Source organism: Scyliorhinus torazame, chromosome 8, assembly GCF_047496885.1.
Source record: "Scyliorhinus torazame isolate Kashiwa2021f chromosome 8, sScyTor2.1, whole genome shotgun sequence".
In the NCBI taxonomy this organism is placed as follows: Eukaryota; Metazoa; Chordata; class Chondrichthyes; order Carcharhiniformes; family Scyliorhinidae; genus Scyliorhinus; species Scyliorhinus torazame.
This window is the reverse complement of record NC_092714.1, coordinates 69725511-69869689: the sequence shown is the minus strand read 5'-3', so window position 1 is coordinate 69869689 and position 144179 is coordinate 69725511. Positions and strand designations below refer to the sequence as shown.

Below are 144179 nucleotides of genomic sequence, written 5' to 3'. Positions count from 1 at the left end.
GGAGGGGGTTCTGCCTGCAAGGCAGGGCCTGGAAGGATGGTCATGGTGGGTAGGAAGGGTGGGGGGACTGGTGAGAGACCCCCGGTCAGAGTGGTGATGTGGAACATACGAGGGTTAGGGGTATTGGTGAAGAGCGCACATGTTTTCTCGCATTTAAAGGGCCTGAAAGGGGACATGGTGCTGTTGCAGGAGACCCATCTGAGGGTAAAGGACCAGTTGAGGCTGAGGAAGGGCTGGGTGAGCCAGGTGTTGCAGTCCATCTTCAATAGTAGGGCACGGGCGGTGGCAATGCTGGTGGGTAAACGGGTGAGGTTCCAGATGGAGAGGGTGGCAGAGGACCAGGGGGGCAGGTATGTGATGGTGACAGGTGCATTATAGGGTAGGTTAGTAGTGTTGTTCTGCATGTTTGCCCCGAGCTGTGTTGACGCTGGGTTTGTGAGGAGAATTTTGGCAGCCATACCGGACCTGGACACTCACTCGTTAATACGGGGGGTGGGGGGGAATTGGAATATGTTGGTGGACCCAAGGATGGAGAGGTCGCATTGCACTTACTCGTTCCTTCGGGGGAGAAGGGGAGGGGTATGAAGGAGATGAGTGGGATGAATCTTTAGAGGTTTTTGCACCCATGGGATAGGGAGTACTCGTTCAACTCTCCAGTACATGAAGTGTACTCGAGGATCTACTTTTTTGTGTGAGGGAAGGCGCTGCTGGCTGGGGTAAAGAAGGCAGAGTACTCACTGATCATGATATCGGATCATGTGCCGCACTGGGTGGAAGTGGTCTTGGAGAAGGGTCCAGCCCAGAGGACAGCACAGAGGCTAGATATGGGCCTGTTGGCGGACCAGAATTCTTGCATTAAGATGGGGAGGGTATCATTTCTCGGCCTTTTGGCTAAGATGAGCATGAGAGCAGGTGTACTGCCTGGATCTGGTATGTCTCTCTTGTGGGGACCATGAATTGGATTCAATTTGAATTGGGTTTTTGGAGCAGGCAAGGAGCTGGATTAGGGGTTTGTCCCTGTCTACACGCTGAGCTCTGGCTTTGTAACTCTGATAAAGTAATAAAAAAAAAAATAATAAATAAAAATATGGGGAGTGTGATTGAGGAGTACGTGAAGTTCAACCGAAATGGAAAGGTCTCATAGTCGGTGGTTTGGGAGGCATTGAAGGCATTAGTGAGGGGGGGAGGTCATCGCATTTAAGGCAAAGGTGGATAGGGAGGTGCAGGAGGGCCGGCAGTGGCTGATCGAGGAGGTTTTGGAGGTGGATGGAAGATATGTGGAGGATCCGGAGTCAGGACTATTGTTGAGGAGGAAGGAGTAGCAGGTGAAGTTGACCTCCTGTCTATGGACAGGTGGTTGCGCAGTTAAGGGGAGCGCGGGGGGCTTGTGTCTGAGTATGGTGAGAAGGCCAGTCGATTGTTGGCAGGACAGCTCCGTCGGCAGGCAGCGGCGAGGGAGAGTGTGTGGATTAGGGATGGGACAGCAGGAGTGGTGGTGGCTCCGGAGCAGGTGAATAGGGTGTTTGAGGACTTTTATAGGCGGGATTATATAATTCGGAGCCGTCAGAGGATGAGTTTGAGATAACGGAGTTTCTGGAGTGACTGGAGTGGCCGGAGGTGGGAGAGGAGGAGAGGGCCGAGTTAGAGGAGCCAATAGGATCGGAGGAAGTGAAAGCAACAATCCAGAAATGCAGTCAGGTAAAGCGCTGGGGCCGGATGGGTTCCCGGGGGAGTTTTATAAAAGGTTTAAGGCCAAGTTGGTACCGCTGATGGTGGAAATGTTTGAGGATGGGATTTCAAAAGAGGGGCTGCCGGAGACAACGAGGCAGGCATCTATCTCACTGTTACTGAAAAAGGAGAAGGACCTGGTGGATTGTGGGTCGTTAGGCCCATTTCTCTACTGAATGTGGATTTCAAGATATTGGCGAAGGTACTGGCGGTGAGGCTGGAGGGGTGTCATCCAAAGGTCATGGGGGAGGATGAGAGGGTGTTTGTTAAGGACAAGCAGCTGTTGGGACTTCCGGTTGCGGCTATGCGGAGCTAAGTCGCACATTCGGCGGCTCCCGCAAAAACGGACTTTTGGGCTCTTTTTATGGCCCCCAAAGGGACTTTTTCAACGTTTCCCGGTTTGGGAAGGAGATGACAACAGCTCCCCGATAGTATATGGCTTCTACTAGGAGCAGGGCGACTAAAAAAGGTGGTGGTGGACCCGAAGAAGGTGCGAGGGAAGAAGAACAAAATGGCAGCGGGCGGAGAGCAGGCAGCGTGGATGCAGTGGGCGGAGGAGCAGCAGGAGGGTATCCAGCGCTGCTTCAGAGAGATTAAAGCGGACCTGCAAAGGGCGATGAAAGCTTCTATTGATAAGCTGCTGGAGACACAGACACAGGCACGAGGCGCTCCACAAGAAATGGCAGGAGCGGTTCGAGGAGATGGAGATCGGTCGAGGCGGAAGAATCTGTGGATTCTGGGCCTCCCGGTGGGGTCGGACGTGGGGGCCTATGTGGTCACCATGTTGAACTCGCTGATGGGAGCGGGGTCCTTCCAGGGGCCCCTGGAGCTGGAAGGGGCCCATAGAGTGCTGGCGAGGAGGCCCAAGGCTAACGAGCCTCCGTGGGCGGTGCTGGTGAGGTTCCATCGGTTCGGCGATCGGGAGTGTGTGCTCAGGTGGGCCAAGAAGGAGAGGAGCAGCAGGTGGGAGAACGCGGAGGTTCGAATATACCAGGACTGGAGTGCGGAGGTGGCGAAGAGGAGGGCCGGGTACAATCGAGCGAAGGTGGTGCTGCGCAGGAAGGGGGTGAAGTTTGGCATGTTGCAGCCGGCGCGACTGTGGGTCACCAACAAGGACCAGCACCATTATTTTAGGACTCCGGAGGAGGCATGGGCCTTTGTTCAGGGCGAGACGTTGGACACAGATTGAGGGTCGGGATGGGCGATTGGGGACTGCAGTTGATATGTTATTTTTATTTTTATTTTTTTGAAGGGGGGGGGGCTTTGCTTTGCTCCTGGTTTCTTTTTCTCTGTGTTTTTCTCTTTCGGGTCGGTGAGGGTTGTTGGGGCGGGTTGGGCACTGTTTTGGTTGGGTTGGTCGGGGAGGCTCTTGGAGGGGGGTAGGTAAATGGAACAGGGGTGGTGGACGGCGGTGAGATGGGGCCCCGCGGGGGAGGGGGAGGGGGAGGCCCCAGTCGGGGGTAAGGGGACTGGGCCTGTAAAAGGAGCTGCGTCAGGCATGGCTGGGCCGGGTAGGTGGAAAGCGCGGGCTTTTTCCCGTGCTGGAGACTGGAGGGGGCGGGGCCGGGGCGGGGAAGCGAGGGTTGTTTCCCACGCTTAGAGTGGAAGGGGGAGGGGGAGAGCCTATGGATGGGGAGCGGGAGAGGAGGGTGTGTCACACAATGGGAGGAGTCGAAGGAGAGGCGGGAGTGGCCGGGGTCAGCAGGAGTCAGCTGACTTGCGGAAGTGCAATGGGGGGGGTAAATCAGCTAGGATGGGTCCTAGCCGGGGGGTGGGGGGGGTGGGGGGGGGGGGGGGGGGATCGAGTTGCTGCTGCTATGGTCAAGGGGAAGCTGGAGCGAGTGGGGGGGGGGGGTCAAGACGGGGGTATGCCGCTGTGGGAACGGGCCGGGTGTGGGGTGCGGGCGTGTGGCTGGCCGAAGGGGGTTATGGCTAGTCGGCGGGGGAGGGGGGCGGGTAGCCCCCTGACCCGGCTGATAACCTGGAATGTAAGGGGACTGAATGGGCCGGTTAAGCGGGCCCGCGTGTTCGCGCACCTGAAGGGGCCCAAGGTGGATGTTGTTATGCTCCAGGAGACACACCTGAAGGTGGCAGACCAGGTAAGATTAAGGAAAGGGTGGGTAGGTCAGGTGTTTCACTCGGGGCTGGATGCCAAAAATCGAGGGGTGGCAATCTTGGTGGGAAAGAAGGTGTTATTCGAGGCGTCGAGCATTGTGGCAGATAATGGCGGTAGGTACATAATGGTAAGTGGTAAGTTGCAGGGAGAGAGGATGGTACTGGTCAATGTGTATGCCCCGAATTGGGACAATGCGGGTTTTATGCGGCGTATGTTGGGTCGGATCCCAGACTTGGAAGTGGAGGGCCTGATTATGGGGGGAGACTTTAACACGGTGCTGGATCCGACACTGGATCACTCCAGGTCTAGGACGGGTAGGAAGCCGGCGGCGGCTAGAGTGCTGAGGGGGTTTATGGACCAGATGGGAGGGGTGGACCCTTGGAGATTTGCAAGGCCGGGGGCTAGGGAATTTTCACTCTTCTCACATGTCCATAAGGCTTATTCCCTAATCGACTTTTTTATTTTGAGCAGGGCGCTGATAGCGAGAGTAGAGGATACCGAGTATTCGGCGATAGCCATTTCGGACCACGCCCCGCATTGGGTGGACTTAGAGCTGGGGGAGGAGAGGGACCAGCGCCCGCTGTGGCGCTTGGAGGTGGGGCTGTTGGCAGACGAGGAGATGAGCGAGCGGGTCCGAGGATAGAGTATAGAGAGGTACTTGGAGACCAACGACAACGGGGAGGTCCGAGTGGGGATGGTATGGGAGGCGCTGAAGGCGGTGGTGAGGGGAGAACTGATCTCCACTAGGGCCCACAAGGAGCGGAGGGAGCGGGGGGAGAGGGAGAGGCTGGTGGGGGAGATGGTGAGGGTAGACAGGAGGTATGCCGAGGTGCCCGAGGAAGGAAGAGGCGCAGCCTCCAGGCCGAATTCGACCTGGTGACCACCAGGAAGACGGAGGTGCAGTGGAGGAAGGCCCAGGGGGCGATTTATGAGTATGGGGAAAAGGCAAGCCGGATGCTGGCGCATCAGCTTCGGAAGCGGGACGCAGCAAGGGAGATCGGGAGAGTTAAGGACAGGGGAGGGAGTGTGGTGCGGAGTGGGGTTGGCATCAATGGGGTCTTCAGGGACTTTTACGAGGAATTGTACCGATCAGAGCCCCCACAGGAGGAGGGAGGGATGGGCCGCTTCCTGGACCAATTGAGGTTTCCAAAGGTGGAAGAGGGACTGGTGGCGGGATTGGGGGCCCCGATTGTGCTGGAGGAGCTGACCAAAGGGATAGGAAGCATGCAGGCGGGGGAGGCACCGGGGCCGGACGGTTTCCCGGTCTAATTCTATAAAAAATATATGGACCTGTTGGGCCCGTTGCTAGTCAGGACCTTCAATGAGGCAAGGGAGGGGGGGGGCTTTGCCCCCCGACGATGTCCCGGGCACTGATCTCCTTGATCCTGAAGCGGGACAAGGATCGCCTGCAGTGTGGGTTTTACAGATCGATTTCCTTGATAAATGTAGATGCCAAGGTGCTGGCGAAGGTCTTAGCCACGAGGATTGAGGATTGTGTGCCACAGATCATCCATGAAGACCAGACGGGGTTTGTGAGGGGGAGGCAGTTGAACGCGAATATGCGGAGCCTTTTGAACGTTATCATGATACCGGCGAGGGAGGGGGAGGCGGAGATAGTGGTGGCGATGGACGCTGAGAAAGCCTTCGGTAGGGTAGAGTGGGGGTACCTGTGGGAGGTGCTGAAGAGGTTCAGGTTTGGGGAGGTGTTTGTCAGGTGGGTTAGGCTGTTGTATGAGGTCCCGATGGCGAGTGTGGCCACAAACAGGAGGAGGTCCGAATACTTTCGGTTGCACCGAAGGACGAGGCAGGGGTGTCCCCAGTCCCCCCTGCTCTTCGCACTGGCGATTGAACCCCTGGCTATGGCACTGAGGGAGTCAAGGAACTGGAGGGGGTTGGTGCGGGGTGGGAAGGAGCATAGGGTGTCGCTCTATGCGGACGACCTGCTGCTGTATGTGGCGGACCCGGTGGGGGGAATGCCGGAGGTAGTGAGGATTCTTAGGGAATTCGGGGACTTTTCGGGGTACAAGCTCAACATGGGGAAGAGCGAGCTGTTCGTGGTTCAACCAGGGGACCAGGAGAGGGGGATTGGTGAGCTCCCACTAAAAAGGGCGGAGAGGAGCTTCAGGTATTTGGGGGTCCAGGTGGCCAGGAGCTGGGGGGCCTGCATAGGTTTAATTTTACAAGGCTGGTGGAGCAAATGGAGGAGGATGTTAAGAGGTGGGACGCGTTGTCGCTGTCCCTGGCGGGTAGGGTGCAGTCAATCAAAATGACGGTGTTCCCAAGGTTTTTGTGCCTGTTCCAGTGCCTCCCCGTGTTTATCCCGAAGGCTTTTTTTAGGAGGGTTAACAGGAGTATAATGAGGTTTGTGTGGGCGCGAGGGACTCCGAGGGTGAGAAGGGTATTCCTGGAGCAGAGTAGAGATAGGGGGGGACTGGCGCTGCCCAACCTCTGTGGGTACTACTGGGCCTGCCAATGCGACGATGGTGCGCAAGTGGGTGATGGAGGGGGAGGGGGCTGCATGGAAGAGGCTGGAGAGGGCGTTTTGTGTAGGTACGAGTCTGGGGGCGCTGGCAACGGCGCTGCTGCCGCTCCCTCCAAGGAGGTACACCACGGGCCCGGTGGTGGCGGCTGCCCTCAAAATTTGGGGGCAGTGGAGGCGGCATAGGGAGGAAGTTGGGGCCTCGGCGTGGGGGGGGGGGTGGGGGGGGGGGGGTTGGGTTTACTTTATTTTTGTTTATGTTATTTACACTGAAGGGTCTGAGGGGGTGTATATACCTGTTGTGTTAAGTCGGGGTGTTAATGTTAATTTATTATTTATGTACAGGTGGGAGGGGGGTATGGAGGGTTGCTTTTTAGACTGTGTTTTGTACTTAACCCTGTTGGGTTCTTTTTTCATTTTGTTATTGATATTTTATGAAAACCTTAATAAAAATTTTTTTTTAAAAAAAAGGACAAGCAGCTGTCGCCGAACATGCGGCGGCTGCTGAATGTGGTGCTTTCTCCAGCAGAGGGGAGGGAGTTAGAGGTGGTGGTGGCTTTAGACAGAGAGGAGAAAGCATTTGACAGAGACGAGTGGATGTATCTGTTTGCGGTACTGGAGAAGTTTGGTATTGAGCCTAAGTTTGTGGCTTGGGTAAAATTGCTAGAAAGGGATTCGACAGCTATTGTGCGAACGGGTGAGATGCAGTCGGAGTACTTCCCACTACACCGAGGAACAAGACAGGGGTGCCCCATATCTCCCCCCCCCCCTTGTTCTCATTGTGCTGAGGGGTTTGGGTTTAAGGAGGGGGATAGTGAGGGAGGTGTAGCATTTGTGCGGGAGGGTGGGTGGACATGGGTACTGTTGGTGTAAAAATCTTATAATGGTGAAAATGTTGAATAAAAATATATTTTAAAAAATCATCACTAAGAGAACTTGGAGAAGTTGTAAGAATGTTTGTATATGGACAGTTGTTATGAGCATTTTATTTTCATTCATTCAAGGGATGTGGGTGTTGCAGTATTTATTGCTCATCCCTAATTGCCCTTGAGAAAGTAGTGGTGTGCTGTATGAAATGAGGAAAGAAAAGTGGGGTAGAGACCCCCATTGCATATTTTAAGTACAGATTAGGTAACTGCTGGAGTATAAAAAGGGAGTGAACAATATAATAGGATTTATTTTAGATTTCCCTAACAAAGAATCAACACAAACAGGGTAGCTCGAATAGCTTTGTTTGCTGCTGTGAATCTACAACCAATTGCACCTACAATACTTGAAGATGATGAATGTAAAAAAACCACCCACTGGACTCCTGGTTCGTTGTAGCTCCTATAACACATCAGCTCTCTGCCCAATTCCTCTTTGCTACATCCAGATACTGAGTGATCTCCAGCACAACAGAGAGAGATTCGAAGATCACTGTGTTCAGAGAACATTTACTACACTTCAGGGGTGTACCAGCTGCAAAAGGTATGTTCCATCATCGTCAGTAGATAATCCAGCAAGTGTTCACTTTTGTTCAGGATACGTTGATGATGGTGCACAGCTTTGAATATCTCCCTGACAGAAGGAAAAGCATGTGTCACTAAAATCTTTGAAGTGCCTTTATTATTATTTAAATCAAGAAACAATCAAAATCCCGCAGTATTCACTGGCCAAAGTTTGCAGCAAGCTATCTGATGTACTTTTCAGTATGGAACTCATTCAATTGTCCCCAACTGAGCGGGCAGAACTTCTACTGAAAATTGTGGTTTCCAACTCAGTGACCTTTTATTCAATCATAAACTATAAAGAAAATACTAAAACAGGTTTAAATAACAAACAATACTTGCTGGAAATGTTTATGCATGTGTTGCTATGAGGTGAGAGACTGCTTTAATGTACCCCATGATATACGCCCTATTGACCCTCATCGTCAAGGCTCCCAGGTAAGATTGGACACTAGGGTGAGGTGACAGAGTACAATCCAATAAATCCCCAACTGCTTCAGCAGAAAAGGAGAGGAAAATTGGCAAGATTTCGCCTATTACACTTGTGTACATTTTTGTTTGATAGTAAATCGTGTCTTATCACCATGATAATCACCTTTATTGATTATTTAGTGCTGAAGCAGAATAAACTAGTGCCAACAAGTTCTGATTGGGGTAAAAAATTAACTGGATATAGTTTATAGTGCACTGGTTTCATTGGCAAAATCTGCAAGGGTAAAGTTAATTGTTTCATCGGTAGGCATCTAAGAGGAAATTTTATTGTACCTAGTTTCTACCTTCAGCCTCCATGAACTCTTGTAGACAATGACCTTTCCAAGTTTTATGTGAGTTGGATCAGACTCAAAATCAAATATTAACTTGGTGTAGGGTAGGACTCCTGCAGAGCAAGAACAATCAGCTGCTCATTCACAGTAACCCTTTCCTTGACCAAGATTATCAATGAACAACTTCAGATTGGCACACATTTACAGCTAGAGTGCTTTCCATTTTTAATGCAATTGGTTTGCAAATTGCATGATATTTATTACCTCCCGTAATAAAAATAGTCAGTTTCGTTCAATTTGTTTGCCACTGTAAAGAACCTCAGTTGTCATGTCTTAACTTTGCACCAGCCTGTGAATAAGCTTTGAGAGTGTTTGTGAGCAGGTTGCCGGCATCTCTGCTGAACCTTATTTACCTCATCTAGTTTTCAGACACACACAAATCCAATTCTAAGCGAGGATCATTGGACAGCAATTTTATTGGATTGCCCCCTCCTTGGGCTAGGGGTCATCTTCTTCTTCAGTTTTCTTCCCTGAGGCAGGTCTGACCCATAGCGCCATGAGCTCCATCACTGGTACAATAAGAAGGCAGGCCACATATTCACCTTAGCTGGAACTGGGATCAAACCCCGTGCCATTGCCAACATTCTTGGGGGTTACCATTGATGAGAAGCTGAACTGGACTAGCCATATTAATACTGTGGCTACCAGAGCAGGTCAAAGGATAGGAATCCAATGGTGTTTAACTCACCTCCTGACCCCCAAAGCCTGTCCAAGTCAGGCAAGGCACAAGTCAGGAGTGTAATGGAATACTCTTCACTTGCCTGGATGAGTGCAGCTCCAACAACACTCAAGATGCTTGACACCATCAGGACAAAGCAGCCCTCTTGATTGCTCCCCCTTCCGCAAACATTCCACCACCACCGATGAACAGTGGCAGCCGCGTGTACCATCTACGAGATGCACTGCAGTAACTTACCAAGGTTCCTTAGACAGCACCTTCCAAAGCACCTTCCAAACCCATGAGCACTACCATCTGGAAGGTCAAGAGCAGCAGATACCTGGGAACCCCACCCCCTGGAGGTTCCCCTCCAAGTCACTCACCATCTTGACTTGGAAATATATCTCCGTTCCTTCACTGTCACCGGATCAACATCCTGGAGCTCCATCCCTAACAGCACAATGGGTGTACCTACACTTCAAGGACTACACTTTAAGAAGACAATTCACCGGCACCTTCTGAAGGGCAGCTACGGATGAGCAATAAATGCTGGCCTAACCAGCGACGCCACATCTTGTTAAATGAATTTTAAGACAATCTGATCCACAGCCATCCATCCAATTATAAACTCCCAAGGAGTCTGAGTTGCTGTGGCAACAAGCACTTTTACATGCATGTTGTGGTCTGGAGCTATGAATAGTGTTGGTAGAGACTCCAATTTTATTTCCATCACATGGCTGACCAGGAACCTCTCCCGCTCTTACCGCCAGCCATTCGCCTCTGTTGGAAGGATTTCTAAGTTGGCATTCAGGTGTTTGGCCACATTACGAGCACACCTTCCTTGGCCAACAAGTCCTAGCATTTGCATTTTCTCCCCGTGTGTGCGTGGGTTTCCTCCGGTTGCTCTGGTTTCCGCCCACAGTCCAAAGATGTGCAGGTTAGGTGGATTGGCCATGATAAAATTGCCCCTTGGATGTGCAGGTTAGGTGGGGTTACAGGGAGTTTAGTAGTCACACAGCTTGCACTAGAGACTTTCACTCTATTTGGCTCAGTAATGCATTTATTCGTTTGGGAGCTTGTCTCTTGAATTTGCTGATGTCACATTAACACAATAACAATCTGTGGCAGAAGTCGATCCCATCAGTTTTTCCCCAAATGCTGCTCCTGAATCCCTTTGTGCTTTTTACCCATTCACATGATTGATCTACTGATTCCTAGGTGTATTATTTAAATGAAGTTATCATGATGGCCAGTGGTTCTGAAAACACAGTCATACCCTAACAGTGATTGACCACCGAATATGACTTCAATTATCCTCATTTGGGACAACCATATTTACCTCATTGAGACTGGGGTATAAGCTTGTAATTGTCTGTTGATTTGGGGAATGTATCTCCTTAGGTGTCACAGCAAGGTAGCAAGGGGCCAGCACTTTTGTTCAATTGTTGGCTTCCCCAAGATCCAGGGTGCAATTGCTGACATGCGTGGTCCTTTACGATTAAGAGAAAATCTATTCAGCAGAAAGCGGTTTCACCCTCTGAATCTTGAGCTTCAGACTGTGGAACTGTGTTCAGTTCTGGTCACCCTATTATAGGAAGGACAGGCTGGGACATTTTTCCCTGGAACGTAAGAGGCGTAGCGGTGATCTGATAGAGGTCTATAAAATAATGAGGAGCATAGATAAGGTAGATAATCAACAACTTTTCCCAAAGGTAGAGGAGTCTAGAACTAGAGGGCATCGGTTTAAGGTGCGATGGGAGAGACCAGAGGGGAAATTTGTTCACACAGAGGGTGGTGAGCATCTGGAACAGACTGCCAGAGGCAGTGGCAGCAGAGGATGCATTTCTTTCCTTTAAAAAACAGTTAGACAGTTACATGGGCAGGGTGGGTATAGAGGGATTTGGGCCAATTGCGGGCAAGTAGGACTAGCTTAGTGATAGGAATTGGGCGGCATGGACAAGCTGGGCTGAAGGGCCTGTTTCCATGCTGTAAACATTTATGACTCTATGACTGTGCTTCCCCCGAGTGGCTCCCCATGCCCCTCTTTGACTTACTCTGGTGCTTCTCCCAGATGCCACAAGAAGGTAAGTGGAAGAGGTTGGCTGCTTATACATTACAAATGAGTCATAAAACTGAGGTGGCAGCTTTTCTGATTACAGCCTGGTCAGTCTGTCTATCTCTGCCTTTTGGCTGTTCCCATGTTACATGGGGTCACGACAAATCACCCTCTTCCATTTCCATTCATATCAACCATATATTTGGATTTGCCGGCAGGGGGAGTGGGGGGTTACTGACAGATGCCCTCCTTGCCACTAACCCTCTCATTTCTTACTTGCAACCATGCGTCCACCAGGAATCAATTGCAGGCTGCATCACCAGAGCTTCTTCCCTGGGCAGTCAACCAGGAAACTTTAGTATAATTATCAGTTCACCGTGTCTATCTGATCCAATTCCCAATATGGAAATTAAAGGCAAATGTTTATTTTAAAGACATTGGCAGCCATGTTTGTTGCATTACACCAGAAGCACAGGTGCACTGTTCCAGATCCACTCACGACATCTAAACAGACACTCATCACATCAACACGGGCTGATGTGGAGTTCATTTCCCGACATGTATTTGATTATATTCTTGTCCACCTGTGCATGTGGCTTACGCATGCTTCCTTTTTGCAGGTCTAAACCTAAAACATTTCATGTACTGTGAGGAAGAATTTAAAAGGAATGTATCAATGCATATTAAGCAATACCGGGAGGAACCTTTCAATGGCCACACACAATAATAGCGATAATTCAGTAATGCTGTTTGAGGTCAAGTCTGAATGAACAGTATCGCATTTCTCAAGAAACATCTTACGCAAAAATATTTCGAAGTCAATAATTAACAGTGATCGTAATGATTGAGAAAGAACTGTTGCTGACATTCAACGATAAAAATCCAGTCCTCAAGACCAAGCAGGGATGCAGCATCTTTAGTACCGGACATATTTTTTAAAAAAAATATTTTTATCCTCCTCCTTTCCCACATTTTCTCCCAAATTTACACCCACCAACAATAAACAATAATCAGTAACAAATATGTCAACCCCTATATCAATAACATCGATCCCATCCTCCTGTTATGGGCCAGGGTTTAGAGAACCCCAAAGTGTATCATGGAGTTCATCTAACCCACAACTTTTAATAGATTGTGGTATGGGGAGCACACGGCCCACTCTACTGGTGTGATACAGCAGAAATGGAAAAGTATTTTTAAAGCAAAACAATGTTTATTCTATGAACTCAAGTTAACCTTTTTAAAACATACAGTGAACATCTTAGCAACTATCAATTCAAATATAACCCCCAAAGAATACAACACTAAGTAATCCTTAAGCTGTCCTTTTAACATCCATAAGACTTAAAAAAAAACTTTTTAACAGAAGCACATCAGGTTAAAGTCACTACTGAGAGCAGTTATTAGTTTTAAAATCATCAAAGGATCGATTTACAGTCTTTAGATTACAGAGAGACCAATACACCTTCTGCCTGTGACTGCAGCTATCCAGCTCTGTAAACGAAACAAAAACACACCCTGCAGCAAACAGCCTAAAGCGAAAGTAAAAGCAGACAGACAGCCCAGCTCCACCCGCTCTCTGACATCACTGATAAACACCCATTTCTTAAAGGTACATTTCTTAAACACCCATTTTTTAAATGTACTCTCACATGACACTCCCACCAAACCCCAAACATTAGCCCGCATGTTCACATAAACAAATGACAAGAAGGAATCAGGAATCACCCATAGTCACCATTAACACACATAGCCCCTCTGCCGCAAACTCTCCTACCCACCCGCCCCAATTAATGTTCGATGTTATCCAGTTCTTGAAAGTGCATAATGAATAATGCCCATGAATTGTAGAACCCCTCCATACTTCTCAGTTCAAACTTAACCTTCTCAAGAGTCAAGAATTCCAACAGGCCTCCCCGCCATGCCAGGGCACAGGCTGGAGAGGTTGATCTCCACCTTAACAGGACCCGCCTTCGGGCGATCAATGAGGCGAAGGCTACAACATTTGCCTCCGCACCCATTTCCAACCCTGGCTGGTCCGACACCCCGAATATGGCCTCCCGGGGGCCCGGGGGCCCGGGTCCAGTTTCACGCGCACCACTTTAGAAATTACCCTAAAAACCTTCTTCCAGTAATCCTCTAGCTTTGGACAGGACCAAAACATATGAACGTGATTACATACGTCAATTCCCCTCCCCTACCCGCAACGTTCACATACTTCTTCTACCCCTTCAAAGAATCGGCTCATCCTCGCCCTCGTGAGGTGTGCCCTGTACACCACCTTCAGCTGTATCAGCCCAACCTCACACACGAGGTGGAGGCATTCACTCTCCGGAGCACCTCACACCAGAACCCCTCCTCCATATCCTCTCCCAACTCTTCCTCCCATTTTGCTTTGATCCCTTTCAGTGGTGCCTTCTCCTCTTCCAAAATAGCCCCGTAAACCGCCGATACTTCCCTCTTCTCCAGTCCCCCTGTCGTCAGCACCTCCTCCAGCAATGTGGAGGCCGGTTCCACTGGGAAGCTCTATATCTCCTGTCTGGCAAAATCTCAACCCTGCATGCATCTAAACATTTTCCCCTGCTCCAGCCATACTTCGCTTCCAGCTCCTTCAATCCTGCAAATCGACCCCCAAGAAACAAATCTTTTAGTGTCTTAATCCCCTTCTCCTCCCATTTCTGAAAATTTCCATCCCACTTCCCTGGCTCAAATCTGTGGTTCCCCCGAATCGGTATTTCCCTTGACCCTGCCCCCAACCCGAAGTGTTGGCAAAACTGTCTCCAAATTCTCAATGAAGCTATTTGATGCTTGATCAATAACTCCAGAAGCGAGATTGGAGACAATTGAAGGCTTTATTACACTAGATGTTTCCCCCAGCAGCGCAGGTACAGAAGGCAGCTGCTGGGGAGACACGGGCTCTTATACTCCGCCTTACTGGGTGGAACCAGCAGACAGGCTTAACCAATGAAAACAGTACCTTCTACACCAATGGTCTTATAGCATTACAGTGTACCGTAATACCTCTAAAACCGACTACCACATTTACCCCCTGTTAAAAAAAGAGTCAGGTGGGTGTGGTGGCCTCGCATTACACAGTGGTAGAGGTTAAAGTTATGGAGGTACCTGGTACACATCAGTGGTTTTTCCTCATTACATCGCAACTATTTACAAAATTTATTTACAGTTCAGAATGAAGCAATTAGTTGATCGGGGGCCCTGGTCGTCCTCTGCGATCGTCGTAGCTTCGGTGGTGATGAAGGCGCCGGCTCGGGCATCTGTGGCTCCGGGAGCGTGGCTTTGGCTTCTTCGGCAGCTTCATCACCCCTAGACGGGACCGGTGGGAGGACCGATCCACCTGGGAAGGGGGTGGCTGTGGGGTGCGCCGGTCGGAGGGAGGGTGGGATTGGTGGTGGGGGTGTGTGTGGGGATCCAGCGGATGCCAGGTCCCATAGGGAGGCCGTATCCTGTCGGCCGTCGGGGTACGCCACGTAGGCGTATTGAGGGTTAGCGTGCAGGAGGTGGACCCTCTCGACAAATGGGTCCGACTTGTGGCCCGCACGTGTTTGCGGAGCAGGATGGATCCAGGAGCTGCCAGCCAGGTTGGAAGCGAGGTCCCGGAGGAGGACTTCCTAGGGAAGACAAGGAGACGTTCGTGAGGTGTTTGGTTGGTCGTGGTACACAGCAGTGACCGGATGGAGTGGTGGTCATCCGGGAGGACCTCCTGCCAGCGGGAGACTGGGAGATTCCTGGTCTGTTGGGCCAGTAGGATGGTCTTCCAGACCGTTCCGTTCTCCCTCTCTACCTGTCCGTTTCCCCGGGGGTTGTAACTGGTCGTCCTGCTCGAGGCAATGCCTTTGCTGAGCAGGAATTGACGTAGTTCGTCGCTCATAAAGGAGGAACTCCTATCGCTGTGTATGTAGGCGGGGAAACCGAACAGCGTAAAGATACTGTGGAGGGCTTTTATGACGGTGGCTGCGGTCATGTCGGGGCAGGGGATGGCGAATGGGAACAGGGAGTACTCGTCAATCACGTTCAGGAAGTACGTGTTGCGGCCGGTGGAGGGGAGGGGTCCTTTGAAATCCATACTGAGGCACTCAAAGGGTTGGGAAGCCTTTATCAGGTGCGCTTTCTCTGGCCTGTAGAAGTGTGGCTTGCACTCCGCGCAGATTTGGCAATTCCTGGTGGCTGTCCTGACCTCCTCGATAGAGTAGGGCAGGTTGCGGGTCTTAATGAAATGGAAGAATCGAGTGACCCCCGGGTGGCAGAGATCCTCATGGAGGGCTCGGAGGCGGTCCACTTGTGCGTTGGCGCATGCGGGATAGGGCATCAGGAGGCTCGTTTAGCTTCCCGGGATGATACAAGATCTCATAGGTGTCGGTGGAGATCCTCCAATGTAAGATCTTGTCGTTCTTTATCTTGCCCCGCTGTGCATTATCAAACATGAAGGCCACCGACCGTTGGTCAGTGAGGAGAGTGAATCTCCTGCCGGCCAGGTTATACCTCCAATGCTGCACAGCTTCTACTATGGCCTGGGTCTCCTTTTCAACTGAGGAATGGCGGATTTCTGAAGCGTGGAGGGTGCGTGAGAAGAAGGCCACAGGTCTGCCCGTTTGGTTGAGGGTGGCCGCCAGAGCTACGTCAGACGCGTCGCTCTCGACTTGGAAGGGGAGGGACTCGTCGATGGCGTGCATTGTGGCCTTTGCAATGTCCGCTTTGATGCGGCTGAAGGCCTGGCGGGCCTCTGTCGACAGGGGAAAAACCGTGGATTGGATCAGCGGGCGGGCCTTGTCTGCATAGTTGGGGACCCACTGGGCATAATAAGAGAAAAATCTCAGGCAGCGTTTCAGGACCTTGGAGCAGTGAGGAAGGGGGAATTCCATGAGGGGGCGCATGTGTTCAGGGTCTGGGCCTATAACTCCATCATGCACTACGTAGCCGAGGATGGCTAGACGGTCGGTGCTGAACATGCATTTATCCTTGTTATATGTGAGATTAAGGATTTTTGCGGTATGGAGGAATTTTCAGAGGTTGGTGTCGTGGTCCTTCTGGTCGTGGCCGCAGATGATGACATTATCGAATATACGGAAACGTGGCCCACAAACCGTACCAGTCAACCATTCGGTCCATCTCTCGTTGGAAGACCGAGACTCCATTAGTGACACCGAAGGGAACCCTTAGGAAGTGGTAGAGCCGCCCATCTGCTTTGAACGCAGTGTATTTGCGGTCGCTAGGGCGGATGGGGAGCTGGTAGTAGGCAGACTTTAGATCCATCATGGAAAAGACCTTGTATTGTGCGATCCTGTTGACCAGATTAGATATGCGGGGGAGAGGGTACGCGTCAAGCTGCGTATATCTGTTGATGGTCTGGCTATAATCGATGACCATCCTATGCTTCTCCCCACAACTAGAGCTCTCCAGGGACTGTTGCTAGCCTCAATGACACCTTCCCTCATTAATCGCTGGACCTCCGACATAATAAAGGTCCGGTCCTGGGCACTGTACCGTCTGCTCCTGGTGGCGACGGGTTTGCAATCCGGGGTGAGGTTCACAAACAGGGAAGGCGGATCGACCATGAGGGTCACGAGGCTACAGACAGTGAGGGGGGGGGAATAGGGCCACCGAATTTGAAGGCTAAATTTGGAGGTTGCATTGAAAATCTAACCCTAGGAGTGTGGCAGCGCAGAGCTGGGGAAGGATGTAGAGCCGGTAAGTTTTAAACTCCTTTCCCTGGACCGTGAGGTTCGCTATAAAAAAAACCTTGATCTCCACTGAATGAGACCCGGAGGCCAAGGAGATTTTTTGGTTAACTGGGTGAACGGGGAGAGAACAGCGCCTTACCGTGCTCCCAGAGTCGATCAGACAGGATGTTTCATTGATGAGCATGGTCGTCGTTGCAGTCGAGAGTGTTCGGGCCCGAGGCTGGTCCAGGGTCACTGAGGCTAGTCGTGGCAGAAGTTGGATGTTCTCCTCGGGCAGTGTGCGGTCATCCGTGTCGGGGTCCTGAGAGTCCAGCCAAGATGGCGGCGCCCACTGGTCGCTCATGGCTGGGGGTGCACAAGATGGCGGCGCCCATCCATCACACGTGGTGTCCGAGATACAAGATGGCAGCGCCCGGAGGCCACACATGGCCCTGAAGGAGGAAGATGGCGATGCCCGCTGGCCGCATGTGGCCCGTGGAGAGGGTTGTGGTGGCGGTCCCGATTCGCCTCCGGAGACCGCAGCGAACACCCGGGCCTGGCATACCGCCACAAAGTGGCCCTTTTTGCCGCATCCTTTGCAGAGGGATGAGCACAGTCGGGGGTGCTTGGCTTGGCCGCAAAACATAGCAGCGGGGCCCCCCGGGGTTGTCTGGTAGTCTTGCCGCACAAGCTTGTGGGGGGATGGGGGATGCATCAAAGTCGGTCGCGGGGGGGGTTCCACGCTGCCCAAGGGGCTGCCGTGCGGTCGGGGATGTAAGCTCGGGCGTTTCAGTAGGCCACATCCAGGGAGCTAGCAAGGGCCCGTGCCTCCTTGAAGCCTAGTGTCTCTTTCTCCAGCAATCGCTGGTGGCTTTGGGAGGACAGCATACCTGCAACAAATACGTCCCAGATCAAAAGTTCTCTGTGGTCGCAGGCCGAAACTTGCGGGCAGTCACAGTTCCTCCCCAACACCAGGAGCGCACGGTAGAACTCCTCCAGCGATTCCCCAGGGATTTGTCGCCTTGTCGCTAGTAGATGTCGGGTGTAGACCTGGTTTACAGGGCGAATATAGTGTCCTTTCAGCAGATTCATTGCAGCCTCAAAATCGTCCGCGTCCTCGATGAGAGTGTAGATCTCTGGGCCCACCCTTGAGTGCAGAACTTGTATTTTCTGGTCCTCCATGGGTGTAATTGTTGCCGTCCTGAGATATCCATTGAAAGACGCCAGCCAGTGCTTGAAGGTTGCCGCTGGGTTTGCAGCGTGGGGGCTGATTTGCAGACAATCCGGCTTGATTCGGAGCTCCAGTCTTTAAAATCTAGTGTAATAAATTGATGCTTGATCAATAACTCCAGAAGCGAGATTGGAGACAATTGAAGGCTTTATTACACTAGATGTTTCCCCCAGCAGCGCAGGTACAGAAGAAAGCTGCTGGGGGGACACAGGCTGGGGGGACACAGGCTCTTATACTCCGCCTTACTGGGCGGAACCAGCAGGCAGGTGAGGCACGATCAATTTGGCTGGAGACGAAGTTGAATTCAAACTGAGGCTTTATTAGTATCTGAAGTGTGGCCTCCTACAGCAGCTGACGAAATGGCTGTGAGCTGAAGGCCACGCATATTTATAACCCGGTTCCTGGGCGGAGCTAGCATGCAGGAGCCCTGCAGGTGAACCTGCAGTGCAGATTCTACCGTACAACCCTTAATATAGGAACACAGTGGTTTACCACAGCAGGCTTAACCAATGAAAACAGCACCTTCTACACCAATGGTCTTGCAGCATTACAGTAATACCTCTAATACCGACTACCATACTATTATTACCGGACTCTCTGAGTATTTCCCCGGGGCCATCGGGAGCGGCACTGTTGCCAGTACTTTCAATCCCGACCCCCTGCACAAACTCTCCTCCATTCTGACCCACTGGGAATCAACCCCTCTGACCGAGCTCCGCACCTTCTCCACATTCGCCACCCAGTAGTAATACATCAGGTTCGGAAGACCCAACCCCCCTGCCTGCCTTCCCCTCTGTAGCAGCACCTTTCTAACTCTGGTCACCTTCCCTCCCCATATGAACAAAGTAATCATTCCCTCAATCTTTCTGCAAAAAGCCTTTGGCAGGAAAATCGGCAGGCATTGAAAAATAAACAGAAATCGCGGCAACACGTTCATTTTAACCACCTGTACCCGACCCGCCAGTGTCAGAGGGAGACCATCCCACCTTGCCAGATCAGCTTTCACTCTCCCTACCAAACTAGAAATGTTGTACCTGCGGAGCTCCCCCCCCGCCACCCCGTGCAACCTGCACCCCCAGGTACCTAAAGTGAGTCCATGCCCTACGGAATGGCAGTCCCTCCACCCCTGCCCCCACCCCCGGCCGACACCACAAAATACTCACTCTTGTCTAGATTTAGTTTGTACCCTGAGAAAGACCAAACACCCGAAGCAGCTCCAATACTCCCCCTATCGACACACTCGGTTCTGACACATATAACAGCTACTACTAGACTTAATATTCTGAAATTCACCTGTGACAAGAGGCAGAATCAGCAAATGCACTTGGTCTGAGGGGGGTCAGACTTGTCTGGTGAGATATGGCCCTGAGCAATTAATAAGGTCATCCATGAAGCATCCATCAAATTCAAGGGCATTCCCCGATGTGGTAATACCAGGTATTGCGGTACCTGAGAGGCCAACGCCATTGGTTGAGACCCTGGAGTCTACCATTGGCTGTGTGAAGTAGCTCCGCCCTGAACGCGGGGTATAAGAGATGGTGCCGTCCCAGCAGCCTTCACTTTCTGTAACGAAGCTGCTGGGGATCAGTTCTAGTGCATTAAAGCCTCAGTTACTGAATACCTTCATCTCGAGTATATTGATTGCGCATCAATTTAATGCACTACAACTAAGCTGGAAGGATGGATCTCCGTATCAAGCTGGAGTGCCTCCAACTCAGCCCCCACGCGGAAAGCTTGGCCGCTATATTTAAACACTGGCTGGCGTGTTTTAAAGGTTACCTGGAGACGGCCGAAGGAGAGCCCACTGAAGGCCAGAAAATGCAACTCCTGTGATCAAGGGTCAGCCCTGGGATCTATCCCCTTATCGAGGAGGCGGCGAACTACGATGCCGCCATCCTACTACTGGAAGGACATTACATCCGCCCTGTTAACCAGGTCTACACTTGCCACCTGCTCGCTACGAGACGGCAATGCCCCGAGGAATCACTGGACGACTTCTACCGGGCGCTACTGGTGCTGGGCCAAAGCTGCGGCTGCCCACCAGTTTCGGGGAGCGAGCACACTGAACCTTTAACATGAGATGCTTTCGTGGCAGGTATGAGCTCCTCTGATATCCGCAGGAGGCTCCTGGAGAAGGACACACTTGGGCTCAGAGAGGCACGGGCCCTGGCTGGGTCCATGGACATCGCATACCAAAACACGCAAGTCCACGCTCATGACCGCGCGTCCGCCCCCTGGCCCGCATGGCAGCCCCCCAGATCTTCCCCCTGACCCCGCTGGCCTGCGCTACCGGATGGCCCGCTAACGCCGCCGGAGACCGCTGCTTTTTCTGCGGGCAGGCAGGTCATCCACGCGCGTGCTGCCCGGCCAGCACCACCACCTGCAAAGGGTGCGGCAAGAAGGGCCACTACGTAGGGGTCTGTCAGGCCCGCGCCGTCGCCGCGCTCTCTGGTGGCTCTGGACCGCAGTGGCAACCCCCCCCCCCCCCCCCAGGCCCCAACCTACCAGCGCTCCTTCCCTAGGGCCATGTGCGACCCAAGGGCGTGGCCATTTTGCTCCCCGAACTCCGCGCCGCCATTTTGTCCATCCCCGCCGCCATCTTGGGGTTCCCCGGATACCATGTGCGACCCGTGGGTGACGCCTTCTTGGATGGGGCCCCAGGCCCCCAGCTCGGCTGGCTACACGCTGCCCGACCAGAGCTCGCAGCAGACTGGGGCTGTTTAGCACAGGGCTAAATCGCTGGCTTTGAAAGCAGATCAAGGCAGGCCAGCAGCACGGTTCAATTCCCGTAACAGCCTCCCCGAACAGGCGCTGGAATGTGGTGACTAGGGGCTTTTCACAGTAACTTCATTTGAAGCCGACTTGTGACAATAAGCGATTTTCATTTCATTTCACTTTCCTTTCATTCATCTGGCATCGGTGACGTTGGACCAAAGTCGCCCCCGGACACTCGCGAAGGCTACAACGACGGTCTTCGTCAACGGCCGCAAGACGCCCTGCTTGATTGACTCCGGGAGCACGGAACGTTTCGTCCACCCTGACACGGTAAGGCGCTGTTCACTCGTGACCCCCCCTGTAAGCCAAGGGATCTCCCTGGCCTCTGGGTCACATTCGGTGGAAATAAAGGGGTACTGCCTGGTGAACCTCACTGTCTAAGGACGGAAATTCGATAATTTCCGCCTCTATGTCCTGCCGCAACTCTGCGCGGCTACCCTCCTGGGGCTGGACTTCCAATGCCACCTGCAAAGCCTGACCTTTGAATTCGGCGGCCCTATACCTCCCCTTACTGCCTGCGGCCTCGCGACCCTTAAGGTCAACCCGCCTTACCTGTTTGCAAACCTCACCCCGGATTGCAAACCCGTCGTCACCAGGAGCAGACGGTACAGTGCCCAGGACCGGACCTTCATCAGGTCAGAAGTCCGAAGGCTGCTGAGGGAAGGAGTCATCGAAGCGGGCAACAGTCCCTGGAGAGCTCAAGTAGTGGTGGTAAAGACCGGGGAGAAACATAGGATGGTCATCGACTACAGTCAGGCCATCAACAGGTTTACGCAGCTGGACGCGTACCCCCTCCCCCGTATAGCCGACCTGGTAAACAGGATCGCACAATACAAGGTCTTCTCCACGGTGGATCTCATGTCCGCCTACCACCAGCTACCCCTCCGTAATAGTGACCGCAAGTACACTGCCTTCGAAGCAGATGGGCGGCTCTACCAATTCTTAAGGGTTCCCTTCGGTGTCACTAATGGGGTCTCGGTCTTCCAGCGAGAGATGGACCGAATGGTTGACCAGTATGGCTTACGCGCAACGTTTCCGTATCTGGATAACGTCACCATCTGCGGCCATGATCAGCAGGACCACGACGCCAACCTCCGCAAATTCCTCCAGACCGCACAAATCCTTAACCTCACGTACAATAAGGATAAATGCGTGTTCCGCACTGACCGCCTAGCCATCCTTGGCTACGTAGTGCGGAACGGAGTTATAGGCCCTGACCCCGAACGCATGCACCCCCTTATGGAGTTCCCCCACCCTCACTGCCCCAAGGCACTGAAGCGCTGCCTCGGGTTCTTCAGCTATTACGCTCAGTGTGTCCCGAACTACGCAGACAAAGCCCGACCCCTAATCCAGTCCACGACCTTCCCTCTGTCGACCGAGGCCCGCCATGCTTTCAGCCGCATCAAAGCAGACATTGCAAGGGCCACGATGCGCGCTGTCGACGAGTCCCTCCCCTTCCAGGTCGAGTGCGATGCGTCCGACGTAGCTCTGGCGGCCAACCTCAACCAAGCGGGCAGGCCCATGGCTTTCTTTTCCCGTACCCTCCATGCTTCCGAAGTCCGCCACTCCTCAGTCGAAAAGGAGGCCCAGGCCATAGTTGAAGCTGTGAGACATTGGAGGCATTACCTGGCCAGCAGGAGGTTCACTCTCCTCACGGACCAACAGTCGGTAGCCTTCATGTTCGATAACGCACAGCGGGGCAAGATTAAGAACAACAAGATCTTGCGGTGGAGGATAGAACTCTCCACCTACAACTATGAGATCTTGTACCGTCCAGGGAAGCTCAATGAGCCTCCTGATGCCCTGTCCCGCAGCACTTGTGCCACTGCACAAGTGGACCGTCTCTGCCACCCAGGGGTCACTCGTTTCTTCCACTTCATTAAGACCTGCAACCTGCCCCACTCCATCGAGGAGGTCAGGGCAGTCACCAGGAACTGCCAAATCTGCGCAGAGTGCAAACCGCACTTCTACCTGCCAGAGAAGGCGCACCTGATAAAGGCTTCCCGTCCCTTTGAACGCCTCAGCATGGACTTCAAAGGTCCCCTCCCCTCCATTAACCGCAACACGTATTTCCTGAACGTGATTGACGAGTACTCCCGGTTCCCCTTCGCCATCCCCTGCCCAGACATGACCACAACCACCGACATCAAGGCCCTCCAGGGTGTCTTCACACTGTTCGGTTTCTCCGCGTACATACACAGCGATAGGGGGTCCTCCTTTATGAGCGACGAACTGCGTCAATTCCTGCTCAGCAAAGGCATTGCCTCAAGCAGGACGACCAGTTACAACCCCCGGGGAAACGGGCAGGTAGAGAGGGAGAACGGAACGGTCTGGAAGACCGTCCTACTGGCCCTCCGGTCTAGGAATCTCCCAGTCTCCCGCTGGCAAGAAGTCCTCCCGGTGGCCCTTCATGCCATCCGGTCACTGCTCTGTACAGCCACAAATCAGACACCTCACGAGCGTCTTCTTGTCTTCCCCAGGAAGTCCTCCTCCGGGACCTCGCTCCCAACCTGGCTAGCAACACCCGGTCCCATCCTGCTTCGGAAGCACGTGCGAGTGCACAAGTCGGACCCGTTGGTCGAGAGGGTCCACCTGCTGCACGCTAACCCGCAGTACGCCTACGTGGCGTTCCCCGATGGCAGGCAAGACACGGTCTCCCTTCGGGACCTAGCGCCCGCCGGAACCCCACACGCCCCCGACCCATTACCCCCACCTCCACCACCCCCGCAGCAGTGGGAGGGCTCAGTACTCCCGCCACTCCGGCCCTGGCCCGGCCACTCATCGGCCCCCCCTACAGGTTTTTCCCCCCCAGGCCAACCGCTTGCTCCAACAGCGCCGCCCAGGGGTGACGAAGCTGCCGAGGAGGCCGAAACTATGCTCCCGGTGTCGCAACCACCGAGACCTACACCAGGATCACCACCAAAGCTCCGACGCTCCAGGAGGACGATCAGGCCACCAGAGCGACTTATTGCTTCATCCTGACTCTCACAATAAATGAAGATTTTGATCGAATCCTCGATTGTACGGTGCCTCAATACCTGGTCCTACCATGTGAAGGGCTATTTTTTTTTCCATTGGCCACCCCCCCTTTCTTCTCCGGACTCCTTCTTAACAGGGGGTGAATGTGGTAATACCAGGTATTGCGGTGTTCCCCCACCCCACGCCAGACTCCTTCTTAACAGGGGGTGAATGTGGTAATACCAGGTATTGCGGTACCTGAGGGGCCGACGCCAGTGGTTGAGACCCTGGAGTCTACCATTGGCTGTGTGAAGTAGCTCCGCCCTGAAGGCAGGGTATAAGAGATGGTGCCGTCCCAGCAGCCTTCACTTTCTGTTACGAAGCTGTTGGGGATCAGTTCTAGTGCATTAAAGCCTCAGTTACTGAATACCTTCTTCTCGAGTATATTGATTGCGCATCACCCGAGCCATATTGGATCCTGTGGGATCTTGACAGGGTGAATGTGGAGAGGATGCTTTGTCTTGTGGGAGAATCTAGAACTGAGGGTCACGGTTTTAAAATAAGGGGTCGCCCATTTAAAATGGAGATGAGACGAAATTATTTCTGTCAGAAGGTCGCAAGACTTTGGAACTCACTTGCTGAAAAGGTGGTGGAAGCAGATCTTTGAATTTTTAAGACAGAGGTGGATAGATACTTGAAGAGCAAAGGGGGCGATAGGTTATCGGGGATAGATGGGATGCAGATTTGAGGTTACTGTCAGATCTGCCATGATCTTATTAAATGGAGGAGCAAGCTCGAGGGGCTGAATGGCCTACTCTTGCTCCGTGTTTGTATGTGTGTATGCCAATATTATCTGCAGCAGGACGAATCATCTGTCTCATATGAACATCTGTTCTCATATGTTACATTTGTGTGGCTATGTTTTAAGTTCTATTTGCTTTCTCGTGACTCTGAACTTTCTTTACATGTGCAAAGTCTGCCACTTTGAGGATTTCATTACTGTTAACAGAAACAGTAGATATTTCTACAGCCTTTCAGGAAACATTTTCTGACCCCACCCATCCCCTGGCGATACATGATATAAACAATATTTAATATGTTCGCAGTACCATTACATATATCCAATATAGCACTGTGGGCTAAACAAAGGCTTGTAATGCAGAATAATGCCAGCAGCGCAGGTTCAATTCCCGTTCCAGCCTCCTCGAACAGGTGCCGGAATGTGGTGACCAGGGGCTTTTCTCAGGAACTTCATTGAAGCCTACTTGTGACAATAAGTTATTATTATTATATTTGTTGGATGAAGCTGCAGCAAAGGACCACTTGGGGCAATTTGAAACAATTATGAACAGCAGCTGCAAGTGCCGCACACACAGCAAAACAATAAATAGCAATTTCAACGGAGTAATGGGATGTACATTTTATCCTCCGGTTTCTCTTCCTCTACTTCTTTTTGTAGAAGTTACATGCTTGAGCAGGGGTAGAGTTCATTAGAACATGGGGTTAGGAGTAGCAGTCGGCCATTAGGTCCGTCAAATCCATTCCGCTTTTTGGTAAGATCATGACATGACTGACCGGACTGTGGTCACAAATTCACTTTCCTGTGTACCCCACCGGCGCGAGACATAAACCTCAATTTGAGTATGACGTCCAATTCCCTATCGACCGCGAATCCGGGGCTGGATTCTCCGCGCCCCGAGACCAAAATCGTGTTCAGCGACGGGATGGAGAATCTGTTTTGGCGCATGAAATCGGGAGCGGCACCGCTTCTTACTCGCGCCGAGTACCCGCCGCCTCAGGCCCTTGTCTGAGGCTCACCCCGCGATGCTCCGTCCCCGAACGGCCGAATTCCCGATGGCGTGGCCCTCATGGTCCCACCATCTGTGATCCTCACGTGGCTGCAGTGGACTCAGTCCAGGGCCGTCACAATTGAGGGAGGGGCGATCGGCAGGCAGGGGGGGTTTCATTCGGGCCTGGGGGCAATGTGTGCAGGCGGTCCGGGGCACGCGAGCGGCTGATGCGGGGCACTATTTTGCTGGTCCAGGTCCGCGGGCTGAGTCCACACCCGCGGGCATGCACGTCCTCTGACCCGGAAGTGCGGGGATCGTATCGGCAGCTAGAGTTGCGAGCTCTACGACGGCTGCCTGCAAAACGGGGAATCTGTGGCCTTTTGACGCCAATTTCCCTGGCGTAAAAGACCACAGTTTTCCCGACGGCATGGGGACTTAGTCCCAGCCCCACATTCCCGGAGTTGGAAAGGCGGAGAATCCAGCCTCGTATTGCAAGGATTTAATGATGGAGGCAAGATGCATAACAGAGGTAGCAAAATGAATACTTGGCATTGATATTTACAAAGGAAAAAGCTGTGGCAAATTAGGGGACTTTGGATCATATGGGAGTTGGTTGGTGGATTTGTGAGAAGGGGAGCAGGTAGGTTTGGGGTTCTGACGTGGGATGCATTCCTGCTCCACCTGGCCGGCAAGGAGTGCTGTAAGAAGGTCATTTTTATAAATGAGCTGGAGGAGGGTGTAGAAGGATGGGTGAGTAAATTTGCAGATGACACTAAAGTCGGTGGAGTTGTGGACAGTGCGGAAGGATGTTACAAGTTACAGAGGGACATAGATAAGCTGCAGCGCTGGGCTGAGAGGTGGCAAATGGAATTTAATGCAGAAAAGTATGAGGTGATTCATTTTGGAAGGAATAACAGGAAGACAGAGTACTGGGCTAATGGTAAGATTCTTGGCAGTGTGGATGAGCAGAGAGATCTCAGTGTCCATGTACATAGATCCCCTAAAGGTGCCACCCAGGTTGAAAGGGTTGTTAAGAAGGCGTACGGTGTGTTAGCTTTTATTGGTAGAGGGATTGAGTTTCAGAGCCATGAGGTCATGTTGCAGCTGGACAAAACTCTGGTGAGGTCGCATTTGGAGTATTGCGTGCAATTCTGGTCGCCGCATTATAGGAAGGATGTGGAAGCATTGGAAAGGGTGCAGAGGAGATTTACCAGAATGTTGCCTGGTATGGAGGAAAGATCTTATGAGGAAAGGCTGAGGGACTTGAGGCTGTTTTCGTTAGAGAGAAGAAGGTTAAGAGGTGACTTAATTGAGGCATACAAGATGATCAGAGGATTGGATAGGGTGGACAGTGAGAGCCTTTTTCCTCGGATGGTGATGTCTAGCACGAGGGGACATAGCTTTAAATTGAGGGGAGATAGATATAGGACAGATGTCAGAGGTAGGTTCTTTACTCAGAGAGTAGTATGGGCGTGGAATGCCCTAACTGCAACAGTAGTGGACTCGCCAACACTAAGGGCATTCAAATGGTCATTGGATAGACATATGGACGATAAGGGAATAGTGTAGATGGGCTTTAGAGTGGTTTCACAGGTCGGCGCAACATCGAGGGCCGAAGGGCCTGTACTGCGCTGTAATGTTCTATGAACTTCGCTGCTGAATCTGACCTTTCTTGCTCCCTTCAGCTGTTTGGTCCTCTTAAGCCCTTGACAGCTGACTCACTTTCCTTAAATCTAAAGGTCTGTTAAAATGTGAGACACACAGCTTCATTAGCAGATTTAAATAACTGATATGCCTCTCCAAAGTAGATTAACCACTTGCCCCTCCTCCCCTTCAACCACACTTGTTAAAACTTAAAGTGCATGCATATGTGGTGTCAGGTTTCAGACATTTGAAATTTAATTATCCCTTGTCCCTTCTGTGGGTCACTGTCTGTGCGGATTCCGGTCTGCACATTCTCCCCATGTCTGCGTGCGTTTCCTCCGGGCGCTCCGGTTTCCTCCCACAAGTCTTGAAAGACGTGCTTGGACATTCTGAATTCTCCCTCCGTGTACCCGAACAGGTGCTGTAGCGTGGCGACTAGGGGATTTTCACAGTAACTTCATTGCAGTGTTAATGTAAGCCTACTTGTGACTCTAATAAAGATTATTATTATTGTTCCTCCTTCATTTACACTAATTTTCTTACTTTTTCTCCTTTCTCCTGTCGAGGACTGTGTTACAGTCCATATATACCAGCAGCCTTTCAGAATTTACCCAGACAACCTTTCTCTGCAGGCTACCCTATTCAGTGAGTATTGAAGGTGCAGCACGGTGGCACAGTGGTTAGCACTGCTGCCTCACAGCGCCAGTGACCCGGGTTCAGTTCCGACCTCAGGTGACTGTGTGGAATTTGCACTTTCTCCCCGTATCTGCGTGGGTTTCCTCCAGGTGCTCCGGTTTCCTCCTATAGTCCAAAGATGTCCATGACAAAATTGCCCCTTAGTTTCCAGGATTATGCAGGTTGGGTGTGGTGATGGGGTGGGGAATGGGCCTAGATAGGGTGCTCTCAAAGAGAGCCAGTGCAGACTCGATGGGCCGAATGGCCTCCTTCTATCAGTTTATGAAACAGCATCAAATCTGACCTCGTCCCTCCTTCATCCGAAGTTCACAGTAGTGCCATTTCCGACAGGGATCCCTCGTGAACAATGGCTGCATTCTCCATTCTTTAGTCAGAGGGAATTGAACCCCATCGCAGTGCATACTTTCAACAGTTTTGCTTCATGAAACAACTGGAGGTAGGGAAATATATTTAGTTCTCAGTGGCTATATTTGTATTCACACAAATTCCTCCACATACTTGCATTCTGTTTCAGCAAAGAAGGCTACTTTTTTTTAAAAAACAACCACGAGATTAGGAATGACAGTGAATGTATTATGTTTAGTCCAAATCACAGTGTGAGTACAAACCCACCACTTTACTGTTCTATATTCATGTTTATGAAATGTTTCTTTGTGGCATATGTATCAGGAGACAGGAAGTAATATGCCACAACCTTTACAAAGAAGCAATTCAAAGAAGCAGAGCATAATGTGTGACAAGAGGAAAGAGCATGGCATGAATAATTTATAGCCTATGTCTGGGAGAAGTATTTTGACAATCATAAGAGACAAGTAAACTGCATTAGAACAATGGCTGCTGTTACAAAGGAATGCTTAGACATGTTGACAGAAAGGTTCTGTGGTTAATGTTACAACTTTGTTCCCAATTCAATTCTGGGAACTTGGTAAAAGAAGCATTATTTTCTCAGATTTCACATTCAGCATTTTTGGATTCTCAGTCAATTAGGTAGATTGGATTAGGTACCATTATAACATTAACATTAAATCCTAGATTAATGGTACTTATGGTATCAACTTGAATAGCGCCTTATTGAGTAAAAACAGCACTTTGTGTAGTTGTACACAGCAAAAGTTGGGAAGAGAACTTCCAACGCAGCAGTAAGTCAATGCTTTAGGAGGCGGCACAGGCAGTGAATGACAATGTTTTAAACCTCGCCCGCCCCCCAAACTCCTTCCATGCAGTGAAAGATTTAATGACGCCACAAGAGCAACGTACAATTACACAATACTGGTTTCATTTATATTTTGAGTTGCTTGTTGAGGAAGTTTGTAAATCTTCTTGCAATATTGTGCAAGATTCTTCAGGGGGCTATGAGCTGAACCATATCTGGTTCCCTTATCCAAGGAAAAATATACTGGCATTGCAGGCAGTCCAGAGAAGGTTCACTAGGTTTTTAATTTTTTTTTTAGAATAGCCAATTCTTTTTCTTTTCCAATTAAGGGGCAATTTAGCATGCCTAATCCATCTAATCAGATCATCTTTGGGCTGTGGGGGTGAAACCCACGCAGACATGGGGAGAGTGTGCAAACTCTACACGGACAGTGACCCAGGGCCGGGATTGAAACCCGGGTCCTCAGCGCCGCAGTCCCAGTGCTAGCCACTGCGCCACATGCCGCCCCTTAGGTTCACTAGGTTAATCCTGGGTATGGAGGGATTTTCTTATGAGGAGTGGAATAGATTGGGCCTGTACCCATTGGAGTTTAGAAGACTTTATTGACATCTAGGATTCTCAAAGGGCTTGAGAGGGCAGATGCTGAGAGGGCATTTCCCCTTGTGGGAGGGTTTAGGACCAGAGATGAGGAGGAATTTCTTCTCTTGAGATGATAGTGGAATACTTTACCACAGAGGGCTGTAGAGGCTGCGTTGATAAGTATGTTCAAGGCTGAGTTAAACAGATTTTTAATCAGTAAGGGAATCAAGAGTTATGGGGACAAGGTGGGAAAGTGTGGTTGAGGATTATCATATCAGATAAGTCATGATCTCATTGAATTATAGAGCCGGCTCGATGGGCTGAGTGGTCTACTTCTGCTCCTATGTCTTTTGATCTTTATTGTATCCTTACACATAACTCCAGGAAAATATTAAAATAAGATCTCTGGGTCTGTACACTCTGGGTAATCAGGGAGGGTCTGAGTCTTTTGTGCAGTTGCTCTATGAATCAGGCCTCCAGGATTTGCTAGTGAGCCTTCAGCAAAATCTTTGTATCCCAAAAAGAGGGGAATCCCACTAAGTATCCATATTGTAGTCTGCTAATGTATTTTCCAGCAGTAACAAAAACAAAATACATCCTTTTACATCGCAAAATCAAAAGAATAATAGCAAGCAAAATTTAGCCATGTTATCAGGAGAGATGACTGAAAACTAGGTCACAAGTAGCACCTTATAGGAGGAGAGAAAGGTAAAGAAACCAAACACAGGCATCTGGGGGAATTATGGAGTTTAGGGCCTTGGCATCTGAAGGCACGTGGTCTATGGTGGAGTAATTGAAACTGAGGATACAAAACAGTTCAGAATTAGAGGAGCACAGCAGAATTATAGGGCTGGTGATACCGAGTATGTTGTGACTGCCCTACGAGGGGAGATTAAACAGGTTGAGTTTGTACTCCCTGGAGTTCAGACGAATGAGGAGGTGATATGATTGAAACAGATAGGAATCTTAGGAGGGTTAGAGAGAGCAAATGTAGGGAGGATATTTCCACACACGGGAGAGTATAGGACCAGAATGGTCACAGAATAAAGGGGAGCTCATTTAAGACCGATTTGAGGCATAATTCCTTCTCTCAAAAAGGGATGGATCTTTAGAATTCTTCACCCAGGGAGCGATGGGGGCCGAGTCCTCGAACATTTACAAGGCCGAGATCGATAGGTTGTTTAATCAGTAGGAAAATTAAAGGTTAGGGGGATAAGGCAGGAGAGTTGACTTGGAGAGTGTTCGATCAGGCATGGTCTTATTAAATGGCGAGGCAGGCTTGAAGGGCTGAATGACCTCATCCTGTTCCTATTCCTTATGGTCTTATTACAGAGATCTGGAAAGGGTGTGACAACGAACTGTTTTCTAAATAAAAATAGGAAATGTAAAATTGAGGCATTTCTGGACCTGGGGCCAATGCTGGTCAGCTGGTACATTGGATGATGGGTAAATGGTACTTACTGCCAGTTAGATACAGGGAGCGGAATTCTGGATGAGTCCTGGTTTATGTATGCAAGGTGGAAGGTTTGACCACTGGAATGGTCACATCTAGAGGTTACAAAGGCATGGATGAGGGCTTCGGCAGCAGATGAACGGAGGCAATGTTACAGAAAATGTAGTTAAATGTCTAAACAAGGAAGACTTACATAAGAAACTAAAATAAGGAGCAAAACATTTTTTGGGGACTGAAGTCTTATCTAGAGGAAAGTTGTGAGTCCCTCGTGATAGGACAATGAAATACAACAATTTATTCCTGGGTTTCAAACATCAACTTTCCTCATCAGCTATTCTACATCATCCTTGTTTCATAGTGGCATAAACTGGATGGACAGCTCCTAAGGCAACATTGAGGATTGACAATGTCATTTGTATGGCTTCATCTTAATCTGGCTGGATGCATCCTATATCCTCATTTATCTCCAATGGAATATATTGCTGACCTTGCAGAGTGTGAAAAATGAGTAAATTATTAGACCTTCCATATTCTAACCCACCAGCCAGCAACCCCCCCCCCCCCTCCGCCCGCTCCCCCCAACCATGACAGATAGATCCATTGTGTTTAGTGGACCTTTCGAGTCTTGCTTTTCATAAATTCATTTTACATAGACACATCTCCCCCATGAATTTGTTTGATGGGAAATGGCTTTTATTCTTCCATATTTATCTCTTCTTTTAACCAAAAATGGCAAAAGACAGATTGAACTTCAAAACCAAACATAAACATCCACCTCCATCTCAATCAACAGTTTATATTGGAAATGCAATGAAATTGCCCCTGATAAGATAATGAAGAGCTGATGAAAATCCAGTCACAAGAACTTCAACAAAGTTTATCAAGGTTATTTATTCATATTGATGAATGAGTAATTTAATAGCCTTAATGAAAAGCACATTCAGTCTTTGTTTATGTCCTGGAACAAAATGGAAGGTCAGGACATGATCAAGCGGCTTTATGAATTAACAAATTTAATGCCACAAGCGTGGAATGTTTATGATCTTGGTCAATTAAACCAGAAAATAAGAGGGCCAGTTAACTAGCAAATAATCTTTAATTATTTCTTAATTTCCAATCCTTTGCCCGTTCCCCCATTTGGTTTTCTTGGCTGCATCAACTCTTTGTTCCAGCTCTCCTTTGCCATTCTGATTTTGATCTCTATTAATCCTGAAAGAGGTTACTAAAGAAGGGTTAAGTAAGACTGGGAAAGCTTAAATATTCAGGTCTTACCTCTGGGGAGCAATTGACAAGGATGGAAATAATAGGAGTGCAATATTTTGCATGGGCGTGGTTATGTCCCAAAGTATTTTCAATGAGCTTCATTTTACAGAGAGGAGAGGCTAGTTGAAGAACATTAAAACAGTCAGTACTGAACTTGATAAAGATATGGGGCGCAATTAACCCGACAAAATCTATGCCTGGTTTTGGGCACTTTTAGCAAGGTGTTTCTCAGTGGCTGCAGCACTCAGAAACACCTTCTTATTCAACGGCAGTCTGCCCTTTTCTTTGGCCTCGGCGAGTTTCTCTCCACCGAGGCTGCACTTAGAGTGATTTCCTGCTGGTGGGCCAACAAGCAAAGGTTCCTCGCAGATTGGGGAGCCGTTTTCTCTGGCTACCCTGATCTTACCTCCTTTTCAGCACCCCCCCCCCCTGTTTTTGACCCCTCCATCTACCCCTGGGAACAACCCCTCACCTCCCCCCCTCCATCTGATAAGGCTCCCTGTACCCAATCCCTGGTAGTGTAAACCTGGCACCTGGGAACCCTGGCATTGCCACCTTGGCAGTGCACTTGCAGTCAGGCACACAGGGTGGCACTGCCACAGTGCCTGGGTGGCACTACCAGATTGCCTTGCTGGCAGTGTCAAGGTTCCTAGATGTCAGAGTGAGTGCCAGGGTACCACCCTGCCCTGTCCCCGATCACCTGGGAATCTCCAATGGTCTGGGAGACCCCCCAAGGTGCCATTATGACTGGTCCACATTTGTGGAAAACAGTACCAAACTGTGCCCTGGTGAGGTCTGCCAGGTGCGGTCATTAGGTCCCAGGCGCTGGAAGAATCCTGAGAACGTATATTTAAATGCACTTCATGGCTCATTTAAATATACGCCAGTGAGAGCGAGATCCAGATCGCAACGTCTCATGAGACTCCGTTAAATCTTGCAAGGTTTTTCGAGCATCGCAAATCTCGTGAGAGGCCTCTCCTGAGATTCAATGGCCTCATCCCGACATCAAGTCGCGAGCGACAAGGCTGTTAAATCGTGTCCATGGACTCGTGTTTTGACAGCAATGGAGAAGGGGGAGGTTGAGTTAAATTCCGAATAGCAGAATAAATGTGGGAAGGAAACTATTCATAAAGTATGTGCCTGGAATAGATAGCAAAATCATGCAATCATATATTAAATATATGTCAAATGGGATATTAGAACCAAGGTTCCTGCTTGATCTCATTTAATAATCTTGATAACGTTTATTATTGTCACAAGTAGGCTTACATTAACATTGCAATGAAGTTACTGTGAAAATCCCCTAGTCGACACACTCCGGCATCTTTGTTTTGCATGTGGGAGCAGAGGCCTTCAGGCTTGATGTATGGTTCTGTTATTTGATGCTGAAGAACCTAAGACTACCCTTGGGAGATTCCTGGATCCCATAAAATCTGAGGGTCCTTGGCGAAGAATCATGCTGGATGTATTCAAATTTAAGTTCAAGATATAATTGATACAGAAAGAAACAATTCAAGATCTCAAGATTCAAATCGTTTAGCCCGTCTTAGCTTATCCATCCAGAAAGGCCTCTGTCATGGTATCCAATTGTTGCTTACATAATTCACAGGTTTTGTCTCTGCTACCGACCTTGACATTTCACTTTTGTTTGGCGATTGCTACTTTCATGAAGGTGAACCAGGATCAAAATGATTCTGACCTACAGGCAACAGATTTAATAAAATAAACACTGGGAGTTGACCCAAAGACAAGTGGCTTTCAGAGTCCAAAGTTAGAAAAAATATATAAAGGCAGATTTTGTGAATGATCGTTTTAATAATTAGAATGATCTTATTAAGGATATATGCAAAGCAGAGACAATTAAGCTCAGCTCAATTGAGAGAACATTGGACATTTATCAATCATCGCTCATTATCATGAAAATCCATTTGGTTCACTAATCCCCTTTAGGGAAGGAAATCTGTTGTCCTTACCTGGTCTGGCCTATATGTGACTCCAGATCCACAACAATGTGGTTGATTCTAAATACCCTCTTGGTTGGGCAATAAATGGTGGCACAGCCAGCGATGCCCACATCCCATGAACAAACAAAAAAAATCATAGAATTGTTAAATGTAAGATTGAAATTACAGAATGGATAAAATACATTTGGAGATTCGTTTTTAGGATTTTAGTGGGAAATGGTGGGGGTGGGGGGTGCGTGGGGAATGCTGCACAGAAGAAACCAAATCAAAATAACTATTTAAAGGGAAGAATGTAGAGGGAAAATTGCAGGATTTTTTTTATCGAAGCAATTTATCCTAGAAAAATGTTGACTGAAAAAAGGGCAAAATTGTTGTGGAGGAAGAAATGACTACGTGTCATTTCTAAACACCTCAGATTGTGAAAATTCCTGCTTCGACAAAGAAGCGTACATTAATGGACACAAAGGTCCCAGGTGATGAACCCTGGAGACAAGAACATGAGTACCATCAAGAACAAATACAAATGGGCAGCACAGTAGCATAGTGGTTAGCACAATTGCTTCACAGCTCCAGAGTCCCAGGTTCGATTCCCAGATAGGGCACTGTTTGTGCGGAGTCTGCATGTTCTCCCAGTGTCTGTGTGGGTTTCCTCCGGGTGCTCCAGTTTCCTCCCACAGTCCAAAGATGTGCGGATTAGGTGGATTGGCCACGTTAAATTGTCTTTAGTGTCCAAAAATGTTAAGTGAGGGTTATTGGGTTACGGGGATAGGGTAGATACGTGGGCTTCAGTAGGGTGCTCTTTGTAAAGGCCGGTGCAGACTCGATGGGCTGAATGGCCTCCTTCTGCACTGTAAATTCTATGACTCTGTGACCTGGGTTTGAATCCGAATCCTGGCCCTGAGTCACTGTCCATGTGCAGTTTGCACATTCTCCCCATGTCTGCGTGGGTTTCACCTCCACAACCCAAAGATGTGCAGGTTAGGTGGATTGGCCATGCTAAATTGTCCCTTAATGGGAAAAAAATAATAATTGGGCACTCTAAATTTTTTTTAAAAAGAACAAATGAAAACAATGACAACCTTAAAACTGTTAAATGCCTACTTTTACCTGGTCCTTAAAAATCACTGTGATATACAACTCAGCACTGAGCTGGGCAGTTCTGGCTGAGCTCGGTAGCCTAAAACTCATCCAAAAGATATACTGGGGTTATAATAAAACACCTCTTTAAGATTCCTGCACGAGGCCCATAAGAAATTCACATCAAACATTAAAGTGGCAGCGATCCAACTTACAAGTCATGACCTTTTCTCGACCTGGTTTGTTTTTCCCCCATGAACTAGTTCATACGGGCATTAAAAATATAATAGACCCAATTGTCTTTTGCGTTGCTTTCTTTTCCTTGATAGGTCGTTTTGAAGATCAGGATCTGCCAATTGGTTGGACCCAGTTTCTTATTTGGACTTAATTCCAGACTTCAACAGAACACCAAAACAGACCCCATCCCAATAGTTAACAAGCAGCTTTGCTGCAATCAACTTGAAGCATTTTATGAATAATGTTACATATCATATGCACAAGGAACTATACATTAAGTTCAATGTTACAGGACATTTTAAACAAATATAATACTGCCAGTACCCATTTTGTTTCTTTCATTGTTCAGATTGAAATAGGTTTCATTTACAAATTTAGCTGTTCTATTTTTATATTGAGTTTCTGACCTTCTGAATATTCTTTATAATGGGAGGCTGGTTTAGCTCAGTTGGCTGGTGAGCTGGTTCGGGATGCAGAGCGAGGCCAACAGTTTTCAATCCCTGTACCGGCTGAGGTTATTCACGAAGGCCCCTGCCTTCTCAATCTTGCCCCTCTCCTGAGGTGTGGTGATTCCCAAGTTAAATCACCACCAGTCAGCTCTCCCTCTCGAAGGGGAAAGCAGCCTCTGGCCATCTGGGACTATAGTGACTTTACATTTTACATTTATAATGGAGAAATATATGTTTATCTTCCAGTTCAGAGAGGTATGGTAGGTACCATATTTCTATAGAAAAATTATACATTAAAGGATAACTTACATCGAAAAAGGATTTAAAATACATCCCCAGCTTTCTATCTTTCTAGAGTCAGAGATTTGGAGGTAAAACACTGGTTAAGCAACAGGGGCAGCAGGGTGGCCTAGTGGGTAGCATTGCTGCCTCACGGCGCCGAGGTCCCAGGTTCGATGCCGGCTCTGGGTCACTGTTTGTACATTCTCCCCGTGTTTGTGTGGGTTTCGCCTCCACAACCCAAAGATGTGCAGGGTAGGTGGATTGGCCACACTAAATTGCTCCTTAATTGGAAAAAAATTGGGTCCTCTAAATTAAAAAAAACCCAACAGGATCCACAGGTTTTTGAAACCAAGGTGTGGAACACAAAGTGAAGGTGTCGAGAAAGGTCGTGCTTTGTGTCAATAACTTTGAAAGAATTTAATTGGCTGTAAAGTGTTTTAGGAATTCTTGGAACTAACCACCAAGGAAACATTGCCCAAAGTGGGGAGAAGTTTGTCAGGGGATAAAACAGAAATATAAAGTGATCTACCATGTTCCAGGGTGCCAATTAACACATTCCAATATTCAACAAAGCAAGATTAGAGGGAGCAGCATTTAAACAAATGGAATGATTGGGCACATACCACAGTAGGGTGCGGAACAAAGTGTGGGAAGTGTGGTGTATGACATAATTCAAAGGTAACTAGAGCAAATTATTTAAAGTTCAAGCCCTGGCTATGCAATAATGAAACAAATGTTAAGTAGACATTAAATGTAATGGACTGTAAAAATAAATCATGCATTTATAAAACATTGAATTCAATTTCCGAGAGCGGATTGTTTTGGCAAGAAATAATGAATTTTGTAGTTAGATACTGATACACAAACACGCTTGCAGCACTCGATAGCTGCAGTTTTAATTTTTACATTATACATATACTGATTAAAGTTGTTTATTGTAAAATGGGAATTGTTTTAAGGGGACATTTTGACAATATAGAAGCAATTTATCCCAGAAACACTCAGGTGCTTAAAGTTTCTAACATTGTTATTGTATTTAAGGAGGAGTAAATATCCATGTTTTCAGTTCTTGGAATACATGCCTGATTGTCCATACCTCAATATCTAGTACATTCTGCATTTCCCTGGCCAAGAACACACTGATCTTAGGTCTTTATGATAGATGTTTAAGCGCAGCCTGGGATGGAAGGTCTTCCAAATGGTTTCTGTACCTGGTCTCTATGTCATAACGAACATCTGGAAAATCCAGGAACATTGTAGATTCTAATCTGCATGCATCCACTCCTATTGTATATCGGAATTCCATCATATACAAACATAAAAACATAAGAAGAAGTTGGAACAAGAGTAGGCCATCTGGCCCCACAATCTGGTTCCAACATTGAATAAAATCATGGCTGAATTGATATTTGCCGTAACCCTACTTTCTGCTCCCTGACCACCCCCTCCCCCATGCCCCCACCCCCAAATAACCCTTGACTACTTTGTAGATCAAGGAAATATCTAACTCAGCCTTGAGCATAGTCTTCTTTCTTTTTAAAAAAATTTAGAGTACCCAATTATTTTTTCCAATTTAGGGGCAATTTAGCCTGGCCAATCCACCTATCCTGCACATCTTTGGGTTGTGGGGGTGAAACCCACGCAGACACGGGGAGAACGTGCAAACTCCACATGGACAGTGACCCAGGGCCAGGATTCGAACCCAAGTCCTCAGCGCCGTAGGCAGCAATGCTAACGACTGTGCCATCGTGCTGCCTTCAGCATAGTCAATGACTCTCTGAGGTAGAGGGTTTCTGAGAGAAGAGATTCTACCTCATTTATTTCTAAAGTTCCAGGGGCCTTATTTTGAAATTATGTCCCCTGCTTTAAGATTCCCCCATAAGAAACGTCCTCTCAACATCTACCCTGTCAAGCCCCCTCAGAATCTTATATGTCTTAATAAGATCATTGAACGTTCTTCTAACCTCCAATCAGCTAGGCCCAATCTGCTGAAATGTTCCTCATGAGACAACCCCTTCATTCCAGGAATCAACCCAGTGAACCTTCTCTGCACTGCCTCCAGAGCAAGGATATCATACCGATTCAAAATTTCTAACAAGGTGATGGAGAAGGCCATGCGTAAGGTAGACATTTTGATTGCGGATTTGCTCACACCAGTGGTTTTTTTTTAACGCATTTTATTCAAACATGTATCAAAGTAGGTTACAGCAAATAAACACCCCGGGAAACATTCTTCCCAACAATCAACTATACAGTGTGTACAGATTTTTCTCCTTTTTTCACCCCCCCCCCAACCCCCCACCCCCATCAACTCCCCCCCCCCCCCCCCCCCCCCCCCAGTGACGAACAGCTCCTCAAACACGGTCACAACCAGCCCCACCTTTTCTCAAACTCCCCTGCTGAGCCCCTTAACTCATACTTTATCTTCTCTAACCGCAGGAAGTCATACATGTCACCCAACCATGCTGCTACCACCGGTGGCGATGCCGACCGCCATTCCAGCAAAACTTGTCGCCGTGCAATCAGAGAGGCGAAGGCCAAGACATCGGCCTTCCTCCTCTACATGAGCTCCGGCTTCTCTGAAACCCCAAATATCGCCACCAAAGGGTCCGGGTCCACCTCTTCCTCCACTATCCTGGCTAAGACCGCGAACACTCCCGCCCAGAACCTTCCCAATTTTTCACAACCCCCAAAACATGTGCGCGTGATTCGCTGGCTCCCGCCCACACCTCTCACACTCATTTGCTACCCCCTGAAAGAACCTACTCATTCTCGCCTGAGTCATATGCACAAGAGGAGGTCCCGTTTACCCTTCGCAGTGCCTCACTCCATACTCCCCAATTGATCTCCAATCCCAACTCCACTTCCCATTTCTCCTTGATCTTCACCATCCGCTCGCCTCCCTGCTCCCCCAGCCACTTATATATATCCCCAAATCTTCCCTCCCCTTCCACATCTGGAAGCAGCAGTCGCTCCAGCAGGGTGTATCCCAGAAATCTAGGGAACCCCTTCCAGATCTTTCGTGCAAAATCCCTAACCTGTAGATATCTGAACTCACTCCCCCTTGGCAGCTCCACCCTCTCCCTCAGCTCCTCCAGAGTGGCGAACCCTTCCTCCAGATACAAATCCCTCACCTTGACCAGCCCCACTTCCCTCCACCTCCTGTATACACTATCCATCCCCCCCAGCTCAAACCCATGATTCTCGCACAGCGGCGTTAGCACCGACATCCCTTCCACCCTAAAATGCCTCCTCAGCTGATTCCATATCTTCACCATGGACTGCACCACTGGGCTCCCTGACTACCTACTCGGAGCCATTGGCAATGCTGCCGTCACCATAACCCTCAAACTAGACCGCTTACAAGATTCCTCCTCCATCCTAACCCACTCTACCCCTTCTCATTCCCACCACCACCGCACTTTTTCCACATTCGCCGCCCAATAATAATGAAGCAAGTTTGGCAACGCCAACCCCCCCTGCTGCCTCTGCCTCTGTAGCAGGGTCCTCCCCACCCTCGGCACCTTCCCCGCCCATACAAAGTCAGCGATGATTGTGTCCACTTTCCGATAAAAGGCCTTTGGTCTAAAGATCGGGAGAGCCTGAAAGATAAACAAGAACCTCGGCAGAATATTCATTTTCACCACTTGCACCCTCCCCGCCAACGTTAAGCGGAGTGTATCCCACCTCTTAAAATCCTCCCTGGCCTCCTCCACCAGCTTTGTTAAGTTCCACTTATGGAGCACCGTCCGTTCCGTCGCTACCTGAAGCCCCAAGTATGAAAACCTATCCCTCGCTACTGTAAATGTCATCCCCCCTAAATTAGACCGCTGTGCCAGCTCATTCATTGGGAATACCTCGCTTTTCCCTACATTCAGCTTGTATCCCGTGAACCCCCCAAACCTCCCCAACAGGCCCATAATCCTTCCCATACTCTCAATGGATCCGAAACATACAGCAAGAGGTCATTGGCATAGAGCGACACCCGTTGCTCCTTCTGTCCCCTCATTATCCCCTGCCACTCTGCCGACCCCCTGAGAGCCATCGCCAATGGCTCTATGGCCAGCCCAAACAGCAGTGGCGACAGCGGGCACCCCTGCCTCGTACCCCTGTGTAAGTCAAAGCTTCGTGAGCTCATTTTATTCGTCCTCACCCTGGCTCTTGGCGCCACATACAGCCACCGCACCCATGCCACAAATCTCGGCCCAAACCCAAACCTTCCCAAAACTTCGAACAAGTACCGCCACTCCACCCGATCAAATGCTTTCTCCGCGTCCATGGACACCACCACCTCCAATACCAGAGCTCTCGACAGATTCATCACCACATTCAACAGCCGTCTTATATTACTCGCGAGCTGCCTGCCCTTCACGAAGCCTGTTTGATCTTCTGCAACCACCCCCGGGACATAATCCTCCATCCTCTCTGCCAACAACTTAGCCAATACTTTCACATCCGTGTTCAATAGTGATATGGGTCTGTGCGACCCACATTCCACCGGATCCTTCCCTTTTTGGGGGATTAGTGTGATTACTGCCTGCTTCATCATCTCCGGCAACTCCCCCCTCTCCAGTGCTTCATTAAACGCCCCCAACAGATGTGGTGCCAGGTCCGCTGCAAATTCCTTATAAAATTCTGCCGGGTACCCATCCGGCCCAGGGGTCTTCCCCGACTTCATACCCCTGATACTATCCAGCACCTCCCTCAGCCCCAGGGGCTCCTCCAATGCCTGCCTCTTTGCTTCCTCCACCTGGGAAAATTCTAGCTTGTCCAGAAACCGCCCCATGTACCCCTCCTCTCCTCCTGGGTCTGCCTCATAAAGTCCCTGGTAATACTCTCTAAATGCCTCATTTATCTTCCCTGGCTCTGACACCACATCCCCAGCCGCAGTCCGGATCTTCGATATTTCCCTGGACAGAGCCTGCCTCCGCAGCTGGTGCGCCAGCATGCGGCTCGCCTTCTCCCCATACTCGTATGACACTCCTCTTGCCCTATGCAGTTGCCCTACCGCCCTCCCCGTTGTCAGCCTGTCAAATTGCCCCTGCAACTTTTTCCTTTTTTGCCAATCCCTCCACGGTGGGCACCCTCGAATATTCCCTGTCCACCTCCATTATCTCGCTCACTAGACGGTCATGTTCCGCCCTCCTTTCCTTATTCGCACGAACCGTAAATGAGATAATTTCTCCCCGGACCACTGAATTCAATGCTTCCCAAAAAATGCCCGCCGACACCTCCCCATTCTGATTGAACTCCACATAATCCCTAATCGCCAACCGCACCTTATCACAAAAACCACCACCCGCCAACAACCCCGAGTCAAACCTCCACCCCGACCTCTGCCCACGTACTGAACCAAATATCCAGCCAGTGGGGTGCGTGGTCCGAGATAACTATCCCCGCATACTCTGCCCCCTCTACCCCAACCAAAATCTCCCGACTCACTACAAAGTAATCAATCCTCGAATACACCTTATAGACGTGTGAAAAGAAGGAATACTCCCTTCCCCCGGAGTTCTGAAAGCGCCATGGATCCACCATACCCATCCTCTCCATAAACCCCCCCCAGCTCCCTTGCCATTCCCTACCCATCGAGCTGGGGCTCGATTTATCCACCCTCGGCTCCAGGACACAGTTCAAATCTCCTCCCATGATCAACTGGTACGTGGCCAAATCCGGGATTGCTGCCAGCAACCCCCTCATAAAACCCACATAATCACAATTTGGGGCATACACATTTACCAACACTACCGCTGCCCTTTCCAACACCCCACTCACAATCACATATCTCCCATCTGGATCTCTCACCTCCTTCGCACTCACGAATCCCATTTTTTTGCTCATTACAATCGCCACACCCCTCGATTTCAAATCAACCCCGAGTGAAAAACCTGTCCGACCCATCCCTTCCTTCACCTAACCAGGTCCTTCACACGGAGGTGTGTCTCCTGCAAAAGACAATCCCCGCTTTCAAGCTCCTGAGGTGCGCGTACACCCGTGACCTTTGAACCTGCCCATTCAGTCCCCGGACGTTCCACGTTACCAACCTTACCGGAGGCTTGCGCCTCCAATCCCCTCTACTGTCCGTCATCTTCCCCACTTAACTCCTGCCCCTTTAATTCCACTCTGTACCTATCCCATCCCAGATGGCCCCTTTCTTCGCCCTTGACCATGTCATTTCTCACCCCCTGCCACGTCACAGAAACCTCCACCCCCCCCCCCCGCTTTTCCCCTTCCCCTTCTTTCTCCCCCCCCACGTCCCCTTTCCCCCCTCCCACCGGCCACCCCTCTTGGCCTTCTCCCCCACCACCTCACTTCCGTTCACCAGCATAACCTGCTAGCGCGGCTGCCCCTGCCCAAAGGCACATCCTAATGACCTCCCCCTCCCTCCCCCCTCCCACTCCTCAGCTCAAAGAAGAAGGCTTCCTGCTGGCCTTACCCTCCCCCACCCAAACAAGGACTTCTCCTGAACTCCAGGTAGCCTTCTCCAAAAGCAAACAAACAGATGTTAAACACAAACAGTCCCATAAAACAGATGGGGGGATGGGAACACCCATCCCCACATAAACTTTTCACCCCTACAACTTCCTACAATCTCAACATTGAACAGACCGCCCCCACCCCCCCCCCCCCCCAAAAAAAGGCAAAAATCCCCCAATCCCTGCACCCACTTCAAACATGCTCTTGGCCATTACATGGTGCCAGCACCCCAGTTCCCAAGCATTGTCCGCTCAGTTCTCCCCCAGTTTATGATCCTTAATTACGTTTTTGGCCGCTTCTGAGGCCTCGAAATAATACTCCCGGCCTCCGAACATCACCCATAATTTCACCGGGTAGAGCACCCCAAACCTGATCTGCTGCCGGAACAGCACCGCCTTGGCCTTGTTGAAACCTGCCCGCCGTTTTGCCAACTCGGCTCCAATGTCCTGATAAATCTGGACATTGTTTCCCTCCCTGTCGCAGCTACGCTTCTCCCTGGCCAACCGTAGAATTTTCTCTTTCTCCACAAATTTATGGAGTCTCACGATTACCGCCCGCGGCAACTCCCCAGCTCTAGGCTTTTGCCTCAGAGACCTATGTGCTCAGTCCACTTCAGGTACCTTATCTAGCACCCCTTCTGCCACCAGTCCCGCCAGCATCCTTGAGACGTACCTCGTGGCACTCATACCTTCCACTCCTTCAGGCAGGCCCACTATTCGCAGGTTCTGTCTTCTCGAGGCATTCTCCTGCTCCTCAACCTTTGCCCTCAGCGTTTTACAAAGGTCTCCTAGGAGCCCCACCTCCGCCTCCAGAGCCACCAGACGATTGCTGTGGTCCGAGATCACTCCTTCGATCTCCCGAATCTGTGACCCCTGCACCTCCAACACCTCTCTATCTACTCCAAAATACTCTTCAGGGGTGCCACAGCTTCTGCAGTGGCCTTTGCATGATCCTCATGCACTTCGTTCCTCTGTTTATGGAATTCCTCCTCGATAACAGTCATCAGTTCCTGTATCTGGGGCCTTACAGCTTGGCCCTCCCCCGCCTGCATGCTGGAAGAGACTGTCTGAAGCACAAGACTGTTTCAATTTTCCAGCCAAACCTCTCACTGTTTTCTGCCGGGTCCGGTGATCAGAAGACATACCATTCCAGGGGTAAACTACTCGTCTAACATTCACCTACGCCTTTTCATCAAAATTCCACCTGGATCTGGGTAAAAAGAGCCCTTTTCTGTGCCTTTGAACAGGAACAGCCCTTTATGTGACCAATCACTCCATGGTGACAAGCGGAAGTCCCACACCAGTGTTGAAGGAAAGTATATTTCATGTAAAATTTAACAGGAATGCAGTCAGTTTAATTATTTCCAAATTCCCCCCTAATTTTCTTCTTCCCCCAGGATATAGCTTGCCCCAAGAAACACATGTCTCACAAGTGGCGAATACCTACTTAGTGCAGTTCACTGACACTCCCTACATATGAGCATGGCTGAGTAGACAATATTCAAATTTAACTTTGAGGCATTGTCCCTTTTTCATTAACATTATGCTGTTGAGTGGATTTTAATTTAACACCGTTGATCTTTTCTATGGGAAACTGTGGAAAGTTTAGCTGTAATATGAGCACTGCAAACTGCTCATCTGTCACCTCAGGATGTAATGATGTGCCTGGAATCTGCCAGAATGATTAGAACTAAATTCTGCTGTAATTATGCCACACTTGACCTGATTTAAGCTCAAACTAGCTGTTTACCAACCAGCTATTTAATTTCCTGATGTGCTTCTTCAAATTGCCAATGCACAATTCAAATGTTTCTCCATGAAAAAGACAAATCTCATTTAATTAAAATCCACTAAAGGAATATTAAAAAATTAATGAAGTAAAAAATGTCCAAATGCTAAATTCTAATGTAAATGGGATTTCCTGATCAGTCCTGTTCACCATCTGTTGGTAATACTGACAGCAGGCACTCCCATTACCCCTGGATTTAACTTATTGATATTCTTCCCAGGAGATCAAATATTTTTATCAGTCATGCATCAAGTTATTGGCTTCTTTTGTTTTTATCTCCCTGGCATAGTACATTAAACTTTAAAAAGCAAGTTAATTTAGAGTAAGTTGGCCTGTTTGTTTTAATATATATATTTGCCCCAGAATACTCCTGGAACTTTGCAAACCAAGGGGGAGGGGAAGAATCCCAGTGTGACCTCGGTTTCTAATTTAGAAGCTTCAAGCTTGGTCTTTTCATTATCATACCAATTGTGGACGCCAGAAATCCCCCAAGAATTAAATTGAGGGTGGTCCCATTGACCCCCTTCATAAAGGACTGCAAGCTGTGTTCCTCTGGATATACAGTATGAGCTTCCATTCTGGCATGAATCCTCAGGTGAGTCTTAGTGTCTCATGCACCATATAATTTCTGCTATTTAACCGTCTTCCAGTTCAGCATTTTACAGGTTATTCTGTTTCCTTTTTCACATATGTCTGTGTGCATGAACTTCCAACTTCTTTTCAAATGCTGTACATTTGCAGTGGATAACAACTTGCTCTTATGCACTGCCTTTAATGTAACAAAATGTCCCAAGGCATTGACTGAATCGTTATCCAACATATGGCACCAAGCAACATTAGGGCAGTTGGCCAAAAGCATGCTCAAAGAAGTAGGTTTTATGGGGCATCTTTAAGGAGGAAAGAGAGGTACCAAGGCAAAGAGGTTTAGGGAGCAAATTTCAGGCATAGGCCTTGGCAGCTGAAGGCACAGTCGCCCACAATAGAGCAATCAAAATCAGAAGTAATCAAGAGGCCTGAATTGGTGGAGTGTAGCTAAATCGACTAGTTGTAGGTTTCAAGATTATACAGACAGGGAGGGGTGAGGCCATGGAAGGATTTGAAAACAAGGATGAGAATTTCAAAATTGAAGAATTGCCTGTCCAGGAACCAATGTAGATCAGCAAGCAGATATGTCATAAGATGAGCAGCACTTGGTATGAGTTGCAGTGCTTTGCATTCTAAATGCATCTATGCATAGAACGTAAATTCCCATACTGACTAAGGTTATTCATGAAGGCCCTGCCTTCTCAACATTGCCCTTCGCCTCAGGTGTGGTGATCCTCAGGTTAAATCATTACCAGTCAGCTCTCCCCCTCAAAGGGGAAAGCAGCCTATGGTCATCTGGGGCTATGGCAACTTTACTTACTTACTTATAGACTCAAAATGGCTGAACGTGCGCCAAATGTCTTCTACCGTCTTGCGACTCACTGTGAAGAAACTGCGCCATCCATTCAGCACCCATGGAATTCCAGATGTGCTTGTCAAGGTCAATGGAACCCCATTGACTAGCGAGGAGTTCCAGGTATTGATGCGTGCCAATGAGGTGAAACACATCCGACCTGCACCATACCATCCATCCTCAAATGGTTTGGCTGAGTGGGCAGTTCAAACATTTAAACAGAGTATGAGGAAACAGAACACGGGTTCCCTAGAAATAAAGCTAGTATGGTTTTATTTGACTACGAACAAGGGGCGGCATGGTGGCGCAGTGGTTAACACTGCTGCCTACAGCTGACGGCCCGGGTTCGAACCCGGCCCTGGGTCACTGTCCGTGTGGCATTTGCACATTTTCCCCATGTCTGCATGGGTTTCACCTCCACAACTCAAAGATGTGCAGGTTAGGTGTATTGGCAACACTATATTGCCCCTTAATTGGAAAATAATAATTGGGTATTCTAAATTTATCAAAACAAAACTACAAATGGCGCCGCAGGTCACGACCTAGGTGGCGGCGGCAAAATTACTCATGGGCCATGCTCCTGGACCTGACTAAGGTAACAACTCTGTGTCTTGACAGGAAGGTAGAAATTAAGCAACGCCTCCAGAAAAGGTACCACAATTACCGAACATGTGACAGAGGTTTTAAACCAGGGGATGCTATGTATGTTCGAAGTTTTGGGGACGGCGTTCAATGGGTCCCAGGGTCTGTGTTGGAGAAAACGGGGCCAGTCTCTTACATGGTCAAAACCAGAGAAAGGACCACATCTTTTTGGTCCACGGTAGCACAAATGGATAGCACTGTGGCTTCACAGCGCCAGGGTCCCAGGTTCGATTCCCCTCTGGGTCACTGTCTGTGCGGAGTCTGCACGTTCTCCCCATGTCTGCGTGGGTTTCCTCCGGGTGCTCCGGTTTCCTCCTACAGTCCAAAGACGTGCAGGTTAGGTGGATTGGCCATGATAAATTGCCCCTAGTGACCAAAAAAGGTGGGGAGGGGTTATTGGGTTGCGGGGGTGGGGTGGAAGTGGGGGCTTGGGTGGGTTGGTGCAGACTCGATGGGCCGAATGGCCTCCTTCTGCACTGTATGTTCTATGTTTTGTGGCAGGGAACCCACATCGGTGAACGCCAGGCTGGATGAATCGGTGCCTTGACCATACTGTCTGCCATCCTATAGTCCGGGAGCACTTCGTGCCAGCGACCTATGCCCGGACCAGCAGGACATGGATGGCACGGCCTCGAATATGGACACCGAATCCGCAACACCCTCGGAGGACTTCACGCCAATGCTGAAATTTGAATTCAATAAAAAAATCTGGAATTAAAAGCTTCGTGATGATCATGAAACCATTGCCGATTGCCATAAAAACCCATCTGGGGCTGTTTGGCACAGGGCTAAATCGCTGGCTTTGAAAGCAGACGAAGGCAGGCCAGCAGCACGGTTCAATTCCTGTAACAGCCTCCCCGAACAGGCGCCAGAATGTGGCGACTAGGGGCTTTTCACAGTAACTTCATTTGAAGCCTACTTGTGACAAGCGATTTTCATTTCAACATTGCCCCTTCATCGTTCTACACAGAAAAGGCGGTCCCCAACATGGTATAACCTTTGGTGGCCTAAACCTTTTTAGCATGATGACATTTGGGATAGGCTGATGATCTGCTCCATACAGATTAGTAAAGATTCTCCAAACCTAGTTTCCTGGTTTTTCAATATGTTCAGTGATAGAATGAGAGTATACCAATATGGTTGAATACTGAGGACTTTCTTTGACAGGGAGGAACCAAACCCTTCAATTCAAATGCAAAAATCCCATTGGTTTTGTCGGAATAATTTCACTGGCAGCGTTGAGTTTCAGAGATACATATTTAATTATCCTGTCTGTAACACAGATCTGTAATACCTACGGGATGGGAATGCTTGTCTTCCCCGTCCTCCTTGGGGAGTACGAGCTCTTCCACTAGGGCCAGGATTCTCAATTATCCAGTGCAAATAAAGTCGGCCAGTAAGGCACCGACCAAGCAGGAACCCCTCTCGAGGTCTACTAGGAAGTGTATATATATATGGTTTGTAAATAAAACTTTGTTCTTATTTTTACTTGGTGTGGATTCCCCGTGTCCTTATGGATGGATTTGTTTCTGGATTTGTTTATTGTCACGTGTACCGAGGCACAGTGAAAAGTATTTTTCTGCAAGTAAACCTTATTAAACTGACCCCATCAAATCTGCCTTGTTCCCATTAAGTAATTTGTCTGAAATCATTCCTACTCTAGCCATTTAGTTTTGACGCACCGTGTGAGAATATCACGGATAAATGCAACAGATGCATGTGTTTGTTGCTACCCCGTGAGGAGGGTAAGTAAGCCCAGTGCATCTTTGCTTTGGTATAAAGCAAAAATATTGCAGATGCTGGAAATGTAAAGGGGCAGCACGGTAGCATAGTGGTTAGCACTATGGCTTCACAGCGGCAGGGTCCCATGTTCGATTCCCAGCTTGGGAAACTGTCTGTGTGGAGTCTGCACGTTCTCCCCGTGTCTGCGTGGGTTTCCTCCGGGTGCTCCGGTTTCCTCCTACACATCCTGGAAGATGTGCTATTAAGTAATTTGGACGTTCTGAATTCTCTCTTTGTGTACCCAAACAGGCACCTGAATGTGGCGACGAGGGGCTTTTCACAATAACTTTATTGCAGTGTTAATGTAAGCCTACTTGTGACAATAAAGATTATTAAATATTATTTAAAAAGTTAAGGGAAAATGCTGAAAACACACAGCAGATCTTGCAGCATATATGAAGAGAAATAGAGTTAATGTCTCAGGTTGAATACTTTTGATCATGAACGGTCATGACCTGAAATATTAACTCTGTTTCTCTCTCCACAGATGCTGCCAGACCTGCTGAGTTGATTTTACTTTATGTTGCTTTGGTATATGTATACTGTGTGACAAATGGGTGAGGAGAAATGAGTTGGCTCCCCTTTTAAGTCGACCCCCTCGGTTGGTCAGAGTGAAGGTTTGTTTAAAATTCTCTCCCCATGGATATCTTTTCTCATTCCAAATATATTTACTTTTTAATAAGAAGCCAATCCAATCAGGTTTTCTTGAGTCAAGGGAAGAGTAAGTTTAGTCGTCACAAAAAGATAATAAAAGATGAAACAGATTCACACAGATCATAAAGAAAGTTGAGTCCAAATAAAAGTTAAAAAGAATCTACAAGTGAGTCCTTGGCTTGTCCATGAGGCGCAGATGTTGGTACGTGTCGGCCGTAAGTTATATGATTCCGGTATAACTTAGAGCTGCCCTTGTCAGTTTTGCAGCCTGTTGGAGACACATGTTGGCTTGTCGCCAGAGGGAGAGTTGTGCTGCTTATCGCTGCAGGGGTGGCTAAGGAAGCTGCCGTGATTTTTTCCTGCTTGTTATCAGTCTCTGCTAAAACACACTTGCGTGCAGCAAGAGAAAGAGAGAGAGAGATGGCCTGCTTGTCTCTGCAGGGCTGACTCAGATTGGTGTTTCTTCTTGCTCCTGTCACTGCCAAACGCTGGTCAGAGCCAGATCCAAATTCATTTCTCTGTGTTTTCCTAGGAGGGGAAATATTTATGACTTGCATCCAAAGTCCATTTTGCCAGAAACCCTTTTGACACATTCTGAGATATTAATCAACAGGAGATAGGTTTTTGAATGTCTGATGAGACGTAGTTGGTTGGGCAAACGGTTTCCGTTGTCTTCACAAACACAGGAGTATTACAGGCCAGGGTTTAGAGAACCCCAAAGTGTATCATGGAGTTCACCTGGCCTCTCAGGGGAAAACAGCAACAGCCAAACTCGTGGCACCACAGTTGGTTCTGCTGCAGAGGGGAGGAGTAATAAGTGTGACAGTGCAATAGTTATATGGGATTCAATTGTAAGGGGAATAGACAGGTGTTTCTGTGGCCGCAAACGAGACTCCAGGATGGTATGTTGCCTCCCTCTCAAGGATGTATCGGAGCGGGTATAGGACATTCTGGAGGGGAAGGGTGAACAGCCAGTGGTCGTGGTACACATCGGTACAAACGACATAGGTAAAAAAAGGGATGAGATCCTAAAAGCAGAATTCAGGGAGCTAGGAAGGAAGTTAAGAAATCGGACCTCAAAGGTAGTGATCTCAGGATTATTACCGGTGCCACGTGCTAGTCAGAGTAGAAATGACAGGATCTTTAGGATGAATACATGGCTGAAGAGATGGTGTCAGGGGGAGGGTTTCAGATTCCTGGGGCATTGGAACCGGTTCTGGGGAGGTGGGACCTGTACAAACTGGACGGGTTACAACTGGGCAGGACTGGAACTGATGTCCTAGGGGGGCTATTTGCTAGAGCGATTGGGGAGGGTTTAAACTAATATTCCAGGGGGGTGGGAACCTACGCAAGGAGTCAGGGAAAGAGGGAGCAAGGACAAAAGCAAAAGGTAGAAAAGTGAGTAAGAAAAGTGATAGGCGGAGAAACCAAGGACAAAATTCAAACAGGGCAGTAGAGAAAAATATTGGGAGCAAGACAAGCATTGTGAAAAAGACAAACTTAAAGGCTCTGTGCCTTAATGCACGGAGCATTTGCAATAAAGTGGATGAACTAATCGCGCAGATGGATATAAATGGGTATATATAATTGGGATTACGGAGACATGGCTGCAGGGTGAACAGGGATGGGAACTGAATGTCCCAGGGTTCTCAGTCTTTAGGAAGGACAGGCATAAAAGAAAAGGTGGTGGCGTGGCACTGCTGGTTAAAGAGGAAATTAATACAATAGTGAGAAGGGATATTAGCTCTGACAATGTGGAATCTGTATGGGTAGAGTTGAGAAATACCAAGGGACAAAAAACATTAGTAGATGTCATATATAGACCCCCAAACTGCACTGGTGAGGTTGGGAATGGCATTAAACAAGAAATTAGAGGTGCATGTAATAAGGGAATATCGGTGATCATGGGTGATTTTAATCTTCACATAGATTGGGCAAATCAAATTAGCCACAATGCCGCAGAGGAGGAATTACTGGAGTGTATACGGGATGGTTTTCTTGACCAATATGTGGAGGAACCAACTAGAGACTGGGTACTGTGTAATGAGAAGTGAATCATTGCCAATCTGGCTGTATGAGAATCCTTGGGGATGAGCGACCATAACATGTTGGAATTATTTATCAAAGATGGAGAGTGACGTAGTTGATTCGGAGAGTAGGGTGCTGAATCTTAATAAAGGGAACTATAAGGATATGAGGCGTGAGTTGGCCTTGATAGATTGGGGAGAGTTACTTAAAGGGATGACAATGGATAGACAATGGCAAACATTCAAGGAATGCATGGAGAAACTATAGCAACTGTTCATTCCTGTCTGGCACAAAAGCAAAGGGGCTAAGAGAGACAATCCATGGCTTACAAAGGAAATTAGAAATAGTATCCAATACAAGGAAGAAGCATACAGATTGGCCAAGAAAAATAATAGGTCTGAGGATTGGGAGCAGTTTAGAATTCAGCAAAGAAGGACGAAGGGATTGATTAAGAAGGGGAAAGTACAGTACGAAAGGAAGCTTGCAGGGAATATAAAGACTGACACTAAGAGTTTCTACAGACATGTGAAGAGAAAGAGATTGGGAAAGAGAAATGTAGGCCCACTGCAGACAGAAACAGGGGAATGCATAATAAGGGACAAAGAAATGGCTGAGCAATTAAATACATACTTTGGTTCTGTCTTCACAAATGAGGATACAAATCAGATCCCAGAAATGTTGGAGAATGAAAGGTTTAGTGAGAGGGAAGAACTGAGGGAGATCAACATTAGTAGAGAATTGGTGCTGGGAAAACTGATGGGATTGAAGGTGGATAAATCCCCAGGGCCTGAGAATCTGTATCCCAGAGTGCTGAAGGAGGTGGCTCTGGAAATAGTGGATGCATTGGTGGTCATCTTCTGGGATTCTATAGACTCTGGAACTGTCCCTGCAGATTGGAGGGTAGCTCACATCACTCCGATATTCAAAAAGGGAGGTGGAGAGAAAGCAGGGAATTATGGACCAGTAAGCCTAACATCGGTAGTGGGGAAAATGCTTGAATCCATTATCAAGGACTTTATAGCGGAACATTTAGAAAGCAGTTGCAGGATCAGTCAGAGTCAGCATGGATTTATGAAGGGAAAATCATGCTTGACAAATCTTTTGGAATTCTTTGAAGAGGCAACCAGTAGAGTCGACAAGGGGGAGCCAGTTGATGTGGTATATTTGGACTTTCAGAAGGCGTTTGACAAAGTCCCGCATAAGAGATTATTGTCACAATTAAAGCGCACAGGATTGGGGGAAATGCATTGAGGTGGATAGAAAACTGGTTGGCAGAGAGGAAACAAAGAATAGGGATTAATGGGTCCTTTTCAAATTGGCAGGCAGTAACCAGTGGGGTCCCACAGGGATCGGTGCTGGGACCCCAGCTATTCACAATATATATTAATGATTTGGATGAGGGAACAAAATGTAACATCTCAAAGTTTGCAGATGATACCAAATTAGGTGGGAGGGTGAATTGTGACGAGGATGCATGGATCCTACAGCAAGATCTGGACAGGTTGGGCAAGTGGGCAAACCAATGGCAGATGCAGTATAATGAAATGAAATGAAAATGAAAATCGCTTATTGTCATGAGTAGGCTTCAATGAAGTTACTGTGAAAAGCCCCCAGTCGCCACATTCCGGCGCCTGTTCGGGAATTGAACCGTGCTGCTGGCCTGCCTTAAAAGCCAGCGATTTAGCCCAGTGAGCTAAACCAGCCCGTAAGTGTGAGTTTATTCATTTTGGAAGCAAAAACAGGAAGGCAGATTACTACCTGAATGGTTGTAAATTGGGAGAGGGGAGTGTGCAGCGGGACCTGGGTGTCCTTGTGCACCATTCGCTGAAGGCAAGCATGCAGGTGCAGCAGGTGGTAAAGAAGGCTAATGGTATGCTGGCCTTCATTGCAATATAGAAGCAGGGAAGTGTTGCTGCAATTGTACAGGGCCTTAGTGAGGCCACACTTGGAGCATCGTGCGCAGATTTGGTCTCCTTCTCTGAGGAAGGATGTTCTTGCTCTCGAGGGAGTGCAGTGAAGGTTTACCAGATTGATTCCAGGGATGGTGGGACTGTCATATGAGGAGAGATTGACTAGGTTGGGATTGTTCTCGCTGGAGTTCAGAAGAATGAGGGGGGATCTCAGAGACTTATAAAATTCTAACAGGACTAGACAAGGTAGATGCAGGGAAGATGTTACCAATGATGGGTGTGGCCAGAACCAGGGGTCACAGCCTGAGGATTCAGGGTAAACCATTTTGGACAGAGATAAGGAGACATTTCTTCACACAGAGTGGTGAGCCTGTGGAATTCATTACCACAGGAAGTAGTTGATGCTAAAACTTTGAATATATTCAAGAGGCGGCTGGTTATAGCACTTGGGGAGAATGGGATCAAAGGCTATGGGGAGAAAGCAGGATTAGGCTATTGAGTTGGCTGATCAGCCATGATCGTGATGAATGGCGGAGCAGACTCGAAGGGCCAAAACGCCTCCTCCTGCTCCTATCTTCTATGTATCTATGTATACTTTTAATAGATTTTGGTTATGGGGAGCACAAGGGCCCACTATACAGGTGTGATGCAACAGAGATCTAAAGTACTTTTGAAACAAAACAATGTTTATTATATGAATCCAGTTAACATTTTATATACACACAGTGAACATCTTAGCAACTATCAACTCAAATACTTCCCCCCCAAAATACAGTACTCTATAAGTAACCCTTAATCTTTCCTAGCAACATCCATAAGACAAATACCCACTTTCACAAAGAAATCAGGTTTAAATTCTCTTCTGGGTGCAGTTAACATTTTAAAATTAGCACGTGATCTGAAGACATTCTTTTCATGCAGAGAGAGATCAAAATTACACCTTGTTTGGCGGATGCAGCTCCAACTCTGAAAACGAAACTAAACACACACTCTAGCTGCCAGCTCAAAAACGAAAGTAAAGCAGACAGACATCCCAGCTCCACCCACACTGACATCACTGCAGCTATTTGATAAACATCAATTTCTTAAAGGTACAGGAGATTAAAGTCCAGTATTTTGCATTTAGATGCCTTCCGTTCGTGGCATGTTTGGAGATAGGATAGTAAAAACAGATAGCAAGAGTTTCTGCAGATATTTACAAACGAAAATAGGACTTCTGGTGGCGGCCATGAAGTGAGTGGTCGCTTATTTGGAAGCTCCCGCTCATGGTGGACCTTTGAGACCTTTTTCCCCGACTTATGGGGGATTTGATAGGCAAAATAGGTGTCTGGTGAGGTAGAGGAGAAGAATTTCCCACCAGTGTATGGATTCGTGGACCAGAAGTGGTCTGAAAAGGGGAGATTGTTGGGCAAAGAAGAGAGTGGAATATGCAACACAGGAAAACATGGCGGAGGCTCAGGGACTGGGATTGACGGCCCAGTGGTCAACGGAGCAGCTGGTGGAATTCCTTCAGGAGAGATTTGCTGAGCAAAAACAAGAGTACCTGGACCCGATTAAGATGAGGATTGACTGGGTGGAGCAAAGACTGGAAGCCCAGGGCCAGGCGATCCAGGTGGAAGAGGCGGTGGCTGAGCCCGCGGACCAGCTAACGGCGATGACAGCAGAGATGGGGATGATGAGAGACCACCAGAGAAGGCTGCAAGAGACGCTTGAAGATCTGGAGAACAGGTCACCCAGGTAGAAAATGAGGATCGTTGGCCTCCCGGAGGGCAGTGAGGGATTGGGCGCAGGGACACATGTGCCGTTTATGTTCGAGAAGCTGCTGGGGAAAGGTGCGTTTACTCGGCCCTTGGAGGTGGACAGGGCGCATAGAACGCTTATGAGGAACCCGTGAATAAATGTGCCGCTGAGGGCGATGGTGGTACGAATTACCGGTCCCTGGACAATTGACAAATTTTGAAGTGGGCCAGGCAGACGACAAGTTGCAAATGGGAAGATAACGAGCTGCGCATTTACCAGGACTTGGGTGCGGAACTGGCCAAAAGAAGGACGAGCTTCAATAAAGTTAAATCGGCCCTCTTCAAGAAGGGGGTGAGGTTCGGCACGTTGTAACCAGCTCGTTTGTGGGTCACTTACAAGGGTCAAGAACTTTATATTGGATCGCCGGATGAGGTGATGAACGTTGTTAAGGACAGGGGACTGGCAGGTGATGGAGGACATTGAACTTGAAGGCGAGTAATTCTGTATCTAAGCTGCTAAATTTCTTTTCTCTTTGGGTTTTGTATGTATTCCTTTTGTATCAATGTTTGGGCCGTTGGTCAGTTTTGTATACGGATTAACTTTGTTCTTAATGGGGATGGTGGATGGAATTTTCTTCTTTGTGTTTGTTGGGGATTGTTATGTTTTGCATTTGTATGTTGGAGCGGAGGGGGGGGGGGAAGGGAGATCAGTGGGGGGTAGGATGCTTGGCTCAATGGGCTAGCTGGGCGGGGTAGCTCACGGAAGCGCAGTGGGGGCGAGCAGATGATCAGTTTGTTGAGGGGAGTTGGGATTGCTATTTTGTTATGTGGGGAGGGGAGGAATTGTTCTGCTGACGGGAGGGACTGGCGCTTGGAGACAAATTGGAGGTCGATGATGGTGGATACCCGAGGGCGGGCCCGAGGAGGCGCGGACACGGGCTGTAGGCTGACCGAAGAAGGGTGATGGCTGATTGGCAGGGCGTGGGGGGGGGGGGGGGGGGGGGGGGGGAAGAGAGGTGCCCCCCGACCAAGCTGATCACATGGAGCGTGAGAGGGCAGAATGAGTCGGTCAAGAGGGCTCGCTTGTTCACGCATTTGAAGAGTTTGAAGGCAGACGTGGCAATGCTACAGCAGATACACCTCAGTGTAGTGGATCATACTAGGGTGATGAAGGGGTGGGTTGGGCCGGTGTTTCATTCGGGGCTAGATTCCAAAACTAGGCGGGTTGCGATCTTGATCAATAAGCGGGTGTCATTTGTGGTAGGGAATCTAGTGGCGGACTCAGGGGGTAGGTATGTTATGGTGAGTGGGAAGCTGCAGGGGATGCCGGTGGTATTAGTGAATATCTTTGCACCAAACTGGGACGACGCGGAGTTCATGAGGTGGGTGTTAGGGAAGATCCTGGACTTGGATTCACATAGGCTTATCATGGGGAGGGGGGGGGGGGGATGCATAGGCTTATCATGGGGGGGGGGGGGGGGGTGGAGAGAACTAAAAGGGTTTATGGAGCAGATGGGAGGGGGAGATCCATGGAGGTTCGGACGGCCAAGAGCGAAGGAGTTTTCTTTTTTGTCCCATGCTCACAAAGTGTACTCCCGGATTGATTTTTTTATTTTGAACAGGGCTTTGCTGAGGGGGTGATAGATGCCGAATATTGGGTGATTGTTCTTTCGGACCATGCCTCACACTGGGTGGATTTACAGGTGAGTAAGGAGGGGGGTCAGCGCTGGACGTAGGACTGTTAGCGGATGAGGGGGTGTGCGGGTAGGTGAGGGAGGCCATCCAAAATTATTTGGAGATAAATGACACCGGGGAGGTTTCGGCAGCAATGGCGTGGGAGGCTCTGAAGGCAGTGGTTAGGGGGGGCTAATTTCGATATGGGTTCATAGGGAGATGTGCGGGCTGAGATGGATAGGTTGGTTAGAGATATACTTCAGTGGACAGAAGGTATTGTGAAGCCCCAGAGGCGGGGTTGTTGAAAGAGCGGCAGAATCTGTAGATGGCGTTTGGTCTGATATCCACAGGGAAGGCGATGGAGCAGTTGAGGAAGGTGAGAGGGGCAATATATCAGTATGGTGAGAAGGCCAGTAGGATGCTATCACACCAGCTCAGGAAAAGGGAGGCAGCCAGAGAGATAGGAAGAGTGAAAGACAGAGGGGAAATACGGTCTTGGACCCAGCAGGGGTGAACAGGGTGTGTACAAGGAGATTTACAGTCAGCTGCATGTTTTGGAGCCCCCAGTTGGGGTGGAGGGGATGAGGCAGTTTTTGGAAGGGTTGAAGTTTCTGAAGGTGGAGGAAGGATTGGTGGATGGGTTGGGGGCCCCGATCGGGATTGTAGAAGTAGTAGAGGGATTGGAGGCCTTGCAGTCGGGTAAGGCCCCGAGACTGGACAGCTACCCAGTGGAATTTTACAAGAGGTTTTCTGGAATGTTGGGCCCACTGCTGGTGAGGGCATTTAATAAGGCAGGGGAGCGGGGTGTACTTCCCCCAACAATGTCACAGGCTTCGATCTAATTGATCCTGATGCGGGAGAACGACCCAGAGCAATGTGGGTCATACAGACCAATCTCCCTACTTAATGTCGGCGCCAAATTGCTGGCCAAAATTTTGGCCTCGAGGACAGAGGATTGTGTGCCGGGTGATAGGGGAAGACCAGACGGGGTTTGTCAAAGGCAGGCAGCTAACAGCCCTTGTTAGAAGGCTCCTGAATGTGATCATGATGCCCTCCGAGGGGTGTGGGAGGCGGAGGTGGTTGACGCTATGGATGCAGGGAAGGCCTTAAACCAGGTGGAATGGAATTATCTACGGGAGGTCCTGGAATGGTTTGGGCAGGGCTTTATTGACTGTAACCAGGCACCGGTGGCGAGTGTGCAAATGAACTGGGTGTGTTCGGACTACTTTAGACTGCACTGGGTGACAAGGCAAGGATGTCCCCTCTCCCCACTGTTGTTTACCTTGGCTATAGAGCCATTGGCGATGGCGCTGAGAGCATCAAAGGACTGGAAGGGGTTAGTCCGGGGGTGAGGGTGGTGGTGGAACACAGGGTCTCCTTATATGCAGATGATCTACTCCTGTATATTTCTGACCCGTTTGGGGGGGGGGGGGGAAATGGGGGATGGGGGAGATTATGCGGATCTTAGGGGAATTTGGCCGTTCTCGGGGTACAAATTGAATATGGGGAAGAGCGAGCTTTTTGTGACCCAGGAGAGGGGGCAGGAGAGGAGACTGGGGGTGTTGCCATTTAAAGTGGTGGGAGGGAGATTTCATTACTTGGGTAATCAGGTGGCACGGGGATGGGAGCAGCTACATTAATTAAACTTGACCCGGTTAGTTGAGCAAATGGAGGATTTTAGGTATTGGAATATGCTCCCGTTGTCACTGGCGGGAAGGGTACAGACCGTAAAGTTGACGGTTCTCCCGAGATTTTTGTTTGTTTTCCAGTGCCTATTTTTATACCAAATGCCTTTTTAAAGCGGGTGAATGCGGTGATCTCGGAGTTTGTGTGGGCGGTAAAACCCTGCGAGTAAAGAAAGTGCTGCTGGAGCGGAGCCGAGTGGTCAGGGGGGAGGATTGGCACTGCCGAACTGAAGGTGGCAAATATAGCCATGATTAGGAGGTGGGTAGTGGGGAGGCGTTGGTGTGGGAGCGGGTGCAGGCAGCCTCATGTAAGGGCACAAGTTTAGGAGCACTGGTAACGGCTCCTCTGCCGTTCTTGCCGGCCTGGTACTCCGCAAGCCCAGTGGTAATGGCGGCCCTAAGAATTTGGGGGCAGTGGCGGAAGCTTATGGAACTGGAGGCAGCGTCGGTGTGGGCTCCAATTTGTGGTAATCACCAGGCAGGATGGGGGGGGGGGGGGTTTCGGAGGTGGCAGACAGCGGGGATTGAGAGGCTGGGGGATTTGTTTATCGATCGGAGTTTTTTCTGTTTGGAGGATCTGGAAGAGGAATTTGAATTGCCGGAAGGGAATGGATTTTATTATCTGCAGGTGAGGAAATTTGTGCGAAGGCAGGTTTCGACCTTTCCGCTCCTACCGCCACAGCGGATACAGGACAAGGTAGTCTCTAGAACGGGAGTGGGGAGGGGAAGGTATCGGAAATCTATAAAGAATTTATGGAGTGGGAGGAAATCCAGGTAGGTGAGCTAAAGCGTAAATGGGAGGATGAGTTGGAAAAGGAGTTAGAGGCGGGTCTGTGGGAGGATGCTCTGAGCAGAGTCAACACGACCTCATGTGCCAGGCTCAGCCTGATACAATTCAAGGTGTTCACCGGGCACACATGACAGTGGCCTGGTGAGCAGGTTTTTTGGGGTGGAGGACAAGTGTGAGGTGTGCAGGAGGGCCCGCAAATCATGTCCACATGTTTTGGACATGTCTGACGCTCAGGGGATTCTGGCAGGGATTTGCGGATGTCATATTTACGGTACTAAAAACGAGGGTGGCACTGAGTCCACAGGTGGCGATTTTTGGAGTGTAGGAAGACCCAGGAGGTGAGAGAGGCCAACGTTTTGGCCCTTACCTCCTTGGTAGTCCAGAGACGGATCTTACTAGCGTGGAGGGAGTCGAAGCCCCCAAAATCAGGGGTGTGGGTTAGCAACATGGCTGGGTTTGGAAGGCTTGAGAAAATTAAGTTCGCCCCGAGAGGATCAATGTTAGGATGCGTTCGGAGGTGGCAGCTGTTTATCGACTTCTTTGGGGAAAACTAAACTGTTAGCAGGTTCAAGAAGTGGGGTGGGGTGAGGGAGTAAGGGGAGTTAGGTTATTTTTGTCTAGCTTAGGCAGGAACAGTGGGAGATGGAGGGGTGTGTTACGCACTGAATTATGCTTACATTTGTATTTCTATCTTTTGTGGTTATAAAACCATAAATGTCTTAATAACATGTTTGTTAAAAAAATAAAATAAAAGGGAAAAAAGTAAAATGAGTATTAGTCCTCTAGAGTGACAATGTTGAGTTAATAGTAAATAAGGAAATGGCAGACAAACTGAACAAATGTTTTGCTTGTCTTCACTTGAGGATACAAAAAACATTCCAGTAATAGCTGTGGGAGTGAAATTACAATCACCAGGGAAGCTGGACTGAGCAAACCGATGCAGTTGTGGGTCCTGAACGACTTCATCCTAGGGTCTTAAAAGGAGGTGCCAAAAGAGGTATTAATTTTCCAAAATTCTCTAGATCCTGGAAAGGATCCATCAGACTGTAAAGTAGCAAATATAACCCTCCTATTTAAGAAGGGAGGGAGGTAGAAAACAGTAAATTATTGGCCTGTTAGCTTGACATCTGTCATGGGGAAGGATTTTTAAGATTCATTTACAGGATGTGGGTGTTGCTGGTTAGGCCAGCATTTATAGCCCATCCCTAATTTACCATGAGAAGGTCTTGGGAGTGCTGCCTTCTTGAACCACTGCAGTCCATGATGTAGGTGCACCCATGGTGTTAGGGAGTTCCAGGATTTTGACTCCGCAACAATGAAGAGCAATATATTTCCAAGGCAGGATGGCGAGTGGCTTGAAGGTGAACTTCCAAGGTGGTGGTGTCCCCATATTTCTGTAGCCCTTGCCCTTCTAGATGGTAGGAGTTGTGGGTTTGGAAAAGAGCCTTGGTGAATTCCTGCAGTGCCCTTGTAGACTGTACATACTGCTGCTACTGTGCATCCGTGGTGGAGGGGGTGACTGTTTGTGAATAGCGTGCCGATCAGTCAGGCTGCTTTTTCCTGGTGGTGTCGCGCTTCTGGAGTGTTGTTGGGCTGCATTCATCAAGGTAAGTGGGGAGTATTCCATCACATTCCTGATGTGTCTTGCAGATGGGGGACAGGTTTTGGGGAGCCAGGAGTCGAGTTACTCGCTGTAGGATTCTTCTCATAGAATTTTTAAAAATAAAATCACTACAGTGCAGAAGGAGGCCATTCAGCCCATCGTGTCTGCACCAACCCTCTGAAAGAGCATCCTGTGTAGGCCCACTCCCCTGCCCCATCCCCGTAACCCCACCTAACCTGCACATCCCTGGACACTAAGGGGCAATTTTAACATGGTCAATCCACCTAACCTGCATATCTTTGGACTGTGGGCTGAAATCGGAGCACCAGGAGAAAAAGCTATGCAGAAACAGGGAGAACATGCAAAGTCTACAGTCACCCAAGGCCAGAATTGAACCTTGCCCTGGCGCGGTGAGGTAGAAGTGCTAACCCCTGTGCAACCGTGGTTTTACTTCCTAGCCTGCTCTTGTAGCTACAGTATTTATATGGCAAGACCAGTTTCTGGTTAATGGTAACCTGCAGGATGTTGAAAGTGGTGGATTCGATGATGGTAATGCCATTGAATGTTAAGGAGCAATGGTTAGATTATCTCTTGTTGAAGATGGTAATTGCCTCGCACTTGTGTAGCGTAAATGTTACTTGCCACTGGTCGGCTCAAGGCTGGATATTGTCCAGGCTATGCTGCGTTTAGACCTGGACTGTTTCAGTATCTGAGGAGTTTCAAATGGTGCTGACATCGTGCAATCATCGCTTTCGGACCTTATGATTAGGAAGGTCATTGATGAAGCAGCTGAAGATGGTTGGGCCTATGGCATTTCTCTGAGCAACTCCTGCAGTGATGTCCCGGTCTTGGGATGATTCACTTCCAACACAACCATCTTTCTTTGTGCTGAGTATGACTCCAACAGACCCCCCCGCCCGAGTTCCAATTGGCTCCAGTTTTGTTTATTAGGGCTCCTTCATTTTTTATTTTAAATACAAATTTACAGTACCCAATTAATTATTTTCCAATTAAAGGGCAATTTAGCATGGCCAATCCACCTAGCCTGCGTATCTTTGGGTTGTGGGGGCAAAGCCCATGCAAACACAGGGAGAATGTGACCCAAAGCTTGGATCGAACCTGGAACCTCCACGTGAGAGGCAGCTGTGCTAAGCCCTGCGCTACCCCTGTTAGGGCTCCTTGATGCCACACTTGGTCAAATGCTGCCTTGATGTCAAAGGCAGACACTTACACCTCTGTCATGCAGCTCTTTCCTACATTTGAACCAAGGCTGTAATGAGGTCAGGAGCGGAATCTGGCAGAACCTAAACTGAGCATCAGTGAGCATGTTATTGCTTATCATCTGCTCCCTGATAGCACTGTTGATGACCCCTTCCATCACTTTACTAATGATCACTAGTAAACTGATGATGAGTCAGTAATTGGCTGGATTGGAATTTCCTATTTTTCCACATGGCCAGGTAGATGCCTGTGCTGTATATCACAAAGTCAGGAACCCACCCTTGATCTGTGGGATTCTGGTAGTACAAAGGAGTCACTACCATTAATGTCTGTCTTCTGGTTTAACTTGATCAAATCCCCACTGAACACAGGATGCGGCCAGGACGCCAATATTGCAGTTTGGTAACTGCAGACCTTGTCAACTGTGTTTTGACAGTTTAAGTGTATAGCAAAGTACATCTCAAAATAACAGACGACAGTCTGATATTTCAAAAATGAAAGGTTAGAAAGATTTGATCTGATTATATGGAAGTCTGAAGAAAGGTTTCTAAATTCAATTGCAGAGGGTTCTTGGAAACTGCTAGTAAACAGTGAGGTAAACAGTGAGGAAAATAAGTTAAACTTAATGCTCGAATATCATTGTAACCACCCCCATCACCTCCCCAGCGTGCACATTTAATCGGAAGAGGCGGGTGGTGTAAAGCTACCCAATAAAGCTGGATAAACATTCACCTAATCCAGAGTCCTGGTAAAGCACAAAGCAGGTTGATTTCATGATTATGCAAGGTCTAAAGGTTTCAAAAGTGCATGCTAATGAACAAGTGAGAAGTCAAAAACTGCAGTCAATGTACTTTTGACATTCCTGCGTTATTAATGAGAGCACATTTCCAACAGTAAAAAGATATAATTCCATCCATTCATTGCTGATATGGTTTAAAAAAAAAAAGAGTCAAGGATGAAATCAGAAACTAATGGTACAAAACGCAGCCATCTTGATCTGCATTGGCTGAAAAAAAGCTATCCAGCCTAATCTCATTTTCAAGCTCTTGGGCTGTACTCATGAATTTCAAATGTAAATCCATGTAGTTCTAAAATGCATCTTCTTCTAACTGCTTTCAGGAAGTGATTTCAACATGCATTAATATTTTGCAGAAGCAGTACTGTTCAGTCTAAGGATGCATAAAATACCCACAACAGGCCTATTTCAGACAGGAATTATAACCAGTACTGGTAAGTAAACGAAAAACAAACCAATACCTAATGCAGATGGTGTGTATTAAACGGCTGTGTAATTAAGTAAAATATGAAAGCATTGCACACAGACTGACATAATCCAATTTATTTAAATTATACTTGTAAAAAGTTTATATAAAACCACTGACGTTTTCAGTTTTGTTTCTTACAAAACAGTCCATCTCCATTCACCACAATTAGCACTTTAGTAAATGTTTAATAGTTAAGGCAGACAAACAAACTGATGAAATGTATTAGCATTTGTTCTTCTAATAATACGTTTCCTGCTCCACCCAACCTAGTAACAAAAAAGGAAAAGAAGTCAGGCAACACATTTTTTATGAAAGGTAAAGTCCAAGATAAACAAAACTGAAGTAAATCACATGTCATTACATAACTCGTATTTATTTTTTGAACAATTTATTGCCCTCTTGCTGTTCATCCCCTCTTGCTCTCCTGAAGGAAGTAACAGTGTAGTGGTCCTGCAGCCAAACAGGCATTGCCCTGGAAATATACCACCTATATATTGCTGTTTTTCATGCCTAAGGCGAGACAGCAAATGCCAGCAGGAAGGCTGTAGAGTAATTTCCCACCCGAGGTGAACTTGTACTTGTTCAACACCCACATTCATGCATTTCAAGAAGACTTCACGGGACAACAATTGGGAGCCGAATCTAGGCGATTTCCTATCACATCTGCCAATATCCCTAGCCCAGGAGAGCTAATAGACAACCTGGTTCTTTTTTTTAATTAAATATTTTATTGAAAATTTTTGGTCAACCAACACAGTACATTGTGCATCCTTTACACAATATTATAACAACACAAATAACAATGACCTATTTTATAAACAAAAAATGAATAAATAATAAATAACAAAAATGAAAACTAGCCCTAATTGGCAACTGCCTTGTCACAAGTAACACTCTCCAAAAATATAATTTAACAGTCCAATATATAATTATCTGTAGCAACGACCTATACATACTATACAGTATATATTAACAACCCTGAGTGTCCTTCTGGTTCCTCCTCCCCCCGCCCCCCCCCCTCCCGGGCTGCTGCTGCTGCCTTCTTTTTCCCATTCCGTCTATCTTTCTGCGAGGTATTCGACGAACGGTTGCCACCGCCTGGTGAACCCTTGAGCCGACCCCCTTAGGACGAACTTAATCCGCTCTAGCTTTATAAACCCCGCCATGTCATTTATCCAGGTCTCCACCCCCGGGGGCTTGGCTTCTTTCCACATTAGCAATATCCTGCGCCGGGCTACTAGGGACGCAAAGGCCAAAACATCGGCCTCTCGCGCCTCCTGCACTCCCGGCTCTTGTGCAACCCCAAATATAGCCAACCCCCAGCTTGGTTCGACCCGGACTCCTACTACTTTTGAAAGCACCTTTGTCACCCCCATCCAAAACCCCTGTAGTGCCGGGCATGACCAAAACATATGGGTATGATTCGCTGGGCTTCTCGAGCACCTCGCACACCTATCCTCCACCCCAAAAAATTTACTGAGCCGTGCTCCAGTCATATGTGCCCTGTGTAATACCTTAAACTGAATCAGGCTTAGCCTGGCACACGAGGACGACGAGTTTACCCTGCTTAGGGCATCTGCCCACAGCCCCTCCTCGATCTCCTCCCCCAGCTCTTCTTCCCATTTCCCTTTTAGTTCATCTACCATAGTCTCCCCTTCGTCCCTCATTTGCCTATATATATATCTGACACCTTACCACCCCCCACCCATGTCTTTGAGATCACTCTGTCCTGCACCTCTTGTGTCGGGAGCTGCGGGAATTCCCTCACCTGTTGCCTCGCAAAAGCCCTCAGTTGCATATACCTGAATGCATTCCCTTGGGGCAACCCATATTTCTCGGTCAGCGCTCCCAGACTCGCGAACTTCCCATCCACAAACAGATCTTTCAGTTGCGTTATTCCTGCTCTTTGCCACATTCCATATCCCCCATCCATTCCCCCCGGGGCAAACCTATGGTTGTTTCTTATCGGGGACCCCCCCAAGGCTCCAGTCTTTCCCCTATGCCGTCTCCACTGTCCCCAAATCTTCAGTGTAGCCACCACCACCGGGCTTGTGGTGTAGTTCCTCGGTGAGAACGGCAATGGGACTGTCACCATAGCCTGTAGGCTAGTCCCCCTACAGGACGCCCTCTCTAATCTCTTCCACGCCGCTCCCTCCTCCTCTCCCATCCACTTACTCACCATTGAAATATTAGCGGCCCAATAATACTCACTTAGGCTCGGTAGTGCCAGCCCCCCCCTATCCCTGCTACGCTGTAAGAATCCCTTCCTCACTCTCGGGGTCTTCCCGGCCCACACAAAACCCATGATGCTCTTTTCAATCCTTTTAAAAAAAGCCTTCGTAATCACCACCGGGAGGCACTGAAACACAAAGAGGAATCTCGGGAGGACCACCATCTTAACCGCCTGCACCCTCCCTGCCATTGACAGGGATACCATATTCCATCTCTTGAAATCCTCCTCCATCTGTTCCACCAACCGCGTTAAATTTAACCTATGCAATGTGCCCCAATTCTTAGCTATCTGGATCCCCAGGTAACGAAAGTCCCTTGTTACCTTCCTCAACGTTGGTCCTCTATTTCTCTACTCTGCTCCCCTGGATGCACCACAAACAACTCACTTTTCCCCATGTTCAATTTATACCCTGAAAAATCCCCAAACTCCCCAAGTATCCGCATTATTTCTGGCATCCCCTCCGCCGGGTCCGCCACGTATAGTAGCAAATCGTCCGCATACAAAGATACTCGGTGCTCTTCTCCTCCCCTAAGTACTCCCCTCCACTTCTTGGAACCCCTCAACGCTATCGCCAGGGGCTCAATCGCCAGTGCAAACAATAATGGGGACAGAGGGCATCCCTGCCTTGTCCCTCTATGGAGCCGAAAATATGCAGATCCCCGTCCATTCGTGACCACGCTCGCCACTGGGGCCCTATACAACAGCTGCACCCATCTAACATACCCCTCTCCAAAACCAAATCTCCTCAACACCTCCCACAAATAATCCCACTCCACTCTATCAAATGCTTTCTCGGCATCCATCGCCACTACTATCTTCGTTTCTCCCTCTGGTGGGGCCATCATCATTACCCCTAACAACCTCCGTATATTCGTGTTCAGCTGTCTCCCCTTCACAAACCCAGTTTGGTCCTCGTGGACCACCCCCGGGACACGTGCCTCTATTCTCATTGCCATTACCTTGGCCAGGACCTTGGCATCTACATTTAGGAGGGAAATAGGTCTATAGGACCCGCATTGTAGCGGGTCCTTTTCCTTCTTTAAGAGAAGCGATATCGTTGCTTCAGACATAGTCGGGGGCAGTTGTCCCCTTTCCTTTGCCTCATTAAAGGTCCTCGTCAGTACCGGGGCGAGCAAGTCCACATATTTTCTATAGAATTCGACTGGGAATCCATCCGGTCCCGGGGCCTTTCCCGCCTGCATGCTCCTAATTCCTTTCACCACTTCTTCTACCTCGATCTGTGCTCCCAGTCCCACCCTTTCCTGCTCTTCCACCTTGGGAAATTCCAGCCGATCCAAGAAGCCCATCATTCTCTCCCTCCCATCCGGGGGTTGAGCTTCATATAATTTTTTATAAAATGTCTTGAACACTCCATTCACTCTCTCCGCTCCCCGCTCCATCTCTCCTTCCTCATCCCTCACTCCCCCTATTTCCCTCGCTGCTCCCCTTTTCCTCAATTGGTGTGCCAGCAACCTGCTCGCCTTCTCCCCATATTCGTACTGTACACCCTGTGCCTTCCTCCATTGTGCCTCTGCAGTGCCTGTAGTCAGCAAGTCAAATTCTACATGTAGCCTTTGCCTTTCCCTGTACAGTCCCTCCTCCGGTGCTTCCGCATATTGTCTGTCCACCCTCAAAAGTTCTTGCAGCAACCGCTCCCGTTCCTTACTCTCCTGCTTCCCTTTATGTGCCCTTATTGATATCAGCTCCCCTCTAACCACCGCCTTCAACGCCTCCCAGACCACTCCCACCTGGACCTCCCCATTATCATTGAGTTCCAAGTACTTTTCAATGCACCCCCTCACCCTTAGACACACCCCCTCATCTGCCATTAGTCCCATGTCCATTCTCCAGGGTGGGCGCCCTCCTGTTTCCTCCCCTATCTCCAAGTCCACCCAGTGTGGAGCGTGATCCGAAATGGCTATAGCCGTATACTCCGTTCCCCTCACCTTCGGGATCAATGCCCTACCCAGCACAAAAAAGTCTATTCGCGAGTAGACTTTATGGACATAGGAGAAAAACGAGAACTCCTTACTCCTGGGTCTGCTAAATCTCCACGGGTCTACACCTCCCATCTGCTCCATAAAATCTTTAAGTACCTTGGCTGCTGCCGGCCTCCTTCCAGTCCTGGACTTCGACCTATCCAGCCCTGGTTCCAACACCGTATTAAAATCTCCCCCCATTATCAGCTTTCGCATCTCTAGGTCCGGAATGCGTCCTAGCATCCGCCTCATAAAATTGGCATCATCCCAGTTCGGGGCATATACGTTTACCAAAACCACCGTCTCCCCCTGTAGTTTGCCACTCACCATCACGTATCTGCCCCCGTTATCCGCCACTATAGTCTTTGCCTCGAACATTACCCGCTTCCCCACTAATATAGCCACCCCCCTGTTTTTCGCATCTAGCCCCGAATGGAACACCTGCCCCACCCATCCTTTGCGTAGCCTAACCTGGTCTATCAGTTTCAGGTGCGTTTCCTGTAACATAACCACATCTGCCTTAAGTTTCTTAAGGTGTGCGAGTACCCGTGCCCTCTTTATCGGCCCGTTCAGCCCTCCCACGTTCCACGTGATCAGCCGAGTTGGGGGGCTTCCTACACCCCCCCCTTGTCGATTAGCCATCACCTTTTTCCAGCTCCTCACCCGGTTCCCACGCAGCTGTATCTCCACCAGGCGGTGCCCCCCCGCCCATCCTCTCCCATACCAGCTCCCCCCTCTCCCCAGCAGCAGCAACCCAGTAATTCCCCCCTCCCACCCCCCCCGCTAGATCCCCCGCTAGCGTAATTACTCCCCCCATGTTGCTCCCAGAAGTCAGCAAACTCTGGCTGACCTCGGCTTCCCCCCGTGACCTCGGCTCGCACCGTGCGACGCCCCCTCCTTCCTGCTTCTCTATTCCCGCCATGATTATCATAACGCGGGAACCAAGCCCGCGCTTCTCCCTTGGCCCCCCCCCAATGGCCAATGCCCCATTTCCTCCACCTCCCCTCCTCCCCCCATCACCACCTGTGGGAGAGAGAAAAGTTACCACATCGCAGGATTAGTACATAAAACCCCTCTTTGCCCCCCACATTCGCCCCACCACTTTGTTCGAACGTTCTTTTTAATAACCCGCTCATTCCAGTTTTTCTTCCACAATAAAAGTCCACGCTTCATCCGCCGTCTCAAAGTAGTGGTGCCTCCCTCGATATGTGACCCACAGTCTTGCCGGTTGCAGCATTCCAAATTTTATCTTCTTTTTATGAAGCACCGCCTTGGCCCGATTAAAGCTCGCCCTCCTTCTCGCCACCTCCGCACTCCAGTCTTGATAAACGCGGATCACCGCGTTCTCCCATTTACTGCTCAGAGTTTTCTTCGCCCATCTAAGGACCATTTCTCTATCCTTAAAACGGAGGAATCTCACCACTATGGCTCTGGGAATTTCTCCTGCTCTCGGTCCTCGCGCCATCACTCGGTATGCTCCCTTCACCTCCAACGGACCCGCCGGGGCCTCCGCTCCCATTAACGAGTGCAGCATCGTGCTCACATATGCCCCGACGTCCGCTCCCTCCACACCTTCAGGAAGACCAAGAATCCTCAGGTTGTTCCTCCTTGCGTTGTTTTCCAGTGCCTCCAACCTTTCTACACATCGTTTCTGTTGTGCCTCCTGCGTCTCAGTCTTCACCACCAGGCCCTGTATGTCGTCCTCATTCTCGGCTGCCTTTGCCTTCACGACCCGAAGCTCCCGCTCCTGGGTCTTTTGTTCCTCCTTTAGCCCTTCGATCGCCTGTAGTATCGGGGCCAACAGCTCTTTCTTCATTTCCTTTTTGATCTCTTCCACACAGCATTTCAAGAACTCTTGTTGTTCAGGGCCCCATGTTAAACTGCCACCTTCCGACGCCATCTTGGTTTTTGCTTGCTTTCCTTGCCGCTGTTCTAAAGGATCCACTGCAATCTGGCCACTCTCTCCTCCTTTTTCCATCCGTATCCAGGGGGGATTCCCTTCTGGTTTACCGCACAGTGTTTTTAGCCGTCAAAATTGCCGTTGGGGCTCCTATCAAGAGCCCAAAAGTCCGTTTCACAGGGAGCTGCCGAAACGTGCGACTCAGCTGGTCATCGCCGCACCCGAAAGTCCGACAACCTGGTTCTGATCAGCAGAGACACCTGCATAGCACAACTAGCTAGCTTATTTACAAATCTACATTAAATACTTCCAAACACAATGTTACAAACAGTTCTAGATTACCTCCAGGGTTCCTACGTATGATGAACCTTCGCATTTCATCATAAAGAAATATGATAAGACTGTATGGAAAGGCACAGAACCACCAGTTAGGCCTGAAAGAAAGCAAAATAGATTAAAGACATAATAAGGAGGATGCTTACCAAAAGTAGAACGGCCGCAGCACAGAAAATCTGAACACTAGAAGGTGCTTGTTATTTTGAACCAAAAGCAACCATTTGGTAGGAATCAGGACAGAAAATCAGAACTACTTACTTGAGCGGGTACATCCTCAGCGCTATATCAGTACCAGGGCAGTATGAAAGGAAAGCAGCAAGTGCTGTCTCTTCAAACAAACCAAAGATGAGAATTTTGTTCCTGTGAAATAATGAAATGTGTTACTGAAGGAAGGCAACAGAGAGCACCCAAAGTACTAGGATTCCCATTCTGAACACAAACTCAAAACTGGGGCAGTTTCATTGGTGCTGGCAACTTGGGGTAACAAGCTGAATGGCCATTATCCATCTATCAGCTAGGCACCATCAGGTTATTCCATCAGTGACTTTAACTCTATCCTTGCATTACTTTCATTATGCACTTTACTGAAAAAGGAGTTGGAGGACAATATTAAACCAATGGATAGGGGAGGCCAGTTCCATGAAACCTGGTTGATTTTAACTCTCCCTGGTCCAAGGTATAGATGCCAATTATAATATCGCAACTTGGATCAGATAACTTGGTGCAGACCAGATATTGAAATTATGACAATTTGCAGCAACATACTACAGCATACAGCACATTTGCTTAACATAAATGGTTGTGCTTACATCCATTCTATCAGATGAATAGCTCTACCTCACCTCAACCCCTTTGTTTTCATCCCATTTCATTTTAACTGTCTTTTACCATTTCTTTCTTTCTTGTCATATATCCCATCTTATCCACCCTTTCCTTACCTTTTCTCTCCATTGCTTCCTGCTTCCCCTTCCCCCACATCTACATGTCGCAGTTTTCTCTCTGATGTTAGTTTCTCTGCTGTTTGGCCTTTCACACTTTTTATTCTCTCTGGGGACTGCCATTAGCACTCCTTTCCCTTGGTTTCTGTAGCTATTAGCACTCAGTTCCCTTGGTTTCAGTGGTTATGACTCATCTTTCATTCTCTCACCCCACAGTATAAATATTTCCAACTTTCTATGTCTTTTAGTTTTGACAAAGGGTCATCTGGACTCAAAACATTAGCTCTTTTCGCTCCCTACAGATGCTACCAGACCAGCTGAGATTTTCCAACATTTTCTTTGGTTCCATTCTATCAGGTTTGCTCATGCCAGATTTTACCCTGCAGTAGTCTCATTTACATCCATTGGAATAAATCAGAAAGAGAACATTTAATTCTGAAATTATTTTGTCAAAGGTGTCAACTGTGATTATTACATATGCCATTCATTGGTGAGACTTCTCCCCCCCCCCACCCCTGGAAATATTAGTTAAATATTTACTTCATTCCCTGTTGGAAGACAGAGTTCCTTCTGGTCTTACAGATTATTAAGTCAGCCCACTGCACAACCACAATGCTGATGAAGAATGAAGTGTGGCACGTGAACTCCACAATTTTCCGCTGTTCATAAGTCTGAAAAAGGACAGAAATATTAAGAGGGATGTTGACTTAAATGCTAAATATGCTCAGAGATGATACAGTCAGGGAACTCAATCTTGATATAACAAAGTAGTGTGATAAGACTTTGAAGTATTTATTTTATTTCGCTGGATAAATCCCAACCCAGTGATGAAAATTTACTCATTAGGGGCAGAAAATACAACATTCCAGCTCAGGAAAGAAAGCAGTTTACACACTCTAATTACATTTCCCCTTTGTCTTCGATTTCTTCTCAGAGTGAAAATGTAACTCCTCCTCTTATCTCCATTCTAAAACCTTGATTATTCACTATAATAGAGGGACCCTCCCACAAAGTGAATTGTTATTTTCTGATAGGAGTATTATGTAATCAAGTGCTTACTGACTCCAATTTTTCCATCTTAGAAAGAGCCATCGAAAAGAGAAGTTACCAGCATCGTCAATCCCACTGCTGTCCGAGAGCCTCAAGGCTCAACAGCAGGAATGTACAGAATTAAATTCCACAAGGATTTGGATATAATCATTTACATTGAAAGACTGAGAGTCTGCTTTAATTAATTAAAAGTTTTTAATTTTGTAAATTAGGCCCAAACTGCATAAAAGATTTTCCGGTTCCACTGTAATACAGAAATACAGTTCCTTTCAATAAGCTGCCCTAGATGATGCACAAAGCGGTTTGTTAGAAAAGGTACTATTACAATCATCAGCTTCCAAAGTCATTATTGAGGGATGCAGTGTCCCCCAAAGTCTAAATTGACTATATTACAGGAAACCAGCCATTGGTTCTTACCAATACATTAGTAGGAGGCTAGTACCTACCCACTGTTGACCATAGCTATCTTCTACATCACTTAACCACCGGTCGTCCCATGTCACACGCTTTCCAATTAGATCCCCTGGGAGGAATCCATTCTCAGCCAAGATCACAAAATATGTGAAGAAACCACCCAAAGCCTGGATCATTCCTGGATAAAAAGAATTACAGTTGTCTTTAATTCTTGCCCCTATTCATACAATGAAATCCAGCAACTGATAAAAGTACACTATTACAGCAACTGAAAAAAAGAGGTATCAGTATATTTGGAATGGTTTCCCCGGACAATGCTTACTCCAACATAGGAACAGGCAATACTAGCTGTGTAACAAGCCAGAATTAGCAATCTGATAGTAAGAGAACATATTGTTAGCGGTTACCATAACATGATCAATTTAATCTTAATTATGAGACAGCGAAGAGTATAAAACTTAACTAAGGTTAAGGGCTGAGGCATGAACTTGCTACAGCAAACCTGCCTAACTGAAGGAGGAGATATTTGGTACAATCCAAGACCTATCAAGGCAAAAGTACCACTTGTGCAATCAACACATGAGGTAAGATACAGTATAAATCTACAACAGGTTTATATAAATGCATAAAAATGTAAAAATCCAGCTGACAGGTATAAAAGGCAATAATGTTATTAAGTTTTAAGAGCTGCAAAAAATAAATATGAGAAGAAGTACTTGAAAAGGCTATAAATACAAATAATAAAACTGTTATAACTAAAGGGCAAATAAGGAAAATGTAGACTTTTAAAAGCCAGACTGTTGTGATGCAGTAAATCACAATGTAAATGGTGCCACAGTCCCACAGGCTGCTCTCCACTTTGAGAGCTGACTGGTGGTGACTTAACCTGAGGGTCACCACACCTCAGGCAAGGACAGGGTTCAGAAGGAGGGGCATTCATGAGTAACCTCAGCCAGTACAGGAATTGAACCTGCACAGTTGCCGTCACTCCGCATGACAAACCAGCCATCCAGCCAATGGAGCTAACCAACCCTTCAGTAATTGCAGTAATTGACAATAAAGGAAAGGCAGCTTGTTAAAGGAGTACTTTGTATCTGACAGTAGAAGGACAAAATATCTGCAGTACAAATAAAACTAAATCAATGGGAGAAACTTGATTACAATCTGTCATCGGGGACAATGACTGAGCTGTTCAGAAAGTCACTGTGGAGTTGTGATAAGTAATTTTATTTGAATAATCTGGTTAAATGTTTTTGAGAAGATTAACATGTTGTTTAGGAGTTACTAACAGGATGTTGTCTATACATACTAACAGAAAGCATTTGTTATGGTTTCATGCAAGAGATTGACAAGCAAAAATAAAAGCGACACAAATAGAGGCAAATCAGTTGAGAGGTGGAGATAAAAAAAAGAGTTGTGGGAAAGGGTATGCACCCCAATTGGCAGGGTGTGACCAACATTGTTTCCCCAAGGATTTGTACTGGAACTCTGCTTTCACCTTATTTAGCTCTTCTCAAACCTGCCCACCATTAAGTCTGGCAACAGAGGTTGGATTTGACACATAATATTTGCTGTTGCAAAACAGCAACATTTGAGGAAAGATATTTCAGGGTCTTGGAAGGTTTCTCAAGTTTCACACTATGGGCGGGATTCTCTGTCCGTTCCCGCCGACAGGATTCTCTGGTCCCGCTGTAGTGAATGGGAGATTTGGCAAAGCGTCAAATTCTCCATCCTGACAGCAGCGGTAGCATTGAGTGCGGAGCATTCCGACCTATATAACAGGACCTTTCAGAGATGGATTGAACAAACTTCTAGAATGGTTTCAAAACAGCCAACACATAGCAAATGTAATTGTATAGAAGCCGCCAGAAGCGGTACAGGAGTATGTACTGAATTAGTACTATCAACCAATTTGCACTCATCAAATTCCAACTGAACTACCTGTTGAAACAAATCCAAACATAAAGCAGTTACTCAAAATCAATGAGATGCATGTTAGGCATAGTTAGGGGAAATTATCTGGCATGAGAAGTGTTCCTGAGTACAAGGCAATTTTGTGCGACCATTAGTGGGTGGCACTGTAGCAGTGGGTAGCACTGTTGCTGCACAGTGCCAGGGTCCCAGGTTCGATTCCCGGCTTGAGTCACTCTGTGTGGAGTCTGCACGTTCTTCCTGTGTTTGCGTGGTTTCTTCCCACAAGTCCCGAAAAACAGGCTGTTAGGTAACTTGTTTGGACATTCTGAATTCTCCCTCAGTGTACCCGAACAGGTGCCTGAATGTGGCGACTAGGGGCTTTTCACAGTAACTTCATTGCAGTGTTAATGTAAGCCTCCTTGTGACAATAAAGATTATACAGTTTTGGATAAATGGGTCCAAAAACAGATGGAAAGAGGATTTTAGTTTGATCTATACCTCGTCACTTGCTGCAACAAATAATCTGCTCCAATCATGCTGCTACTCACAGTTCATCTTCAACAGCAAAGTGTGCCATTTGTCTCTTCCCTGAATTTCATACATTCGTCCTCTGCAGGTGCTGACCCTGTATTGTTCTGGGATTGCCTCAATTTGCTGCAGTGCATTGTTATAAACCTTCTAAGTACATAATTTAAATGTCCATTGAAACTCGAGTGAGCAGGAGCCGCATATTGTGAGGAAAGGGCTCAATCCTGCCCTCATGTGACAGTCATTCCCAGGGTCACTGAACTGCAGTCCAAGAATGGACACTTTGGCTAACATTCCAGCCCAAGGCTGGTGTCATTCATGCCATAGGCTGGCAGGGAAGGACACAAGTGAAATGTGGAACTTGTTCAAGGAACAGGTGCTACGTGTCCTTTATATGTATGTCCCTGTCAGGCAGGGAAGAGATGGTCGAGTGAGGGAACCATGGTTGATAAGAGAGGTTGAATGTCTTGTTAAGAGGAAAAAGGTGACTTATGTAAGGCTGAGGAAACAAGGTTCAGACAGGGCATTGGAGGGATACAAGATAGCCAGGAGGGAACTGAAGAAAGGGATTAGGAGAGCTAAGAGAGGGCATGAACAATCTTTGGCGGGTAGGATCAAGGAAAACCCCAAGGCCTTTTACACATATGTGAGAAATATGAGAATGACTAGAGCGAGGGTAGGTCCGATCAAGGACAGTAGCGGGAGATTGTGTATTGAGTCTGAAGAGATAGGAGAGGTCTTGAATGAGTACTTTTCTTCTGTATTTACAAATGAGAGGGGCGATATTGTTGGAGAGGACAGTGTGAAACAGATTGGTCAGCTCGAGGAAATACTTGTTAGGAAGGAAGATGTGTTGGGCATTTTGAAAAACTTGAGGATAGACAAGTCCCCTGGGCCTGACGGGATATATCCAAAGATTCTATGGGAAGCAAGAGATGAAATTGCAGAGCCGTTGGCAATTATCTTTTCGTCCTCACTGTCAACAGGGGTGGTACCAGGGGATTGGAGAGTGGCGAATGTCGTGCCCCTGTTCAAAAAAGGAACTAGGGATAACCCTGGGAATTACAGGCCAGTTAGTCTTACTTCGGTGGTAGGCAAAGTAATGGAAAGGGTACTGAAGGATAGGATTTCTGAGCATCTGGAAAGACACTGCTTGATTAGGGATAGTCAGCACGGATTTGTGAGGGGTAGGTCTTGCCTTACAAATCTTATTGAATTCTTTGAGGAGGTGACCAAGCATGTGGATGAAGGTAAAGCAGTGGATGTAGTGCACATGGATTTTAGTAAGGCATTTGATAAAGTTCCCCATGGTAGGCTTCTGCACAAAGTAAGGAGGCATGGGATAGTGGGAAATTTGGCCAGTTGGATAACGAACTGGCTAACCGATAGAAGTCAGAGAGTGGTGGTGGATGGCAAATATTCAGCCTGGATCCCAGTTACCAGTGGTGTACCGCAGGGATCAGTTCTGGGTCCTCTGCTGTTTGTGATTTTCATTAATGACTTGGATGAGGGAGTTGAAGGGTGGGTCAGTAAATTTGCAGACGATACGAAGATTGGTGGAGTTGTGGATAGTAAGGAGGGCTGTTGTCGGCTGCAAAGAGACATAGATAGGATGCAGAGCTGGGCTGAGAAGTGGCAGATGGAGTTTTACCCTGAAAAGTGTGAGGTTGTCCATTTTGGAAGGACAAATATGAATGCGGAATACAGGGTTAACGGTAGAGTTCTTGGCATTGTGGAGGAGCAGAGAGACCTTGGGGTCTATGTTCATACATCTTTGAAAGTTGCCACTCAAGTGGATAGAGCTGTGAAGAAGGCCTATGGTGCGCTCGCGTTCATTAACAGAGGGATTGAATTTAAGAGCCATGAGGTGATGATGCAGCTGTACAAAACTTTGGTAAGGCCACATTTGGAGTACTGTGTACAGTTCTGGTCGCCTCATTTTAGGAAGGATGTGGAAGCTCTGGAAAAGGTGCAAAGAAGATTTACCAGGATGTTGCCTGGAATGGAGAGTAGGTCTTACGAGGAAAGGTTGAGGGTGCTAGGCCTTTTCTCATTAGAGCGGAGAAGGATGAGGGGCGACTTGATAAGAGGTTTATAAGATGATCAGGGGAATAGATAGAGTAGACAGTCAGAGACTTTTTCCCCAGGTGGAACACACCATTACAAGGGGACATAAATTTAAGGTGAAAGGTGGAAGATATAGGAGGGATATCAGAGGTAGGTTCTTTACCCAGAGAGTAGTGGGGGCATGGAATGCACTGCCTGTGGAAGTAGTTGAGTCGGAAACATTAGGGACCTTCAAGCAGCTGTTGGATAGGTACATGAATTACGGGAAAATGATATAGTGTAGATTTATTTGTTCTTAAGGGCAGCACGGTAGCATTGTGGATAGCACAATTGCTTCACAGATCCATGGTCCCAGGTTCGATTCCGGCTTGGGTCATTGTGCGGAGTCTGCACGTCCTCCCCGTGTCTGCGTGGGTTTCCTCCGGGTGCTCCGGTTTCCTCCCACAGTCCAAAGATGTGCGGGTTAGGTGAATTGGCCAATGATAAATTGCCCTTAATGTCCAAATTGCCCTTGGTGTTGGGTGGAGGTGTTGAGTTTGGGTAGGGTGCTCTTTCCAAGAGCTGGTGCAGACTCAAAGGGCCGAATGGCCTCCTTCTGCATTGTAAATTCAATGATAATCTATGATTAATCTAGGACAAAGGTTCGGCACAACATCGTGGGCCGAAGGGCCTGTTCTGTGCTGTATTTTCTATGTTCTATGCCAAATACAGCACCACTGTAATCATGGCTGGACTCAACCCAGACTGAAGTTTGAAACAGTCGTTCTTGGCCGGGTATCCTGCACTAAATGGAACTGTGTTTTGCCATGCTGAATATGCTGGAGGCTATGTGGAACAAATTAACCATTTTATTGTGCGCAACATCTGTAGATTTTTCAAAATAGTGAAAAGTGAATGTTAGAATGGCCAACCAAATCACAGCTCACCAATCTGTCCATAGGCCATACTGATCAATCTCTCATTCACCAGTTTGTCGGTCCTGGGGTTACGGGGCTGTCTCTTCATTATATCACTTTCAGCCTGTTCATAAGCAAGAGAGATGGCAGGGACCTGCAAAGAACAGCAACCATTGGTGAAACCATTGTACCAAACTCCACTGTGATAGCATTACTTATTTACATGCAACTAGCTTCAACATTTTGCAGTCATCCATTTAATTGTCAGGGCAGCAGAACAGCAATGTGCAGATGTCATGCAATGCTAGCCTTGGGATCATTACAGAAACGGGAAATTGTTAGTGAGTCATTCTCCTATCACTGGCTCAAAAGAAGGATAAACAGACTGGTTGAAAAAGTGAGAAGAAAATACCAACACAATCTTAGAGCTAAAAATATCCCCCTCAATAAAAATAACTTGAAAAGGAATCGACTACAAACTCACCATGTCAGTACCCAGGTCAATGCAGAGGATAGTAACAGTTCCAAGTGGCAGTGGGACATTTGCAATGATGAAAACCAGAAAAGGTGTGATTTCAGGGATATTGCTGGTTAAAGTGTAAGCAATGGATTTCTTTAGATTATCAAAAATCAGGCGACCTGTAAAATGATCAGATCAAAATTTGGAGAAGTCATTAAATAAATCACCACACCTGCACAAGCTGGGCTCTGGATTTTGTATTTCTTATAAAACTGCAAGACACTCTAACAACAACTGCCTATGGGCAGTTACATAAAACACCAAAGATAGACCACTGAATTCTTAATCTTAAAAAAGGCATAGGCATTATTCAGCCCAAGACAAAATAGTGATGAGCACTCCACAGGTTTAAATATTAAGAAGCATGCCCTTACTATCAAAAAACTCTTATTTATTTCCCTTCCAACTTTCTGCCCTTGTCCTTCATCTCATGGTGCTGTTACGCTGGGCACATTACCACAGCTGGCAGCAAACCTGCAGTAGCTTACTTACAGCCATTCTTCATATGAAGCTGGACAGCCAAGTGCCCATGAAGTTATCTATCATTGAAACATCACAGCCAAGTTAATGTTATTCTGATTTAAAAAAACACATGCACATTTTTTTGCAGAGTTACTGAACACATAGGAAGAACCGCAGTCCTGCTGATTGACTCCCCTCCTCACTGAAGCATTAATATCCCACCACAACCCAAGTTGCAGTCAGCTAACTTAAACAAGTTGTGTATTCCCTATTTATGTATTAAGTATTCTCTACAGATCTAGACCAACTGGAAGGCATGTGTTAAGCAGAGGACTAAAAAGGGAAAAATCTACAGGTGCTGCAAATCTGAAATAAAAATGGAAAGTGCTGGGAGTAAATAGCATTGTTTTAGATCTTTAGAATTATGTTAGAAATAGAAAAATTCCAAATGCCAAAACTATGCACCAGCTTAAAATATTACCCTCACCTTCCTCCACACCGGTGACAATGGAAGCAAAGTTATCATCTAGCAGGATCATGTCAGCAGCTTGCTTGGACACATCAGAGCCAGCAATACCCATTGCAACACCAATATCAGCCTTCTTCAGAGCAGGAGAGTCATTCACTCCATCACCTGTCACAGCTACAATGGCACCCTGCAGAGACATAAATCACAATATCATCAAACCGTGTCAACCTTGGTTCAATTGGTAGGTAGCACTCTCACCTCTCAGTTGCAAGTTCAAGTCCCACTCCAGCAGTTCAGCATAAAACCCAAGGTTGCACTCCACTGCAGTACTGAAGGGCTGCTGTGCTGTTAGGTGGTTGCTTGTGGGCAAGATGCTAAACCAAAGGCGTGTATGCTCCCTCGGGGATATAAAAGATCCGATGACACTATTTTGAAAAACACCTGGGGAGTTACCACACTGGCCAATATTTATCCATCAACGAACATCACAAAAACAAATGTTCTGATCGTTTTCACTTTGTTATTTGTGCCATGCATAAACTGGCTTTTACACTTCCTACATCACAAGAATCACTGCAGTTCAAAAGTATGTCATTCATTTAATGTGATTTTGTGGCAATCTGGGGCTGTAAATGGTACAATATATAAATGCAAGTTTTTTTTTTGTGTGATGTCCTTTGTGAGGAAAGTACATTTTCAGAGGCAAAATGACTGCAGATGCTGGAATCTGAAGCAAAAACAGAAAATACTGGACAATCTCATCACAGCATCTGTGGAACGAGAAGGGAGCCAATGTTGAGTCTGGACGACTCTTTGTCAAAGCCTCCTTTCGGAGGTGCCATCATTTGGATGAGACAATAAATTTGGCCCATCAGGTCTGCACTGATCCTCTGAAACAGCACTCCACCGAGGGCCAATCCCCCACCCTATCCCCGTAACCCCACCTAGCCTTTGGACACGAAGGGGAAATTGATCATGGTCACTTCACCTAACCTGCACATTTTTAGACTGTAGGAGGAAACCGTTGCACCCGGAGGAAACCCACGCAGACACGGGGAGAACGTGAAAACTCCACACAGTCACCGGAGGTCAGAATCGAACCCGGGTGCTGTGAGGCAGCAGTGTAAATCACTGTGCCACTCTACACCTCATACTTTTTCAAACTCAGTCTTTCATAACTACTCCCATCTTGAAGGGTTAGATTTTACAAGAAAACTCCACTCTCTTCCCCCCTATCCTCAGACAAACTTTTGCTGCTGTGGTTGCCAGAGTGACATTTGTGATAGGGTAACCATGGACAAGAAAGACACCTGGTTCATACGTAGTGTCTTGCACTGCTAGGTGAAAGGTGGAATTTAGTTTTCTTTCAAATTCAGAAAGTCTGTGCATTGGACCTCAAACGATTTGTGTTGTCGAATTCTGTTAACTATAAATAAATTCTAAGGTTTACTTGCAGCTGAAAGGCTACTGACTGAGCCACAATGTAGCACGGTTTGGAAGCTGACCGTTCTTACGCTTTATACAAGACTGGCTCTGCAGCAAAGGTTGAAAATCCAACCAAAGTGATGTAAATTACTCAGGTTGCAAAGTGCATCATGATGGGAGGCTATTCTATGCTGCAGGCAGAGGCTCCCACACCTAAGATGTGAACCCAGAGCGAAATCTAAGATTTTGCATCTATCATTAGAGTAGGAGACTTCAATTGAATAATTCCTGCATTACACAAGTTAATGCTCAAAATGCAATATTGTTTAAACGCAAGTCTTTCTCTTGCTCTTCCACTCTCAACTACTATATGGAGTAGATTGCAATATGACAAAATACTACATAATCATTTGAAGAATGGGGAGGGAAAAGGAACTGTATCTCATTCAGAAGTTTCTTACCTGTCGCTGACAACCTTCCACGATAATTAGTTTCTGTTGGGGAGAAGTTCGAGCAAAGACTATCTCTGTATGATAGTGTAAGATGTCATCGAGTTGCTCGGCGCTTAGGTCTTTGAGTTCCGAACCATGGATAACACAGGCTTTGGCATCCCTATGTCACAAGAAGTGCAACACGAGGCTCAATAACATGGCAATACTTATGGAAACTATTCTTTGACCAGCATTTACATTTAAAAAAAAATATTAAATCACATTTTCTCCCAAATTTACATCCAACAATAAACAATAATCAGTAACGAATGCAACATCAATCCCCATATCAATAACAACGATCCCATCCTCCCACCAAGCCCCAGACATTGGCCCGCATGTTAACAAACAAATGAAAAAGAGGAATCAGGAATCACTCAGTCACCATTAACACATACAGTCCCCCTTCCCCCAACCCTCCCAGCTCCCAGCCCCCAACCCCCCTAATGTTCTATGTGATCCAATTCTCGAAGGGTGCATAATGAATAACGCCCATGAATTGTAGAACCCCTCCATCCTTCCCCTCAGTTCAAATGTGACCTTTTCAAGCGTTAAGAATTCCAGCAGGTCCCCCCACCACGCCAGGGCACAGGCTGGAGAGGTTGATCTCCACCTTAACATGACCTGCCTTCGGGCGATCAATGAGGCGAAGGCTACAACATCTGCCTCCGCGCCGGTTTCCAACCCCGGCTGATCCGACACCCCGAATATGGCCTCCTGAGGGCCCAGGTCCAGTTTCACGTGCACCACTTTAGAGATTACCCTAAAAACCTTCTTCCAGTAATCCTCCAGCTTTGGACAGGACCAAAACATATGAACGTGGTTTGCAGGGCTTCCCCAGCAACGTTCACACACATCTTCTACCCCCTCAAAGAGCCGGCTCATCCGCGCCCTTGTAAGGTGTGCTCTATACACTACTTTCAACTGTATCACCCCAACCTCTCACACGAGGTGGAGGCGTTCACCCTCCGGAGCACCTCACACCAGAACCCCTCCTCCATACCCTCTCCCAACTCTTCCTCCCACTTTGCCTCGATCCCTTCTAGTGGCGCCTTCTCCTCCTTCAAAATTGCCCCGTAAACCGGCAATACTACCCCCTTCTCCAGTCTCCCTGTCGTCAGCACCTCCTCCAGCAATGTGGAAGCCGGCTCTACTGGGAAGCTCTGTATCTTTTTTCTGGCAAAGTCTCGAACCTGCATGAATCTAATTATTTCCCCCTGCTCCAGCCCATGCTTCGTTCCCAGCTCCTTCAAAATGATCCCCAACAAATAAATCTTTTAGAGTTCTAATTCCTTTCTCCTTCCATCTCTGAAAATTTCCATCCCCCAAGAAATAAATCTTTTGTGTACCAGCATTCACATTTTAACATAGGTTGTTAAGCCATTGAAGAGTCGCAGGTGAGACTGATCCTACCCTCACCAGATATTTTCCCCACGGGGGGGGGGGGGGGTCACTGTTTAGCAATTAGGAACAAGCATCCTCCCACCATCTAGCTTCAGGGACAGAATCCAGTCTCTGGGGAGCAGTGTTGAAGTTAATTCACAGCATATGCTAGGAATTGAACCGTATGATCTGTTAGCCCAGTTATGTGTGTTTTTATTTATCAAGTTATTAAAGGAGTTGCAGTGAGCTTTAAATTAAGTGGATCTCAGGAAAGAGAGAGAAACTCTGCTTTGTACACTGAAAGAACTCAGATTCGATATCCATCCAGTTCTGAGTTAGGCAATCTTAGTCCGGGTGGCAGCAAAGATATTACAATTGGCCTCAGCAACACAGAGCTATGAAAGGAAAACTCAATCAAGCTTCCAGCTTCTTCTTACCTGGGATTAACTTGACTACTGGGAATGTTCAAACGAGCAGCAATGTCTTCTACAGTCTCATTTCCTTCGGAGATGATACCCACACCCTTAGCAATGGCTTTAGCTGTGATTGGATGGTCACCAGTTACCATAATAACCTATAACATACAAGTTGAAAAACAGGAAAAGAATATATAACTTTGCTTAGAGATAATTGGAGCAGTCTCTGGCAAGCAAATTATCAATGGTAGTGGTTCTGCGCGAGACCAATTTACCAATAGTTTCCTGCAGTTATTGGTGTTTGAACAGTTTCTCTCAATCTTTGTTAGCTATCCGGATGGTGGCTTTGGGAGAATTAATCATAAGTTTGCAATGATGCAAAGAATTTTAAACTTGGAGACGTTTGACTGATGTAATTTAACACAATTTAAAAAAAAAATTTGTTCATAGGATGAGGGTGTCTCGGGCTGTGCCAGCATTTATTGCCCATCTCTAATTGCCCTTGAGGGGCAGTTAAGAGTCAGCCACATTGTGGATCTGGAGTCACGTGTAGGCCAGACTCCAGATGGCAGATTTCCTTCCCTAAAGGACATCAGTGAACCAGAAATGAAATGAAATGAAAATCACTTATTGTCACAAGTAGGCTTCAATGAAGTTACTGTGAAAAGTCCCTCGGGGAGGCTGTTACGGGAATTGAACCGTGCTGCTGGCCTGCCTTGGTCTGCTTTCAAAGCCAGCGATTTAGCCCTGCGCTAAACAGCCCCAGATGGTTTTTTACGACAATCGGCAATGGTTTCATGATCATCATGAAGCTTTTAATTCCATTTTATTGAATTCAACTTTCAGCATAGGCAGTGGTGGGATTCGAACCCGGGTCCCCAGAGTTTCTAGTTCAGTGACAATATCACTAGGCCACTGTCTCCCCAATATATTGTTACCTCTATTGGTTGGCTAATATCAACCATATTGAAACACGTAACATTTAAAGCTCAATATACAGCAAGAGAGTGATCTTAATGTTATTGAGCATTAATGTTTAATTAACTAGAAGCATGAGGCTATACCATAGCAAATGGGAGTAATAGGATGCATTACAAAAGTGATTCAATATAAAGTAAAATCATTCTGCCCTTTTGTATACAACATTATGTTTAGTTTTTGTCCTTTCACAGAATGGGTGACGGAGGAAGATAGAAACAGTGAATGAACGACATTGGATTAAAATACCTTAGTTTATCATGATCAGATTAGAGCTGGATCTGCTTTTAAAAAGCATAAACTTTAGGCAAATAGAAAGAGATCTAAGGAATCAGTCGATGTCCAGCAGTAAGACTATTTGTATTAGAAACAGGAGAAAAATAGGGGACACGTATAAGTAATGCAAGCATAGAACTAGGTAATGCCAGGTTTTTCTTTCTCACGGGGGCACTGACATTTGGAACAAGCTACCAGGTCATGTATTGAATGTGGATACAGAGCAAATATTCCAAAGGGAATGAAGCTCCTCCAGCTCAAGAGTGTAGCTGATATTGCAGTACAAAAAATAAGTGAGGTATTGGGCTATGTTAAACATGGAATTCGCGTTGAATGGTCAAGAATAATTCCCCAAGGGCAGCACAGTGGCGCAGTGGATTAGCCCTGCTGCCAAACAGTGCCAGGTTCGATCCCGGCTCTGGGTCACTATCCGGGTGGAGTTTGCACATTCTTCCCATGTTTGTGTGGGTTTCGCACCCACAACCCAAAGATGAGTAGGCTAAGTGGATTGGCCACACTAAATTGTCTCTCAATTGGAAAAAATTAATTGGGTACTCTAATAAAAGTTATTTAAAAAAATTTCCCAGATGCTTTTTCCCCTCTGAATTGGCTTTTTGAACTGGTTTTTAAAAATCCATTGCATTTTCTTACACATGAAAACTGATCCCAATATCGGAGCTGCCTCACTGCTGTACAGTTATCACATAGCTAACCTCTGAGTATTATGTAAAGCTCATTTTATATTCGTTTCCTGTGCTTTGATGGAACTCAAAATAAATCATTTTTACCTTGATCCCAGCACTTCTGCATTTGCCAACAGCATCCGGTACAGCAGCACGGGGTGGATCAATCATAGACATCAGTCCAAGAAAGCATAGATCAGTTAGGGGGAAATTGGGCTCATCTCCATCAAATGGAAATCCTTTTCCATATGTATCTTCAGGCAATGCAAAATGGCAGAACCCTACAAGCAAATAATAAGAGATCAGCAGGGAAAATTGCACTTGATTTCTCAATTATTTATACAAAACAAATACCTACAAGTCCAACTTAATTTATTCTTCTCTGAAGAAAACCTTATTTAGAAGGTAGAAAGATGTGGTGCAATGAGTGATGGGATGTGGATTGCAACCCATCTCAGACAGAACTAAAGTTTTGTCTGCCAGCAGTTATACCCAATATATATTCAATTTAGGGAGTCATTTCAATTTTCATTTCATGACCGAGCTAAATCCACATTTGACATATGGGAGTCTTTAATAGACGAGTTGATTAGAGTGTAGGCATGTGCCTGTGAAAATGAAGGACAGAATTGGCAGGATTAGGTAACCATGGATGACAGGGGAAATTGAGAGACGAGTTGAGAAGAAAAGCAAGCATACACAAGATCTAGGCAACTAAAAACAAACAAAGCTTTTGAAGAATATAGGGAAAGTAGGAACAAACTCAAGCAGGGAGCTAGGAGGGCCAAAAGGGGCCATGAAAGGTCATTGGCAAATAGGGTCAAGGAAAATCCCAAGGCCGTTTAAATATTATATGTAAGGAGCAAGAGGGAAAGAGTAGCCACACTCAAGGACAAAGGAGGGATGTTATGCGTGGAGTCAGAGAAAGTGCGAGATCCTTAATGAGTACTTGCATCGGTATTCACCAAGGAGAGGGCCATGACGGATGTTGATGTTAGGGATGGGTGTGTGAATATTCCAGGGCAAGTCAGCTTAATGAAGGAGGAAGTGTTGAATATCTTAAAATTCATTAAGGTAACTGTAAAGATGCAAGAGAAGAAATAGCTGGGGACTTAACACATATCTTTGAATCATCGTTGACCACAGGTCAGGTTCCAGAGGACTGGAGAATAGCCAATGTTGTCCCTTTGCTTAAGAAGGGAAGCAGGGATAATCCAGGTAATAATAGGCTGAGAAGCCTGATGTCAGTGGTGGGGAACTGTTGGAGAAGATACTGAGGGACAGGGTTTATTCACATTTGGAAGCAAATGGACTTGTTAGTGATAGGTAACATGGTTTTGTGCAGGGAAGGTCAAGTCCATGTAATACTTGGTAAAGTCTTTTTTTAAAATAAAATATATTTTATTAAAGTTTTCAAACAGAATTTTTCCACTTTACAAATCAACATGAAAATAGCACAATAACTGATAAATAACATTATTTAAATAAAATAGTGAACTAACAAAGTAACAAAAAATAGTGGCCCCGCCCCCCCCAGGCTGCTGCTGCTGACGATCTATTTTCCCTTAATGTTCCGCGAGATAGTCAAGGAACGGTTGTCACCGCCCACAGACCCTCCTCAATCCCCTCTCCCAGCTCTTCTTCCCATTTTCCCTTCAGCTCTCTACCAGCGCCTCCCCCTCGTTTCTCATCTCGTGATATATTCCGGACACTTTGCCCTCCCCGACCCATACCCCGGAAATCACTATCTTGGATCCCAGTGTCGGGAGCAGCGGAAATTCCCTCACCTGTTGCCTCGTAAACGCCCACACTTGCATGTATCTAAAATTGTTCCCTGGGGGCAACTCATACTTTTCCTCTAGCGCTCCCAGGCTCGCAAACAAATAAATCCCGTCTATAAACAAATCTCAGTCTCCTAATTCCTGCCCGTTGCCAGCTCTGGAACCCTCCGTCCATCTTTCCTGGGACAAACCGATGTTTGTTCCTGATCGGGGACCACACCGAGGCACCCGTCACCCCCCTGTGTCGCCTCCACTGCCCCCAGATCCTTAAGGTTGCCACCACCACTGGGTTTGTGGTATACCTTTTCGTTGAGAGCGGCAGCAGCGCCGTCACCAGTGCCTTTAGGCTCGTTCCCTTACAGGATGCAATCTCCAGCCTCTTCCACGCTGCCCCCTCTCCCTCCCTCATCCACTTACAAACCATCGCCACATTGGCGGCCCAGCAGTAGTCGTCCAGGTTCGGCAACACCAGTCCCCCTCTGTCCCTGCTACGCTGCAGGAACCCCCTCCTTACCCTCGGGGTCTTCCCTGCCCACACAAAACTCATAACACTCCTGTCTATTTTCTTGAAAAAGGCCTTAGTGATCAGAATGGGGAGACATTGAAACACGGAAAGAAACCTTGGGAGAACCATCATTTTTACCGCCTGCACTCTGCCCGCCAATGAGAGCGGCAGCATATCCCACCTCTTGAAATCCTCCTCCATCTGCTCCACCAGCCGCGTCAGATTAAGTTTGTGTAGAATTCCCCAGCTCCTTGCTACCTGGATCCCCAAATATCGGAAGATCCTTTCCACTCTCCTTAACGGCAGGGCGTCTATTCCTCTTCCCTGGTCCCCAGGGTGTATTACAAAAAGCTCACTCTTCCCCATATTTAGCCTGTATCCCGAAAAATCTCCAAACTCCCTCAATATCTGCAGAACCTCTGTCATCCCCTCTACAGGATCCGCCACATATAGCAGTAGGTCATCTGCGTAGAGTGACACTCGGTGTTCCTCTCCCCCTCTAACCACCCCCCTCCATTTCTTAGTCTCTCAACGCTATGGCCAGTGGTTCAATTGCCAACGCGAACAGTAATGGGGACAGGGGACACCCCTGTCTTGTTCCCCTACGTAACCGAAAATACTCCGATCTTGGCCGGTTTGTGACTACACTTGCCACTGGGGCCCCATATAGGAGTCTGACCCAACTGACAAACCCCTCCCCGAACCCAAACCTCCTCAACACCTCCCATAAATACTCCCACTCTACCCTATCGAATGCCTTCTCCTCATCCATCGCCACCACCATCTCTGCCTCCCCCTCCGCTGGGGGCATCATTATCACCCCCAACAGCCGTCGAACGTTGACATTCAGTTGTCTCCCCTTTACAAACCCCGTCTGGTCTTTATGCACCACCCCCAGGACACAATCCTCATCGCCAGCACTTTTGCCAGCAGCTTGGCGGCTACATTTAGGAGTGAGATAGGCTTATATGACCCGCATTGCAGCGGATCTTTATCCCGCTTCAGGATTAGTGATATCGTCACCTCCGACATTGTCGGGGGTAGAGTCCCCCCTTCTCTGACCTCGTTAAAGGTTCTCGCCAGCAGCGGGGCCAACAAGTCCACATATTTCCTGTAAAATTCCACCGGGAACCAATCTGGTCCCGGGGCTTTCCCTGCCTGCATATTCCCCAGCCCTTTAGTCACCTCATCCACCTCAATTGGCGCCCCCAGACCTGCCACCTCCTGCTCCTCCACCCTCGGGAACCTTAGTTGGTCCAGAAACTGTTGCACTCCGTCTTTTCCCTCCGGGGTTTGGGACTTATATAGCCTCTCGTAAAAGGTATTAAACACCTCATTTACCTTCCCTGCTCTCCACTCCGTAGTTCCCGTTACATCCCTAACTTCTCCAATCTCCCTCGCCGCTATCCTCTTGCGAAGTTGGTGGGCCAGCAGCCGGCTCGCCTTTTCCCCATACTCTTCTCATCCCCTGTGCCTTCCTCCACTGTGCCGCTGCCATTCCTGTGGTCAGCAGGTCAAAATCTGTCTGAAGTCTTCACCTCTCTCTGTATAGTCCTTCGTCCGGGGCCTCCGCATATCTTTTATCCACCCTCAAAATCTCCCCCACTAATCTCTCCCTTTCTTTGCCCTCTTGTTTCTCCTTGTGAGCTCTAATGGAGATCAACTCTCCCCTAACCACCGCCTTCAGCGCTTCCCATACTACCCCCACCTGGACCTCACCATAGTCATTGGCCTCCAGGTACCTCTCAATACATCCCCGCACCCTTCCACAGACCCCCTCATCCGCCAATAGTCCCACATCCAGTCGCCAGAGTGGGCGCTGCTCCCTCTCCTCTCCTAATTCCAGATCCACCCAGTGCGGGGCATGGTCTGAAACAGCTATGGCCGAGTACTCCGTTCCTGCCACCTTCGAGATCAGTGCCCTACTCAAAACAAAGAAATCTATCCAGGAGTATACCTTGTGGACATGGGAGAAAAAGGAGAACTCTTTGGCCAACGGCCTAGCAAATCTCCACGGATCCACTCCCCCCATTTGCTCCATGAACCCCTTAAGCACCTTGGCCGCTGCCGGCGTTCTTCCGGTCCTGGATCTAGACCGGTCTAGCCCTGGATCCAGCACAGTATTGAAATCCCTCCCCATTACCAGGCTTCCCACCTCCAGGTCCGGGATACGTCCCAGCATCCGCTTCATCCCAGTTCGGGGCATATACATTTACCAGCACGACCTCCTTTCCCTGCAATCTACCACTCACCATCACGTATCTACCCCCGTTATCCACCACTATATTCCTAGCCTTGAACGACACCCGTTTCCCCACCAATATCGCCACCCCCCTATTTTCCGCGTCCCACCCGGAGTGGTACACCTGTCCCACCCATCCTTTCCTTAACCTAACCTGATCCGCCACCTTCAGATGAGTCTCCTGAAGCATCACTACATCCACCTTCAGTCTTTTTAAGTGCGCGAACACTCGGGCCCTCTTAATCGGCCTATTCAGGCCTCTCACATTCCACATGATCAGCCGGATTGGGGGGCCACCCCCCCTCCCCCGACTAGCCATCCCCTATTCTAGGCCAGCCCCCCCCCGTCCGGGTCCCGCACACCCACCCATTCCCCCAGGCGGCGCCTTCCCGTCCTGACCACCTCTTCGCTTGCCAGCTCCCCCTTGCTCTCAGCAGCAGCAACGCAGTAAGTCCCCTCCCCGCTAGATCCCCATATAGCATGGTTACTCCCCCCATGATGCTTCCGAAAGTCAGCTAACTCTAACTGACCCCGGCTTCCCCGTTCTCTTGACCCCCGTGCGTGGAACTCTCTTCCTTCCTGCGCCTATCTTCTCGCCATCATCTCCATAGCGTGGGAAAACCCCTGTGCTTTCCTATCGGCCCCGTCCCCTATGGCGCAGCTCCCTCATTCCCCATCCCCTCTGTCCCTTTTTCCACCGGCGCCCACATTTCTCCGTGTCCCCCCATCAAGAGGAGAAAAAAATTCCCCGTCTATCGTTTCAATACTATAAACCTCCCATTCCCCAATTTACACTTCTGTACAACAACCTCGTTGTCCCCCCCAACATCGGTCTCTCAGTTCTAGTCCAGTTTCTCTTCTTGGATGAAGGTCCATGCCTCATCCGCCGTTTTGAAGTAGTAGTGCTTGCCCTGGTGCGCGACCCACAATCACCCTGGTGCGTGACCCATAATCGCGCTGGCTGCAGCGACCCAAATTTTATTTTCTTCCTGTGAAGCACCGCCTTGGCCCGATTAAAGCTCACCCTCCTTCTCGCCACCTCCGCGCTCCAGTCCTGATACACTCGTACCACCGCATTCTCCCACCTGCTACTCCGTACCTTCTTGGCTCAGCTCAAGACAGCCTCTCTGTCCGTGAAATCTCACCACTATCGCCCTTGGTAGTTCTCCAGCCTTTGGTCTTCTCACAAGGACCCGGTGAGCCCCTTCCACCTCCAGGGGGCCCGAGGAGGCCTCAGCTCCCATTAGCGTATAGAGCATCGTGCTCACATAAGCGCCAACGTCAGCTCCCTCCATTCCTTCGGGGAGACCTAGAATCCTGAGGTTCTTCCTCCTCGAGCTGTTCTCCAGGGCTTCGAGCCTTTCGCTACATCTCTTATGTAGCGCCTCATGCGTCTCCGTTTTTACCACAGGGTCCTGTATCTCATCCTCGTTTTCGGCTGCCTTTGCCTTCACCCCACAGAGCTCTATCGCCTGGGCCTTTTGTGTTTCTTTCAGCCCATCGATTGCCAATAACATCGGTGCCAGCACCTCCTTCGTTCCTCCACACACCGTCGGAGGAATTTCTGCTGGTCCGGGCTCCATCCGCCACCATCTTGCTTCTTTCTTCTCTTCTATGCCGCTGCTCCAGAGGATCCTTCGCAATCTGGCCACTGCCACTGGTCTTTTCCATACACACCCGGGGGGGACATCTTCCTTCGTCACCCCACACTGGGTTTGGTCTGAAAAAATTTCCGTTGGGGCTCCCGAAAAGAGCCCAAAAGTCCGTTAGAACGGGAGCTGCCGAAACATGCGGCTTAGCAGTGCATCGCCGCAACCGGAAGTCTTGGTAAAGTCTTTTGAGGCGGTGACAAAATTAATTGATGAGGGAAAGGCTGTGGATGTCATCTACATGGACGTTTGTAAGGCTTTTGACAAGGTCCCTCATGGCAGGCTGGTACTAAAGGTAAAGTGGCATGGGATTCAGGGTGTGCTAGCTAGATGGATAAAGAACTGGCTTGGCAACAGGAGACAGAGAGAAGCAGTGGAAGGGAGGTTTTCCAAAGGGATCAGTGCTCAGACCACTGTTTGTAACATATACATATAAATGATCTGGAGGAAAATGCAGATGGTCTAATTAGTTTGCAGATGACACTAAGATATGATGTGGAGATGCCGGCGATGGGCTGGGGTGGGCACAGTAAGAAGTCTTACAACACCAGGTTAGTGGGGCAGCACGGTAGCATTGTGGATAGCACAATTGCTTCACAACTCCAGGGTCTCGGGTTCGATTCCGGCTTGGGTCACTGTCTGTGCGGAGTCTGCACATTCTCCCAGTGTGTGCGTGGGTTTCCTCCGGGTGCTCCGGTTTCCTCCCACAGTCCAAAGATGTGCAGGTTAGGTGGATTAGCCATCATAAATTGCCCTTAGTGTCCAGAATTGCCCTTAGGGTTGGGTGGGGTTACTGGGATAGGGTGCAGGTGTTGAGCTTGGGTAGGGTGCTCTTTCCAAGAGCCGGTGCAGACTCGATGGGCCGAATGGCCTCCTTCTGCACTGTAAATTCTATGATAATCTATGAAGTCCAACAGGTTCATTTAGAATCATGAGTGTTCGAAGCGTAGCTCCTTCTCAGATAGTCACTAAGATAGGTGGAGTTGCAGATAGTAAAGAGGACAGTCAGAGAATACAGCAGAATATAGATAGATTGGAGTTGGAATGAGAAATGGCGGATGGAGTTCAATCCAGACAAACGTGAGGTGATGTATTTTGGAAGATCAAATTTATGTGTGAATTGTACAGTAAATGACGGAACCCTCAGGAGCATTGACATACAGAGGGTTTTGGCCGTTCAGGTCCATAGTTCCATGAAAGTGGCAATGCAGGTGGATAAGCCCAAGAAGGCACACGGCATGCTTACCGTCATCGGCCGGGACACGGAGTACAAGAGTTGACATGTCATGTTACAATTGCATAAAACTTTAGTTAGGCCATATTTGGACTATTGCGTGCAGTTCTGGTTGCCACACTACCAGAAGGACGTGGATGCTTTGCAGAGAGTGCAAAGAAGGTTTACCAGGATGTTGCCTGGTCTCGAGGATGTGAACTATGAAGAGAGATTAAATAAACTCGGAATGTTTTCGTTAGAAAGACAGAGGCTGAGGGGAGACCTGATTGAGGTCTACAGAATTTTGAGGTATAGACAGGGTGAATAATCAGAAGCTTTTTCCCAGGGTGGAAGACTCAATTACAAGGGGGCATAAGTTTCAAGGCCAGAGGGAGAAAGGTTTGGGGAGTTTAGCGGGGAAGGTTTTTTATGCAGAGGATGGTGGGTGCCTGGAACGCATCGTCCAGTGAAAGTGGTGAAGGTAGGCACGATAACAACATTTTAAGATGCATCTTGATAGACACATGAACGTGCGGGGAATGGAGAATACAGATTGTTTAGGCACTAAGTAGGTCTGAATAACAAATCTGGATCGGCGCAGGTTAGTGGGCCAAAGGACCTGTTCCTGTGACGCAATGTTCTTTGTTCACAGTTTGTAACTACTCACAATTTGGGATATTTCAGAACAATTTTGCCTACGCAACATTTATTGCACATCAAAAAAATCAATCCACTGTAGGATGTTTTGATCTAAAAGATACAAATATAACTGCAGGTGTTAAAATAAAAACATTTTAAAAATTGATCAATTTCCTGAAGATTTGGGTTGATTTTCCTCTCTGATTGCTCAGGTCAAATGTGACAATCCTCATCCTATCAGAACAGCTGATGCTTCAAGAGACTTAAGTGCTCAAATGTTTGTTGCATTTGTGTCATTACCTTCCCCAGCACGTCTACCCCTGCCACAGACCCACACCTCATTCCTTACCTAGCACTCGCTCGCCCAAGCCACCCAGCTCCAAGTAAGCATTCTGGAATGCTTCTTTCATCTCTTCAGTCAATTCCTGCTCTTCACCATTCAGAAGGATTTTGCAACAACGGTCTAGGATTCGTTCTGGTGCCCCCTTCATCACCAACAGGTACTGACTTTCACCGGGTTTTTCACACTCATGGATAGATAGCTGAAGGCAGAATCATTGAAACATAGAAAGTCAGAAACATCACTTAATTGTATCTGCTAAAAATTGTTAATCCGTTCATCAGGTGAAAGTTTATTTTAACCTCACCAGACAGAATTAAACTGTTACAAGGTATAACGTTTATGGAACAAAGAAACATGGCCAAGAAGTAGGGAGCAAAAAGGAAACAGTTCTGCATTTTCAACCGATGCGACCAGGTCAGTTATTCATGCAAATTTAAATGGAATGGGAAAGCCCAGATTAAAAAGGCTGTCTTTACGCCAACCCTGACACTTCATATCAATTTGTGCTGGGTTGTTAAGTCTGGGTAAGAGAAACAGTTTTCCACCACCACAAACTATTTGGTGCAATTGAGAGAAGTTGATCTCGTCTTCGGTCTCATGGTCTCAAGAATCAGCAAATACTGCAGCACAGCCCCAAAGGTTTATTTCCTGGTCTATCACCCACTTAGCATAGCATTCTACTTGCATCCAGATTTCCCGAAAGTAATGCTCAGCTCTTTAGAATGTCCTCGATACCTGATATTTATTGGTGGAGTTGAATGGAATTTCCACAATCTTTGGGTTTTTGTCCCTCATTTGCTGAACTGATCCACAGCAAAGTTCAATACACTTCAGGAGGGCCGTTTCAGAAGCATCTCCAGCAACACTTCGCTACATGAAAATAGGAAGTACAATTAATGGTGGCCGATTTAACATCACCACAACAAATATCTGCACTCAGTAAACTTTTCAATGCAGTAATCAAGTGTTTTCTCTCAAGAAATCCTCATTACCCAAAATTAAGTGTAATAGTACGTCAGGTTTTACTATGTGCTCCTGAATGCAGTTTGCAATTTACATACTCACCTCAAGGGTGGCACCATAACACAGTGGTTAGCACTGCTGCCGCACTGCACCAGGTACCCAGGTTCAATTCTGGCTTTGGGTGACTGTGTGGAATTTGTACTTTCTCCCCGTATCTGCGTGGGTTTCCTCCGGGTGCTCAGTTTTCCTCCCAGTCCAAAGACGTGCAAGTTAAGTGGATTGGCCATATTAAATTGCCCCTTCCAAAGGTGTGCAGGTGAGGTGGGATGATGGGCACTGGGGAGAGGGGGGGGGGTGCGCTAGATAGGGTGCTCTTTCAGAGGGTCAGTGCAGATTTGATGGGTCTATTGGCTGCCTTCTGCACTGTGGGAATTTGATGGCTATTAGCTATTACCTAGTATACAGAATGCAAGCAATGTCAGAGAAATTGGAGTAAAATGTAAAGCAGCTTTTACATTACACTTAATTCTGATCCTGGCATTTGTGCTGCTAAATTAGGCTCTTATCTCAGTGGCTGATCAATAAGAGACTGCAAGCCTGCTACTAAAGACTATCTGTTTGAATCAGAACAGTTCATGTTTATCACATTGCAAGAATTCAAATTAAAATAGTATCAATATACAAATAGGTGATATCAGCCTGTGAAAAATCCAAATCAAAAGTCTTGATTTTGGAGCCACCTCCAAAGGCCAGTTTTAAAATAAAATCTCTCAACAACACAATTTTATTGTTTAGAACAGTCTGAACGCAAGACTGAAAGTGGGAGGCAGTGGCGTAATGTTATTGTCACTGGCTTAGTAATCCAGAGACCTAGGGTCATGCTCTGGGGACCCAGGTTCGAATCCCGCCTTGGAAGATGATGAAATTTGAATTCAACAAAGAAAATCTGGAATTAAAAGTCTAAAGATGACCATGAAATCATTGGTGATTGTTGTGAAAATCTTTCTAGTCCACTAATGTCCTTTAGGGAAGAAAATCGGTCATCCGTACCTGCTCTGGCCTACATGTGACTCCAGACCCACAGCAATGTGATTGACTCTTAAACAATAAATGATGGTCCAGCCAGCGACACCCGCAGCCCATGAACGAAGAAAGAAAAAAAACACCTGAAACCTAGATCTTTAGGGCACCACGGTGGCACAGTGGTTAGCACTGCTGCCTCACAGCATCAGGAACCTGGCTTTGATTCCAACCTCAGGTATCTGTCTGTTTGCACTTTCTCCCCATGTCCGCGTGGGTTTCCTCTAGGTGCTCCGGTTTCCTTCCACAGTCCAAAGATGTGGGGGTTAGGTGGGTTGACCATGTTAAATTGCCCCTTAGGGTAGAGTTTCAGGAATAGGGTGAGAGATTGGGCGTGGGTAGGGTGGTCTTTCGAAGGGTCTGTGCAAACTCGATGGGCAGAATGGCCTCCTAGTGCACTGTGGGAATTCTATTCCATCTTCCCTGCAGAATGCACCATTATGCATCAAAGGTAATTAATCATCACTTCTGATGGAATCTGACAAACCCAGTCCTCAAATTTGAGCTGTATTATGTCGTAATCATGGAATTTCCAGTGGAGACAGCACAAGTTTGAAACCATCGGAATTTATGTCACAACATTAAACTCACCTTCAGAATTGGCAAATTTTCTTGACCTGCCTGGAAAACAGCACGGTTGCACAATGCAGCAACACGGGATAGTGCAGACCAAGTGGGAGAAGACTTGTCAAAGGCAGTACCTACAAAAGTCAGGCACTGATCGTTAAATCTCAATTATATCATTTTCGAGGGTTCAAATTTTTATAATTTCAAAGCAAGCGATATTTGTGCCATTTTATCTTATGCAACTTTTAAAACATTGATTTGTAAGGACAGCGTTTAAGCGAGAGTTTAAAAAAAAAGGATCAAGCCAACATGAAACAGTCTGCAGGATAGTTAACTGCACTTGTCTGTGCAGTTAGTCCACATGTTTATACATGTAGCAGAGAACAGTCTCGTGAAAAGGGAAAGGCAGTTAACTCAACTGTCCCAAGTGCTGAAGGTTTGTAAGCTTTGCTAAATAATCAATGCATGACAATAGATCAGCCTGGTTGCCACCTTCCTTTCCTCTCTTGTACTTCATTACCAAAAATAACTGCTAACTTCACATGAATTTTACTCAATTTGGAAGCTGACAAAATTCATTTCATCAGCAGACAAGTACTGGAGTACAAAACTCAAAGCCACCCAAGATTACTGACGGCTTATGGCAATTTCTCCCCAAATAACTATGCACACCAACTTATCTCAGAGTTTCAAACAAGGAAGCCCAAATCTTTGAGATTAGAACAGGTCTCCTTATCTAAAATGATGCAGCCAGTGAAATCTATGTTTTGAAAGATTGAACATTTTATACTAAAGAAACAATTCCTCTCACCTGACTGGTTCTCAGTAGTATCAGCTTCATGGATCTGGTTGTCAAACCACATGTGAGCGACGGTCATTCGATTCTGGGTTAGTGTTCCAGTCTTGTCAGAACAGATAGTGGAGGTTGATCCAAGTGTTTCCACAGCTTCAAGATTTTTCACTAAGCAATTTTTCCGAGCCATACGTTTGGCAGTCAGGGTTAGACACACCTGGAGAGGCGATAAAAGGTTCAGATTCTTATTTGCTTCACTTCCCTAATAATTTTCTCCCTATTTCTTCAAAAGATGCCACTTGTATTTTGAAATCAACAGAACGAACATTGGACAGGTTCTACAACAATCTGCTCCACTAGATTACTTCCTAGGTAAAGATGAAAATGGGCCCACTAAGTTCAATGCCATCTCATACCGTGACAGTAGCAAGTAAGCCCTCTGGCACATTGGCAACAATGATTCCAATCAAGAAGATGACTGCTTCAAGCCAGCTGTATCCAAGGATGAGGGACAGAATGAAGAAGCTGACGCCAAGGAACACTGCCACTCCGGTGATGATGTGGATGAAATGTTCGATCTCAATGGCAATTGGAGTTCGTCCAACCTCCAGTCCAGATGCTAGAGTTGCAATCCTACCCATGACAGTACGGTCACCTGTACAGATGACAATACCTCGAGCAGTACCTACATGAACAGCAAGTTTGAGATTAATATTTCAAGAAAATATATTTGTTGATAGTGCGTTTGAAGATCTCGTTTGAAGATCTCGAGGTTGCCAAAACTTTTACACATCCTATTCAACGCTCTCAAAATGTAGTTACTGTTGGATAGCCAATTTTCAAGTAAGCCCCGCCACTATCAGCAGTAAGAAATTATAGATCTTTCGGAGGACGTTGATTAAAGAATAATAGCTGGCCAGGACATCAGGAGACTGCAATGATCTTTTTCAAATAAATGCCAAGGAGTTCTTGTATCCCTCTTAAGAGATCCACTGAAAGTAGTTGCAGCACTATAGTGCAGTAATAAGGCTAATGGCCCAACTTTGTAGACCCGATGCAGAATTGGACTCTGTACATTAAAACCATAGTCAGGACTGCGGTGAAGTCAAACAGCTAAACTCAAATACACATGACAAAAGACAGATAGTCGGGACAAATCTGGGTCCACCCTGTAACATAGAAAATACTAGCCTGCTCCGTCTTTCATTGTGATCATGGTTGATCACCAATTTCAATAACGATTCCGCCTTGCCCCCATATCCTGTGGTCCTTTAGCCCCAAGAGCTATATCTAACTCTTCCTTGAAATTACACCTCGTTTTGGCCTCAACTACTTTCTGTGGTAGCGAATTCTATGGACTCACCACTCTCTGGGTGATGAAATTCTTCCTCACCTCAGTCCTAAAAGGTTTTCCCGTTATCCTCAAACTATACCCCCTAGTTCTGGACTCGCCCACCATCAGGAACATTCTCTCTGAATATCCTCCGTCTAATCCTGTTAGAATGTTGTAAGCTTCTATGAGATACCCTCTCATTTTTTAAAATTCCAATGAATATAGTCCTAACCGATTTAGTCTCTCCTCATATGACATCCCAGAAATCATCCTGGTAAACCTTCGCTGCACTCCTTCCATAGCAAGAACATCCTTCTTCAGATAAGGACACCAAAACAGCACACAATACTTCAGGTGTGGCCTCACCAATGCCCTATACAATTGCAGTAAAACATCTTTATTCCTATACTCAAATCCTTTCACTATGAAGTCCAACATACCATTTACCTTCTTTACTGTCTGCTGCACCTGTGCGCTTACTTTCAGCGACTGATGCACGAGGACACTAAGGTCTTGCGGAGTATCCACCGCTTTCAATTTATACCTATTCAAATAATAATCTGCCTTACTATTTTTACTACCGAAGCAGATAACCTCACATTTATCCACATTATACTGCGTCTGCCATGCACGTGCCCACTCAGTCTGCCCAAATCCCGCTGAAGCATCTCTGCATCTTCCTCACAACTCACCCTCTCACACAACTTTATATCATCTGCAAATTTGGAGATATATTTACTTCCCTCGTCCAAATCATTAATATATAATGTGAACAGTTGAGGTTCTAGCACAGATGCCTGTGGTACCCCACTAGATTCTACCTGTCAATCAAAAAAACTCATTTATTCCAACCTTTTGCTTCAAAAAAACTCATTTATTCCAACCTTTTGCTTCTCAACTGCTAACCAGGCGGCCGCTCACGGCATCCCCGCGCATGCGCTGTGGAGGGAGTCTCTTCCGCCTCCGCAATGGTGGAGACCGTGGCGAAGGCGGAAGGAAAATAGTGCCCCCACGGCACAGGCCCGCCTGCAGATCGGTGGGCCCCGATCGCGGGACAGGCCACCGTGGGGCACCCCCCGGGGCCAGATCGCCCCGCGCCCCCCCCCCAGGACCCCGGAGCCCGCCCACGCCGTCTTGTCCCGCCGGTAAGGTAGGTGGTTTAATCTACGCCGGCGGGACAGGCATTCTAGCAGCGGGACTTCGGCTCATCTGGGCTGGAGAATCGCCGGGGGGGGGTCGGCAACCGGCGGGGGCGGGATTCAAGCCAGCCACCCGGCGATTCTCCGACTCGGCCGGGGTGGGGGGGGGGGGGGGGGGGCGGAGAATCTCGCCCCAGGTTTGTATCCATCTCAAGACATTACTTGTAATCCCATGCTCTTTAACTTTACATATTAATCTGGTATGTGAGACCTTGTCGAAAGCCTTCTGAAAGTCTAAATAAACTATATCCACCAGTTCTCCCTGGTCAACTCTACTGGTTACATCTTCAAAGAATTCTAGTAGATTTGTCAAGCATGATTTTCCTATTATAAATCCATGCTGACTTTGTCTGATCACACCAATGCTTTCAAAATGCTGTGCTATGAAATCCTTGATAATGGACACCAGCAACTTCCCTACTACTGATGTTAGGTTCACTGGTCTATAGTTCCCTGTTTACACTCTACCTCCCTTTTAAATAGCAGAGTTACATTCACTGCCCTCCAATCTGTAGGAACCATTCAGAGTCCAAAAGAATTTTAAACAGGACATTGGAAGTTAACCGATCGCATTTAAACGGATCAATTGCGGTGGATGATAATTTATAGACATCAACAGTGTCAGTCAAATCAGGTGCTCAGGTCTCACTATGGCTAGGACCCACAATCTTCTAGTATCCAATTCTTTTTTTTACTAATTTAGGGGCAATTTAGCGTGGCCAATCCATCTCCCCTGCACATCTTTGAGTTGTGGGGGTGAGACACACGTAAACATGGGGAGAATATGCAAACTCCACATGCACAGTGAACCGGGGCTGGGATCGAATCCAGGTCCTCAGCGCCATGAGATAGCAGTGCTAACCACTGCACCGCCGTGCCGTCCGGGCCCACAATCTTCTAATTCAGCAGCAAGAGTGCTACTAATAAGCCAAATCTGACTGGATTTTCCCAATAGGAATCTAGTCATACCTTCAACGCAATTGGTGGAGAAGAAAGCAATGTTCCGTGTCTCCAGGGGGTTATCACTGGTACAATCAGGTGACCGAGTCTGAGCTTCAGATTCTCCAGTCAATGAGGAATTGTCCACCTAAATGAAAACATAAAAGTGCAGTAGGTTTTGGGTAAGGATCATTTTGCTTTTATGCAATTGAATCACGAATTGGAATTCCAAATTCACTCAGAGGCTGTACTTATATCCTCTGCTCTTTGCAGGGGAAACAAAGACCCCTTTTCAGAAGCACATAACTGAACTACGAACATATAGAGCTGCTTAACATAGTTATCCTGGTAACATCCTGGGAGCTTGCCACTGACCAGGAACTGAAATTGACCAACAATATAAATACTGTGGCTACAATAGCAGGTCGAAAGCTAGGAGCTCTCATCTTCTGACTCCACAAAGCTTGTTGACCATCTGCAAGGCACAAGGAGGGATTAATTGATGACCTTAGTTGTGGATCTTCGAGGGAATAGTGACCATTGTGTGATTCAGTTTGGGAGCGAGGAAGTGGGGTCCCACACTAGTCTTCTGGAATTAAACATAGGTAATTACTTAGGCACAAGGACAGATTTGACGCAAGTAGAATTGGCAGGAAGGCTAAAAGGTAGGCAGATGATGAGCAGTGGAAGTTGTTTAAGGAGATACACAATTCCTCACACTCAAATATATTCTAGAGATAGAGAAAAATGGTAAGAGGGGTAAAAAACATCCATGGCTAAGCAAGGAGGTTAGGGACAATACAAAGACAAAAACAAAAGTATACCATGTTGTAAAGGTCAGTAGCAGGCCAGAAGATTGGGAAACTTTCAAACATAAGCAAAGAGTTAATTAAAATGTAATAAAAAGAGCTAATGTAAATTACAAAAGAAAGCTAGCCCAAAGTATCAAAAAGGATAGCAAAAGCTTCTGTAAGTACACAAAAGTATAGAGAGTCACTAAAGTGAATGCTAGTTCCCTTGGAAGATGAAACTGGAGAGTTGATAATGGGGAATGCAGAAATGGCAGAGATGCTACATTAATATTTTGCCTCAGCTTTCACGGTGGAGGACACTAGTACCATCCTTATAGGAATGGGTAATTCAGAGGTAATAGAAAGGGTGGAATTTAGAACAATCAGCTTCAATAGGGAAACCATACTCAACAAACTATTGGGATTGAAGCCAAACAAGTCCCCATGGCCTACATATTAGGGTGTTAAAGGAAGTGGCAGCGGAGCTAGTGGATCCAATGGTTCCAAAATTTCCTGGACACAGGAAAGGTTCCAATGGATTGGGTAAAATGCTAATGTAACGCCATTATTCAAAAAGGGAGGGAGGCAGAATGTAGGAGGTTACAGGCCAGTTAGTTTAACATCTGTTGTTGGGAAATTGTTGGAATCCATTACTAAGGAAGTAACATTAGGACATTTGGAAAGTCAAAGCGTAATTCATCAGAGTAAGCGTGGTTTTATGAAGGGTAAATAGTGCTGGACTATTACATCTTCAAAGATGTAACAAGCCAAGTGGATAATGGGGATCCTGTAGATGCAGTACATCTGGACTTCCAGAAGCGTTTGATAAGGTTTCACACAGAAGATTAATGCACAAGGTTAGATGATATGGGGGTAAGGGGTAATTTATTAGGTTGGATAGAAGACTGGCTGATGGATAGAAGAGTCGGGATAAATGAGTCTTTTTCTGGATGGCAAGATGTAACTAGTGGGATGCCAAAGGGTCAGTCCTTGGGCCCCAACTATTTACAATCTTGGATATAGGAATAGAAGGTTCTATAGTCAAATTTGCTGATGACACTAAAATAGGTGGGACAGTTAGTTGCAACGAGGAAACAAGAATCTTACAAATGAATATGGATAGGTTAGGTGAGTGAGCCAAAATGTGGCAGGTGGAGCTTAATGTGGATAAGTGTGAGGTCATCCACTCTGGGCGGACAAATGGAAAGGCAATTTATTATCTAAATAGGGAGAGACTTCGGGGTGCTACGGTGCAGAGGGATCTGGGTGGCCTCGTGCATGATTCACAGAAAACTTAGCATGCAGGTACAGCAGGTAATAAATAAAGTAAATGGAACATTTGACATTTATAGCTAGAGGAATAAAGTATAAAGACAAGGAAGCGTTGTTGCAATATACAAGGCATTGGCGAGACCGCACCTGCAGTATTGTGCAGTTTTGGTCCCTTTATTTGAGGAAAGATGTAGTGGCATTGGAGGCAGTTCAGAAGAGGCTCACTAGATTGACTCCAGAGATGAGGGGTTTGTCTTACGAAGAGAGATTGAGCAGCTTAGGCCGATACTCTCTAGAGTTTAGAAGAATGAGGGGAGATCCAATTGAGACATGCAAGATGATAAAAGGTATGGATAAAATAGATGTGGAGCAAATGCTTCCTCTTGTGGGGAATTCTAGAATCAGAGACCATAGTCTCAGGATTAGGGGTAACAAATTTAAAACAGATGAGAAAAACTACTTCTCCCAAAGGGTCGTGAATCTGTGGAATTTGTTGCTCCAGAGTGCGGTGGATGCTGGGACAGTGAGTAGATTTGAGGAGGAGTTAGACGGAAAAGGCTGGAGAATGGGGATGAGCAACATATTAGCCATGATTGAATGATGGAGCAGACGTGATGGGCCGAATGGCCTAATTCTTCTCCCATATCTTTTTGTCTAATTCAGGATGTGGTGGCAAACTCTCCACTTGCCTGACTGAGTGCAGCACTAACAACACTCAAGATACTTGACATCATCCAGGACAAAGCAGCCCACATGACTAGCACCCCACCCCACTCACCATTTTAAACAGTCACTTCCTCTTTCACTGGTAGATAACTTGCTAAAACTCCTTCATTGTTGCTGGGTCAAAATCCTGGAACGTTCTTTCTTAAAGCATGTTGAGTGTCCTTACACCACATGAAATGCAACGGTTCAAGAATGCAGCTCATCACCTTCTCGAGGGCAATTAGCAACAAATGTTGGTCTAGCCAGCAACATCCACATCCCATTAATGAATAAAGTAAATAAAAACTGAACACAACTAAACGAAAGGCATACACAAGCTGCATACACCAACCTCAATTTCATATAATTCCTACCGTGCAGAAGGATGCCATTCAGCCCATTGAGTCTGCACCGTTCCTCTGAAAGATTCTCATATTGCATTAGCCATACACACCTTGCAACCATGTGCAGAGATGATTCGCAAATCTGCAGGGATCCTGTCACCACCTTTAACCTCCACCAAATCTCCAGCAACTACTTGCTCAGCATTGATGGTATTCTTTTCACCTTCTCGGATAACAAGGGCTTGCTAGAATGGAGAGAATCAAATTGTCACAGCAGACATATTCACACTTTTCAGAAAAATATCTTTTGTTTAATTGGATCAGAGATTACATACCTGAGGCACCATGTTCTTGAAAGAGTCCATGATTTTTGAGCTCTTAGCTTCTTGGTAGTATGAGAAACAACCAGTTACTATGACCACAGTAGACAATACAACTCCCAGGTATAACTGCAGAAATCACAAGATACACAAGGAGAAGAAATATATCAAAACCAAGATGGCAACATAATTCTTACAGCATAATTTCAACTATAGGGTAGGAAAAGTTTCACTTACATTATCATTGGCTGGCTCATCCTCCGTTGCAGCCTGAATACCGTAAGCTATAAAGCAAAGAAGTGCACCAATCCACAGTAGAATTGAGAAGCCACCAAAGAGCTGCCTACAGAACTTTACCCACTCAGGAGTGGTGGGCGGAGGTGTTAGTGCATTAGGACCATCACGAGCAAGAACCTCTTTGGCACGAGTATTCGTGAGACCCTAAAAGGACAAATATCACACAAGCATTAATGAAACAGCAATCCTCTTTCATATTTTTAATCTTCAATTTTTAAATAATTTTTCTCCCCTCTTTTAATGGTATCCATGATGTGGAGATGCCGCCGTTGGATTGGGGTGGGCACAGTAAGCAGTCTTACAACACCAGGTTAAAGTCATTCACTTGATGAAGGAGCTGCGCTCCGAAAGCTCGTGATTCAAAACAAACCTGTTGGACTTTAACCTGGTGTTGTAAGACTTCTTACTTCATTAAGAGTTCCAAAGGTACCAGATGCCCCACTACCTCAGCTGCCCAGCTAACTGCCCATTCTTCATGGATAAACCCAAATAGTTAAAAGTGTCACCATGTTATTCAACCACTAGATCTTCACAGCCAAACCAAATTCTCATTCTCATCAAGGGAAAACTCTATGCAGCACCAATCTCAGGAAAAAGGTAGATTAGGATCCTTAGCCAATTCCACCCTTTACCCTCGTTCAGGAGCACTGTTGTACCTCAACAGATTCTTAGCAGTGGGGATTATATTTGGGATCTTCCTGTTTTATATGACACTGTTGCAGAACAGGCAACATATTTCCAGAGGAATTGTTAGAGCTACATTTACCAACTGAGTAGGAACTACTTCCCTGATCCAAAAAGCTCAATGAGGAAAAGAATAGTAAGCACACATTGTTTGGACAAAAATGAATGAGGGCAAAGGGTGCAGAACCATGGCACAATTCTTTCTCCTCCTCCCCTTCACAACAAACACACAGGTAGTCCCGGGTAGGCTTGAAGTATCCTTAGTTGGCGAACCTTTAGCAGACTGTTACTGAGACTGAGGCCAATAATCAATGTCACTCAACCAAACACTGGTTACAGAAATACTTGTTTTCAGTTTTAAGGATTAGGAATGCTTTCCGGTGAGAGACTGAACAACTTGCCCAACTAGATTCAAGAGTCATGTCAGTCAATCGAGTCTCTGTTTTAGCTAAATGGAATAGCATAACTTGAGATTAGTTTTCCATGATTGTGAGCCAAGCCGTTTTAATGATAAAATGCAACACTATCAAAGTAAATGATCTCCGAGTGACTAGGCAACAAATTAGATAAGGATGAGATCCAATAAAGTCCCACTTAGTGGGTGGGATTTTCCAGTCCCGCCCATCCCATGACCAGAAATTCCACCAGAGGTCATTGTACTTTTCTGTTAAATTTACCGTACTGCCCACAAAGCTTCCTGCAATGGGCTGGACTGGAAGATTTAGGCCAGTAAATGTGATACAAAACAACTAACAATACATTAAGATTGGTCTGTAAGACTCCATATCAAGAAACTCCCAAATATTGAAAACAATTTCTCCTTTTAACTGGACAATCGAAATAAGAAGGTAGTCTGTTGAAGTAGCCACCAGCTTTTAAAGTTCTCATAAGGGACTTAAACTCTTCTGCAATAGATAATCTGCACAAGCAAGCAGGAAGTGATCTGCAACATAACAGGTTTCAAAATTCCAAATCACTAAACCAGGAAGTCTTATTCATAGCGGAAACTACTGATACTTTGTTGGGCATGTGATTCTTCCAGGAAGAGGATACAATGACCTTGAAGTCTTGAACTCTCCTATCATTATATAAATAGTGCTACATAGGCAGTTCTCCTTTAGATGAAAAAAACATAGCTTGATGACATTTGTGCTACTTTTTCAGGTTAAAAACGCTCCTGCACAATTAGGCTAGTTTAAACTGCATACTGCAATGTCTCAATCAAAATTGAAACAGCCCGAGCCTCCACCTTGTTACAATCAGAGACAGATTGCCACTCGGGTCCTACTTCCTTGCTTTGAGGTTTTTTCAATCCTGTTTCACCCAATTTTTTTTTTTTTTTTTTTAATAAACACCACTGGTTGCCGACAATCAGATGATTTAAAAGGTCCAGCCACTTTCAATCAGGGAGAAGGCAAGTTTGTCATTAAAGGGAATTAAAGGGATGGGTCAGCCAGTCTGGGGTGGAGGTGGGGAAACCACGCAGTTGGTGAGGGGAGGTCAGTGCATATTAGTTAGGGGAGGGGGGCGGGGGAAGAGAAAGAGAGATCTGCATGTAGACCGGGGGGAAGGGGGATGGTGAGGAGTAGCTGGGGCCCAGTAGGGGTTCAGGGGTATGAGGGAGTCAGTGTGGGTCTGTACAATAGTTACCCAAAAGCTCTGACAGTCAGAACCACCCGAGGTTTGTGATTTAAAAATCACATTATCGGATGGTTTCCAGTGCAGGGCAATTGCTGTGCAGTCCTTACCTGGAAACATCCGGATGGGGTGAGTGTCCCCCAGCAGATCTCAGGGGTACCCCACTCAAAAATAACACCGTGGAGCTCAGAGGTTATGGCCCATAGTCAAAAAAAGTGATCTGCTGTATGTGTAGTGAACAGCAATTTCTTTGGTTTGATTTGAAACCATCATTCTCGTGACAATGTAAACCAGAAAGCCTGCCCCATGGCTACTTCCTTACTGCAGGACAGAAACAAAGTCACATAAATAAATTGTATATTTTTGAAATATTGAGTGGATGAGCTCGCCACATTAAATGGATCAACTAAAAACACCAACTTGGATAGCATTTGGGTGCTAGAAAGTGCCAGTTTCTTCTTCAAACCACAAGTCTCTACTAAAGAAAAACATATTTGAACATCAGGCAGGGACAGAGCAATGCTGAAATATGATGTGTCCTCAAAGTTAAATCCCCTCCCCCAGAAGTTTCCAGGTAAAGATCCGGGGAAGCGCAAACTTCCGGTGGGCAACAACCCTGCACTGGGAACTTCTCACGGTGTTACATCAGGTTACACAGGAAAGGTTAAAACCATTTCTAGTTTCTTGGTAGCCACTGTAAAGGCCCCGTTGACCCCCCCCCCCCCCCCAAAGAGGACTCTTCACGCAACCTCACCCCACAAGGGACATAAACCAAACCCAAAGAGACTCTCCCATACCCAGCTATGCTCCCCCACAAGACTCCCCCGGTCCCCGACTACCTCTCCTCAGTCCTAACGCTCCTTCCACTCCCCTATCATATGCCGGCCCTCCCCCCGCTGACTGCCTGGCACTCTCCCTTTCCCGGACTGTCCAGTCCGCTTTCCTCGACTGCCACACCCCCCTACCCGGATTACCTGATAAGTCCCTACTCTCCAAATTCTAACCACTCACTTGACAAAGCTAGATAGATATATAGTCTTTTGAAGAATAAAGGGATTAAGGGTCATGGTGTTCGGGCCAGAAAGTGGAGCTGAGTCCAAAAAAGATCAGCCATGATCTCATTGAATGGCGGAGCAGGCTCGCGGGGCCAGATGGCCTACTCCTGCTTCTAGTTCTTATGGCTACCTCCCTGCCTGGCTTGAAAGTGGTTGCACCTAAACTCATCTTATCTATGGCAGCTGGTGCGGTTAAAAAAAAAAAAACAGGGGTGTGGCCTCCTTACTTCCAATTCTGCAGTGCTCGACTGAAGGCCTCAGGAGTGCACGGTCCTACGCAGACTTTGCAGAGTCGGAAGGTCGGGCGAAATAGAATAGAGAAGATTTCCAGGTAAAAAAATAGCAGTGGAATGGCAGAGTGGAAGTTATATAATGACTAAAGTGGTGTGGAAATGTAAAGCAAACTTCATGCAACCCACCAATAACACAATTTTAAACATCAGTTTAATACAAACTCAATCCATACTTGGTCATTTCAAGAGAGGATTAGGTACACAGATCATGCAGTGCAGAAGGATGCCATTCGGCCCATCGAGTCTGCACCGACCCACTTAAGCCCTCACTTCTGCCCTATCCCAATAACCCCTCCTAATCATTTTGGACATTAAGGGCAATTTAGCATGGCCAATCTACCTAACCTGCACGTCTTTGGACTGTGGGAGGAAACCGGAGCACCCGGAGGAAACCCAGATTTCAAGTTTTAAAAAACATTAATTTCAACCAACATTAAACTCTCAACATATTCATCAGTCAGTAAGGACCACACATGCATTTTGTTAAGAGAAAGAAAGTACAGGATCTATAATTTAAAATGTTGTCAATAACTTTCACTTCTTTGCTTCACAGAAATATAATTCAGCAAAAAAGTGGACAAAGCCAGATACTTGGAGGTGGACTTTGGGGCTCAAAGGGGATGAAGATGCCGAGAGGTTTTTGGAGCGACGTTCGACTTCTAATGGCAGGACAAAACAACAAGGTTAGAAGAGGATGAAATTCACAATAATCAATTAATTAAAATTATGGGAGAGGTGAGGGGGTTTAGGGTTGGAGGCAGTTACAAGGATAGGGAGCAGCAAAGCTATGAAGGGGTTTACACTCCAGGGAGGAATTTTAAATTGGGTAGTGTTTCGAATTCAGGAACCAATGTTGGTCAGCAATGACCAAGATGATGGGCAAAAGAACATGGTGCAAGACAGGGCACAGACATTTTGAGGGCATCATAAGCAGAGTTCAGTATGGAACAGGATACCAAGCTTGCAAACTGGATCGTGTCTGGGCAAAATATCTGGATCACTATTTTAGCCACAAGCAAACTGGCATAGGATAAATATGATCAGCGAACTGAATGCACGGCCCAAAGATTGGTGTGGGAGATTGTTGTGGTTTCGATTCATGCAGCTCTGTTCTTTCTCGCGCTCGGTTATCGCCCCTGGCACCACTCTCAGTCTCGCTCTTTCATCCTCCCGGATTCACTCAGTATGATGTGATATATACAAAGGCATAATTGCAAAGGGACCACAGCTGGAACCGGAACATTCAAGGGAATTGGACATTTCGGAAGAATAAGAAGAAAGGAAAAGGAGGTTTTGGGAAGCTCCGTAAATCAAGGATCAGTACATTGACCTTGGTTCAGAGGATCAAAATGGATGGAACTAAGAAATAGCAAAGGAAAACAGTCACAGGTGAGAATGGTTTATCGGCCCCTAACAGTATCTACATTGTAGCATAAATTAAGAAATAACAGAGCCTTAAAGAAAGGCTCTGTAATAATAGTGGGCAATCTGGATTATCATTTTGATTGGACAAATCAAATTGGCAAAGGTAGCCTGGATGATGAGTTTATGGTACAGATTATAAGAACAGTAGGGAACAAGCTGTTTTAGACCTGGTAATGTGTAATGAGACAAGAGTAATAAATGACCTCTAGTAAAGGATCCTCTAGGTGATAGTGATTACATCAGAATTTCACATTTCAGTTTGAGAATGAGAAATTTGGGACCAAAACTAGCATCTTAAACTTGAAGACAATTACAAGGGTATGAAGACAGTCTTGGCTAAATTAGGATGGGAAAATAGGTTAAAAGGTAGTGGAGAAGCAATGACAGACACTTAACAAGATATTTGCTAACTCTCAACAAAGACATATTCTGGCTTTTCACAGCAACTTCATTGCAGTGTTAATGTAAGCCTACTTGTGACAATAAAGATTATTATTGATAAAGAAAGACTCTGAGATGGATGCACCATCTGTGCTATCTAAGGAAAGTTAAGGACGGTATTAAATTGAAACAAAAGATTTCAATGATGCAATGATTAGTGGTAGGTAGAAGATTGGGAAAATTCTAAAGACCAAAGGATGATCTTAGTTGAAACATACAAGATTTTGAGGGGGCTTGGCAGGGTAAATGCTCAATGTTCTCTCTTGTGGGGGAAATCTAGAACCAGGGAGCAAAGTTAAAAAAATAACAGGTCTCCTATTCAAAGGGGTCAAGAGGAATTTCTTCTGAGTGTTTTTGGAATTTTCTTTGTCCTTGGAATTCCCTTTCTCAAAGAGGACTGGCGGCTCAGTCACTGAATTAATTTGAGGTAGAGTTAGACTTTTGATTGACAAGGGAGCCAAATGGGAACAGGCAAGGAATTGAAGTTCAGGCCACAATAAGATCAGCCTTGATCTTATAGAATAGCAAAGGCGGCTTGGTGGGCCAAATGGCCTACACCTGCTACTATTTGTTATGAAGATGGAGTTTGTAGTAGGAGCTGAAAATGGTGATTTTGGACTTCTCGATGCTTAAACTGAAGAAAACGGCAGCACATCCCAAAACAGGGTGGCAGACAAGGAACAGAACAGTGCAGAGACAACAGAGGAACTGAGAGATGGCAGAGGCAGAGCTGAGCATTGGTAGTGTGCATATGAAGAACGGAACGTAGAAATAGTAACCTATTAAAATTGCACACATCATTTTTTTTCAACAACAGTAGTTAAAAGTCTACAGACTAAACATGACATTTGAAGAAAATACAGACAGAACGTTACTGAATAAAAAAGCATTGATAAGCATTCCCTACCCGATTCAGGTCGGTACCATATCTCTGCTGAAGTTCATCCAAAGTGATTTTATGATCGTCCTGGAACAGAAAGTGGAGTATTAGATAATCTCAAACAGTTTTCACATGGATCAGGGAGACATTAAAAACACCAAATAAAATTAATATGCGCATTCTCAAGACAAAAAAAAAAGAAACATTGTTCTGTACCAGTGAGACTTCCTTCTTAAGGTCCTCCAGATCCAGTTTTTTCGATTTCTTATCTTTCTTCTTGGATTTGGTAGCATTTTCTGATGTTGCTGCAGGCTCATATTTGTCACCTGCAATCTGGAGAGAAAATAATTTGAATATATTATAAAGGCGCATATGCACACAACTAATCACATCTTGGAAAATCTACCTAGAAACTACAAGAACGCTATTCTTTAACCCTAGTCGATTGTTAAACAGTTATATCAAAGCCACCATGCAATTCACCCTGGCAAGAGGCCGTACCTTAAACGCAAGGAGATATTTGGATATTTTCAAGATATTGCAAAGTCCAAAATTATAATTTTTAGCTCCCACCATAAGCTCCATCCTCTTCATAAGATCATAAGCAGCAAGAGTTGGCCTTTTGGCCCACTGAGGCTGCATAGTCTTTTGATAAGATCGTGGCTGATCGGATTGTGGCCCCAACTCTACTTTCTTGCCTGTTCCTTCAAACCATTGATTTGCAAGGTATTGTGGAAGATTTAACTTTAGCAAAATTTGAAATTCAGCCCGGGAGATTGCATTCCAATTTGAGCTCCTCAAACTGTAGTTTGTTACCAACTTCATTCTGACGTGCTCAATCATTGCTGAAGGCAGCGACTTAAATTTCAGTGCAGCTGAGCAAATCACTTAGATCAGTACCTTCATTCTACTCAGAATGCACTTTGCATGCGTTTTGAGTTTGTGTGCAGCTAATGTAAATACATCAACATCCTAATGGGAAAGGAATCCACTCAAGTCTGCCAGTTGTGCTGCCTGCTGCCCTCCACTGTTCAGACTCTAAATCTCCTCCTTTACAATATTTCATTATGGTAGTTATTTTTTTAAAAAACAATTTTTGCAGTCACTTTTTCCAGGTTATACAAAGTTCAAAAGTACACATTTGAACAAACGAATGAACGTTAATGAGGTGATATGCCTTGATTCAAAACAATTACTGGAATCATCCAGCAATATAAAGGCACAGCTGAGTGAACCCATAAGTGACTACACTGCACTAAGGTCAATGAATAGATAAAATAGCAACCAAATATTTAGTTGGCTAGAAGATTGCTCTTTTAAAAATTAGAGATTTTCTTCAAGTTTTAATGTGTTGCTTCTTTTTCATCAATTATTTTGAATAGAAAATTGAGCTGATTGTAAGAGAGACAAAATGGCCACAAATGAATGTCTGTTTGGGAATACAATTATCTACAGCAGCCGTCAATTGAGGAACTGTAAATGAGAGGTTGGGGTCAACTTTTCAAACGCTTCAGCCACCTTCTGCATTTGCTGTCGGATTTTCACTCACTGTATTTTTAATTTTTTTCTCAATAATGTTTGGATTTCCTTCTGTTTTGCATATTTTTCAGTTTTTGCAATTTCTTGTTCGCTGCCTTGATTGCAATTGTTTCCCCATACCCACAGCGCCACTGATTTAATTTCAGATTCAAATCACACACTAGCAGCAACCAATATTCTGTTCTGAAACAAGAAAGTGACTCTAGGGAAATGATGATCAAGCAGAGAATCCCTACAGTGCAGGAGGCGGCCATTCAGCTATTCAAGTCTGCATCGATCCTGAGAGAGCACCCAGCCTAGGCCCAACTCCCCCGTAATCCCATCTAATGTACAGGTCAATTTGATCATGGCCAATCCACCTAACCTGCACATCTTTGGACTGTGGGAGGAAACTGGACACCCGGAGGAAACCCACTTAGGCACAGGGAGAAAGTGCAAACTCCACAGTCATCCAAGGCAGAAATTGAACCCGGGTCCCTGGCGCTGTGAGGCCGCAGTACTAACCCACTGTGCCACCCTACCAACCGTAAATGTTGCATATACATGACAGGCTGAAACCATTCTGGTTGCAGGTTTAGCTCACTGGACATTTTCTCATGGGCATGAACTCCGTAATACATTTTATTCAGTAAAACACCTCAAGGGGCTTAACAAGAATTGTCAATTTAAAAAAAAACACCAAGCCACAAGGGTGATATTAGAACCAATGCCCAAAAGCGTTATCAAAAAGATTTTTAGGGAGCATCTTAAAAGATGCAGAGAAGCAGAGAATTTTAGGGGCAACTTTAAGAGCTCGGGCAAAGGTAGCTGAAGCACAGTCGACAATGGTGGAGAGATTGAAATCAAGTGATGAGCAAGAGTCCTGAATTGGAGTAGCATATAGATTTCAAAGACTTAGGATTTTAGGAAGCTACACAGAGAGGGCTAGGACATTTGTTGCAGACTCAATGGCCTCCTTCTGCACTGTAGGGATTCTATGATTTTAACAACTGGGCATTGCCAGAATGAAAGTCAGCAAATATGGGCAATGGGTGAATGAAATTCGGAACAAGTTAAGTCACAGGTGGAGTAACCCATGAGCCCAAGTTTGTGAGTGAGATGAAGAGCCAGCCAGGAGTGCATGAGAATAACCAAGTCTAGGGGTAATAAAGCTACGTGAGGGTTTCAGCAGACAATTCAAAGCCACAGTTGAGTCAAGCTAAGCTATGCAGGTAGAAGCAGTCTTGGTGATAGTGCCATGTGTGGCTGGAAATTCATCTTGGATCAAACAACACCCAGTTTAACAGAGATGCCAGGGATCAATGTTGTAGTTATGGAGTTTATGACGGAACCAAAGCCAATGGCTTCATCTTCCCAATATTTAGTTGGGAGAAATTTCTGTTCATCCGATATCAGACGTTGGTTATGACGTGTGACAAATCAGAGAGCGGGGGGATCGAAGGTGGTGAAACAGAGCATACTGTTGCTGGCACATGTGGGACCTGGTGTGTTTTTGGATGATACCACTGAAGGTGGACATATAGATGAGAAATAGAATGGTGCCATGGATGGATCCTTGGAGGACTCCAGAGGTAACAGTGCAAGAGTGGAAAAAAATACTGCAGACAATCCCCATACTACATTTTTTTGATAAATAAGAATGCAACCAAACAAAGGCAGTTCCGCTCAGCTGGATGACAAAGGGGTATTGGAGGAGGATGACGTCAAAAAATGGCAAATAAGACACAAAGGACGAAGGAGGTTAGTTTGTCAAAGTCATATAAAATGTCATTAGTATAAGCCGGAAATCTGCCTGGAGGGTTTTGAACATAGAATTGTAGAAAAGATGGGCACGGATTTGGGATTGGACAAAATGTCAGAGGTTGAATAAGATGGGAAAGAGTCTGCAGGAAAAACCAGAGAACATTTAGGGAGTTTCTCTCAGTGGACTAGGGAAAAGAGAAATAGCAGCTGTAGCTCAGTGGATGGTCCATATATTTGGTGACAACAAAATCCATAAGCTCCTTCCCATTCATTGGTGGAGGTGGTTGTGGGGAAGAGAATGTGGTTCAAGTAGATGCTTAGTGGTGAAGTGAAGGTGTGGATTATCTTTGCAATCCCATGTGATTTTACAATAAAAAGCAGTTCTAACAATGGAAAGCATATGCGGCAACGATTGAAGTGGTCCAAGCAGATCTGGCCATAGATGGTTAAACAAGTTGTTTACCAAAGATGTTCAAACCTTCCTCCCCGGTTTTTAAGGGAGCCAAGCTAAGGGAAATCTGGTTGGACAATAAGCATGAAAGAGAGCAAAAGTTCTAATGGAGACAAGGGGATTATAGGTTATGGTTTAGTAAATTGGTTAGATTCAATTGAGCTATAATGGTGCTTAATATAAATCTGTACATCTATAAATTGAAATGGATTGAAATTTTATTTTGAGGGAATAGAAGGGCTATGGAAAAAAAGTCAGTACAATTGTATTGCTCCATATTTAACTCAAGTCAGAGTCATGGATTGGAACAGTCCTCCTGCCAAGAGAGTCAAATGTAAAAACTTTCACTTAACAGCTCCACATGAGTTTGGTCCCTACACTCAATCAGCTAAAAATTCAGATTGGTTTGAAAGCATTATCTACCATTTGCTCTACAACATGATCGACTGTTAAACTGAAAGAAACTGAAAGAAAATTTCCAACATTTATAATCACGAGATGTAAAGGGTTTGCATTTATCATCCCCACAGACAATGCTGTTTTTTTCTGCTTTTAAAAAAAATTAGCAGTACATATTCCTAGTTAGAACCTTGGCTCTATTGGGTTTAGTTACCATTAAAAAATGTCTCATTCACTAGACAGACTTCAGCAAACATGGCTACTCAATCCCATATGAAAGCAAAATTCTAAGGACACTGTCAGGTCTAAAATTGAAATGAAAAATGCAGGAATTATACAGTAGGTTTGGCAGAATCTGTGGAGAGAGAAGCAGAGTTAATGTTTCGGGTAAATATCATCAACCTGAAAAATTAACAATGTTTCTCTCTCCAGATAGTGCCAGACGTGTTTTTATTCAGAGCCCAAACCAGGCTTGTAATTAGAGTTGTAGGTAGAACTACACTGATCTCCTATTTAACAATCAGACCTCTTCCAATCCCTTGCATGTTGGCACCAGTCTCAAGATATAATTTACTCCCATGTAAAGTTTAAGTGAATGCTGCTACCGAGCAACCTCTCTCACCTCCACTGCAGAAAAACAGCCCAAATCAGAACCCACCCTGCAAGGACGGGGATTTCAGAACCAGAGAACACACTGTATACAAAAGAATCTCTCGACAGTTGCCTAATGCAAGTGATGTTTGAAGGTGGAATTGATCATTACCATATTTTACAATCTTAGTACACAGCTCTCAACAGCTACAGGGGTGGGTTCTTGAGGGAGAATGATAATGAATGATAATCATGATCAGTTGGATTAACTACAGCTGCTTCCAGCTTTCCTTCCAACATCAAAAGTTTCATTGTAGAACAAAGTGGCCATTCTGAGCCTGCTATGCAATTCATTTAGATCATGACAATCTATATCTCAATTCTATGTCCTTGCCTTTTCTTCCCATCACTTGAGCCCCTTACAAAACAGAAATCTATCAATCTCACACCAACATGCTTTATCAGTACTTGAACGTCTTACAAAAAGTACTACAAAACTATGATCTATATGGAGTGAAGTGAAGCCAGAGCATTACACTTCAACCCACAAGAAAATCTAATTCATTGTAGCAAATTGTATTAAAAATTGACATCTTTGGTGCCTAGTCACTTTACAACACTAGTGCATGCTCATAAAAGTAGAACGCAAATACAGCAGTCATTAACATTTGCTAAAAGTCCATTTTTAGTGGTAACAATTTACCCGATTAATAAATCTAATTGATTTAAATGGAGGGACTATCCTCCATTTTGTCACTTCAATATGGCAAAATTATTCAAGTAAATATTCTGCAAAAATTGGTTATTTAGAGAACAAACAATCCAAGAAATTAAGAGACAAACTGCTCTCAATGTCAGTACAAGACATTGAGAAATTTTAATCTCTGGCGAGACTGCAAGGGTTAGAATTTCCCCCCCCCTGCGAATTGTGTTATTTCCAGTGTCTCCGTCTAAACACGAGCTTTCTCAGCAAATTCTTGTAGATAATAGCTAAATGTTTTGAAAACTGCAGCCTCTACACCCCAGAATAGATATTAATGGCATCAAGTGGAAAAAAATGGAATCAGGAAAACTTTGAAGGAATTCAGTGATCTTGCATTCTTGCCCACAAATTGGACAAAAGAAAAATGTAATGATCTCCCTATCCTCACACTAGGTGAAGGAGCTCGGAGATTTCCCCCACTCCACATAGCCTCGTAGCTCAGTTCAATAAAGGAGCATTCATAAACATGAACACTGAAAAGATGCCTTTGAGGATTAGATTCTGGGAATTGTAATTTGGGTCAACTTAAAGTCAGCTGATACACATTAAGTAACCTTTTTAATGAGCCCAGAACACTCCACTCACTTGGATAAGGTTTTAATTTTTGAAAGGTGACAAGTCTAGCCAACTGCACAAATGTCTAAAATGTCTTTACTGTGCTGACACAAGGAATATACAGTCAATCTTCAGTTTGACTGGAGTCAGTACATTTGAAGCAGAGCTTATCTACTATCTTAAATAACATGGGCATGCACTGTAAGCACTGGATCACAATAGTAGTATACATTACATGCACATTAAAAGCTGAATTTGGCAGGCATGCAGTGCATTAGATTTTGGCTCTGCTCATTACCCACTGGCTGCTAATTAGTGTCAGAACAGTATGTCCAATGAGCATGGCAATTAAAAAAAATGTTTTTTTCTACACCTGTAGAATCACGCGTGTGCACAAAATTGGGAGAAATTGATCTTGCCAAGTTACTCAATTCAAGAGGAATTCTCCAGAGGTATTCAGTTAGTCATTTCGAGGTAAAACCTTGAAATGCAACCTCTCACTCACTGTATATACCAACGTAAAAATCAAATTTTGAGACTAGTTGTTTTAGCCAAAAGTCAAGGGGCTGGAATCTCCGATTCTCGGGCTATGGCCCCACGCCAGCGTGAAAATGGTGGCATTTTACGCCAGACAAAATGGTGCAAAACATCCAATTCCCCGTTTTGCTGGGGGCTAGTATGACGGCAGCATAGAGCACCCGGCTGTAGCTGCCGATACGCCCCGAAGAATTGCCAGGTCCGTGGCAGCGCATGTGCACAGAGGCAGTCTGCAGCAGTCATGTTTCAACATGGCAGAGGCCGCTCGCGGACCCGGCCCGCGAAATAGTCCCCCTCTTCAGCCAGCTCGCACACTACGGACCCCCCCCCCCGCTGCCCCCAGCCGCAGTGCCCCCAACCCCGAATAATGTCCCCCCCCCCGCCCACAGATCAGTCCTCCCCCGACTGTGGCGCCGCTGGGCTGAGTCCGCAGCGGCCACGCCAAGTTCCCGACGGGTGTGACAACACGCGGCCCACGGCGTCATGTACTCGGCCAGTCAGGGGTGGAGCATCGGGGCGGGCCTCAGGCAATGTCCTGAGGCCGTCCATACGTGGCACGGCATGCTCCTAGAGTACGCCGCTTTGGAGGGAGCAGCACATCGCGAAAGGGGCCCCCAATTTGGTCGGAATCAGATATTCTCTGGCCGAACAAGATTTTGGCATTGGCAACCGGAGAATCCCGCCCAAGACTTTAACACGGGTAACATTTTCAAGAGCGCTAGATTTGGGCCCAAAATAGACCGTTGCAATGGAACAAAGTAAAAACCAACATCATTTAATGACTGACATTAATTATCATTCATAATCTGATCACTTTATTAGTAAAAAAAACACTTTCATGTATAAATGTTTTCAGCATTTATTCATTTTCATTAGTATTTATGCATTTACAATGAAGATGAATCATTAACATCTCTAGGATTACACATTAGTTCTGAAATTTCTGAGCTTTGATCCCTGAAAAACTAAGGTGGGTTTTTACACAAGGTGCTTGAAAAATTACATTCTTAGGGCCAGAAATCACGGGGGTCAACTTTTTACATGACTCAAGAAAAACGGCATGTTTGAAATGCGTGCACCAACAGTTATCTTCCAAACCTTGGTCTCTCGCCCCTCCTCAAATTCTACTGTTAAGCATTTGATCATGTCCTAATCTTTCCTGGTTTGGCTCAGTGTACACTTTTGGCTGACATGTTCCTGTGAACCATAGTTAAATATTTTATTAATTTTAAAGGGCTATATAAATGCAAGTTATTGTTGTTAAAAGCAGTTTCTTGAGACTTCCGGTTGCGGCGATGACCAGCTAAGCCGCACCTTTCAGCGGCTCCAGCTTAGATGGACCTTCGGGCTCTTTTAAGAGCCCCGAAGGGAAAAAAAAATTTCAACGAAACCCGGTGTGGGGTGAGGCAACAGGGAGTTCCCCCCCCCCCCAGTGGGAAAGAAAAATATCGGCGGCGGCGGCCAGATCTCGGAGAATCCTCGAGGGCAGCGGCAGAAGAAAGAAAGGAGCAAGATGGCGTCGGAGGGAGCCCAGGCGACATGGGGACCGGACCAGGATGAATTTTTAAGACGGTGTGTGGAGCTGCTAAAAAAGGAGGTGCTGGCCCCGATGCTACAGGCAATCGAGGGGCTTAAAGAGACACAAAAGGCCCAGGAGATAGAGCTCCGTGTGGTGGAGCAGAAGGTAACGGACAACGAGGACGAGATCCTGGGCCTAGCGGTCAAAATGCAGACGCACGAGGTGTTCCATAAGAAGTGCATCGAAAGGATTGAAGTCCTGGAAAATAGATCAAGGAGAAAGAAACTCCGGATCCTGGGTCTCCCCAAGGGAGTGGAAGGAGCTGACGGCGGGGCTTACGCGAGCACGATGCTACGCTCGCTAATGGGAGCTGAGGCCCCCTCGGACCCCTTGGAAGTGGAAGGGGCCCAGCGGGTCCCTGCGAGGAGACCAAAGGCTGGAGAACCACCTAGGGTGATGATCGTGCGATTTCACTGCTTCAATGACAGAGAGGTGGTTCTGAGATGGGCCAAGAAGGTACGAAGTAGCAGATAGGAGAATGCGGTGATACGAGTGTATCAGGATTGGAGTGCGGAGGTGGTGAGAAGGAGGGCGAGTTTCAATCGAGCCAAGGAGGTGCTGCATAAGAAGAAAGTGAAGTTCGGGATGTTGCAGCCGGCGCGATTGTGGTTCACGCCCCAGGATAGACATTACTATATTGAAACGTCGGAAGAAGCATGGACCTTCATTCAAAAAGAGAAACTGGACCAGAACTGAGGGACTGATGTTGGAGGGGAAACGACAATGCTGATGTATAGAGATGTAAATTGGGGAGGGGAGGACACTGAGAAATGTGTGCGCCGGTTGGGGGGGGGGGGGGGGGGGGGGGGGGGGGGGGGGGGGAGAAGAAGAGACACAGGCAGGGGATGGGGAATGGGAACGGGGCGGTAGGGGGAGCTGCGCCATGGGGGGCAGGATGGTTCTAGAAAGCGCGGGGTTTCTTTTTCTTTTCCCGCGCCAGAGAGATGATGGCGGGAAGATAGGCGCAAGGAGGATGGGAGTTCCTCACACGGGGGGGTGGGGTCAAGGAGAGAGCGGGAGAAGCCGGGGTCAGTTGAAGTCAGCTGACTTTCGGAAGCAATATGGGGGGAGTAACCATGCTAGATGGGGATCTAGCGGGGGGGGGGGGGGGGGGGGAGACGACGACAACTGGGTTGCTGCTGCGGAGATCGAAAGGGAGCTGGTAAGAGAAAAGGTGGTCGAGGCGGGATTGCGCCACCTGGGGGACGGATGGTGTGCGCGGAACCGGGACTGGCCCAGAGAGGGCGATGGCTAGTCGACAGGGGAGGGGGGCGGGCAGCCCCTCAGTCCGGCTGATCACGTGGAACGCGAGAGGCCTAAATGGGCCGATTAAGAGGGCCCGAGTGTTTGCGCACTTAAAGGGACTGAAGGCAGACGTGGCCAGGCTTCAATAGACGCATCTGAAGGTGGCGGACCAGGTTAGGTTAAGGAAAGGATGGGTGGGACAGGTGTTCCACTCAGGGCTGGACGCAAAGAATAGAGGGGTGGCCATATTGGTGGGGAAACGGGTGTCGTTCGAGGCTAGGAACATTGTAGCGGACAGCGGGGGCAGATGTGTGATGGTGAGTGGCAGACTGCAGGGAATGGAGGTCGTGCTGGTCAATGTATATGCCCCAAACTGGGATGATGTGGGATTTATGAAGCGGATGCTGGGACGCATCCCAGACCTGGAGGTAGGAAACCTGGCAATGGGGGGAGACTTCAACACCGTGCTAGACCCAGGGTTAGATAGATCTAGATCCAGGACCGGAAGAAGGCCGGCAGCGGCCAAGATGCTTAGGGGGTTTATGGACCAAATGGGGGGAGTGGATCCGTGGAGATTTGCTAGGCCACTGGCCAAAGAGTTCTCCTTTTTCTCCCATGTCCATAAGGTATACTCCCGGATAGATTTCTTCGTTTTGGGAAGGTCACTGATTTCGAGGGTGGAAGGAACGGAGTACTCGGCCATAGCTGTTTCAGACCATGCCCCACATTGGGTGGATCTGGAACTAGGAGAGGAGAGGGAGCAGCGTCCACTCTGGTGACTGGATGTGGGATTATTGGCGGATGAGGGAGTCTGCGAAAGAGTGCGGGGATGTATCGTAAGGTACCTGGAGGCCAACGATGATGGGGAGGTCCGAGTGGGGGTAGTATGGGAAGCGCTGAAGGCGGTGGTCAGGGGAGAGTTGATCTCCATCAGGGCTCACAAGGGGAAAACAGAGGCCAAAGAAAGGGAAAGATTACTGGGGGAGATTTTGAGTGTGGATAAAAAAATATGCGGAGGCCCCGGACGAAGGACTATACAGAGAGAGGCGACGACGCCATACGGAGTTTGACCTGCTGACCACAGGGAGGGCAGAGGCACAGTGGAGGAAGGCACAGGGGATGAGATATGAATATGGGGAAAAGGCGAGTCGCCTGTTGGCCCACCAGGTTCGAAAGAGGACAGCGGCGAGGGAAATAGGGGGAGTTAGGGATGAAACGGGAACCACGGTGCGGAGAGCAGGGAAGGTAAATGAGGTGTTCAAGACCTTTTATGAGAGGTTATATAGGTCCCAACCCCCAGAGGGAAAAGAGGGGATGCAGCAGTTTCTGGACCAACTAAGGTTCCCGAGGGTGGAGGAGCAGGAGGTAGCAGGCCTGGGGGCGCGAATTGGGGTGGACGAGGTGACCAAAGGGCTGGGGAACATGCAGGCAGGGAAGGCCCCGGGACCTGATGGGTTCCCAGTGGAATTTTATAGGAAATATGTGGACTTGTTGGCCCCACTGCTGGCGAGAACCTTTAACGAGGTCAGAGAAGGGAGGACTCTACCCCCGACAATGTCGGAGGCGACTATATCACTAATCCTGGAGCGAGATAAAGACCCGCTGTAATGAGGGTCTTATAGGCCTATCTCACACCTAAATGTGGACGCCAAGTTGCTGGCAAAAGTGCTGACAATGAGAATAGAGGATTGTGTTCTGGGGGTGGTGCACGAAGATCAGACAGGGTTCGTAAAGGGGAGACAATTGAATGTCAACGTGCGACGGCTATTGGGGGTGATAATGATACCCCCAGCAGAGGGGGAGGCAGAGATAGTGGCGGCAATGGATGCAGAGAAGGCATTTGATAGGGTAGAGTGGGAGTATCTATGGGAGGTGCTGAGGAGGTTCGGGTTCGGGGAGGGGTTTGTCAGCTGGGTTAAACTCCTCTATGGGACCCCAATGACAAGTGTAGTCACAAATCGGCAAAGGTCGGAGTATTTTCGCCTACATAGGGGAACAAGACAGGGATGCCCGCTGTCCCCATTACTGTTCGCGCTGGCAATTGAACCACTGGCCAAAGCGCTGAGAGACTCCAGGAAATGGAGAGGGGTGGTTAGAGGGTGAGAGGAACACCGAGTGTCACTCTACGCAGAAGACCTACTGCTATATGTGGCGGATCCAGTGGGGGGGGGGGGGGGGGGGGGGGGGGGGGGATGATAGAGGTTATGCAGATATTGAGGGAGTTTGGAGATTTCTCGGGATATAGGCTTAACATGGGGAAGAGTGAGCTTTTCGTAATACACCCTGGGGACCAGAGTAGAGGGATAGATGGCCTGCCGCTAAGGAGAGTGGAAAGAAACTTCCGATACCTGAGGATTCAGATAGCCAGGAGCTGGGGAACCTTACACAGACTCAATCTGACTCGGCTGGTGGAGCAAATGGAAGAGGATTTCAAAAGGTGGGATATGCAGCCGCTGTCACTGGCGGGCAGAGTGCAGGCGATTAAGATGATGGTCCTCCCGAGGTTCCTATTTGTGTTTCAATGTCTCCCTATATTGATCACCAAGGCCTTTTTCAAAAAAATAGGTAGGAGCATCATGAGCTTCATGTGGGCAGGGAAGGCCCAGAGGGTAAGGAGGGGGGTTCCTGCAACATAGCAGGGACAGAGGGGGACTGGCGTTGCCGGATTTGGGTGACTATTACTGGGCAGCCAACGTGGCGATGATCCGTGAGTGGATGATAGAGGGAGAGGGGGCGGCGTGGAAAAGGCTGGAGATGGCGTCCTGTAAAGGAACGAGCTTAAAAGCGCTGGTGACGGCGCCACTACCGCTCTCCCCGAAAACGTTTACCACAAACCCAGTGGTGGCGGCAACATTAAGTATCTGGGGGCAATGGAGGCGACAGAGGGGTGTGTTGGGAGCCTCGGTGTGGTCCCCGATCAGGAACAACCATAGGTTTGCCCCAGGGAGGTTGGACGGAGGGTTCTAGAGCTGGAATTAGGAGACTTATTTATAGATGGGACGTTTGCGAGCTTGGGAGCGCTAGAGGAACAGTATGAGCTGCCCCCGGGAATATCTTTAGGTATATGCAGGTGAGGGCGTTCACGAGACAACAGGTGAGGGAATTTCCGCTGCTCCCGACACAAAGGATCCAGGATAGAGTGCTTTCGGGGGTGTGGGTCGGGGAGGGCAAAGTGTCCGAAATATACCGGGAGATGAGAGAAGAGGGGGAGGAGCTGGTAGAAGAACTGAAGGGAAAATGGGAAGAAGAGCTCGGGGAGGAGATTGAGGGGGGTTTGTGGGCTGATGTCGTAAGTAGGGTAAATTCCTCTTCGTGTGCCAGGCTTAGCCTAGTCCAATTTAAGGTGCTACATAGAGCACACATAACGGGAGCAAGGTTGAGCAGGTTCTTCGGAGTGGAGGACAAGTGCGGGAGGTGCGGGGGAAGCCCGGCGAACCACACACATATGTTTTGGTCGTGTCCGCACTGGAGGGGTATTGGAGGGGAGTGATCCCGAAGGTGGTGAAGGTCCGGGTCAAGCCAAGCTGGGGGTTAGCTATATTTGGGGTAGCGGATGAGCCGGGGAGTGCAGGAGGCGAAAGAGGCCGATATTGTGGCCTTTGCGTCCCTAGTAGCCCGGCGTAGGATTTTACTCATGTGGAAGGAAGCGAAACCCCCCCCCGGCGTGGAGGCCTGGATAAACGATATGGCAGGGTTCATAAAACTGGAGCGGATGAGGTTTGCGCTGAGAGGATCGGCTCAGGGGTTCACCAGGCGGTGGCAACCGTTCTTCGACTATCTAGCGGAACGCTAGGGGGAAAATAGATAGCCAGCAGCAGCAGCCCAGAGGGGGGGGGGGGGGGGAGAGAGTGGTAAATTGTTTGTGTTCTAGATGGGGTGAGGGGGCGGGGGGGGGCGCTATTTCATGTTATTTTGTTAGCTCACTATTTTATTTAAACAATGTTATCTATCAGTTATCATGTTACCGTTTTTGTTGATTTGTAAGGGGGACAAATTGTGTTTGAAAACTTTAATAAAATATTTTTATTTTTTTTTAAAAAACAGTTTCTTGAATACACAGGACATGCGGCACTTCACTTTCCAAAAGATACATCTTTGCAAATAATTTAACCATTGCTCAAGCAATTTGGCATGAGAATATTTCAGAATATTTCTTTGCACCAAATACTGACATTTGAGAGCAACCAAAATTTCAGATTCAATGGGATAATCAGGATTAAGAACAAAGGTCCTCCAAGCCTGTACTGGACACGATACCAACCGTGGCAAAAACCTTCAGCACTTCCTTGTGCCGTATCCCTCTATACCCATCCTACCCATGTATTTGTCAAGATGCCTTTTGAACACCGTTAATGTAACTGCTTCCACAACATTCCCTGGCAGCGCGTTCCAGGCACTCACCACCCTCAGCGTAAAAAATCTGCCTCGCACATCTCCTCTAAACTTTGCCCCATGGACCTTAAACCTATGCCCCCTGGTGAATGACCCCTCCACCCTGGGAAAGAGTGCCAGCCCATCCACTCTATCCATGCCCCTCACAATCTTGTAGACCTCTATCAGGTCACCCCTCAACCTCCATCGTTCTAATGAAAATAGTCAGAGTCTATTCAGCTTCTCAGCATAGCGAACACCCTCTAGACCAGGAAACATCCAGCAAACCTTCTCTGCACCTCTCCAAAGCCTCCACATCCTTCTGGTAGTGTGGCGACCAGAATTGTGTGCAATATTCCAAGTGTGGCCGTACCAAGGTTCTATACAACTGTAGCATGACTTGCCGGTTTTTATACTCGATGTCCCATCCAAAGCAAGCATTCCGTATTCTTTCTTGACTACCTTGTCCACTTGTGTTACCACTTTCAAAGATCCATGGACCTGCACGCCCAGATTGCTCTTACTTTCTATATTCCTAAGAGTTTTGCCATATGTACAATTCAATAAACTGGTAACATTCATAATACCAAAGTTTTTGACAGAATAAAATGAACTTCTTTCCACCAAAATTCTAATAATTTGGGACATTTATTAACAAGTTGAGCTCTGACCTCACTTCAGGCCCCCATTTAGTGTTGTGACTAAGTTTTCAGATATCCCTTTATCATCTTAGCTATACAACACTCCATCACATCAGCATTTTTTGGTAAGTTCCATTGCAGCACTAGCGCGAATCACCACCCTTTTCCTGCCTTTGAACAGTCTGCACTGTACAGACTTGTTCCTGTTCATTCCACACCACACCCAAAACAATTACGGTGAAATGCCTCAGGAGAGTGAAATTTAACCAAAGGACTTTTAAAGGGTTGGTCATTTGAGTGGTTTTCGGATTCATTCATGATGTGTTTAATAGTGTTAAGACAATGAAGAGAATTCCAGGTTTGTTTTGATCTTGACCCAAAACAACTGAGCGCACAAACAAAGGGAATTATGATTTACCTGGTCAGAAAGACGGAGGCAAACTTTGAACTGTTCTCAAGTGCAACACCAATCAAGCGAAAACATTGCAGTTTGTAGCTTGCCAAGAACAATATGGGTTACTTAACTGGAACCTCTTCGGTCTACCCCTTCAATCACAAAATAAGTAAAGAGCCCAAGTTGACCTGTTTTACAGTAATAAAAGATTCCCATGGGGAATGTCTGGCAAAACATCAGCCGTGCTGTGCTGGCTAGGCCGGACCAGCAGCTGTATATAACGCCTCCTTAGCATTGTACCAGCAAGCTTGTCCAAGGCAAAACTAAACACTATTTCCCCAGTGACAGAATGATAGCTTTCTCCTGCTAATATTGCTGTACATTTTCCATTTAGAGGTTACTTATATTGTGTACTGGGTAAATAGTTTCCAAATACCTCACTTTCCTGTTGCCTGTTTAAGGCAATTCAGCATTTCTGACATTTCTTTGCCCAGATTACAGTGTAACCATTTTTCACCTTTATATCTCGTTGTTCTCAGTTTGGAGTACGAGAGAAGTAATTGACAATTGGCCAAAGGCCTGCCAGTTGATTTTATCCATCTCAGGTTAATAAACTCAACACGCATATGCACAAAGTTGTAACCTAGCCTACATAGTTTTCAAATAAAACGGGAGTCCAGTATCCATTTCTGCTTTGCACCAATTTGAAACAATTTTCAAAACAACAGCCAACTCAAAGCAGACAGGCAGCATCAGACTCCGACAACACTGAATTATATTGTTCTTACAAATAGAATGGACATAGAACAAAGCAACCAATAGGAGTTTCTAAAATCAAATGATCTAATCTCCTGATGAAAACTAGGAAGTCAGGTGATGAATTAATTCCCTATTTACTGACAAATTTGAGAAGTTTGATTAACTCAAAGGATCAGTGGTTTCCCTCAATTACTAATATGTAAAAGACAACACAGAAATTAGTTCTACCGATCAGAAAGTCCGACCGTTAAACCTCAACGTGTACTAAGTTAGCTGGCCGCAAGAGCACTTCAATCACCATCAGCACCTTTGGTTCGGGGATGACTTATGGGCTTCAGATTTGGATCACATATGGCTGTGGTGGTCCCATATTTAAGAAATATATGTAAATTCACCGGACAAATAGCCACGTAAGGAATGGAACAAAGAACAAATTAATCTTGATTGCATTAAACCAAACCAAGTGGGTGGCATGGTAGCACAGTGGTTAGCACTGTTGCTTCACAGCACCAGGGACACAGGTTCGATTCCCGGCTTGGGTCACTGTCTGGGCGGAGTCTGCACATTCTCCCAGTGTCAGTGTGAGTTTCATCCGGGCGCTCCGGTTTCCCCCCAAAAGATGTGCTTGTGAGGTGAATTGGACATTCTGAATTCTCCCTCAGTGTACCCGAACAGGTACCAGAGTGTGGCGACTAGGGGCTTTTCACAGTAACTCCATTGCAGTGTTGATGTAAGCTTACTTGTAACACTAATAAAGATTATTGCTTTCGACTATTTCTGTCCTCAGTTTTCCCTGTTCAGAAGGACGTTGCACATTAGATCAAAGCAACATTCCTCAATAAACAGATGTTTTTAAACTTTAGCACTGTATTGAGGGGTGCAAGTATCTCAATGGCTGCAACATTCCAGAAAGCAGAGAGAACAGCACGTTTAACATAAGGTTTCTTGAATAATCCAATGACTCTCCCCCACTTCATTGTGTACAGGTTTATTATACCAAGAAAATACTTCAGTAAGCACATCTTGCAATTACTCCCTTACAGGTACATAGTTAATTCAAGGGAGGATTTGTACCTTGAAAAATATAAGTGCACGTGAGGAACTGGCAGTCGTGTATGAACACCTCTGCATCTTGACATCTTGGACCCCATACCAGGTTGCTAACAAAAAAGTGAATGCAGATTCAGAATGCAGCAACAATCAATCGCTAACATTCCAGATCTATTTAGCAATAGGATTTCAAAACCAAATGCAGCCGCTGGCCTAAACCACGGAAGCAGTCAGAAAAACATTCCAAATTGCCTATATGAAACAAGCCTAAGCTTGCTTTTTTGAATACTACCATGATAAACACATCCATAAATGACAATTTGACTGTGAGAAAGTACAAACCAGCAAGAGAAAACTCATTTTTAATCCCTCCCACAAATGTAACATTGTTGGCCCCAGGGCATCATTCTCTGGGTGACCAATCAGGAACACAAACCATCTTTAAGTGGAACTCTCACAATAACCACTAGGAATCATACAAGAGTTCAAGCTGACTTATCCATTGACATCATGAATATCAGTAAGCACACAAGTGGTTTATCAGTATCTTCTCAATCACAGTCATGAACAGGTAACATAACACATTGTGGCACAGTACACTGCAGCACCAATGTATTTGTTCACATTTATTCATGAAAAGATTGACTGCAGTATTTGTATATTTACCATGATAGTATTACTAAGGCCACTAGCAGAATAAGGGGCAAGATTGGATGTGAGACAAGAGGCAAAGTTGCAATAAAAACTATTTTCTCTAACTGGTGGGGTGATAAGTGGTGATACAGGGATCTGTACTGGGGCCTCAGCTTTTCACCAAATTAATTAACGCCTTGGATAAAGGGATAAAGTTGCATACAAAGCTTGCAGATAACACTCAAGTTAAAAGGCACAACAAGTTGTGTGGATGACAACAGAAGGTTAGAAAGATATGTTAACTAAGGAAAGCTACAGCACATCAGAGTTAAATATGGAAAGTATGAGGTCATCAACTTTGGATCTTAAGAAAATACGCTGATTTGATTTCCCAATAGCAGAGATTTCCACCTGTGGAAAAGCAAAAGGGATTGAGGTGTCCATATCCATCAATCATTGAAAGCTAATGAATAGGAACACATCTTAATCAAAAGATCAATGGAATGCTGACCTTGATCTAAAAGGGATTGGTGGTCAAACGTGAAGGCAATCTGGACAAATCACAGGAAAGGTATTCTGTCTGGCCTTGGAGGGGTAGTCGGGAGTTAATCAGAATGATACCAGGGTTAGAATGTGATGGCCGTTTACACAAATGTGGCTTGTATTCTCTTGATTTTAAACGGCCATGTTGCGATCGAGCGGAGGTGATTAAAATAATAAAGACAACCAAGTGGGTAGTTCTAGAGAAATTAGTATGAGAATCCGGAATAAAAGGGCACAAGATTTAAAATTAGAATGAGTGCATTTAGAAGTGCAATTAGGAAGCGCCTTTTCATGTAAATGTTAGTTTAAATCCAAAATTCTCACCCTGAAAAAGTTGTGGATTCTGGGTCAACTGAAACTTATAAGAGTTGATTTTCTTGGTTAAGGATAACAAGGAATATGGAGCAAAAGCAGATGAATGAAGTTGAGGTTCAGATCAGCAATGATCAAACTGAAAAGCAAAACAAGGTAAAAGAGCGGAATGGATTACTCCTGTTTTTTATGGCCCAGAGTCAGGTTGAGAGTGCAAAACAAAAAACTCAAGAATGTGCAACGGTAAATGATATTTTGCACCATCCAAATTATTATTTTGCATCTCTTGCTTTACATTATTACCCCGTTCATGCAATTCAGAGACTGGTAAAGTTATAGAAAGTTTAAAGAAAAGCGATGTTTTAAAAAATATATTTATTAAAGTTTTTTAACACAATTTTTCTCCCTTACAAACAATAACCCCCCCCTCGTAACAAAAATAAACGAGAAATCGCACAGAGCAAGATATATACATGGCAAAATGATATATTTACACAGCTTTGTACACTGGCCCTCACCCGTACGTGCCAGTTTCCCCAACCCTTCATGTCATCTCTTGCTCATCCACCCTCCCAGGCAGTCCGCCCTTCCCCCCCCCCCCGCCTTCCCCGGACGTCCCCTTCACCCCCCCCCCCCCCCCCCCCAAGGTTGCTGCTGCTGCTGACCGACCTTCCTCTACCGCTCCGCGAGATAGTCTAGGAACGGTTGCCACCGCCTGTAGAACCCCTGCGCAGACCCTCTCAAGGCGAACTTAATCCTCTCCAACTTTATGAACCCAGCCATATCATTTATCCAGGCCTCCAGGCTGGGGGGCTTCGCCTCCTTCCACATTAGCAAGATCCTTCGCCGGGCTACTAGGGATGAAAAGGCCAGAATGCCGGCCTCTTTCGCCTCCTGCACTCCCGGTTCATCCACTACTCCAAATATTGCTAGCTCCCAGCTTGGCTTGACCCGGACTTTCACCACCTGAGATATTGGTCCCGCCACTCCTCTCCAGAACCCCTCCAGTGCCGGGCATGACCAAAACATATGGACATGGTTCGCCGGGCTCCCTGAGCACCTTCCACATCTGTCCTCTACCCCAAAGAACCTACTCAACCTCGCCCCCATCAAGTGCGCTCTGTGGACCACCTTAAATTGTATCAGGCTAAGCCTGGCACACAAGGAGGAATACCCTACCTAGGGCATCAGCCCACAGACCTTCCTCGATCTCCTCCCCCAGCACATCCTCCCATTTACCCTTCAACTCTTCTACCAACGCTTCCCCCTCTTCTTTCAACTCCTGGTGTATTTCCGACACCTTGCCCTCCCCAACCCATACACCCGAGATCACCCTATCTTGAACTTCTTGTGCCGGGAGCAACGGGAATTCCCTCACCTGTCGCCTCACAAAAGCCCTCACCTGCATATATCTAAAGGCATTTCCCGGGGGTAACTCGAACTTCTCCTCCAGTGCCCTTAGGCTCGCAAACGTCCCGTCGATGAACAGGTCCCCCATTCTTCCAATCCCCGCCCGATGCCAGCTCTGGAACCCCCCGTCCATCTTCCCCGGGACAAACCGGTGGTTACCCCTGATCGGGGACCACACCGATGCTCCCATTGCACCCCGGTGCCGTCTCCACTGGCCCCAGATCCTTAGCGTTGCCGCCACCACCGGGCTCGTGGTACTTTGTCGGCGAGAGCGGCAGCGGTGCCGTCACCAACGCCCCCAGGCTCGTTCCTTTACAGGACGCCATCTCCATCCTCTTCCATGCCGCCCCCTCTCCCTCCATAACCCATTTGCGGATCATCGCCACATTTGCTGCCCAGTAGTAGCTCCCAAGGTTTGGCAGCGCCAACCCTCCTCGGTCACTACTGCGTTCCAGGAACCCTCTCCTTACTCTTGGGTCTTATTCGCCCACACAAACCCCATAATACTCCTGCCTACTCTCTTAAAAAAGGCCTTAGTGATCACGATGGAAAGGCACTGAAACACAAACAGAAACCTTGGAAGGACCACCATTTTGACCGACTGCACTCTACCCGCCAGCGAGAGCGGTAACATGTCCCATCTTTTGAAATCCTCCTCCATTTGGTCCACCAACCTCGTCAGATTCAGTTTATGTAGGGTTCCCCAACTCCTGGCTATCTGGATCCCCAGATACCGAAAGCTCCCCTCCGCCCTCCTCAGCGGTAGGTCCCCTATACCTCTTTCTTGGTCCCTCGCCTGTAATACAAACAGCTCACTCTTCCCTACATTGAGCTTATAGCCCAGAAACTCCTCAAACTCCCTTAGAGTCTGCATGACCTCCACCATCCCCTCCATTGGATCCGCCACGTACAGCAACAGGTCATCCGCATATAGCGACACCCGATGCTCTTTTCCCCCTCGGACCACCCCCCTCCATTTATTAGACTCCCTCAATGACATGGCCAATGGTTCGACCGCCAATGCGAACAACAGGGGGGACAGGGGGCACCCCTGCCTCGTCCCTCGGTACAGTCGAAAGTACTCCGACCTCCGCCGGTTCGTCACTACACTCGCCTTCGGGGCTCTGTAAAGGAGCTTAACCCAATTGATAAACCCTACCCCGAACCCAAACCTACGCAACACCTCCCAGAGGTACTCCCACTCTACTCGGTCAAAGGCCTTCTCCGCGTCCATAGCTGCCACTATCTCCGCCTCTCCCTCCTCCGATGGCATCATTATCATGTTTAAGAGCCGCTGCACATTAGTGTTTAGTTGCCTGCCCTTTACAAATCCCGTCTGGTCCTCGTGGATTACCCCCGGGACACAGTCCTCGATCCTCGTGGCCAGCACTTTTGCCAGCAACTTTGCATCCACATTGAGGAACGAGATCGGCCTGTATGATCCGCACTGCAGTGGGTCCTTGTCCCGCTTTAGGATCAAAGAAATTGTCGCTTCCGACATTGTCGGGGGCAGGGTCCCCTCCTCTCTTGCCTCATTAAAGGTCCTCACCAGTAGCGGGGCCAACAGGTCTGCATACTTCCTGTAGAACTCCACCGGGAATCCGTCCGGTCCCGGGGCCTTCCCCGCCTGCATGCTCCCCAAACCCTTGCTCAGCTCCTCCAACCCAATTGGTGCCCCCAAACCAGCCACCTCTTGCTCCTCCACCCTCAGGAATCTCAGCTGATCTAGGAATCGTCTCATCCCCTCTTCCCCCGCTGGGGGCTGGGATCTGCACAGCTCTTCATAAAAGGCCTTGAATACCTCGTTTATTTTTGTCGCACTCCGAACCGTGGCTCCCCTTCCATCTTTGACTCCCCCTATTTCCCTTGCTGCCATCCTCTTACGGAGCTGGTGTGCAAGCATCCGACTAGCCTTTTCCCCATACTCGTAGGTCGCCCCCTGCGCTTTCCTCCACTGTGCCTCCGCCTTCCCTGTGGTCAACAGGTCAAACTCCGTCTGGAGCCGTTGTCTTTCCCCAAGTAATCTTTCCTCCGGGGCCTCTGCGTATCGCCTGTCCACTCTCAAAATCTCCCCCACTAACCACTCCCTTTCCATACCCTCGGTCTTCTCCCTATGAGCCCTAATGGAAATTAGCTCTCCCCTGATCACCGCCTTCAACGCCTCCCATACCACCCCCACCCGCACCTCCCCGTTGGCCTCCAAGTACCTTTCGATACACCCCCCCACCTTCCCACACACCACCTCGTCCGCCAGCAGTCCCACATCCAGCCGCCACAACGGGCGTTGGTCCCTCTCCTCAACCAGCTCCAGTTCCACCCAGTGCGGGGCATGGTCCGAAACGGCTATAGCCGAATACTCCATCCCCTCCACCCTCGGGATGAGCGCCCTACCCAGAACAAAGAAATCTATCCAGGAGTAGGCTTTGTGTACATGGGAGAAGAAAGAAAATTCCTTGGCCTGCGGCCTTGCAAACTGCCATGGGTCCACTCCCCCCATCTGATCCATAAACCCCCTAAGTACCTTGGCCGCCGCCGGCCTCTTTCCAGTCCTTGATTTGGAGCGGTCCAGTGCTGGATCCAACACTGTATTGATGTCCCCTCCCATTATCAGGCCTCCTATCTCCAGGTTCGGAATGCGCCCCAACATGCGCTTCATGAATCCTGCATCATCCCAGTTCGGGGCGTATAGGTTTACCAACACCACCCACGTCCCTTGCAGCCTACCGCTCACCATTACATATCGCCCTCCATTGTCCGCTACAATAGTCTTGGCCTCAAATGACACCCGCTTTCCCACCAATATTGCCACCCCTCTATTCTTCGCGTCCAGTCCCGAGTGGAATACCTGTCCTACCCATCCCTTTAAAGAAAAGCGATGTTAAAACTTAGAGCTGATCTCCTGGGAAAAACGGAGGGCAGGATGGCACAGTGGTTAGCACTACAGCCTAACAGCGCCTGGGTTCAATACCGACCTCGGGTGACTGCGTGGAGTTTGTACCTTCTCCCCGAGTCTCTGTGGGTGTCCTCCAGGTGCTCCGGTTTGCTCCCACAGCCCAAAGATGTGGAGGTTAGGTGAATGGGCCATACTAAATTGCCCCCAAGTGTCCAGTAGTTGGGTGGGGTTATGGGGGATAAGGCAGGGGAATGGAACTAGGTGCTCTTTCAGAGGGTCGTGCAGACTTGATGGGCCTAATGGCCTCCTTCTACACTGTAGGGATTCTATGAAAAAGTGAAATGAGAAAGGCAACTTCTTTCCATATTTCTTCAGCTCGGCCAATGAGATGTGACTCAGGTGATCGAACATCACTTTACCACAAGAGCCTTAAATGAAAATCGCTTATTGTCACAAGTAGGCTTCAAATGAAGTTACTGTGAAAAGCCCCTAGTCGCCACATTCCGGCGCCTGTTCGGGGAGGCTGGTACGGGAATTGAACCATGCTGCTGGCCTGCCTTGGTCTGCTTTAAAAGCCAGCGTTTTAGCCCAGTATGCTAAATTAGATACGGCAGGTGACAGCTTTCAGAACCATACTGGAAACAATCCTTACAAATTTTGTTCAGTCTTACACAGCCATCACCTCATTTGCACCACATTTAAAATGTACAAAATTTCTCTATAATTCCCCTGCCCACACTCATCCTAAATGGACCCTTGATCAGTGTCACAATTATACAGACCATGACACTGACTGGTAAGTGTAAAGCCAAAAGGCATAAAATAAGGATGTTGTAAAAGCAAAATATGATATTACCTCAATTTTTCAGCCTAGCACAACTTACAGAGCAGGAATCAATATGACCGGTGTAGTAGGCATAATGACATTGGTTTTGGTGGCATTAAACTCATGATTTTAGCTACAAAAATAATCAAGGTTACAATGGGTCAGAACTCCTGAGGAGTGGCAATCACAGTCCGATTACCATGCTACTCATTTTTACTTACCTGAGGCGGGAGCTGCACATTTTGCAGTCAATCTTTTGGCTCAAGCCTCCTCAGGAGTGCAGCAAGTTCCTGGGGCCTTCAATCTAGGTCAGCAGAGTTGGAGGAAAGGAAGCTATGCTGCACTTTTATGAAACCTGCTGCTGTAAAGCAGGTAGATTTGAAGGTCCAAGCAGCTTTGAGAAGTCAGGGCAAAGGCAAATGGGTGGGACGGGGCAGATAGGATAGGTTAGGAGCAAGTGGGGTGGTTAGTTAGATGCTGACTTGTGGGTGTGTAAGATGGGTTGAATAGTTAGAAGGATGACAGATGGTCAGTTGGGGTGTCAGGAGGTAATCTGGGGATGGGGTGTGAAGGTAGTTGAGGGTTTGGAAGGTATGCAGGTGAATGGGGGTGGGGGAAGAAGAGGTGCTGTGGCGGTCAGCATTATAATTATCTAGGAGCTAAAAGTGGTTTTAATCACTCCAACTTTTCCTGGATAACCATACTGTTCAGACAGTTGGTTTGAACCTCCGGGGAAATTCCCGTGTAGTCCTTGTATGGCCATTTTCAGGGTGGGGGTGGGGGGGTGTTTAACCAGTACTTCTTCGAAGGTATCTCCTGGTATGACCCTCCAGAGATCGGAATTCATGAGCCATTATACTAACAGCACTGAAACAGATCATTTCAGCCAACAGGTCATGCTGATATATCACACAAGCCTCTGATCAACTCTTTTTTTCTCACCCCATTGACAAATCCTTTTATTTCTTTCCCCCTCATTTTTCTATCTACCTTCCCCTTAAATACATCCATTGCTAATCACCTCAACTATTCCCGAGGTAGCCAGTCCCACATTCACTTTCTGGGTAAAACAATTCCTCTTAAATTCCCTATGACTGACAATCTTCTGCTTTGAATCTATCAAATTCTTTCATAATCTCAAAGACCACCGTCAGGCCTCTCCTTGATCTCTTTTCTGGGAGAATATGCCTTACTCAGTTTAATCGTTTCCAATAGGTGTACTGTTATATTTATAGCAAATCTCGCACCTTCTCCAATGCTTCTATATCTTTTTAGTAACTTGGAAGCCAGAATTGATCACTGTACTCCAAGTATGCACTAACCAAGCAAGTTAACATAACACTCTCTTTTCAATTCTGTGCATGCAGAAAATAATTCCAGTGCTTGGTTTGCTTTTTGCTATGGCCTATGTGCTGTTAGTCTTGGGAATGTTGTGAATCTGTACAAGTCCACTCCCTACCTCAATGTTATGTCCCTCTATTCTATTCAGTCATTTATTTCCCAAGATGCATGTGGTCTTTCCTTACTCTTGCGATCAAACATAATAACCTCACATTTCTCTGTATTGATTTCCACTTTCCTATTACAGACCTATTCTGTACGTTTATGAATAAATACCTTCCTATGTTTTGTCTAGTTTTCCCTCTAGATCAACTGTACCCCTTAATCAGTGCTATGTAGCTACTTGGTGAACAATCTATAAAACTGGGAAAAGATCCCTTTTGCTAACAAGTTACATAGGAGACCTACCAGCAGCACCCTGCATCTTGTGGTTCAATCATGATGTGAACAGTATCGTTCACTCCCATACAATCTCACCAGTTAATACACTAATGCCCATTCACAGTGCATTCACCACCAAACGATAATGAAAAATGAATCATTGTACAATCCCTCTATCTGAGATGAAAACCTGTAAGTAAATTATTATTTCCTCATGACACATATTTGACATGACACAATTAAAGTTACTGGTTGTGAGGACGATCCAAGCTTTAGAGGATGCCCAGTGTAACCTGCAACCTTCCCCTCAAAAATCTGCTGCCCCTTGACTGTACAAACAGCTGTCAAACTCCTCTTATGGTCAGATTGCACAGGCTCCAGTATTGGTAACTTCAATGCCTCTTAGGGCTGTGTTTCATCAGGCTGATCACGAAGCCCGGGTACATACCGCTTATGTGCTTACTGTGCATACTTCATCCCTCAGGCTGACTTACAATGCAATGGATCCTGCCCGAATGCCCCAATTACCACCCCCGAGTCTAGAAACTTTTTGGGGCCTCCCCAGGCTCCCTCAGCAATTTATACCGGCTCCACACACATGCAAACATCGCCTTTACTTACCCCTTTCCCCATGTCTCCTTCAGGTTATGGTCAGATTATAAATAAAGTTGTACTTTAAAAAAAAAATTAAATAAAATTAAATGAAATACTCGTTCTCCCCCCCCACACGTGGGCCCCCCCACCCAAATAAACTTCCTTCACCACCGGAACCGGATGAAATGTGCGGGAAGGGCGGGCGCCGGCCTTTAAATAAACTCTCGCCGCCTCGTCCCGCCCAGCGCACTCGCGCCCCGCCAATGGCAATACACCGTCCACCTGTCAATCATTGCCAAGCTGTGACACGTTGCCGGGCTGTCCAATCCGTGCGCGGGTCTGTGACGGGGGGGGGCAACGAGTGATTGACAGGCCACAGGGGCAGGGCGGGAAGAGACGAGGGGCGGGGCTGGGTGATTGACAGGCTGCGATGGCGGGCCGGGGTGATTGACATGCCACCGGGGGGGGGGGGGGGATGAGACGGGAAGCACGGTGTGAGGCGGGGCGGAGTGATTGACAGGCCGCGGGGGGGGCGGGACTGGGTGATTGACAGGCCGCGCGGGGTGGGGGGCAGGGTGCGAGGCCGCGCCATCGCGAGCCTGGTCCCTGGGGTCGATTGGCAAACGGGAGGGAAATCAAAGCATCAGGAATACATGTAGCACATTCATCCGGCCACCAAAACTTCCCCAGGCCAGGGGAAGGGGGGGAATAAAGACAACTTAATGCATACACCAGATGACACTTCCCAACTTTGTTCCATTCGCGTTGACCCTGGGGGGCGGGCTGAGGGCAAAGCCAGTGTTTTCCATTTGATACACAAACCCCGGGGTCCAAGGCGCGCCCACACACAATTTTAGCCACAACACCTATTTCTCTTCAAACTATTACCTTAGGATAGCGTCCCGGTGTCTCAGGGGAGGGGAGGGGGGGAGATCGCAGTGAACTGAAAGTCGACCCAAACGCTGAGCTTGAGACGAGGTTTATGAAGAAAGGCATTGCCCTTTTAGTATTGTACGATACTCTGTGCGGGCTTCCCTTCGATCGTTTATGAATCAAATCTTCGAGTAGTAGTAGTGTGTTTTAAAAACCGGGTGAGAAAATGCTTCCTTTGTGATTTCTAGGGAATGTTTCGGGGTGGGGGGCTTTCGCCCGCGGTGGTAATCGCCATCCCAAGAGCGGTGGAGAGTGAAGCGACCCTCGAAAAATGGCATTGTCGACGGGACTGGAACTAAAATTCTTCAGGGAGGGTTTGTCTTTGTTCGCCCTCTGCTGGAAGCTGCCCCTTTTGCACAGAACCTATGCCAGCCGTGCCTCACCTTCCACAACCATTCTTGTATGTTCCCACACGCTTGAATATAGCAAGAGGTCGTTTGACTGTTGGCAAAGTTTTGATCAACCCAATCCCGGGCTCAGGACCTCCACCCAATTGTCTGTAAATGCACCCTCCAGCAAGGGTGGATAGCAATCAGGAAGGAGGCCTGAAGCTTCGATCATTTATTCCCCCCTTCCCTAATCCGAGGATGCTGAGACAAATTGTGGTGTTGGCTAACACCGTCAGGAAATTTCGCAGATCAGGAATTGAAACTTCTTGCCTTGCTGTTCTGTAAGACCGACTAACACACCGCACGAGAAGTGTTGGAGAAGCTACAACAGTTTTGTGGTCTAATCACACAACAAACAACGAGAAACTAAATAGCAGTTGCTGCCTTCATGATGCTTTCAGGAGCAGGAATACAGAAATAGTTTTTAAAAAATGGTTAAACTAGACACTCGAAACGTTAACTTGTTTCTCTCTCCACAGATGCGACCAGACCTGCTCAGTTTATCCCGCATTTTATGTTTATTTCAGATTTCCAACGTCGTCAGTATTTTGATTTTATTTTAAAAAGCTATATTTCCAAATGTAATACCCAATAACACTCTGGAGCACGCCAGGACCCTCCATAATACATCAAATATTCCAAAGTCCAATTAACTGGCGCTTTGGTTATTGGTTATTCACTCAAGAGTCCTTGTAGGGGAGAAAAAACATTGAACTTATTGACATAATGTTTTCTTTCACAGGACTGGAAACACAATCATCCATTTATTTATACATATGCTTCTCTGTTAAAATCGGCAGTGAGATAATGGCTTGGGACTGGAACTTAAGACACCCATGCTGCTGAAAATTAGACCATCCCTCTGATAGTTGTCACAGATCTTGGGCTGGATTCTCCAATAATGGGGCTATGTCCCCACGCCAGCGTAAAAACGCTGGTGTTTCACTCTGGACTTTTATTAAGAAAGTCCTGAGTGATTCTCCCATCTGCAGGAGGCTAGCAGGGCCACGGAGTGGTTCTCGCAGCTCTGGCTGCGGATACGGGGCCCCGCACCTCCGGTCGGGAGTCCGCGCATGCGTACGGCGGTGGCCTGCGGCGGTCACCCGTGCGACAGGGTGGACTCGCACCGTGGACCGTGATGGAAGAAGTAGGTTCCCCCGGGATCGCGCACGCCCACGGATCGGTGTCGCCCGATCGCTTGCATGGCCGTCCATGAGGCCCCCCCCCGGTGAACGATCCCTCCGCCCCCCCCACCACGGCGGTCGCGGACTGAGTCTGCAGCCGCCTCTCGCTGTTCCCAACGGCCGATACGTGGCTAGAACCCCGCAGTCGGGAACTCGGCCAGTTGCACGCGGAGAATTGCGGGGGGGTGGCTCTGTCAATGGCGCGCCATTATCAAGCGATAAGAATCGCGGGAGCGGCACCGGTCCGAATTTTCGGGTTGACGACCATTCTCCGGCGAACGCGACTTTGGCACTGTGGCTCGGAGAATCCAGCCCCCTGTGTTAGTTTCATTATTTTCACATGTTAAATCGAACTAGGGAAATATCTGAAACAGCTAAGCTTTTCTACAACCAACGGGATGTCCCTACTTCTGATTGACACCTCGTGGATGGAACCTGTGGATATCAGTTGAAGCACAGAAGACAGGATCAAGCGTTTGCTATCATGTGCCCAAGTTAACTTGCCTATTAACATTTGCTATCTACAGGGAGCTAGCCTTCTAAAATTATAAATAGAAGAAGATAGTAGAAGACCTTCCTCCCAGTGTCATACTTCAGAAAAGAAACAAAGTGCTTTTTTTTTTAGAACAGCACAACTAATAGAAAACAAATAAAACTTCTAACTTAATGCTAATCACCATGACCTCCATTCCCTGTAGTGTCCACTGGTTGCAGAAGAGCTTCAGTGTAACAGGTGGTACTGTGTGCTCCTCCAGGGCATAGAGGAAGATACCTGATCCATAAATGAAGCATAAATCAATGCTTTGAGAAGCGGAAGAAAATCTTTCCGAATATGCTAGGGTGCAGGAGATGAGGCTAGGGGAGTTGCCGTTCCGGGTTGTGGGGGCCAGTTTTCGGTGTCTAAGAATTCAGGTAGCGTGGAGTTGGGCACAGTTGCATAAATTGAACTTGGCACAGCTGGTAGAGGGAATGAATATGGATTTTCAGAGTTGGGATGTGTTGCTGCTGGCTGGATGTGTGCAGATGGTTAAAATGGCGATGCTGCCCAGGTTCTTGTTTGTGTTCCAGAATCTTCCCATCAGGAAAATGAATGGGATAATTTTGCAATTTGTGTGGGTGGGAAAGACCCCACAGGTGAGGAGGGTGTTTTTGTAGAGGGGGTGGGGGGGGTGGGGGTGGGGGGGGGGGGCTGGCATTGCTGAATTGAATTAACTATTATTGGGCAGCGAATATTGCGATGGTGAGGAAATGGGCAGTGGAGGAGGGACCAGTGTGGGGGCAGATGGAGGCAGCGTCATGTAGGGGGGTAAGTTTGAGGGCACTGTTGATGGTGCCCCTTCCGTTTTCACCAGTCGGTACTGCACGAGCCCGGTGGTGTTCATCGTTATGGGTTAGGAACCAGTGTAGGCAACACTTTGGGTTAGAGGGCATGTCAGTGTGGGCGTCGATATGTGACAACCCCAGGTCTGTGCCGGCAGGGCCAGATGCGAGGTTTCAGGGGTAGCGGCAGGTGGGGATAGATACTTTAGGGACTTGTGTATAGGGGACAAGTTTGCAGGTCTGGAAGAGTTGACTGAAATGTATGATCTGCCTAAAGGGAATGGTTTAAGATTATTGCAGCTGAGGGGATTTGTGAGGAGAAAGGTGGCATCCTTCCTGGGGCAGCCTTCTCCGATATTACAAGACAAGCTGTGGTCGTAGGATCATATTGGGGAGGGGAGAGTGTGGAGAGTTGTTGGAGAGCTAGGGTGTTCCTTCTGGAGGAGATCAAGCGCAAATGGGAGGAGGAATTGGATGGGGAGGTGAGGGCCAGAATATGGAATAAGCCTTGCGGAGGCTGGATACATCCTTGTCGAGTTGGAGGTTAAGCCTCATCCAATTTAAGGTGATGCTTGGGCCCACATGATGGTTGTGAGGATGAGCGGTTCTTTGCAATGGTGGAGGATAGATGTGGACAATGTGCGGGATCGCCCGCAAATCTCGTCCATATGTTCTTGGCGTGTCCGAAGCTGAGGGGGTTCTGGCAGCCGTTCTCGGATGTTATGTCCGAGCTTCTGAGGGTAGGGCTGGTCCCGGGTCCGGAGGTGGCGATATTTGGCGTGTCAGAAGATCTGTGAGTCCAGGTGGGGTGAGAGGCCAATGTATTGGCTTTTGCCTCCCTGATAGCCCGGAGACGGATCTTGATGAGCTGGTGGGACCCGGAGTCAGGGTGTGGGTGAGTGACCTGGCAAAATGCCTGCGCCTTACAAGGAGGCAGAGGATGGGTTCGCCCGGAGGTGGAAGACGTTTATCGATTTCTTCATGGTGAATTGAAGTGTCAGCGGGGGTGGGTGAGGTGGGGGATGTTGGGGGTGGTGGTGAGTGTTGGGAGCTTGGGGGGGAGATGAGGGGAGAAAAATTAAGAGGGCGGGGTGAGTTTGGGTTGGTATTGGGGGATTTGGGGGCATGTGTTCTCTGTTCCTGTTGATCCTTGGTCTTGTGATTTTTCATGTACATATGCAAAATGCCTTTAATAAAAATATTTTTTTTTAAAGAAAATCTTTTTGAGTTATAATAAATTAATGTTCACCAAATAAAGATTGATGTTAATGCACTGTCGGATCTTGTTACATAGTATCTTCGCAAATGTGTGCATGCTGTGAGTCTGGAGTGAGGTGCCAGCAAGATATTCAGCTATTGTGTCCAAACTTGTTGTCACATGACATTTGCATTTTGTTATAAAATCAAGTGGGGAAGGGGAGAGCAATGGACCAGATTTAACTATAGAAATGAGTTTAGACTAATTAGGCTCGCCGTTATTTAAATTGGACAGCAACATCTGGCAAAACCTCATAGAAACCAGAATATTGCTATCCGGGTTACCTGGTTTCTTCAGGAGTTTTGTTTCAACAGTATCTCAGTGAGAGAAATATAATTGAAATACATGAGGTGAAGTTGCTGGACCCATGTGATATATTCGCACTAAACCTGCCAGAAATGGTTAGGTCCTGTTCATTCAGTGTCAATGAGTCATTACTGGTACGATAAGTCTTAATTACATTAGGACAACATCTCTCTGGCACTAAAAACAAACCTATGCAGTGTGGGACCTCATTCATTCATTCATATTTTAATTATTGTTGGAGATTTAAAACAGTAATAGGTATCTTTTTTACATTTTCTTGTGAGTGGATTTTTTGGCCCCGATCCTGACATATTTGAAGATTAGGGGGCTTGTATAATAAAATGGTTGGCCTTCCACTGCAGATCTATCCTCGCTTTGAAAATAGTAGTGTGTTCCGGAGGTGTAAGAATATTGACCCACCATCAAGGAGCAGTATTTTTTAAATGACCCGGACCCGGCCTCACCCTGACAGAGACTTGAAAATCCAGCCCATGGAGTTTGAGAGAATACCAAGCAATTAATAAAATCTCTAGGTTATTCGTTCAGTATATTTTATGGGGCATACAAATTGGGAAATTCATGATCCAATGGGCTGAATTTTATTCTCAGTGGTGCACAAAGTGTAAATTAGAATAGTGAATTAAATGTCACTTCTTGCCCTAACTACCTTCATTGAAAACAGTTTTGAAAATAACCTCAAAACAGATGCTTTCTTCCTTGATCTCACTGCAACATGAACATGATCTGACACACTGGTCTCCTTGTCACAATCTCTAGACTCCCACCTCCATGCATTACTGACACCATCAAACTATTACTCCAAGATAGAGAGTTCAGGGTGTACATGGGTGATGAGGCAAGCTCCTGGAGGAATCAGTCTAACAGGCTTCCCCAGGGATCTGTTCAAACGCCAATCTCTATATCAACCATCTGCCTCTAGCCCTATCTCGGAAGTACACCCATGCTGACGATATCTGCTGTGACTCTCAGGCTTGGACATTTTCTAAGCTCGGGCTAACACTAAACAATGATGTTGCAAAGCTGGCCAATTATTATTTTTTCTTAATAAACAATTTTATTGAGGTATTTTTGGCATATAAAACATTATACCGTAGTGTACAAAAAGCAAATAAGATATAATGCAAGCATCGGCTCCCCTCGCGCAAGAACCTGCTTAAGCAACCCCTACTGTACGGAACCCTAACCACCCCCCCCCCCCCCGCCCCCCCTGCTGACGATTAATTCTCCGCGAAGAAATCAACGAATGGCTGCCACCTCCGGGCGAACCCTGACAGCGATCCTCTCAAGGCAAACTTAATTTTCTCCAGTCCGAGAAAGCTCGCCATGTCCGAAAGCCATACTTCAGACTTCGGGGGCTTTGAGTCCCTCCATGCCAACAGTATTCGTCGCGGAGCTACCAGGGAAGCAAAGGCCAAGCCGTCGGCCTCTTTCTCCTCCTGGACTCCCGGGTCCTCCGAAACCCCAAAAATTGCCACCTCAGAGCTCATTGCCACCCTAGTTTTCAATACCCAGGACATGACGTCTGCGAATCCCTGCCAGTACCCCCTTAGTTTAGGACACGCCCAGAACATGTGTACATGGTTCGCTGGTCCTCCGGCATATCTAGCACATTTGTCCTCCAGCCCAAACCACCGGGGCTGGTTTAGCACACAGCTAAATCGCTGGCTTTGAAAGCAGACCAGCAGCACGGTTCAATTCCCGTACCAGCCTCTCCGAACAGGCACCGGAATGTGGCGATTAGGGGCTTTTCACAGTAACTTCATTGAAGCCTACTTGTGACAATAAGCGATTTTCATTCATGTGGGCCCAATGTACGACCTTGAACTGGATCAGTCTGAGCCTGGTGCATGTTGTGGTCGTGTTTACTCTACTCAAAGCGTCTGCCCATATGCCATCCTCTATCTCCCCTCCCCGAGCTCCTCCTCCCACTTAAGCTTCAGTTCTTCGGTCTGTGCCTCCTCTGCTCGCATTAGTTCTTTATAAATGTCAGAGACTCTCCCCTCTCCCACCTTTCCTCTGGAAACTACCCTGTCCTGAATCCCCCTTGGTGGGAGGCGTGGGAGGGAATGGACCAATCTGCGTACGAAATCCCGCACCTGCAAGTACCTGAAATCATTCCCTCTCGCCAGTCCGAGCTTCTCCTCCAACACCCTCATGCTCGCGAAGCTCCCTTCCAGGAACAGATCGCCTATCCTCGCAATCCCTGCCCTCCGCCATAATTGGAACCCACTGTCCATATTCCCCGGGGCAAATCGGTGGTTACCGCAGATTGGGGACCAAATCGATGCTCTCACATTCCCTATATGCCTCCTCCACTGGCCCCCATATCCGTAGTCGCTACGACTATAGGGCTGGTGGAGTATCGTGCCAGCGGGAGCGACAGAGGCGCCGTAAACTAGTGCTCCTGCACAAAGCAGCCTCCACCTGCTCCCAAACTGACCCCATACCCACCATCCATTTCCTTACCATGGCTATGTTAGCTGCCCAGTAGTAGTTGCTAAAGATCGGCAAGGCCAGCCCCCCCATCCCCTCGGTTCCTCTCGAGCATTGCCTTCCTCACCCGTGGGGACTTTCCTGCCCAAACAAATCCCAGGATAATTTTATCGAGCCTCTTAAAGAAGGACCGCGGGATGAAGATGGGGAGACACTGAAATATGAACAAGAATTTCGGAAGAATCGACATCTTCACCGTCTGCACTCTCCCCCACCAAGGACAGCGGGAGCGCATCCCATCTCCGGAACTCGTCCCTCACTTGCTCCACCAATCGGGACAAGTTTAGCTTATGCAACTTACCCCAGTCTCGCGCTACTTGTATCCCTAAATATCTGAAGCTTTCCCCTACCAGCCTGAACGGCAGCCCCCTCAGCCTACTCTCCTGACCTCTCGCCTGCACTACACAGATCTCGCTTTTTGCCATGTTCAATTTATATCCTGAGAACCGACCAAATTCCCTCAGGGTTTACATGATTCCGTCCATCCCCGTCATTGGGTCTGACATGTATAACAGCAGGTCATCCGCATATAACGAGACTTTATGTTCCACTCACCCCCGGACCAGCCCTTTCCAGTCCCTTGAAGCTCTCAGAGCAATAATTGCCAGCAGCTCTATAGCCAGCGCAAACTGCAGTGGGGAGAGGGGGAATCCCTGTCTAGTCCTGCGGTGCAGTCTGAAATAGTCAGATACAATTATGT

General features: G+C 47.2%; 1 protein-coding gene across 2 annotated transcripts; it reads right to left on the bottom strand.

Moving 5' to 3' along the window:
* Window positions 1-63335: 63335 nt before the first annotated feature.
* LOC140427925 (sodium/potassium-transporting ATPase subunit alpha) lies at window positions 63336-136586 on the bottom strand. 2 transcript variants are annotated; one of them, XM_072513789.1, is made up of 23 exons: window positions 136464-136586; window positions 110242-110358; window positions 110053-110112; window positions 103550-103753; window positions 103328-103441; window positions 103103-103237; window positions 99911-100028; window positions 96826-97094; window positions 96428-96626; window positions 95641-95750; window positions 93742-93876; window positions 93013-93205; window positions 84740-84915; window positions 82719-82855; window positions 80869-81019; window positions 79001-79169; window positions 78016-78170; window positions 77562-77685; window positions 72159-72304; window positions 71203-71333; window positions 69983-70084; window positions 69731-69822; window positions 63336-63542 (listed from the first exon to the last, which is right to left on the bottom strand). In XM_072513789.1, the coding sequence occupies exons 1-23, from the start codon at window positions 136569-136571 to the stop codon at window positions 63514-63516; spliced, it is 3174 nt and encodes a 1057-aa protein (XP_072369890.1). In that variant the 5' UTR covers window positions 136572-136586; the 3' UTR covers window positions 63336-63513. The 2 variants fall into 2 exon arrangements, with proteins under 2 accessions (XP_072369890.1, XP_072369891.1); XM_072513790.1 differs by lacking the exon at window positions 136464-136586 and adding an exon at window positions 135603-135758.
* Between the last annotated feature and the right edge of the window lie 7593 nt (window positions 136587-144179).

Coding starts and splice junctions, on each gene's coding strand:
- LOC140427925 (XM_072513789.1), bottom strand. CDS start 136,571: ATGCCTTTCTTCATAAACCTCGTCTCAAGCTCAGCGTTTGGGTCGACT. Junction 72,305..77,561: donor TATGGCCTATGGACAGATTG/GTGAGCTGTGAT, acceptor CTTTTTATCCAG/GAATGATCCAGGCTTTGGGT. Junction 63,543..69,730: donor CATACGTAGGAACCCTGGAG/GTAATCTAGAAC, acceptor TTTTGTTACTAG/GTTGGGTGGAGCAGGAAACG.